At 44.9% G+C, this 144,179-nt stretch overlaps 2 protein-coding genes and 3 long non-coding RNA genes across 28 annotated transcripts; 3 read left to right on the top strand and 2 right to left on the bottom strand.

The window, feature by feature from the left end:
- The first annotated feature begins 804 nt into the window (after positions 1-804).
- LOC135967500 (uncharacterized) lies at positions 805-3,366 on the top strand. The gene is made up of 2 exons (XR_010581666.2): positions 805-1,275; positions 3,012-3,366. It is a non-coding gene; the product is annotated as an uncharacterized lncRNA (long non-coding RNA).
- Positions 3,367-3,502: 136 nt separating this feature from the next.
- Positions 3,503-58,102, bottom strand: HSD17B3 (hydroxysteroid 17-beta dehydrogenase 3). Its single transcript, XM_005582321.5, has 11 exons — positions 57,949-58,102; positions 54,496-54,542; positions 24,706-24,781; positions 22,522-22,629; positions 21,144-21,211; positions 19,487-19,522; positions 16,267-16,301; positions 15,059-15,140; positions 13,247-13,312; positions 9,625-9,774; positions 3,503-3,765 (listed from the first exon to the last, which is right to left on the bottom strand). The coding sequence occupies exons 1-11, from the start codon at positions 58,100-58,102 to the stop codon at positions 3,655-3,657; spliced, it is 933 nt and encodes a 310-aa protein (XP_005582378.3). The 3' UTR covers positions 3,503-3,654.
- Positions 27,687-29,778, top strand: LOC141408690 (uncharacterized). Its single transcript, XR_012424951.1, has 2 exons — positions 27,687-27,929; positions 29,350-29,778. It is a non-coding gene; the product is annotated as an uncharacterized lncRNA (long non-coding RNA).
- A 21,577-nt stretch (positions 58,103-79,679) lies between the features above and the next one.
- Positions 79,680-143,299, bottom strand: SLC35D2 (solute carrier family 35 member D2). 24 transcript variants are annotated; one of them, XR_012424947.1, is made up of 14 exons: positions 143,093-143,299; positions 136,598-136,787; positions 129,346-129,379; positions 125,450-125,536; positions 121,153-121,220; positions 117,726-117,822; positions 113,590-113,661; positions 112,328-112,396; positions 106,263-106,365; positions 104,889-104,981; positions 97,844-97,911; positions 83,148-83,226; positions 80,963-81,045; positions 79,680-80,306 (listed from the first exon to the last, which is right to left on the bottom strand). XR_012424947.1 is itself a non-coding variant. In XM_065530866.2 (13 exons), the coding sequence occupies exons 2-13, from the start codon at positions 136,756-136,758 to the stop codon at positions 80,207-80,209; spliced, it is 1,011 nt and encodes a 336-aa protein (XP_065386938.1). In that variant the 5' UTR covers positions 136,759-136,787; positions 143,093-143,299; the 3' UTR covers positions 79,680-80,206. The 24 variants fall into 24 exon arrangements, 20 of the variants coding, with proteins under 20 accessions (XP_065386938.1, XP_045228817.2, XP_045228827.2 ...); XM_065530866.2 differs by lacking the exon at positions 106,263-106,365; XM_045372882.3 differs by lacking the exon at positions 117,726-117,822.
- On the top strand, positions 105,763-113,649 carry LOC123569069 (uncharacterized). The gene is made up of 5 exons (XR_006692584.3): positions 105,763-105,883; positions 106,516-106,646; positions 110,577-110,727; positions 112,629-112,691; positions 113,509-113,649. It is a non-coding gene; the product is annotated as an uncharacterized lncRNA (long non-coding RNA).
- Positions 143,300-144,179: the final 880 nt, after the last annotated feature.

Raw genomic sequence — 144,179 nt, 5'->3', positions numbered from 1 at the left:
TATTAAGCAAATGTTATAAATCATCTTTGGAATAGCTACTATCACGAGGAAATATGCTTTAACCTTAAGAGGAAAGGCAGAATGTAAATCTACTCTTAGACTCACAAGCACACACACACACAAAACACACACAAGCACACACACACAACACACACACAAGCACACACACACAAAAAAACACACACAAGCACACACACACACAAAACACACACAAGAACACACACACACAAAACACACACAAGCACACACACACACAACACACACAAGCACACACACACACAAAACACACAGGTGAAAATTATAAAAGGAGATTCACAATCAGTGAAGAGTGGTTCATTCTGGATGGTGGGATAACGCTGGGATTTTTATTTTCTGATCTTTTCTCTGTAGTTTTTATATTTTCTACCCTGTATATCTAATTAGGAAAATTGTTTTTTAAAGATTTTTAAAAGACAGTTTATTTCCACAACTTACTGGAGATTTATAGACTACAAGAGCTGAATAAAAAAGGATAAATCAGGTATAAAACCTTCTCATTTTCCTGATGAGGGAACCAGAGCCCAAAGAGGCTAAGGGGCTTGGCACTCTCTCAGTCACCTTGCCAGAGCCTGTGAAACTGAAACAGGTCCTTTCCTCCTCTCGCCTCCTTTTCCTTCTTTCTTAACGACCCTGTCTCTTGCGCACACACACAAAGCAGCTCAAAAAATTGAGAGATTTCTTTGCCCGAATTAGCCTCTGTTCTAACATTTCTACCAGGTGAGGCGGGAGAGACCCAACAGCTTCTCTCCCGGAACGTCAGAGGGCGGCAGCGAGTCAGGCCCGCGGAGCGCCCCGCACAGTGGAGGAGCCACAGCGGGGACAATCATCCGTTTTGGCAGGAGAAGCACAAGAAACTGATTGAAATTGGCCCTGGAGTCTTCAGCTCTCTCTGGTAAGCCCGGGCTTACAGTCTTTGAAGTGGGGTGCTCTGGTTCCCATCCACAAGAGCAAGAAAGGGATGACGCCCCAGGGAGCCGCCCGAGCACCAGCTGCCAATGCTGCTGGAGCAGCAGCCCGTGATCACCTCGTTTTCCTGCTCCCGGTGCCACCCGAAAGGGACGCTGCGGCCTTCGGCTTCCCGGGAGGTAGCGCAGATGGACGGCTGCAAGGACGCGGGGGGAACACGTCTATCCAAACGGCCGGCTTCTGCTGCTGGCCCCTGGGGTCCCGAGCCCTCCAAAGATAAGAGAATCAGGCGAGAAACGAGAGCCCAGGACTCTTCCGCAGAAACAAAAGGTCAGTGAAACTTGGCAGGCCTCCCTGTTCCTGAATGATTCCCAGAGGACAGTAAATTTGCAAAGTGGTCAGTGTTGAAATCCAGACATATGGGCCTGGCTGCAGAAGCCCGGCTCCCCTCCTGTTGCCTCCACAACAAGTGAGAGTGAAATACACAAAGTTGAGGGCACGGGCGTTCACCCCTTGCCATTAATTTCGATTAAATAAACTTAGCCCAGACATAGGGCTCTACTGTTCTGCTTTAGCCGAGGTGTGCGAGAAACTCCAGCTCTGCCACTCACTGATCAAGTGAACCCACACACACGGGTAAGTTTTCTGTGCCTCAGTTTCCTCATCTGTAAAATGAAGGCAATACTAATAGTATCTACCTCAGTTGTTATGAAGCTTTACATAGTCTCTGACTACAATTAGTGTTCAACAAATGGTAGCTATTATCTGCTACTAATGATGATTAGGATAAAGATCTTAAAATATGGAATTTTTCTGCCCTCATTTCATAAGAAATCAGTTCAATGTCTTGGGGCCTTTACTGTTAGGAAATTCTCTCTTACTTTAAGGACCCTCAAGAAGCTTGTTGGACAACCATGCAAATCAAGCTAGAATTAATACACTAGAAACCCCTGTATCACACAGCTAAAACTTATCTCTAAGTATCTGCCCCAGGCCATTTAAGCTGACGTGTGTCTCTGTTCTCACCTAAGTTGCTGGTTGTAGAAGTTGTTCCTGAAAGGCCAATTCACCAGGGTTTGATTGGAAGGTTCTAGAAACACAATGTCTACACTTTTATAAGTTGCTCTGGTGCCAGTGGAAAGGCCAAGTAATTCATCATAATAGGTAGATGCTAGGACAAACACTTAGATGCTAAGATTAATGAATGGAGAACATATTTTCTAAAGTTGGGCATGACAATATCCACCATTCCATCTGACACTCTTCCCATGGCAGGTTTTGCATCTTCTCCCATTGAATCTGGGAGGGCTTGGGCACAATGCCACATGACTTCCGGGGTTAAGTCATACAGGACAGTGCAGCTTCCTCCCAATCTTCTTTGGGACGCTCATTCTTGGAAGGCAGCCACCAAGCTGTGAGGAAGACCAAGCAGCCACTCAGAGAGGCCATGCATGGGGGCTTCGTGTGACAGCCCCAGCTGGGGTCCCAGCCAACAACTCCCTCAATCTCCGGACATGTAAGGGTACCGTCTTCAGATAATTCTAGACCTAGGACTGGACACATCACTCCATGTGTCCCCAGCACACCAAGAGTTGGAGACCTTCAGAAACCTCATTTCTAGTTACCAACTCCTGCCTTAGAGCAAGGGTTTTTAAACATTTTGAGTATCTTATCCTATGTTTTTGTTTTTACCAACAGTCTTACATAGAACCCCAAACATAATTAGATAAAGCTGGTGTTGCATTCATTGACATGGGTTGGGAGGAGACCAGAAACTGGCCTGATGTAACTGTTGCCTGACGTCTTCCTCTGTTCAGTGTGAAAGGTAAAAAATCTTGGGACCCCAAAATCCTTAAGCCAATGGGACAAGTCAAGCTGGGAGCTGCGTCAGGCAAACCTGCCTCCCATTTAAGTTCTAAATAAGATGACTACAAAGAAAAAAAGCTACAGACCTCCCTCGCAATTTGCCCACTAGGAAATTTCCTTGTGTGTCCCAAGATCTTTACCCTAAAATGGATCCGTTGAATTTTATCCTCACAATGTAAATTGATCACTTATCTTCACAGGATGGAGACAAAGGACAGAACTCAAAGTCATCCCTCTGCTCACCTGAGATAAGTGCATATCTGATTGCTTCCTCTGATGTAAGAAAGTAGTCACTGAGCTAGACAAAGCATAAGTGACGTATCCTCTACCCCCTCCCACAAGTGAATTGTGTATTTGGTGAAAGGCTGATCAAAGACTCCAAAGAATGCAACCACTTGTCTCGGATCTCCCCACACCTTTCCAAAGGTTCTTCTTCTTTCCCCAATATTCTCCCTTTAATTATTGAAGCCTTCAAAATCATCATTGGAGAAAGGCACCAACCTGCCTCCCAGGTGCACATCCTCAACCTTGGCAAAATAAACTTTCTAAATGATTGAGATCTGTCTCAGACACTTTTTGGTTCACACCAATTTCCTGGGTCTTTCAGGAACCCTGTTTGAAAACAGGTGAGCACTTCCGGACGACAGCACAGATGGGCACCGCAGCTTTCCCAAAGATCTTCCAACTCAAGTAAAGTGGCAAAAAATGTGTATTCTAAGCCTGTGTGACCCCAGCCCCTCCATCTTCGGCAGACTAAATTGAAGTGCTGTCTGCTCCTCTGGTCCTCTTCAGCCAGCATGGGACTGGTGAGGAGAAGGCTGTGCTGGACTCCTCGCCGCCCAGCTACCTGACCTTGGTGTTGAGCTTCAGGTACGCGACATAGTGTGTCAGGAGCAGCCTTTGGAAGGCGCCGCTGTAGAAGGCCCAGGCCGGGATCAGGCTCAGAAAGCCCGCCTTAAACAGAGAGAAGCGTCAGTGTTGGGGAGGAAGGAATGACAAGTACCTCAGTTCATCTTTGTGGTCTTTAAAAACATTTTTTTCTGACTACTAAAGTGGAGCCCCAGAACCTTTTATGTCATCGATAAAGTTTAAGGGTCTCGTGACACTTTCTCAGCACACAAGGTTTTCTCAGACACCAAAGGAGCCAGTCCTTTCAAACTCCTTTGGACGACCTAGTAGGATCAGCCCTAAGGAATTTTTTTTCTTTGAGACAAGGTCTTGCTCTGTTGCCCAGACTGGAGTGCAGTGGCATGATCACGACTTACTGCAGCCTCAGCCTCCTGGGCTCAAGGGATCCTCCCACCTCAGCCTCTTGAGTAGCTGACACCATAAGAGTGTGTCACCATGCCTGGCTAATTTTTTCTTTCTTTTTTTTTTTTTTTTCAGAGACAGGGTCTCACTATGTTGCCCAGGCTGTGCTCAAACTCCTGGGCTTAAGTGATCCTCCTGCTTTGGCCTCCCAGAGTGCTGGGATTACAGGTGTGAGCCACCGTGCCTGGCCTGGAAATTCTAAATGAAGAGAACTCTGTGTTAACCACCTCCTGACTTACTCTTTCTCTTAGTAAGTATGCCCCCTCTTGTCTTCAAGTCCTTTCTACCAAGCTTCTGTTAAAATGAGGATCCTGGGCCAGGCGCAGTGGCTCACACCTGTAATCTCAGCACTTTGGGAGGCCAAGGCAGGTGGATCACTTGAGGTCAGGAGTTCGAGACCAGCCTGGCCAACATGGTGAAACCCTGTCTCTAGTAAAAATACAAAACTTAGCCAGACATGGTGACGCATGCCTGTAGTCCCAGCTATTCAGGAGGCTGAGGCAGGAGAATCGCTCGAACCCAGGAGTTAGAGGTTGCATTGAGCTGAGATCGTACCATTGCCCTCCAGCTTGGGTGACAGAGCGAGAGTCTGTCATAAATAAATAAATAAATAAATAAATAAATAAATAAATAATAAAAATGAGGATCCAGGAAAGAATCAGAAATGCTTTCCATCATTTGGCACAACTCCAAGGCATAGCAGGCGCCAGACAAATAATGTGAAGCCTGGATGAAGGGAAGTTAGTCACAGAAAGGTGTGGGTTATCGACATGCAGCAGGTGCTTTTCAAAGAGGGGGAAGCCTTCAGCTCAACGCAGTTCAGGCTGTAGAAAGATTCCTTCAAGGTACAGGCCTTGAAAGATTCCTTGCCACCAAACTGCAACTGTGTCTTGCACAGTTCTGGGGTCCAGGATCCCGGAAGCAATCATTTTGTTCACAGCATGACTTTATTAATCCAGCATGCCTCAATCTACCTACTCCCTACAGAACAACAGGATTCCAACCAGAGGAAAACTTGAGCTTTGGGGGAAGTTATTCATGTTTCGTCAGCCAGCATAGATCCTCAGATCTCTGCATTCCTCTGAGATATTCGAAGACAAGGGACTAATGACAGCTTCTGGGAGCCAAAGCTGACCTCTCCTCCCACTAGCCACGTCGCTGAATCAACACAGCTTCTTCCTCAAGGACTTCATTTTTCTCTCTGAGCTTTCTTATCTCACAGCAACATCAAGCCCTTTCAATAGCTCTGTCCTGAGCAAAATGTTTTGGCATAGTGAGGTCAGCCATAAAGAAAATAAGCAACATAAATTAAAATTCCAGCCCCCTTGAAAAAGTCCTAAAAGAGTCCCTCTTCCATCTCCATCTTTGTCTACCCCCTCCCATCCTGGAAGGGCCATGTAAGAGCCAGAAAAGGCTGTGGCCGCAGATAAAAGTGGACTGAAATTCTAGCTTCACCATTACCAGCTGGGTGGTCACAGGCCAGCTGTTGGCGCTCTGAGCATTGTCTTCCTCCATTGTAAAAGGGCGGCTCTAAGACCTATCTCCCAAGATTATTAGTGCAACTAAGCGAGGCAGCGTGCGTGAAGCCTCCAAGCACGACAGGGTCTCCATAGGTGGGGGCTCCATCCCTGCCTCGGTCCCAGCCCCATGTTCCCCTCAGGTGGAGGGCATGCTATCTTTGCCTGGCCTCTTGGTAATAAACGGGTCGCTTATTTACCATTTGATTCTACATGATTGCTTCTCTGTTTAGATACAATGATCTTTCTAAATCCTGGCAAACTCGAAATTGGCTTTAATGATTAATGTATTTTCATTTATTTTCTCTCCTGCTTCACCAGGCACGAAAACTCCTTTTCTTGGTCTGTTCTTGGCAACTGTTTGCCTGAATAAATTAGCATCTGTTATCTAAGAAATTAAAAGGAAAGGTCAAGATAATACTCCGGCCAGGCACAGTGGCTCCCACCTGTAATCCTAGCCCTCTGGGAGGCCAAAGCAGGAGGATCGCTAGAGCCCAGAAGTTCAAGACCAGTCTGGGCAACAACGCGAGCCCCAGCCTCTATAAAAACAGTTTAAATATTAGCTGGATGTAGTGGCATGTGCCTATAGTCCCAGCTACGGCGGAGGCTGAGGTAGGAGGATCCCTTGAGCCCAGGAGTTCGAAGAGGCTGCAGTGAGTTGCGATCCTGCACTGCACTCCAGCCTGGGCAACCTGCCTATGTCAAAATTAAATAAAATATTCAACTTTGACCCTGTGTCAAGATAAAATTTTATTCTATTTCTATAAAAATAAAATGTTTCTTTTCCTACAAGGAAACATTTTTCAGATGCTGATGAGTTCTGTTTAAGCCATCAGCATCCTGGAGGACTAAGGTCACAGCGTGCTCCTGAAGATGGAAGGGACGCCATCCCCACTGGAGAGAGCTAAGCTGTGACACCAAGAAAGTGCACAAGAAATATGTAGTTTTGGCCGGGCGCGGTGGCTCACGCCTATAATCCCAGTACTTTGGGAGGTCGAGGCAGGCAGATCACCTGAGGTCAGGAGTTGGAGACCAGCCTGGCCAACATGGTGAAACCCTGTCTCTACTAAAAATCCAAAATTTAGCCAGGTGTGGCGGTGCACACCTGTAATCCTAGCTACTCAGGAGGCTGAGGCAGGAGAATCGGTAGAATCTGGGAGGCAGAGGCTGCAGTGAGCCAAGATTGCACCACTGCACTCCAGCCTGGGCAACAGCGAGACTCCATTTAAAATATATATATATATATAGTTTTTCTTCCCTGGAGAGAGTGGGAAGTGGGAGGAGAGAAAGAGAAAGGCATGGTCAGAAGTGTGTCCTCTGTTCGATGTGAGCTCTGGGCCTAGGCTGGGGGCTGAAGGATAAGGCCTGGCGCGTGAAGGATGGAGAATGATTCATGAGTAAGGGTGGCACTGAGGGCAAAGGAGGGGCCATTGCCCCTGCTCCTCTGGGGTGCAACCACAGGAAATTATCTCAGCATGGGGAGATAGGTGCTGAGATTTGATTTTCCCAGCTTCCCTCAGGTCCACGTTGGTGCTGATGTAGAGATAAGAAGAGCCAGAGGTCTCTATGGATCAAAGCTACAGATGGACCTTGTGCCTGTAGCTGGAGGGGGATGTGGCAGGTGCAGCAGTCTGCTGCCCTCAGCAGCTGGGGAGGCCTTGTCAGGGCATCCACTGGCCAAGTCAAAAGGATAGAAAGGCTCATCTCCCTCATCCTCCACAGACATAAACTTCAGCAAGGTGAACAGCCACCCAGGACACCAGCCCACACACACGGAAGGACCGTCAGGGACCACAAGGCATCCTCTCCCAGCGCCACCTAGTGGGAGGGGCAGGAAGAAGGGAGGCTCCAGGGAAGACTGAACACTTCTCCCTAAATAACAGACTGAGAGTACATTTCCTAAATGGCCAGTTCAGATGACGAGATCAAACTCAGTTTAGACTCATTGGACGTTTGATGAAATTTCCTGCAGCAAGTAGTGATCTGGAAAAAGACCAGATCAGCAATAGAAAAAGAAAAGACCTTACATTCGCTCTGTGTGTCTGCTTTGTCGTGTGAGTCACACTGGTGATTCTGCACATTGTTGAGGTTCTACACAAAAATAACAAGTAATCACGTGAGAAAGTTCAATATCTAGCCGGGCGCGGTGGCTCACGCCTGTAATCCCAGCACTTTGGGAGGCCGGGGCGGGCGGATCACGAGGTCAGGAGATCGAGACCATCCTGGCTAACAGGGTGAAACCCCGTCTCGACTAAAAATACGAAAAATTAGCCGGGCATGGTGGCGGCACCTGTGGTCCCAGCTACTCGGGAGGCTGAGGCAGGAGAATGGCGTGAACCCGGGAGGCGGAGCTTGCAGTGAGCCGAGATCGAGCCACTGCACTCCAGCCTGGGCGACAGAGCAAGACTCTGTCTCAAAAAAAAAAAAAAAGAAAAAGAAAATTCAATATCTCTTGCCAGAGTCTTCTTTAAGTCCCAGCAGATAAAGGAATGCTTTGGGAGACTTAGCACATGGAGCCATAAATCCTTCTAGCACCCATGAAAGAGAGAGAGAAAGAGAGTTCCAATTCCCAAAGGAGAAAAGCCAATGAGACAGAGGAGGAAGCTGGCAGATAGTGGGTAAGTGAGGAAACCTCTTCTAACTTTCTTTAGTGGGACTGGAGTCGGAGCTATGCCAATGTTATGTTTGTTTCAGTATTAGTGAGCAATACTCAAGTCTACCTTTGTTTCATGTTTGTGTTTGTTTTTAAAAGCAGCCCAGGCCAGGCGCAGTGGCTCACGCCTGTAATCCCAGCACTCTGGGAGGCCAAGGCGGGCAGATCACGAGGTCAGGAGATTGAGACCATCCTGGCCAACTTGGTGAAATCCCATCTCCACTAAAAATACAAAAATTAGCTGGGCATGGTGGCGGGCGCCTGTAGTCCCAGCTACTTGGGAGGCTGAAGCAGGAGAATTGCTTGAACCCAGGAGGTGAAGGTTGCAGTGAGCTGAGATCGCGCCACTGCACTCCAGCCTGGGCAACAGAGCGATATTCCGTCTCACAAAAAAAAAAAAAAAAAAAAAAAGCAGCCCAGGAGTGGTTGGTAAGAGCCTCTTGTGCCATATGCTGGATCTGTGGCGTGCTGGAGCTGGCTTGTACTCACTCATAAGAGCCCGCTGTGATCATTCGCAGCAAACTAACACAGAAACAGAAAACCAAACACCGCGTGTTCTCGCTCATAAGTGGGAGTTGAACAATGAGAACACATGGACACAGGGAGGGGAACATCACACACCAGGGCCTGTCAGGGGGTGGGGGGCGAGGGAAGAGAGAGCATTAGGACAAATACCTAATGCACGTGGGACTTAAAACCTAGATGATGGGTTGACAGGTGCAGCAAACCACCATGGCACACGTATACCTATGTAACAAACCTGCATGTTCTGCACATATATCCCAGAACTTAAAGTAAAATTAAAATTAAAAAAGAGAGAGCCCACTATGCACCACGCACTCCTGAATTCACACACACGGCATCATGCCAGTGGTTTAAACTCAGCCATGCTGGGAGTATTTATACCATAGAAGTCAAATGCTACACGGCAAAGTGGTTTGTGTTGGTTTTGCTTTTTTCCCTGGAGGGCTGATAGCTAAACATTGACTGGAATAGAGGGTCAGAGAAGACAGCAGCCCCCACGTGGAAGCACCATATATCTTGGTCTTCCCTGCTCAAGAGCTCCTCGGAGCCACTTTACTTTCTGAGGGAGGAGGGAGGCAGCCAAGAATGAGACTTGCCAACTTGGGGGTTATCTAGAGGCTGAGCTCCCAGGCTCCGGCTTCTCCCCACCTTGCCACATAGTCCTTGTCCCTGCCTATCTTACTGCTGGGAGCATACCCAACACATCGATGAGTGTTCCAGCAGCAAGGAAGAGCTAGCCCAGCCCTGCCAGGGCCACCTGCGTGTCCTCCCTCCCTGGCTTCAAGCAAAGGAGAAGTTATCAATTACCAAGATTTCATGGGCAAGGCAGCCACAGGTTTCACCTCCGATTGTGACATAATTCAGTGACTCTTGGACAAACTCATCAGCAGTCTTGGTTATCACATTGGTATTTAGATACTTTGTCATTGCAGTCGAGACGGCATATGGGGTCAGCACCTACAACGGGAAGCAAAGACCATGGCACAGAAGCAATCCACTCCGGAAGAAGACTCTGAGAAATTAACACTCAAGACCCCGTCCCACCACTTCCCGACCCTTCTCTTCCTAGGCAAGGTTTTAAGATCTTCAGTGGAAAAAGGCACAGAACTGGCACAGAGCTGGGAATCAAAAATTTGGTTTCTCAAGATGAGGACTTAGCCGGTCAACAACAGGTGGCCCAAATGCCCTGCCCAACACACAGCATGAACGGGAAGAACTCGGGTCTCTCTCTCAGAACCGAGTTGCAAGACAGCAAATAAAAATACAGGATGTCCAGTTAAATCTGAAGTTCAAACAATGAAAATCACTTCAGCACAATCGTGTCCCAAGTATTGCATGGGACATACTCATACTGAAAACTATTCATAGGCATCTGAAATTCAAATTTAACTGGAGGTCCTGTATTTAATCTAGCAACTCTGCCTCAGAAGTTTGTTTCTAATACATATAACCAAAGTTGGAGCAACTGAAAGCACTTTGGATTCCCACTTTCACACTTCAGTTAGGAACCAAGAGTGGCACATACCTCATAACCTTTTCCTGTTGTGGTAAGAAAAACAATCACACATTGTGCCCTAAAAACCCAACACCATGTTTCCACCTGTGGTCTAACCACATTGTGGCCTGGCACGAGGATTTGTAATAGGGTTTTATTACCTTATTCCGAGAACAAAGCGTTTGGCATCTTTAGAAAGAAAAAAGGCCGGCATGATGACTCACGTCTGTAATCCCAGCATGTTGGGAGGCCAAGGCTGGACGATTGCTTGAGCCCAGGAGTTCGAGACCAGCCTGAGCAACATGGCAAAACCTCATCTCCATTAAAAACAGAAAAATTAGCCAGGCACGGTGGCACATGCCTGTAGTCCTAGCTACTCAGGAGGCTGAGGCAGGAGGATCCACTGAACCTGGAAGGCAGAGGTTGCAGTGAGCCAAGATCATGCCACTGCACTCCAGCCTGGGTAACATCAGAGTGAAACCCTGTCAAGGAAGGAAGAAAGGAGGGAGGGAAGGAGGGAGGGAGAGAGGGAGGGAGGGAGGGAAGGAGAGTGGGAGAGAGGGAGGGAGGGAGAGAGGGAGGGAAGGAAGGAAGGAAGGAAGGAAGGAAGGAAGGAAGGAAGGAAGGAAGGAAGGAAGGAAGGAAGGAAGGAAGGAAAAATAAAAATCTACAAAAGTTTTTTTGGTTTTATTTATCTTCACATCACATTTGGAATTACATTGTTTCATAATTGAACCCAATTATGAGTCAGTTAATCCAAATGAGCAGGTTTTTATGGAAATTAAAGCATGATTAATTTGTATAACACTTTTCTTCCAAGGATCTCAAAGTATTACTCTTTGAGAAATATAAGGAGGGTGCTTTCTCCACCACAGTTTCCAGATAGGGAAGTAATGATAAGTATTTTCATTCTTAAGTGATTTGGGGTTGACAAAACATCTGTATGTACAAAATAGGGGCTCAATAAATATTGTTTAAACATGTGTACCTATTTCTTCGTTAGATCTTTACTATAACCCAGAGATATACGCAGGCATCATAAGCCCCTTTTTATGGATGGGAAAACTGAGGCTCACAGAGTTTAAACAAGCTGACCAGGATCACTCAGATGAAAAGTGGCAGAGCTGGGATGAAATTCAAACCCAGCTCCACAGTACATGCTTTCTCATTCATTCAGAAGTATTTATTGAGCACCAACTATGTGTGCGTTCAGAGAGGCCAATTGGTTTTTGAAAGATCACAGTCTTTTCATCTTCTCCTCCTTGCTAGAAGAGCACCTCCAAGATCTCTGCATCAGGGAAGAGACAAGGGACACCATTTCCCCACCCACATCTCCTCCTGACCCTGCTGCTCCATGGTACCCACTACCTCTGCAGCTGTGCCCTGAGGATCAAGATAAGATACTGCTGAGGGTCACAAGGCTAGGAAGCAGGTGGCTGTGATGATCATTCATGTTTAGAAATCACCAAGGATTCCTGGTTCCTTCTTCTTCCAGACACACGCGTAATAGAATCGCACTTCCTGGCCCCCGGTGGCTGCGTGGGACCGTGCTACCAGATTTGGCCAGTGATTTATGAACAGAGGTGAGATGTGTCATCTCTGGGCCAAAGCACTTCATTGTCAAAGCAGGACCCACTAGAACTTCCCACTCCTTTTCCTCTGGCACATCGGCTGCTCCATCAGCCTGGGGCCCTGTGTCAACACAGTCAGCTAACGTCTTCTGTGAACCCACAGTGGATGTGTCGCGTGAATGCAAAATAGGACTTTGTTGTTTTAAGCCACTGAGATTTTAGGGGTTATTTTTTACTGCAGCAAACTTAGCCCAGACGGAGTTGCAGCATTGCATAAGAGAAACCCCAGCTTCAGCTGGGATGGGAGCATGGAGACCCCAGCATGGAAGCAGGACCCTCCGATGGGTCAGACGGCTTCTGCATGGCAGAAAAGGGACCGTGACACGGTGGCAATGCTGCTACAACCACTCACTATGGCTCAGAAATGATATTATTGGCCAAATTCCTACCGTTAACTCATATCTGCCTACTTAATAAGCTTTACCCTGTAGCTGGCTGGTTTATAGGAACAGCTACCTAAAATACTCTCACTGGATATTTTAATTGAAAATCAGTGTGTGCAGCAATAGTTTCCAAGATATAATTTTGAATGTGCCTTTCTCCATTTCTAATAGGATATTGTAAAACTTCTTCCCACACAACAATAACAAAACAAAACAAAAACTCTGTTTATTCTACACTCCAGAAACTACCTAACTCTAACTCTGTTGCTGAACAAAGCACAAATCAATCACTGACACTTGAGGAATCACATTGCTCAGCCTGCAGCAGGCAGTGACAGCCCAGCTGCGCCCAGGTGAGGACAGGTCATCTCCACAACATAGGGGGAAGGGAAGCAGAGTGCCTCCTCCTCACCTGCTCAAGAACCAGAGTGTGGCGACCTCCGTGGCCCATCACAGATGGACCCCCCCCTCGGTGACTAGCCCCTTCCCTCGTTCAAACTCGGATCAAGTGCCCAGTTTTGTTTTGTTTGCTTCTTCTCCAGAATTCCTCCCACATAAGCCTGTGTCCTGTGCCGGAGTCAGAGAGGAAAAGCCACAGCCAACCCTAATGTCTGCTCGGACGAAGCATCAGGTAGCAAGAAGGTCCACAGCATTTCTGAGCAGCCACTCCCCTCCCCCATTTCCTCCTCCAGCACCCAGGGTGCGGGGGAGGGCAGCAGAAGCCACAGCAGCAGGTGGGACTGAGGCCCCCGAAAGCCCACGTGGCGTCCCCAGCTCTTCCTGCTGACCACACGTGCACAGCCAGGCCCGCAGGAGACAGTGGCCCCGGCCCACGGGAGGTCCAGAGTAACCCTTCCCAAGGACTCACAGCCGCCCACCTCACCTGGATGATGACAAGAATTCACAGCCGCCCACCTCACCTGGATGATGACTTCTTTTGCTCTATATTCCTCTTGCAGGGCCTTGGAAAATGTGCACACAAATGCCTGGAGCAAGAAGGAGAAACACCTGAGGCCCCAGAGTGTGCTCCCTTGTCGAGCCAACTTCCTCCGACTTCAAGGGGCACTGCAGAGACACTACCTGCTAGACCTTAAAACAGAGTGGGCAGCCGTGGGTTCGGAGGGTAAGGTGGATATGGAGGGTATGGAGGGTACGGTGGGTACAGAGGGTATGGAGGGTACGGTGGGTACGGTGGGTACAGAGGGTATGGAGGGTACGGTGGGTATGGAGGGTACGGAGGGCACGGAGGGTATGGAGCGTACAGTGGGTACCATGGGTACGGTGAGTATGGAGGGTACGGTGGGTACAGTGGGTATGGTGGGTATGGAGGGTACGGAGGGTATGGTGGGTACGGAGGGTACGGTGGGTACGGAGGGTATGGAGCGTACAGTGGGTACCATGGGTACGGTGGGTATGGAGGGTACGGTGGGTACGGAGGGTACGGAGGGTACGGTGGGTACGGTGGGTACGGTGGGTATGGAGGGTACAGAGGGTACGGTGGGTACGGTGGGTACGGAGGGTACGGTGGGTACGGTGGGTACGGTGGGTACGGAGGGTACGGTGGGTACGGTGGGTACGGAGGGTACGGTGGGTACGGTGGGTACGGTGGGTACGGAGGGTACGGAGGGTACGGTGGGTACGGAGGGTACGGAGGGTACGGTGGGTACGGTGGGTACGGAGGGTACGGTGGGTACGGAGGGTACGGAGGGTACGGTGGGTACGGAGGGTACGGAGGGTACGGTGGGTACGGAGGGTACGGTGGGTACGGTGGGTACGGTGGGTACGGAGGGTACGGAGGGTACGGTGGGTACGGTGGGTACGGAGGGTACGGAGGGTACAGTGGGTACGGAGGGTACGGTGGGTACGGTGGGTACGGAGGGTACGGAGGGTACGGTGGGTACGGAGGGTACGGTGGGTACGGAGGGTACGGAGGGTACGGAGGGTACGAAGTTTCAGCTGCACAGGGTGAATTTGTTCTGGAGATCGACTGTACAGCGTGGTGACAAAAACTAACAATCATAGACCCCATACCTGAAGATTGCTAAGCAAGTAGATCTCAGGGGTCCTCACCACAAAAACAAAACAAAAACGGTAAGTATGTGAGGTCATGGATATGTTAATTCGCTTGACTTGATCATTTCACAACATATACATATATCAAAATATCACCTTGCATACTGTAAATAGACACAATTTTTGTCAAATATGCCTTCATGAAGCTGGAGAGTGGGGCAGAAAGAGAGTAAGGGGAAAAATGAACCAGCTTGTCCTGATGGGAGTTAGCACTTCATCCCCTGCTCTGGGAAGAGGGCCCCCCACTCAGCAAGAATGTCTGTTTTGGGATAAACCCATCCCTAGGGCCACTGCATGTATTAACCTCCTCAGGCTGCGTTTATGGCTAGCGCATGGTCAGGCCAGACCGCCCAGTCTGGAAGGAAGCTACAGTGTCACTTGTCAGCAGGAAGACAGCGAGGGCTCCGGGAGGAGGTGAGCGGGGCTGGCATCCCTGGAGGCTGGCCGGGTCGTGCACCGCAGGGCTTCCTTCATGTGCCGGGAGCAAGGGCTTTATTCTAATTTCCTCTTGGGCTTCCCAGTGACTAGCTCAGCCCTGCACATATGAGAGCGTCTCCAGGCAAACCTTTCCATCAACGTGCCAGATGATCAAAGGAAATCGCCAACTGGGAGAAATAAGAGGAAGTAGGCAGAGACTTGGAAGTCATGACATCACTCACCTTGGAAGCTGAGTACATGGAGTAGAGAGGCCAAGGAAACAGGGCTATCCCGGAAGAAATGTTCAGGATGAGACCTTTCCGCCTGAAAGGCAAAGAAGCAAAGTTCCCATGGTTTTGTTGCCCACCCGACCTTGGGTACAAAGAAAACAAAGGCGCCAGTGTGAACACTGCCGGACTCTGCCCTTTCTAGGCTTCCGCAGGTGCTGGGGGCTCTGCTTCTAGGAACGGTGAATGAACTTCCCCCGCCTTCCCCCGGAGGGCGCCACGCAGCGATGTCTGAATTTCCGGCGCACAGAGATGCCACCGGGCAGTTATGTGACGTCACACAACGTGAGGGGCTTGCTCCTGGAGACAGAGGCCCTGCTACAGCTGCGGTCTCTCCACCAAAATACTGATAACCAGCTCAGCTCAGGATTTAAGGGGAGGGAATCCTTCTCCCCTAAATGTAACCACATGAGCTGCCAGTCCCTTTGGCCTCACGGACCCACAGCAGGACGGATGTCACATGCTGGAATGTTGTCTTGGGTAGACTTTCACAGGCCAGGACCTGCTCACACAGATACCCTATGCCAGTCTCCAGGAGCCTCACTTGTCCTTTTGAAATTCAGTATCCTTAATCCCTCCCAATCAGACGGATTCGATAGAGGAGTAGGGGACAAGAAACTGCAAATTAGAATCCAAGGCCAAGCCCCTTCTCCCTCTAGGGAAGATAAGCTATCAAGCATTTGCTTTTAACGACACCACCTGAGAAAAACCACCTCCCAAACGCGCATTGGAAGAGGTGACGTAAATATGCAATCAGTGGAGGAGCTGACAGAGCGGCCATTTTCACATTAAACCGGAGTATTCTTTCTGACAGAAGCTGAAATTCCTAACAAAGAGATGGTCGTGATCTCAGGACAACTTCTGAAGTTTTCTTTTACACTCAACATTCGTTAATTTTTCTTTAATCCAGTGCGTGTTGAAACTGCCCTTGTCTTCCTCCCTCCGATAGTGTTACATTTGACCTTCACGTGAGATTGTCTATTTGCAGAGCTGGCCTGGCCCGGAACGTTATGTTTTTTTCCCATAATCACCGTGTGCTTTCATCGTAGCTGTTACCGTTTGTGAAAGCACAGCCAGGTGGACTCTGTGTCCCAGTCCCCGAGTTAGCTGACCGCCGGGGCAGGGAGGCCACGTGCTCCACACTTTTTTGAAGAAGGCCTTACCTTGATTCCATATGTTTCAGAATTAGCTGTGTCATCTACAAGAGAAGGCCACAGGTAAGCCCCACAAGGAACTGAGTAGCAGTGCAAGGGGGCGGGATGGAATGGGGACGGGAGCGCGGGAGGAAGCTGGGAAAGTGTCTCATCTTCTCAGAAGGCCTTGAAAATTGCTGGCACTCATTGGAGGTCACTCTGGCCACATTGGAGTCTGGCTGGAACCCACAGCAGCCAACCGAGACAAATGACAGGCTGTTCTGGGGCCTCTGGTTTCTTCCCCCTAAAGCTAATGTCTTCCTGGAAAAAGAGGGCAGTGAAAAATGGGGCGAATTGGCTTACGGCGGGGGAACCAACACTGAGGTTCCCATGATACTCTTCATTCTGCCGGACAGGCCAAAGTGGACTGGCCATGAGTTGGAACTGGGGAGCTATGTGGAACCTAACACAACTCTACAGAGAGAAGAACACGTCTTCCACTCAACAGCAGCCGCTTACGCAGCCTGCAGCTGGCTGTGAAATAGCTCTGTGCACACGCGCGCAGCCACTCCTGTGTATCGGAATTACGAGAGCCTTGAGCAGCCCCTTCCCCCTCCCAGCCTACAGACCCCTGAAAAGGTCTTCTCTGCCATTTCGGGAGCCTAAAAGAACTTTTTGTTTCAAAATTACAAGGTACACGTTCTACAAACGAAGGAAGAGGCGACCCCGTGGACTGAAATGTTCTCTGAGGTAGGACTGACCGGAATCGGGCCTGGAGCAGACCCTGACGGCAGCAGGTTTGAGACGAGGGACCCAAGTGAAAGGAGAGGGGCAGAGGCATCAAGGCACCTGGGGACCGGAAGACACAGGCCGCCCATTTCTCGATGCTGTCTAGGGGCCCTGCAGCTGCTCCTCGCAGGTGCCCCCTCCCAGGCCAGGCCCCAGCCTGTCTCAGAGCCTTCAGGGAACATCTTCGCTGCTGGGGGACCAGGGGGCCAGGGCAGTGGGGGGGGGTGGGGCGGAGGCTCTCTAGAACCACTAGGCTGCCTGTGGAACACTGGATTTTGAGGAAAAAGAGAGAGGATGAGGGGCGAGATGGTGTCAGCCCTCTTTCCGTGAATGACTTCCTAGGGATATTGTATAAGCCTTTTCAGCCAGCACCCACATTGCCTCAAAGCCTCCTGAACGAACTCACTAGCCCTATTGCCTGAATGATTCCAATTAGAGAGACAACACTGAATCTTGTGGGTCCCTGCCTCAAGGCTTCCAACATTCAGCTTCTGATTCCACCTTCCCTTTGCCCTCAAACGCATATTCTCCCATCCCTGCCCCGAAGAGCACTCGACCGTCTCCAGATGGCTCCTTTGAAATAGTGCAGCTTCTCTAGTCACGCTTCTAACCAGCAAGGTTCACCTGGGCATGGTATACTTAGAAGCTAAACTTCAATTCATTTTATTTGTTACTTAGGGAACTTAGTGTTTATCAATACATAATTTTTTTAAACAAATCAAAGCATTTCTCTGCTAAAGGAGTCAGAGGGTTGTCAAGTACATTTGGGAAATGCCTATGATCAAACAGCCCAAGACTAAAAGGTCAGTTGTAAAATAATGTGAAAGACTTTAGTGGTGAGGCTGCAGATGACAGTTAGACACACAAAACTCATAATTGCATCAGCTGGGGCCTCCAAAAAGCCGTCGATTGCTAAGCATAAAAAGATGTGTGTACCCCATAGCAACTGAGCAGGAAACCATAAAATGCCAGCATGCTTACAGAAAAACAACCAACAGTTATTGTCAGCTCAACTTATCCACCTGAAAAAAAATTTTTTTTTTGGTCTACTCTGCCTCCATTTCCCCTCCTTATCTTAACAGCAGCCTGGCTTTCTTTGGGAAATCTGTCCTTCGCTACCGTCAGTCCACGGTGCTTAGATGGGTGAGACTGAGCCTTCCGCTACTCTCCAACCAGGGTCCCAGCTCCTTGAAATCAGGAATCAGACTTTACTCATCCCTGCAGTCCCACTGACCTTCCAGAGTGGTCACCGAGGCTGCCATATACAGCTGTGAGTGTTGTGTACTGAGCAAGGTGCCCAGCTGTGGGGTTAGTGCAGGTGGGGAGCTCAGAGCTCACTCACAAGCCATGTGCCCTAGTAGAGGAAGAGGGCTGTGTCCCCAGAGGAAGGGGGAACACGTCATTCACACAAAATCCTCATCTACTCACCAAGTCACGCAGCCGCAAGCTGTGTCCATTCTTAAACAGTACCTTTCTCTAAATGGTCTATATAGGATAGCTTTGAGGGACCCGTGCTATACATCTTTGTGCAGCTGACCCTCATCAAAGAACTTGAATGCTGAATGGTGCCTAGGACATCTCTTGATCCACAGCCATTTTATTTTTATTTTTATTTTTATTTTTTGTTTTTTTGAGACAGAGTCTTGCTCTGTCGCCCAGGCTGGAGTGCAGTGGTGCGATCTCAGCTCACTGCAACCTCTGCCTCCGCGGCTCCAGAGATTCTCCTGCCTCAGCCTCCCAAGTAGCTGGGATTACAGGTGCCCGCCACCACACCCAACTAATTTTTGTATTTTTAGTAGAGACGGGGTTTCACCATGTTAGCCAGGATGGTCTCGATCTCCTGACCTCATGGTCCACCTGCCTCGGCCTCCCAAAGTGCTGGGATTACAGGCATGAGCCACCGCGCCCAGCTGATCCACAGCCTTTTAATAGCAGATGCAGAACCTCAAGTTCAAGGGGGCTACATAACTTGTCCAATGCTGTCCAACTAATTAGTAGCTGTGCTGGAACCAGAACACAGATGAACTTGAGCTTTGATTCAACAAATATTTATTGAACAACAAAAGTTCAGAAAATGTAAGCCATGCCCTCTGTCAGTTTTCCAAAGTGAGCTTTCCTCTATCTACAAAGCCTAAAATTAGAGGAAGAGACTAATTTTTTTTAAGTTGCCTCTGAATCCTGAATACGTTTCAGCATCATCAAGCTTAATATGTTCCGACATGTGACAAAACTGAAAGCAGAAATAGAATTCAGATACAAGGGAGAGTTGAATCCATTACTGTATTTTCTAGATGAAAAACAGAACAAGACAATTACAAGACCACGACATGGCCTCTCAACTAAGTGCGGTTCGATTTCAAAGAAGGCTGCTTCTACCGTGGACGGGCACAATTCTCCTGAGTTGCCAAACTTCAACAGCTACTACATGTTAATGCATTTCGCACACATATTGATCACATACCTTGACTACGGAGGTGATGTTACAATGGATGACGCTCTGTAATAAATAATCACAACCACACATCAGCTGGATGATTAGAGAAATTCTCCTGGAAAGTAGTCAGTGCTAAAGAACCATGAAGAGGGCAAAAGTGCATGTCTGAGCGGTTTCATCATTCACCCTGCAAATTAGGCTCCTAACTGACTTCCAGCAAGCATGCACTAGCATCAAGAAACATCTGACTCCCATTCTGTCCTTCTGTACCTATGTCATGTTGACTAGACGTCAATTAAGAGTTTCCGGGAAAACTTGGAACTATATTACCGGAGGAATATAGATATGGTTTTTCAAAGACAGCTATTCCATTCCCAGCTGGAGGAAGAGGGGTTAGCATATGTGAGTCTAGGAGAACAGAAAGGCAGATGGTTGTATAATATAAGGTAGAGGTTCTGGGCTATGGAGGGCAGGTAAAGAACCCACTAGAATCACCCAAGATAAAGAGAAAGGAAAAGAGGATGGACACAGACTCTAGCACAAACACAGACACACACAGGCAGAGGAGCAAGCCTGGAACTTGCTTCCTGGAGAGACATAGACTTGTGCCAGAAACAGAGTGTGGGAGACGGAGCCCACACAGGAGATGTGTGGTCCTGAGAGGAGTTTGGTGAGGATGTGCAGCAGCGCCCAAGCAGTCTGGCATTATCACCCGGGGCAGCAGACTCGGGGCTTACACAGGACTGCAGGATACCTGCAGAAATGGGGATGGACGCATGAGGGCCTGCTCAGGTTGGTGCAGCCCTGTGACTCCAAAGGTCAGGGCCTAAGGAAGGGTCAACAAATTGTGCCTTCGAAAACTGTTAAATGCAACCGGGCGCGGTGGTTCACACCTGTCACCCCAGCATTTTGGGAGGCCGAGCCGGGCGGATTACCTGAGGTCAGGTGTTCGAGAGCAGCCTGACCAACATGGTGAAACCCCATCTCTACTAAAAATACAAAAATTAGCTGGGTGTGGTGGTGCATGCCTGTCGTCCCAGCTACTCAGGAGGCTAAGGCAGGAGAATAGCTTGAACCCAGGAGGCGGAGGTTGCAGTGAGCCGAGATCATGTCACTACACTCCAGCCTGGGCGACAGAGGGAGACTCCATCTCAAAAAGAAAAAAAAAGGAACTGTTAAAGCCATTAAAAATGTACTCCCAACCAACAACGGCAGCCATGGGTCTGAGTCAAGCTTGCTGAACTTACAGTCCTGCCAGCCACAGAGTTTGTGTCACATACTTCCCTCACACTAAAAGTTAAACAAATCTTGGTACCTGGGAAGACAGAGAAAGCCAAAGAGCTGGTCTTCTCCCATGCGTGGTGACAGCTGCGAATGTGTTAGGCAGAATTACGCTTTATAAAGTGGAGTGCAGCGCCCCAAAAGAATGGGACAATGGACAGGTAAGTTTTGATGTGCAGAGAAGAAGGAAGATGTCCATATCCCAGAGATACCATGAAAAGTGGTACTGCTGACTATGGATCGAGTGCTCAGGTGAAGAGAAAAGGGGGCCTGAATACACACAGTCCAGGATTTCGGCCGGATGCACGCCTCCATCGCGCCTTCCCGGGCCTGACTTGTTACCCAGCCAGGGGACCCAGAACCTGGGTAAGAGGAAAGTATGCACAGAAGAGCACAAGTCTACCTGGATTTCATCTGGCGCGTTCAGGAAATGGCTTGGGAGAAGGTTTGGAAGCATTCCGACATTGTTGACTGGCAGAAAGAAGCAAAACAAAAATGTGTCAGGATATCAGGTGGGAGATTTTCCCAAAGAAACATGTACAAAAAGATTGACATGTAAGGTTGCTCATCACAGTGTGATTTGATAACAGGGAGGAAAGTGGAGGGAAAATTTTGTCCCATAGTAGGAGACACCATCAGTGAATCATGGGGTGGTCATACGCTGGAATGCAGTGTAGTCATTAAAAACTATGACTGGGCTGTTTACATGGGAGAAGATGCATGATGTAAGTTTTTTTTAAAATATATGACAAAACAGCACATATGTATAATTCTGGTTTTGAAAATACATGTGTGTTTAGGATTAGAAAAGTATGTACCAAAAGGCTATCTCAGAGTATTGAGATTTTAAGAGATTCATATTTATTTTATCAGCCTGTCTATTCTTTCCATTTTTTCTGCAATGATATACTGTACACTTTCATATATAAAAATGTAATTATTTTAAAAATTCAGCAGAAGGTTTAGAAATCCAATTTGACTTTCTTCTATGTATACTATAAACACTGCACTGTGCACGTGGCCATAAAATAGCTTGTCTGTAAATCATTACAGAAACAAATACTATATTGTTTTCTGAATAAGAAAGAGTCAATTCTCAACTAACTATAGTATTTCACGGATTAATCACAGCAATGTTTGTTTGCTAAACTAATTCCTTTAGGCCAATGTTTCTGGGATTCTTTTTCTGCCAAATGCCAACACCAGTTCCATAAAAGAAAATTCATTTTAATATTAGAAAATATAGTCGGTCCGGCTGGGTGCGGTGGCTCACACCTGTAATCCCAGCACTTTGGGAGGCCAAGGCGGGTGGATCACAAGGTCAAGAGTTTGAGAGCAGCATGGCCAATATGGTGAAACCGTGTCTCTACTAAAAATACAAAAATTAGCTGGGCGTGGTGGCGGCGCCTGTAATCCCAGCTGCTTGGGAGGCTGAGGCAGGATAATCGCTTGAACCTGGGAGGCAGAGGTTGCCGTGAGCCCGGATCACACCACTGCACTCCAGCCTGGCGACAGAGTGAGACTCCATCTCAAATTAAAAAAAGAAAATATAGTTGGGGGTTGAAATATGTATGTTTGATACATTCCAAACCAATATATAAATTTTTTATTCAGTGATGCCTCTAGAAGAAGTGTGCTTTGATATTCAACTTAACGCTATAGCTTAAAATATAGTCATGGTTTCAGCATAAATCACCATGAAATAATCAGGTGTCACTAATCAGTGCCAGGTTATTTCACTGATGTATTACAACAAGCTTTGCATCTTGCAATTTACTCACCTAAAATTCCAATTTCTAAGCCTGTAAGTTTTTCTTTAATATGCTCGTAGATGTCATCTTTGGTAAAATCTGCTTGTATAATCTTCACACTCCTCCCCGTAGTCTGCTCTACATGAGAGACAACAGTTTTTTCAATGAACAGGGATCCAGATGCCCCCTTGCCTGTGAAGTACTCCTGTATTACCTGAGCAGACATTGAAGAGGACAGCCCATTGCCCCAAACAGAAATGGGAGATGGCGCTGGGTAAATGCTGGGAGGTGCTAAGAGATTGGTGAATGGTGGTTTCTACGTGTCTCTAAGAGTTACTGCAGGGACGCGTATATGCATTAAGATAGATTTACTGCAACGGTTCTCAAAGTGGAGTCCACAAACCACAGCATCAGGGTTACAGGGAAACTTGTCAGAAATGCAAATTCTCAGGCTCTACCCCAGACCGACTGTGTCGGAAACTGTGGGTGAAGCCCAGCCAGCCACCTGCTTAACACACCTCCGAGTGACTCTGCTGCTTGCTCAAGTTTGAGACGTCAGACTGACAGTTGTAAAAGCAAGGTCTGACACTGCCTCTGCTCACAAGTGTCAAGTCTCCTCCACACAGACCCACCAACTCTTTGTATGTGTCCAATGCTTTAGCACTCACAGAGCATTTACATATACGATGTCTTATGGTCATCGTCCCTACCACATTCTAAAGTAGACATTATGGTTTTCATTTTCCAGAGGAGAAAATGAAGGCTCAGAGAAGCTAACTGACATACCCAAGACCGTCCACTCTCTGGTCACTCCAAGTTCAACGCGCTCCCCACTACTCTGTGTTCACTTGCCTTCTGTGAGAGTTTTCCGGCAGACGTGAAAGCAACAAGCAGAGTTTACCAGTGGCTTGGTGAGCTGCTTTGCTTTGGAGTTAGCTGGTATTTGTGGGCCAAGCAATCTTGAGGCATAGTTCGGGGGTGGACAATGCTTTCAGGACAAAGACACTACTTACTTTTCAAAAGGATGATAAAAAGCACATTTCAGCATGGTGAGGCAAACACTGAGGATTGTCTCAGTCCTAGTCAAAGTTACTTCTGATATCCAGACACAGAACAAAAGCAGAATTCATGGGTTCAAGGGCACTGTGCTCCACGGTGTGACTGCACAGCCCACACCTCCCACACCCATCTCCTGTCCCAGATCTCCCCCAGGGAGACAAGGCTCACCCCTGACAACCCACCATGGTCTTCACAAGTCTCCAGAACTAACGTCTCATCCCTTTGAGTTAAAAAGTTTATTAATTATTAAATTAATAATTATTAAAATTAAAAGGTCCCAAAAGAAATATGATTATCATTATTAACAAAAGAACTCTTCAGAGCAAATCATAATAATAAAACATTGTGATATAAAAGTTGCCTCAGGGTTGTACAGTGTACAACCTCCACGTCCATACATGATGATCCTGGATCAAAACTGTTTTTAAAATCTGACAAACACCAGTAAGCATTGTCGCTCATCCTCCTGCCAAGAGCAGAGCATAGGCACAGGGAAGGGAAGTCCCAAACACTGATCTTGTTTTTGTTTTTGTTTTGAGACGGAGTCTCGCTCTGTCGCCCAGGCTGGAGTGCAGTGGCTCCATCTGGGCTCACTGCAAGCTCCGCCTCCCGGGTTCACGCCATTCTCCTGCCTCAGCCTCACGAGTAGTTGGGTCTACAGGCGCCGCCACCACGCCTGGCTAATTGTTCGTATTTTTAGTAGAGACGGGGTTTCACCGTGTTAGCCAGGATGGTCTTGATCTCCCGACCTCGTGATCCGCCCGCCTCGGCCTCCCAGAAGTGCTGGGATTCCAGGCGTGAGCCACCGCACCCGGCCACTGATCTTGCTTTTGAAGGGAGTGGCAGAAGCAACCGGGCAGCCAGGGCCTCAAGGATGAGCAGAGCTGATCTAGCGACAAAGGCACCAACCCAAAGGAGAAAGTGGACCTATCTGTGCCTCAGCTGGTTCCTGCTTCCGCCGGCTCACAGCGCCAGTGTGCACTGAAGGTGACACCTTCCATCCCGCCCTCTGCTTGGTAACCAGGCTGCCCGGGAGAGTTGGTGCCCCAGGCCCTGAGAGCAGATGTGGGGATGCCAAGTACGTCAGCTGGCAGGGTGGGCGCAAGCTTGGTTGGTGGGCTCCACACACATCTCCCTTGTTTGGGGGTCACTCACCGATCTCTGTGGCAGTGGCCTGTAGTTTTTCCAGCGTCCGGCTGATAAGCACGACATCGAGTCCACGTCTTGCTAGCTGAGAGTGGGAGTGAAAAACCAAAAGAGACAAGGATGGTGAGCAGACAGGGAGGGTTTGTGTCGAGGTGACTTGGTCCCGAGGCTGTGCGTGTCCTGGCAGTGTGACGTGGTGGCTTCACCTGGGTTGAAGTGTGCAGAACGTGACAAAGCTTTCTGGGCTAGGAACAGCGCAACCCCAGTGGATCACCTCAAGTGATCTACCCGCCTCAGCCTGAGGTCAGGAGTTCAAGACCAGCCTGGCCAACATGGTGAAACCCTGTCTCTACTAAAATTACAAAAAAAAAAAAAAAAAAAAATTAACTGGGCGTGATGGCGCATGCCTGTGATCCCATCTATTTGGGGGGGCTGCAGCAAGAGAATCGCTTGAACCCGGGAGGTGGTGGTTGCAGTGAGCCGAGATTGTGCCACTGTACTCCAGCCTGGGTGACAGAGCAAGACTCCGTCTCACAAGAAAGAGTTACATATTATAGAAAACACATAAGAAGCTGAATTATGGTCTATGAGATACAGTCTCCAATAGCCAGTAATTCACTGTAGCCCACGGTCTCAGAATCACCCAAGGAGATGTCAAAAAAAAAAAAAAAAAAAAAAACACCGATTCCCACCAAACCATCTGATATGGTTTGGATCTCATGTCAAATTGTAATCCCCAGTGTTGGAGGTGGGGCCTGGTGCGAGGTGATTAGATCGTGGGGACCATTTCTCATGGTTTAACACCATCCCCCAGGTGCTGTCCATGGTAAGAATGAGTCATCCAGGGATCCGGAGATTTAGAAGTGTGTAGCACCTCCCGCTCTTCCTGCTGCTCCAGCCACGTGATGTGCTCACTCCCCTTTTACCTTCCGCAGTGCTTGTAAGTTTCCTGAGGCCTCCAAAGCTGAGCAAATGCAAGCGTCATCCTTCCTGTACAGCGTGTGGAACCGTGAGCCAATTAAACCTCTTTTCTTCATAAATTACCCAGTCTCAGGTACTTCTTTATCGCAGTGCAAGAACGAAATAATACACCATCCTGATAAAAATCTCTGGAGTGGAAGCCTCAGGATTTTCATCTTTTTCTGTTTGTGTTTATTAAATTATACTATTATATGCACAAATACATCCTCATTGTAAAAGATTCCAACAATGCCAAGGAAAAACATGTCTCCAAGCCTGTCCCTGCCCATCTCCCCACCCACCCTAGGCTCCCACCACCTTCAGTTTGTTGTTGAGCCTTCCCTAACTTTTTCTCTACATTTACAGGCATATATCGGCACATAGAGAAATAAAGGTTTGTTTTGTGAGTTTTATTTATTTTTATCCTACATAAATGACATTATAAGCAGCGTCCTGCAATATTCTTTTTAACTTAATGACATATTTTATCTCTAAGAATCGGGTATATTTCCATAGCAGTCCACGAAGAACCACTTGATTCTTTTCTATTGCTCCGTGGTATTCTAGAGTTCACCTTTGAACGAGCACTTAGGGTGTTTCCAAGTTTTTCTATTACCAGTTTTGCTGCAGTGAAAGACCTTCTATATAGCTCTTTGTATATGTGAGTAAATTAATTCCTATATACTGTATAGGAATATTTGGGACTGCAGATGCCATCATGCCTGGCTAACTCTTTATTTTTTGTGGAGATGAGGTCTCACTATGTTGGCCAGGCTAGTCTTGAACTCCTGGGCTCAAGTAATCTTCCCGCCTCAGCCTCCCAAAGTGCCAGGATTACAGGGGTCAGCCACCACACCCGGCCCCTTTATTGTTATCCAATTATCCAATTGTCAGTGGGGCTGAGCATCATTTGCTATGTTATGTGTGAGTTACCAGTACATACCCCTTGCCCATTCTTCTGTGGAGTAACTTATCATTTTCTTACCAATTTGTAGAAGTCGTATATATCCCAGGTATTGATTATTTGCCTGCCATGTACATAGCAAGTATTTTCTACTTTGTTTCTGGTGCCCTTGTCATACATTATATACTACTTGTAATGTTATCACATTTATGAATATTTTCCTTGTTTTATATGTTCTTTTTGATTTTCCTTAACTTCAAGGATATAAATATGCTTTTCTATATCCTTTTTGTTTGTTTATTTTTGAGAATGGTATGAGGTTGAAATTATTCCATAATATGTTTTTCAAATTGGGTGCCTAATTGTCTCAACAACATTCTCCACTTTGTCCATTCATTCCTAATTTAAAATGTTGACTTAGTCCTATGCTTAGTTCTCATGTGTGCCTGGGGCTGTTTCTTGTCTATCGTTTCTGTTGCACTGACCTATTTATCAATCTCCATGCCAGGACCACTTCTGATTTAATCATAAGCATATATTAGCCTTTGATAGCTTTCCAATATTTGTGTAGTTTTGACCTCATTATCTTAGCTGACCCCTCCTATACAATGTTAAGGAGGCTCCTGCCATTTATTATTCTCTTTCGAAATTTTATTTCATCTTCTTTGTTTAATCTTCCAAATAAATGACAAAATTGTCTAGACAAGTATTAAAGTAGGGATATTTAGGGAAAAATTTATATCTTTGCAGGAATCAGTTGTCTTACTCATAAGTATATTATAGTATCCATTTTTTTTCAAATCTCATATAGCCTTCTAAACATTTAAAAGATTTTTCATGTAAATCCTGGACATTTCTTGTTAGGTTTGTGTTAATTAGGATAACATTAGTTGCTGTAACAAATAACTCTATAATTTCAGCCGTTTAACACAAAGGAAGTCTGTTTTTGTCTTATATAGCAGACCCTATTTCACATTTGGGAACCCATTCAGGACCCAAAGCTGAGAGAGCATTTGTCATCTTTACTGCCAGGTCTCTAAGATTGCTCTGGGCTTTGCCATCCAGCTAGTGCCAGGATTGAGAGAGGCTGGAGAAGATATGCCCTCTGTTAACCACCTTGATCAAGAAGTGACCCACATCCTTTCTGCTTGCTTTCATTTGCAGAATGAGTCTCATGGCCTCACACAGATGTCAAGGAGCCTGGGAAGTGCCCTGCTGGGAGCCACTTACCAGCTGCAACTCCACTCAAAGAAGAGAGAGTAGGGATCTGGGTGGACATTGAGTTGCTCCTGCCACCAGGATCTTATGTTTATTCACTGCCATGGTGACCTGAATTATTTTGGATAGAAGACACTTCAGGATTAAGTAGGTAGGTTCAATTCCTGTCTCTACCACTTATTTCTGTCAGCGCAAGTCAGTTGTTCTGGGGATCACAGAAGGGAATACATTCAAAAGTGTGTGGCACAGCTGGGCGCATTGGCTCACACCTGTAATCCCAGCACTTTGGGAGGCCAAGGAGGGCAGATCATGAAGTCAGGAATTCGAGACCAGCCTGACCAACATGGTGAAACCCTGTCTCTGCTAAAAATATAAAAATTAGCCAGGCATGGTGGCGCATGCCTGTAGTCCCAGCTACTCAGTGGGCTGAGGCAGGAGAATCACTTGAATCCGGGAGGCGGAGCTTGCAGTGAGCCGAGATCGCGCCACTGCACTCCAGCCTGGACGACAGAGCGAGACTCTGTCTCAAAAACAAAAAAAAAGGTGTGTGGCAGAGAATCTGTCACATAAGAAGCCCTCAATTGTGTTACCTATTTTTCTATATATTCTAATTTGTTATTAATTGTGAGTGGGAGCTCTTTAAACAGCCACACCTCACAGAATTTTTTATTTGTTCTGCTAGGCTGTTCATCAGTGTTTGGTTTTCATCACAGACAATAGTATTCTCTGCAAAGAGTACAGTTTTCAATATTTGCATGTTTTTGGCCTCATGATCTTGGCAGACACTTCCAACACTTACAGTGTTTCTCAGGATGCAAGCATGAGGTTTCCTGTCACTTCTGGTAGATGTTCTTTATCAATTTAAGAACAATTACATCTGTTCCTTTTTTCCAAATTACTTTTTTAATAAACTGCTGGATTCCGTTGGCAAATATTTAAATTGGATCATACTTCTCTGATGCCATCCTTGTCCCATGTTGGTATCCGAGTCATGCTCATCTATCTGGATAATTTATCAAACATGTACGGGATCAACTTGTCCCAGGAGCTTCCCAGTTTTAAAACTGAAAGTCCCACATCTGAAATCACCTTTGCAAAAATTGTAACAGTGAGAAAATTATGGCAATAAAAGAGATCTGATCTAATCAACCCCTTATCTTGCCCGTAAGCTTTCAAATTATCCTTAATTATTCTTGATTTGGGCCAAGCTAACTTTGGGAGATACTTAGTTTATAATTTAAATTATAATAACCCGTTCCCAAAACTCAACCACCTTGGTAAAGCTAATGAAGGGCCACCAGGCTAGGAAGAGGAGAGGAGCCTGAACTCTGCTAAGGTGTAGACATAAACGATTACCCAGCATTATATTGGAGGTCACGAGATAGGCAACGTCCCCCAGTTACTCTTGCAGACAAATATCACTATTGTACAAGCCACGATTGGCCTTTTGAGATGTCTTTTCAGGTTTTTTGCATTTCTGATGACTGATGGTTCCACCTTGACCTGCCAGTCACTCCTGTGGTCTCCCATTCAGCCGGCTCTGTGTGAATTAAGCTCTTTTTCTATTGCAGTTCTGCTGTCTTGATAAATCAGCTCGACCTCGGCAGCAGGCAAAATGAACCTGTTGGGCGGTTACATATCCAAGGAACCCTCCAAGCACAGAAAAATCAAAAATCAAAGTTAACCATCCTAGAAATATGGGGGAGCTTTTTCTTATTCCTTGAGGATTTGGTAATATTGTAAAAATGTCTGTACATTTTATTCATCTGTAGCTCTTCATAACTGCCTCTTTCATTTTTTTCATGACTACTAATCGCTTGGTGTTTTTCTACTTCTTCTTAAGCCAATCATGATCATTTATATTTTCACAGAAAATTGTTTATTTCATCCAGATTTTCAATTTTTCAGTACAAAGATTTAAATAGGATTTTCTTCCTCTCTTTTTCTTCTTCCTCTTCTTTTTAAAATAAACTTCCTCTTCTGTAGCTAGGTTCCTAAAATTGGTCCTTTTCTTTCTTCTTTTTTGTTCTTTTTCTTTATTTTTTTCTGAGACAGCATCTCACTCGTCGCCCAGGCTGGAATGCAATAGCTAGATCAGAGCTTACTGTAATCTTGAACTCCCAGGCTCCAGCAATCCTCCCACCTCAGCCTCCTGAGTAGCTGGGATTACAGGTGTGTGCTACCATTCCTGGCTAATTTTCTAATTTTTTGTGTATATGAGGTCTCACTACTTCGCCCAGGCTAGTCTCAGACTCCTGACTTCAAGGGATCCTCCTGCCTCCTCCTCGCAAAGTGCTGGGATTATAGGCATCAGCCACAGAGATGGACCCCCTTTTTTTTTTTTTTTAATTTAAGATTTTTCAAAGATTTGTCTCTTATTTGGCATTTTTAAAGAACTGGTTTGACTGTTGGTTTGCTTTAAACGGATCAATTCCATTTCTTCCTGTGTTTTCTATATCATCAGTTTTTGTTCTCTATTAATTTCCTCCTTGTATCTCTTTTGGATTTTTTTTTTTTTTTTTTTTTTTTTTTTTTTTTGGGGGGGACGCAGTCTTGCTCTGTCACCCAGGCTGGAGTGCAGTGGCCAGATCTCGGCTCACTGCAAGCTCCACCTCCCAGGTTCACACCATTCTCCTGCCTCAGCCTCCCGAGTAGCTGGGATTACAGGCGCCTGCCACTGCGCCCGGCTAGTTTTTTGTATTTTTAGTAAAGACGGGGTTTCACCATGTTAGCCAGGATGGTCTCGATCTCCTGACCTCGTGATCTGCCCGCCTTGGCCTCCCAAAGTGCTGGGGTTACAGGCTGAGCCCCGCGCCCGGCCGCTGATCTTGCTTTTGAAAGGAGTGGCAGAAGCAATCAGGCTTCTTGTTCCTTTTCTAGAGTTTCTTGGAAGCTGAATCTGTTTATAATCTTTCTTTTTTTTCTGACAGATGCCTTTAAAGCCGAAAGTTTCCATCTGCGTAGCACCTTGGCTGCAATTCATGAGAGTACCCACTTTTATTTTTTCTGTAATCTTAGAAGTACACTGGAGAATACTTTCTGAGTATAGGTGGGGATGGATATCATTTTCTAACGTTATTTTTAATTTTATTGCATGGTGGTTAGTGAATGTAATGGTATATCTTTTGCTCTTTGGAATCAGTCACAATTTCCTTTGTAGCCTAGTCAGCAGACCGTTTATATGAATGGCTCCTGTGTATCCTTCAGGAATGTACATGAAATCTTTGTTGGCTACCCAGTCTTGTAAATAGTTGTCTATTAAATTAAACTTGAGGTTTACCAGATGCCCTACCAGATATTTGTTAACCCAGTATGAGAAGATATTCAAATTCCTTATAGCCTTAATTATTTCTTATTTATGTAATAAGATGTCACATTACAAGTTTCAACAGGAGTGCTAAGACACAACAGACATTAGATCACAAAACGAGTTCAGAGAAAGAACCTAGAAAAAACTGTGATATTGTAAGAAAACAATGACTATGTGTGATGATTGTCCCTTGTTCTTGGCACAAAGCTCATAATACCCCGATAATTTCCTGACCGATAGGGACGATATTTGTTACGAAGTTTGGTCTTGGTCCCCGGTTGCCGACACAAGAGTTTCTAAGATTCTTGGAATCTTCAGTGATGAGAGTGTGTTGTTGTTGTTGTTGTTGTTGTGGTTCCTTACTGCATTGTAGGAGCCTCTCATATATACATCAGCAGTTTCAGCAGCAGATGGCATACTAAGGAGCATTTTTAAAAATGTATTTCCATAGGTGTTTGTGGAACAGGTGGTATTTGGCTGCATGAGTTAGTTCTTTAGTGGTGATTGTATGCTTACGCGATGACTGGTGGCTGGGGGCCCCTAGAGAGCTTCAGGATGGGGGCTGGTTCCTGGAGAAACCAACTGTGTGATTGCAGGGTTAGAACCTTCAACCCCACCTCCCGACCTCCCTCTTTGTTCCAAGGAGGGAAGAGGGGCTGGGGATGGAATTAATCTCAAATGGTCAATGACTTAATCAATCATGCCTATGTAACAAAACCTCCATCAAAACCTTTAGGCAACAGGGTTCAGAGAGCTTCTAGGCTGCAAACACACAGAGGCACTGGGAGACAGTACCCCCACAGAGGTGTGGAGGCTCCAACCCTTCCCCACACCTGGCCCTACACATCTGTGGTTTGGCCATTCCTGAGCGATATCTCTCATAATAAACTGAGTGAGTGAGGTGCCTTCCTGAGCTCTGGGAGCCATTCTAGCAGAGTCTTGAACCTAAGGAGGGGTTTGTGGGAGTCCCTGATTTATACCCAGTCAGTGAGAAGTACAGGAGACCTGGGACTTTCAACTGGGATCTGAAGGGCATGGGGGCAGTCTAGTGGGACCGGGCCCTTCACCTGTGGGATCTGTGCTAACTCTGGGTAGTGTTAGAAATGAATTGAATTGGAGGACATCCGATTGTGTCGAGAGAGTTGGAGAATTGGTTGGTGTGAGGAGAAAACCCCACGCATTTAGTGTTCGAAGTGTGAGCAGAAAGAGCCCAAAATAATCAGATGGAGCAGGGACCCCTCTTAGGAGCCCGCTGACCATGCCACCCCTACCAGCATGAAATGAAGGACAATCTTAGTCCCTCCAAGGGAAATTCCAGGCCCCTAGCTAGCCTGAGACGCACACGAGCAACCCGATGAGCAGAAAGGGAATCACAGCTTCACGTCATGGCCACGGAGGTTGGCTCGAGATGCCAGTTCCCCACAGCGACTAAAGATAACGTCTGGACACGTGTCCCTGAGTTGTTCTTCGGAAACCCGGACCCCCCACCAAAAATCATGGCAAAAACCGTGATTACTTTTTCACCAAGCTAATATTATTTCTTCTCTTGAATTACATTTTGTCTGATACTGATGTTGCTTCCATTCCTCTTCTTTTGTTTTCATTTTCCCAGTATATAGTTTTTTCATTCACTTATTTTCAACCTCTCTGTAATCAACGTTGGATTTTTAAGCCGCATCTGAGCATTTGCCATTTATCAGTAAGTGTAACCGTCATATTTATTGAGATTGCAGATTTGTTACACTAACTTCTGCTGTCTTATTTGAGTTTCCCCTCACTATGCTTTCTTTGCCATTTGTCTCCCTTTTATGACTAGTAAGCAGGATAGGATCGGCAATACTGTAGTAACAAACTAGCCCCAGGTCTCAGTGGCTTCTTACAAGAGGCATTCGTTCTTCCTCCTGCAATGTCTTCTTCAGGTGATACAACAGGCCAGGGCAGCCCCCTGCATTCGTTCTTCCTCCTGCAATGTCTTCTTCAGGTAATACAACAGTCCAGGGCAGCCCCCTGCATTCGTTCTTCCTCCTGCAATGTCTTCTTCAGGTGATACAACAGGCCAGGGCAGCCCCCTGCATTCGTTCTTCCTCCTGCAATGTCTTCTTCAGGTGATACAACAGGCCAGGGCAGCCCCCTGCATTCGTTCTTCCTCCTGCAATGTCTTCTTCAGGTAATACAACAGTCCAGGGCAGCCCCCTCCCTGCAGTGATGCAGGGTTCTAGCCTTTCTCCCAGGGCTGAAACCAGGATGAGGCAAGTAAAGCACTCCAGATGCAAAATTTAAGGAGGTGCTCTTTCTCAGGTTCATGGTCACCTCGCAAGCCTCACCTTAGTCCTGGCCCTGCTTTTCCCATCTAGTGGCTGCACTCTTCAACACCAAGCCTACACTGGTTTGCCTCATACTGAGTAATTGAGCACCAAATTTGATTACAGTGTAGCAAAGACAAATTCATGTGTGCAACTTAAAAATAAGCTACAAGAGCAGGGCGCGGTGGCTCACGCCTGTAATCCCAGCACTTTAGAAGGCTGAAGTGGGTGGATCACGAGGTCAGGAGATCGAGACCATCCTGGCTAACACAGTGAAACCCCGTCTCTACTGAATAAAAAAATCAAAAAGTTAGCTGGGCATGGTGGCTGGCGCTTGTAGTCCCAGCTACTCAGGAGGCTGAGGCAAGAGAACGGCGTGAACCCCGGAGATGGAGCGTGCAGTGAGCCGAGATCGCACCACTGCACTCCAGCCTGGGTGACAGAGCAAGACTCTGTCTCAAAAAATAAATAAACAAAAAATAAAAATAAAAATAAGCTACAAGAACAAGAATAGTCATTTTCTGGGGTGGGGGTATTGGGAAGATATGGCTCAAAGGATACAAAATTTCTTTTTTGTATCCTTTGATGGAAAAATATAGGAAAAAAAGTTCAAGGGATCTATTGTACACCACATATACACGTTGTTTAACTATAGATGCACAACATCTATAGTTAGTAACAATGTATCATATTCTTTAAAATTGATGAGAACAGGTTTTAACTGATCTCAGCACAAAAAATAGTAAGGTAATTTATATGTTAATTAGTTCGACTGAGCCATTTTACAATGTATATATATTTTAAATGTCATTTTGTACCCAATAAATATACACAACTTTTATTTGCCAATTAAAAAGTTAATTAACTAAAATAAGTAAAAGAATAGCCATTTTTTTGCAAACTGCATATAAAAATACTAGTTCTACCTGTGGATTAGTAAAACACTGACATAAAAAATGCACACAAAACAATAAACATTTTCTAAAAGTACATACAAACAAAAAGATGCACATCAAACATATTAGGAAGGTTGCATATGGGAAGACGGGGAATAGAAATAGGGGGTGGGAATGAAAGAAAATAAATGAGAGAGGGACTGTGTATGGATCAATGATAATAACTCAATCCTCTATATCTTTGACAAAGAAGGAGGAGAAGGAGGAGAAAGAAAAGGAAAGTGGGATAAAGGATCAGAAAGGGAGGCAAATAGAAAAAATTAGAGTATGACTGCCAGGGTAGACCTGTTTTATTATTGCTGGGTTTTTTTGTCTGTTTGTTGTATTTTTAGTAGAGACGGGGTTTTGCCGTGTTGGTCAGGCTGGTCTCAAACTCCTAACCTCAAGTGATCAACCCGCCTCAGCTTCCCAGAGTGCTGGGATTACAGGTGTGAGCCACCACGTCCAGCCCCTGTACTGCGTCTGGCCTCCATGGCAGACCTATATTTTGATGGAAGTAGTATATATGTAATTTGCTACTTATTAAGTAAATTATACCAATTCCAAATTTTACAATAGCCATGATAGAAAATTTCAGATTCTTGTCTATAAAAGCTTATTTTACAACTGCCTTTAACTATTCTAGTTTATATTTTAGCTAAGGCTGCTCTTATCAATTAATAAGACTAGAATCACATACATTCTGACAAAAGAATTTCATATTTTTATGTTAAATTGTTAAAGAAAACTTTATTCCAAACTTCAAAAAAAGCAAGCTGATGATTGCTTGAGTTTTTAAAAATTAGTATCCCCCTAGAATATTCTTTATTAAGCCTGTTTGACCTCATCTGACACCCTTGGGCAGGTAACTTTGCTGTTACCAAACCTTTGTTTAACAATTCTCAGCCAGGGAAGGTGCAGACAGCTCACAGCCAGTGAGGTTGGAAACAGAGGAGTTGTTGGGACATTATAGCTTGACAGAGAAGCTGACCTCCAGGTGACACGGGCAATAGCCTTCAGAAAGTCAGCCCACTGGGTACCTAACTCAGCAATATTATTTTGCATTCCTTTTTAGACTAACTATATACATCCATATTGCTTAAACGCTGTTCATTCAGATCTTTTGTCTTCTTGCTTAGATCCTTTGTTACTAAGTCAATATAAAACTTTAACAACTGCTAACATATGTCTTTGAGAATTGTGCTCTTGCAACACTGAATGTGAAATGTTGTTTGATCCTTTGAGTTATTTGGCTAAATGGCCACAACAGTTATACTATAATCCTAATGTCTCTAAGATTTCGGAAATAATGTAATAAACATACTACCATGCTCTACTAAAGACAAAGAATATCAAAAGAAGTTTTAAGATCTGGCTTTATGATATTTTCAAGAGATAGCCTAAAAGAGAAAGTTGAAGTGAAGAAAGACATACATATATATATGATATTTATTCATATCAACTAAAATAGGCATTAAAACAAATAAGTATTACTAGAAATAAAAGCAAGTTAAAAGGCTAAATTTATCAGGAAGTTATAGCAATTGTAATCCTGGATTGCTTACTAAAATAGCTTTACATAAAACTACAAAGGGAATTGAAAAATACCCATCAGAGTGGGAGATTTCATTTTACCTTTTCAGTAATTGTTGGGTGAAACACACAAACATTTGGCAAGATACAAATTACGTACACCACATAAATAATGCATCTGCTCTAAGGGCCGTGTCTAAACACAGAACAGGGGCAGGTGATGTTCCTTTGAAAGTTGGCTCTTTTAAAACACTGATAATACTGACATCTCCAGCAGAATTGATCAAGGGAAAGAAGAGAGCACAGGAATAAGCAGCACACAATATGAGGAATTTTAAATGAGTGTAATTAGAGGTACAGCCAAGATTTTAAAAGGGTTGAGAGAGGAGAGTGAGCACACACAGTTCATTTTGCTGCCTATTGAAAACCTTTTAAACCATAGGAAATTTTATATATATATATTTTTTTTTTCTTTTTTTTTTTCTCCTTTTAGCTTTTAGTTTTTTCCTAGGAAAGCATAAATCCATGGGGAAGGTGACAACAAGAGACAAGAGCAATCCCAAAATGTTTGTTTTTGGAGACAGGGTCTCACTCTGTTACTCAGGCTGTAGTGCAGTGGTGTGATCTAGGCTCACTGCAGCCTCGTCTTCCTGGGCTTAAGTGATCCTCCCACCTCAACCACCTGAGTAGCTGAAACTACAGGCATGCACCACCATGCCTGGCTAATTTTTTTGTGTGTGGTAGAGTTGGGGTCTTGCTATGTTGCCCAGGCTAGTCTCAAACTGCTGGCCTCAAGCTACCCTCTCGCCTCAGCCTTCTAAAGTGCTGAGATTACAGGCATGAGCCACCGTGCCCAGACCTGGCCTACAAAACTTTTGTTGCTAGAAAATGGATGGGCAAGATCTCAAATCCTAAACCAGCAACAGAGTACGCTGAGAACTGACAAAATGTATACCAGTAAAATCCTCAAAATTCTCAGGCACTGCCAGTACAGAACCTGGGAGAGAGAAGCTAGACTCAGGAGGCTTGGGTCAGAGTGAGAAGTCATCATCCCCGGATGCCATTCTCCACTCCAGGCAGGCACTGAGGACAGGGCCGTCTCTGAGAGTGAGGAGATAAAGCAGTGGGTACGCATCATGCCGATTCCAGAACAGCAGGTGGCCTTCACTCTACAGGCAGGAGGTAAGATGGTTTTTCTCTGCGGAATCTGACCCACCCCAAGGAAAAGGCCTCAAGGCACTTGCGTAGGACTCCTCTCACCCTGATCATACTCACAGATACAAGACCCACTCAACACAGGGAATGTCCAGGCAGGTTCCTAACCTGACCTAATCAAACGACAACAAGACAACAGGAAGTGTCTATGAGCAGCGGCTGACTTGAAAGACAGACTGCCGAACAAACGCAGGAAGAGCAACCTGGTGGAACAGCGCCAGGCAGGAGACAACCCTTTTTTTTGTTTGTTTTTGAGACGGAGTCTTGCTCTGTTGCCCAGACTGGAGTGCAATGGTGCAATCTCGGCTCACTGCAACCTCCGCCTCCCGGGTTCAAGCAATTCACCTGCCTCAGCCTCCTGAGTAGCTGGGATTACAGACGCACACCACCGGGGCCAGCTAATTTTTTGTATTTTTAGTCAAGACAGGGTTTCACCATGTTGGCCAGGCTGGTCTCGAACTCCTGACCTCAAGTGATCCACACACCTCGGCCTCTCAAAGTGTTGGGATTATAGGTGTGAGCCACCGTGCCTGGCCAACCATTTTTAAAAGAAGAAAAAAATACCTTCGGAGGAATTAGAGAAGCTACTACATCTATGAAAAGAACAGGCTGCTCCACAAATGAAAATTCAGAAGTATAAAAATTTTTTAATTTCTTTAAGAATTTTAATTTTAAGAAATTGAAAAAGAAAATAGCAAAAATGAAAAACATGCATTTGAGAGGATGGAAGATACAATTGATGAAATCCTTTTGCAGAAAGGAAAGCAAAGGGGCAAAGAAATAGAAATTATGAGAAAAAAAGGAAGAGAAATAAAGAACGATTTCAGGATCTGCATAATAGGAGTTCCAGAAATAACATTTTTCAACATATGAGTGACAGGAGATCCAGAAAGAAGAGACAAAGCAGACAGGATGAATGAGAACACCCTGGCCCACCCTGCTCTGTGCGGCAACACTAGCTGCGCCCCCACTGCCTTCCCCTCCATATCTCTGCTCATTTTCTTTTTTCTTTTTTTTTTTTTTTTTTTTTTTTTGAGACAGAGTCTCACTCTGTCACCCACGCTGAGTGCAGTGGTGCGATCTCAGCTCACTGCAACCTCCACCTCCTGGGTTCAAGCAATTCTTCTGCCTCAACCTCCCGAGTAACTGGGACTACAGGTGCATGCCACGTCGCCCAGCTAATTTTTGTACTTTTTGTAGTGACGGGGTTTCACCATGTTGGCCAGGCTGGTCTGAACTTCTGGCCTCAAGTGATCCGCCTGCCTTGGCCTCCCAAAATGCTGGGATTACAGCCATGAGCCACACGCCCAGCCTCTCTGCTCATTTTCTGAAATGGTTCTTAAGCCTTCTCAGTGATTTTGTGAACTAGATGATGGCTTTACAATAAACTCATTTCCTGCTTAGGTTTTTTTAAACATAGTAAGATAATATTACAAAAAAAACTTTTTGCCAATCAATTTGAAAACTTAGGTGAAAGGGATGTATTTCTATAAAAATATAAATTACCAAAAGTGGTGCAAGAAAAAAATTAACCCAAGTAGTTCTCCCACCATTAAAAATTAACAATAATAACAAGATGATAATGATAATAAGTGGTCCCACAAAGAACACTGCAGCCACAGATAGTCTTAAGATAGATTCTATCAAACATTTACAAAACCAGTCATTCCAAAATTACACAATCCTTTTCAAAGAATAAAACGCCTCTATTCAGTTTATGAAGCTTATGAGAACATGACGCAAAAACTTTGGAAAGCCGGGCGCGGTGGCTCACGCCTGTAATCCCAGCACTTTGGGAGGCCGAGGTGGGCAGATCACCTGAGGTCAAGAGTTCAAGACCAGCTTGGCCAACATGGCAACTCCCTGTCTCTACTAAAAATCCAAAACTTAGCTGTGCATGGTGGCGCACCCATGTAATCCCAGCTACTCGAGAAGCTGAAGTAGGAGGATCGCTTGAACCCAGGAGGCAGAGGTTGCAGTGAGCCGGATCGTGCCATTGCACTTCAGCCTGGGCAAGAGAGTGAAACTCCATCTCAAAAAGAAAAAAAAAAAACTTTGGAAAAGTTGGCATTACATCATCACATATGTCACTTAACAACAGGGATATGTCCTAAGAAATGCATTATTAGGCAATTTCATTGTGCCAACATCACAGAGTGCACTTACACACACCGAGAGGGTGTAGCCTGCTACACAACTAGACTATGTGGTAGAGCCCATTGCTCTACAGTACATGTGACTGTACTGAATACAGTAGGCAACTGGAACACAGTGGTAAGTATTCGTGTTATCTAAACATAGCAAAGATATAGTAAAAAGATGGTATTCGAATCTTACAGGACCACCTTGTATATGCAGTCTCTCACTGACCAAAGCGTTTTGTGGCACACGAGTGTATTTAGTAGTGCTGACTATGTAAGCTGTGACCCAGTAATTCTGTTCCTGGGTACATTCTCTATTCATCCATGTCAGCATGGATCAATTTCAGAAGCATAATGTTGATTTACGTAAAAGAAGCAGATTAGGCTGGGCACAATGGCTCATGCCTGTAATCCCAGCACTTTGGGAGGCCGAGGCAGGCGGATCACCTGAGGTCAGGAGTTCGAGACCAGCCTGGCCAACATGGTGAATGAAACCCCATCTCTAGTAAAACTACAAAAATTAGCCAGGCATGATGGTGGGCACCTGTAATCCCAGCTATTCAGGAGGCTGAGGCAGGAGAATCACTCGAACCTGGGAGGTAAAGGTTGCAGTGAGCTGAGATCGTGCCACTGCCCTCCAGCCTGGGTGACAGAGTAAGACTCCATCTCAAAAAAAACAAAAACAAAAGCAGATTATAGAATATGTAGGACTCAATTTACATTAAGTGCAACACAAGCAATAAAACCAACATATTATTTAGGCATGTTTGCATATGTAATAGAACCACTTTGTTACAAAGCAAGGAAATTATTAAAGTAAGTGTTTCACATGTGAGGGGGTGAGGGAGGGTAACATAAATATGGCATACAGCCAGCTTCAAGGACACTGGTGATGTTCTGTTTCTTATGCTGAGTAATAGATGACACAGGACTGATTCTATCATTTTTTGTAACCATATCTATGCATTACATACAATCTTGTTTGATCTGTCCCCCACAAACACACACACACACACACACACACACACACACACACACAGAGAGAGAGAGAGAGAGAGAGCCATGGCATACTATAATGTACTTAGGATATTCAAAGCCTAGATCAGAAATTGCAGGGTTGAAGTCAAGTAGCACAAGAACAAAGGAATGAATCTAGAGGAACATAAAAATAATTAAAAGCTGCTGTTTTCATTTAAGACCAGAGGAAAGAAAATATGCTGAGAGTGCAGATGGAGGAATTTAGACTAGACATTAGGAAGAAGAATTTCCTCACTGGCCGAAGACACTGCCATATATTGCAAAGTAAGCATGTGCTGTTATTCAAAAACAGGGCAAGGCAGTGATTTTTCTTGGGTTGGTCTGAGACAGAGCTAGCCCAGTGATTTTAATCCAGGGGCCAACTCTGTGCCATTACCTGAAGCTATTGGGAATACTGTCTTCAGAAGAATTCTGACTGCCCTGTCTGCCACACTGGAGGTGGGCAGGCCTCCCAGATGTTGCCTTCCCAGGTATTGGGAGATGGCACTAGAATGGCCCAGATGTGGAGAATGAAACTCAGCTAACCTTTCATCTTGTATTTTGGTTCTAGCATTCTCTGAGCAATAACAGCCAAGAATACAGGTTTACACATATTAGAGTGACAAAAAGTAAAATTAACAATATTTCATACAAACAAATGTAGTGAAAAGATCTCTTAAATCATCTTGGGGGGTTTAAGATTGATATAATCAAATAGGAAACAATTTGGCAATGGTATGCAATATTTCAATTCACATACCTATTGAGCCAGCAGTCTTACTGATAGAGATTAGTCCTGGATGTGGGCTCAAACTTATGCTCAAAGAGGCGGCTTACAGCATTATTTGCAAAATGAAAAATGAAAATTCACCTTAGTGTTCATCCGTAAAGGCTGATAAAAGAGACACGGTACATCCATGGGATGGGATATCCTGAAACCGTTAAACAGAATCAAGCCCATCTGTGTGCCTTTGCTGTGCTCAGATCTCCAGGCTATATTATTAAATAAACAAAGCAAAGTTTAGAACAGGGTTTATGGTTGTGTGAGGTAGGATCCCATTTGTGCTCAGGGGGCAAAAATTAAACAATTTTTAATTCTGATAATTTAATTCTAATAATAAATTCTGATAGAGAACTGCTGGTGGGACTAAAACTTGTTCTCTCCTTCTTCCTGGGTAAAAGGAGAGCAGGAAGATCTTTAGGATTCTGCCTTCAGGGCTCGTGAGAAAGATGTTACCAGACTCCACCACTTACCCAAAGTTAGCCTTTAAGAAGGGGGTTTCCACACTATAATCCCTTGTGGTCACCAGTGATCTCTGACTGCTGTTCAGAAGAAACAAGAGGAGTGGGTAATGTAAAAATCTGAATCAGTCTTCTAACTCTGGGCTCATTGGAATCAGCTAGCAACCCCATATCAGCGTGGTTCCAACAGTTTCCCAGTTCATGGAAAGCCTTCTAATTTAGTTTGCTTGGGATAATTTTACTTTTTTTTTTTTTTTTTTTTTTTTTGCTGTTGTGGAATATATTGCCGTTGCACTCTTTGTGTAGGAATGCAAGACAAGTTCGCTCACCGTTTTCTTAAATTGGACACATTAATCTTCCAGATATCACCTTTTGTTGGAACTTGGACTTACGAATGACGCTCACCATATTGATGCCTTCTCGCTGAGCGCCTCTCTACCCTGAACACAAGAGACCCTAATAGTTAGGCAGGAATATCATTGCCCCTATTCAGCCTGAAGAAGTTACAGAAGATGGATTTTCATCCCTCTGCAACCCTTAGGATTAAGAGTTCTCTTATAAAAGAGAGGGGGAAAATGTCAGAGGCGTTTGAACCAGAGCTACTCCATCTTAAGTTGGAGTTGAGTAAAACGAGGCTGAGACCTACTGGGCTGCATTCCCAGACTATTAAGGCATTCTAAGTCACAAGGTGAGATAGGAGGTCAACCCAAGATACAGGTCATAAAGACCTTGCTGATAAAACAGGTTGGGGTCAGGTGCAATGGCTCACGCCTGTAATCCCAGCACTTTGGGAGGCCAAGGCAGGCGGCTCACCTGAGGTCAGGAGTTCAAGATCAGTCTGGCCAACATGGCAAAACCCCATCTCTACTAAAACTGCAAAAATTAGCCAGGTGTGGTAGTGCGTGCCTGTAATCCCAGCTACTCGGGAGGCTGAGGCAGGAGAATCACTTTAACCCGGGAGGCAGAGGTTGCAGTGAGCCGAGATCACACCACTGCACTCTAGCCTAAGTGACAGAGTGAGACTCCATCTCAAAGAAAAATAAAAAACAGGTTGCAGTAAAGAAGCCAGCTAACACCCACCATAACTGGTGGGGCGTGGTGGCTCATGCCTGTAATCCTAGCACATTGGGAGGCCAAGGCAGGTGGATCACTTGAGATCAGGAGTTCAAGACCAACCTGGCCAATATGGTGAAACCCCATCTCTACTAAAAATACAAAAATTAACTGAGCATGGTGGTGCACACCTGTAGTCCCAACTACTCAGGAGGCTGAGGCAGGAGAATTGCTTGAACCCAGGAGGCAGAGGCTGCAGTGAGCCAAGATTGTGCCACTGCACTCCAGCCTGGGCAACAGAGCAAGACTCTGTCTCAAAAAAAAAAAAAAAAAAAAGATGGCAGGACGACAGTGACCTCTAGTTGTCCTCACTGCTACACCCCCACCAGCACCATAACAGTTTACAGATGCTATGGCAAAATCAGAAAGTTACCTTACATGGTCTAAAAAGGGGAGGCATGAATAATCCACCTCTTGTTTAGCATGTAATCAAGAAATAATCATAAAAGTGGGCAACCAGCAGCCCTCGGGGCTGCTCTGTCTATGGAGTAGCCACTCTTTCATTCCTTTACTTTCCTAATAATCTTGCTTTCACTTTATGGACTTGCCCTGAATTTCTTCTTGCATGAGGTCTAAGAATACTCGCTTGGGGACTGGATCAGGACCCCTTTCCTGTAACAACCAGGGGCCAGAACGTGTTGGAGAAAGCGCTCTGTGGAGAAGTCCACCCAACGGGGGTGGTGACCTTCAGCAGAGGACACAAGCTGCCCTCCACAGCCAGGGAGACAGCCCAGTACCCTGCTGTGCCCTCCCTCCCACCTGTTCCAGTGTTCCCCACTGGCCAACCCCCCTGAAACCAGAGGCCAAGGGAGCTCAGTGGCGCAGGTCAGCCTCCCGGGCAGAGACTGGATCCACAGGGGCAGGCCGGTGACAGCGACACACAGACACGCACCGCCACTGGGTGGCGCAACAGCTGCCCAACTGCCGCAGAAATGTCACTGCCGCGGGATAACCGTCTGGCCGGGCACGGTGGCTCAAGCCTGTAATCCCAGCACATTGGGAGGCCAAGGCGGGCGGATCACGAGGTCAGGAGATCGAGACCATCCTGGCTAACACGGTGAAACCCCGTCTCTACTAAAAATACAAAAAAACTAGCCGGGCGTGGTGGCGGCGCCTGTGGTCCCAGCTACTCGGGAGGCTGAGGCAGGAGAATGGCGGGAACCCGGGAGGCGGAGCTTGCAGTGAGCTGAGATCGCGCCACTGCACTCCAGCCTGGGGGACAGAGCGAGACTCCGTCTCAAAATAAATAAATAAATAAAAATTTAAAAAAAGAGAACTTCACCTTGCAACCCAGAGACTCCACTGCTAGGTAATCTACCCGAAGGAAAGAGAAAAGTGTCCACACAAAAACTCAAGTGTCAGTATTCACAGCAGCATTTTTCATAATGGCCAAGAAGAAAATGGAAACAACTCAAACAGTTGTCAACTGACAAATGAATAAACAAAATGGGGTATATCCATACAATGGAATATTATTCTGCAACAAAAACTAAAGAGCTACTGACACATGCTACAATATGGATGAACCTCCAAAACAATATGCTAAGTGGAAGAAAACAGTCACAGAGAACTGCACCTTGTATGATGACCTTCATATGAAGCATCTAGAAAAGGTCAGTGGCAGCCTAGGGCTAGGGATAGGAGTGCAGGATTAATAGCAACCAGGTGTACCTGATCTTATTCAAGTGATGGAAATGTTCCGAAACTGGATGGTGGTGATGATAAACAACTCAGTTAATTTCCTAAAAATTACTGAAGTGTACACTTGGGTGAATTTTATGGTATATAAATTATATCTCAAAAAGCTGTTCAAGATTAAAAAACTGACCTACATGTACATGACGCCATCGATGCTGAAGTTTTAAAAAGTCAGTTATATTCACTCTCACAGGTGGTCTTCAGCCATGACTCTGGACAGCTGAAGCTGTTAACACCACAAAGGTATTGCCAAAGTTTCCCCCAACCTGCAATCCGCACAGTGAGGTTTCACTCCATTAAAAAGACAAGCAATTAGGCCAAGTGAGGTGGCTCATTTCTGTAACCCCAGAGCTTTGGGAGGCCAAGACAGGAGGATCACTTGAGGCCAGGAGTTCAAGACCAACCTGGGCAACAGAGCAAGACACCCCCACCACCACCACCATCTCTACAAAAATAAAAATTAAAAAATAGCTGAGCATGGTGGCACAGTCTATAGTCCCAGCTACTCAGGAGGAGGCTGAGGTGAGAGGATCACTTAAGCCCAGGAGGTCAAGGATGCAATGAGCCGTGATCCCACCACTGCACTCCAGCCTGGATGACAGAGCGAGACCCTGTCTCTAAAAAAAACCAAAACCAGAAATTAAAAGATAAGCAGTCACTAGTTGTTGCATCAATTGTTTCTTTAAACAGTTGATTTCCTGGGGTGTGTGTACGGAAGTGGGTAATGGGGGAGGCAGCGTGTGTGGGGGCAGAAGGCTTATGGGAAACCTCCATACCATCTGCTCAATTTTTCTGTGAACCTATAGCTGCTCTAAAAAATAAATTCTATTAAAAAATGTTTTTTCATTTTAAAAAAAAACACTAAACCAAGACAGTCCTATTTCAAGACTGACCCCTGCCAATGACATCCCCAAGTCTTCTCTTGTTCTCTCCACGGAGAATTCCCTACCCCCACCTGTAGCTTCCATTTTTGAGTCCTGGAATCCATCAACGGGATGGCTAAAGAATTAAGCACCTTTGTCTCCCAATTCACTTCATCGGCCTCCTGAAGGGAAGATTGTCCCATAAATGAAAGACCATTTGCATTTTCAGCACAAAGGATGCTCTCTGCCTGGTGGGCTTCCAGCCTCTCCTTAATTGTGTGTTTCTCTCAAGAGCCACAGGCCTTTTAGAGGTTCCCTGTGAAGTGGTCTGGGCCAGGAGGGGGGCGCCCGAGAACACTTGATTGTCTGGGCTGGCATTGTTCCCTTCGTCTGCTTGAACAGGACTCAATCTTATTTCCAGAACGTCCAGGCTGACAGGCCGCATACACAGGTTTGCCACCCCCTTTTCAGAAAGTTAAGCTGCAAAAGCCTCCCTTTCCCAGAATTCACTGCCGGGGCCCCATCCTGAGGCAGAACGGCTGCCGTGGGATGAATGGGCCTTGTTTCCCTTCTCCTGTATGTTGGGGCCTGGGTCAAGGAAGGTGCTCGTAGCTGCTAATCTGCAGTGGGTGGTGGGAACACTGGGAAAAACAGGGCTTCCTCTGTGTGGCTGAGAATAAAAGACAGGCTTGAATTCAGGTGCTAAAGGAGTGGAAATGGTGTGAAAAATAGGGTGAGCAGTGGCTTCAGAGGTACGGGAGAGTGGGCCCACTCTCATCCTCCCTCCACCCCTGGCCCGTTCCTCTCCACAGTTTTTTCCCACCTGCCTCAAGTAATGCTTGAAATTCTTTTAACAGGAAGCAAACCCCCTCCTGCCACTCTAAATGTAAATGCAGATTCGGCTAAACGCAGTGCAGAATAAGCTTCTGGAAGGGTGGAGGAGAAGTGCTTTCCCTATTCCCACCATCAAGTGCATCAAAAAAAACCTGGACACAGTACTTAAAACAAACAGAAGAAGACTCCAGAATGTGAGGAGAGGTTCATTTAGAGGCCTTGAAACCCGAGGCAGGGCACTGTAGTATTTCCTGGGCTTTATTTTCCCCCCCACATATCCCAGACATTGCTGGAGAAACTGGTGGTTCAGAAATGCCAACAGGTGCAGATGTAAAAAACTCTCGCCGGGCACAGCGGCTCACACCTGTAATCCCAGCACGTTGGGAGGCCGAGGTGGGCGGATCACAAGGTCAGGAGTTTGAGACCAGCCTGGCCAACATGGTGAAAACCCATCTCCACTAAAAATACAAAAATTAGCCAGGCATGGGGGTGGGCGCCTGTAATCCCAGCTACTCGGGAGGCTCAGGCAGGAGAATCATTTGAAACCAGAAGGCAAAAGTTGCAGTGAGCCAAGATTGTGCCACTGCACTCCAGCTTGTGTGACAGAGTGAGACTGGGCAAAAGAGTGAAACTCCATCTCAAAAAGAAAGAAAAGTCTCAACAAAAGCCTGCCTTCTCTAACTAGAGGACAAGAAAAGGGGATGCCTAGCAAGACAGAAAACATTTAGACAGCAACTGCTGTCCTCCAAGCAAACACCTTGGGAAAAACTACGACCCCACCCACACCCTTGCCAGTAAAGGCTGGGTGGGGAGCTGGGCCTTCCACGCCGGTGAGGCTCTGTAGCAAGGAGCCTGGGACTTTCATCCCAGCCGCCACCATCCCCACCAATGTCAGTGGAGATCTGAATTCCACCCCACCTGGCAGCAACAAGGCACCTCTTCCCCTCTTTGTCCTCTTCCTTTGCCTGGGATGATAACAGAGGAGGCCTCATGGAGAGCCAGGACTTTCACCGCTGCCCAGTGGAATGAGGCCACCTCTCCCAGGTGTCATCGGAGGCCTTGTGGAGAGCAGTAAAGAGGTGTTTCTGCCCCTCCCAGCCAGAGTGGGATCAGCAGAGGCCCAGGAGGGAGACAAAACCCCACCCCCGCTACCCAACAGTAACAAGTAGGCAGCCCCCTACAAGTGGAGAATTGAGCCCCCACTCCACCTGGTAGAAACTAGTCAGTGCCCCCTCCTCTCCCTCCCAAAGCAATGTCAGTATGGACCAATATAAAGCAAAGATTTAAATAAGATCCAGAGTCCCATAACATAAAACCAAAATGTCGAGGATTCAATCAAAAGCCACTCATCATACAAAGAACCAAGATCTTAATCTGAATGAGAAAATACTAACAACAGATGCCAACATAGAGATGACACAGACATTAGAATTGTCTGACAAGCTTTGGAGCATAAAAATGCTTCAGGAGGCTGGGTGATGTGGCTCATGCCTGTAATCCCAGCACTTTGGGAGGCCACAGCGAGCGGATCACTTGAGGTCAGGAGTTTGAGACAAGCCCGGCCAACAAGGTGAAACCCCGTCTCTATTAAAAATACAAAAACTAGCCAGGCATGGTGGCAGGCGCCTGTAATCCCAGCTACTTGGGAGGCTGAGGCAGCAGAATCACTTGAACCTGGGAGGCAGAGGTTGCAGTGAGCCGAGATCGCACCGCTGCACTCCAGCCTGGTGACAGAGCAAGACTCTGTCTCAAAAGAGAAGAAAAAAAAGTTCAATAAACCATTATAAACACAAAAAAACAAATGGCAAAAACAGAAAATCTCTGCAAAGAAATTGAAGATGTAAAGAAGAACCACGTGAAAATACTTGAACTGAAAAATATAATCACTCAAGTTAAAACCTTGATGGATGGGCTCAGTAGCAGAATGAATGGGACTAAGAAAAGAATCAATGAACTTGAAGATTAAAAAAAAAAAAAAGAAATCACCCAATATAAGCAACAGAGAAAAAATATACTGAAAAAAATTGAGCAGAATCTCAAGGGCCCACTGAACTATAAAAAGGGCTAATATTCATGTCATTGGAGGGTTACAAGGAGAGAAGAGAGCAGGACTGAAAGAGTATTTGAATAAACAATGGAAGAAAGTTTTTGAAATTTGTTTTTATTTATTTTTTTTTTTTTTTTGAGATGGAGTCTCACTCTTGTCACCTAAGCTGGAGTGCAATGGCACAATCTTTGCCTCCTGGATTCAAGCAATTCTGCCTCAGCCTCCCGAGTAGCTGGGCTTACAGGCGCCCACCATCATGCCCAGCTAATTTTTATATTTTTAGTAGAGATGGGGTTTCACCATGATGGTCAGGGCGGTCTCGAACTCCTGATCTCAGGTGATCTGCCCGCCTCAGCCTCCCAAAATGCTGGGATTACAGGCAGGAGCCACCACGCCCAGCCCAAATTTGTGAAAAGATGTAAACCTACATATTCAGGAGGCTGAGTAAACCCCAAACAGGGTAAAGCCAAAGAAATCCATGCCAAGAATCATTATATTTAAACTTTTGAAAAATAAAGACAAAGAAAAAATTTTGAAAGCCAAGAGAGAAGCAATCCTTTATTTGTTGTGGAAAAGCAATTCAAATAATACCAGATTTCTCATTAAAAACCAGACAGGCCAGAAGAAAGTGCCACCGTGTTTTTCAAGTGCTGAAAGAAGAGGTCTGTGAACTGCAAATCCTGTATCTAGCAAAACTACCTTTCAGGAATGAAGGGGAATGAAGCCGTCCTGGAATGAAGAAAAGCTAAGAGAATGTGTTGCCGGCAGACCAACCCTAAAATAATAGCTAAAGGAAATTCTAGAAACAGAAATAAAGTGACTTAAAAAAGGAATCTTGGGACATCGGGAAGGAAGAAAGAGCAACAGGAAGAGAAAATGCTGGTAAATACAAGATATTCCTCTTCTCTGTGGTGGTGAACATTGCATGTCAACTTGGCTAGGTCATGATACCCAGCTACTTAGTCAAACATTATTATGTTTCTGTAAAGATGTCTTTATATGAGATTAACATCTAAGTTAGTAGACTTTGAGTAAAGCCTGTTACACTCCATCAGGAGGGTGGGCCTTGTCTCATCAACTACGGGCCTTCGGAAAACAAGATAGACCTGCAGAGGAACAGGGAATTCTGTCACCTGACAGGTGGCCTGTGGACTTGAACTGCAGCTTTGCCCCTTCTTAGGTCTCCAACCTGCCAGCCTACACTGCAGATTTGGGACACACTGGCCTCCATAACCATGTGTATCAATTCCTTCAAATAAATCAACCTCTCTCTCCTCTCCCTCTCCCTCCCTCTCCCACTCTTCTCTGTCTCCCTCCCTCTCCCTTCCTCCCCACTGTCTCTCTCTCCCCCTCTGTCTCTCCCTTCCTCCCCCACCCCTACTCCCAGCTCTCTCTATGTGTCTGTCTGTGTGTGTATGTGTGTGTGTGACACACACCCTATTGATTCTGTTTCTCTCGAGAACCATGACTAATACATTCTCAAAAAATAAAAAAGCAGTATGTGTGAAAGGTTGAAATATCCAATGAGAACAAAACCTAACCTTGGAAAGCTTACTCTAAGCAAACCATTTTGCCTGTCTCATCCTACTTAACCCTTACGAAAGCCTAGGTGAGACTGTCATCACCTCCAGCTCACTGATGTGGAAATTCAGCCAGTGAGCCTTGGAGGAAGGCTTTGACACACATCTGATCAATTCCCAACCTCAGGCTTTTACCCATGACAGTCCACAGCATCTCAGGCTCAGCTGCACTTCTTGGAGCAGCAGTTAGTGCGAGAGAACAGGCTCTCTGGAAGGGAGAAAAGCCTGCATGAAGGAGGGGTTGGGAGCCCAGAAAATTGTGTAGCACAGCCTCAGTAAAGAACATAAGGAGGCTGGGCACAGTGGCTCATGTCCATAATCCCAGCACTTTGGGAGGCCAAGGCAAGAGGATTGCTTAAGCTTAGGAATTTGAGAACAGCCTAGCAACAAAGTAAGACCTCATCTCTACTAAAAAATAAAATAAAAAGGCAAAGAGGAAAAAAAGTCCACAAGGAGAAGTGCAAAGCAAGAATTCGTCAAGGACAGAACACAAAGTTGGCAAAGACCCAGACGTGCAGAAAGGATGTGAAACTTGTCCGAAATCTCCAGACAGCATCACAGTGAAGGCTGCAACCCACAGCTCCTGACCCCCAGGGCCACTGCTTTGTGAAACAATAAAGAAATGAATGGCTAAGGACAGCTTCTACACGGGGTCTCCCCTAAGCAGAAAGAAGAGTGGCTGAGTCTTTCGATAGCAAGGGACCACAGAGAGGTCAGGTCAGCACGAACTTGAGAAAAGATTCTGAAGAATCGGGAAGACTTGCTTGGCAATCCAGGGAATTAGAGGTAAGGGGAAGAACCTTTTGGTTGACGTTTTAGGTCTTTCCAAACCCTGGACCGGGGTGAGAAATTGTTATATAAAAGGTTCTATAGTTTTAATATGGTTAGAAACGCTTTCCTTCTGATTTGGGGGAATGGAAGACACATTGTTTTGAAAAGGGGCTGCTGGGTGGTCTCTCCAACATCAACACTCAAATATGACCACTCACCTCCCGAGTGTCAGCCACTCCTGATCACCAGTAAGTTGCTATACATGAATTAGGATAAGAGCAAAGAACTCCTTGTCTTATCTTAAAAATAAACAGAGTTGAGATAGAAGGGTCAGTGTCAAAAAATCAGCAGCAGCCGATGAAGGATGGGGTCAGACATGAGGAGCTTTTTTTTTTTGAGACAGAGTCTCGTTCTGTCTCCAGGCTGGAGTGCAGTGGCGCGATCTCGGCTCACTGAAGCCTTCGCCTCCCGAGTTCAAGCGATTCTCCTGCCTCAGCCTCCTGAGTAGCTGGGATTACAGGTGAGAGCCACCACTCCTGACTAATTTTTGTATTTTTAGTGGAGACGGGGTTTCACTATGTTGGTCAGGCTGGTCTGGAACTCCTGACCTCATGATCCACCCACCTCAGCCTCCCAAAGTGTTGGGATTACAGGCATGAGCCACCGCACGGGGCCACAAGGAGTTTTTTTGTTTGTTTGGTTTGGGTTTTTTTTTTTTTTTCCAGACGAAGTATCACTCTTGTACCCCAGGCTGGAGTGCAATGGCACAATCTCAGCCCACTGCAACCTCCACCTCCCGGGTTCAAGCAATTCTCCTGCCTCAGCCTCCCAAGTAGCCGGGATTACAGGTGTGCGCCACCACACCCAGCTAATTTTTGTATTTTAAGTAGAGACGGGGTTTCACCATGTTGGCCAGGCTGGTCTTGAACTCCTGACCTCAGGTGATCTGCCTGCCTCGGCCTCCCAAATTGCTGGGATTACAGGCGTGAGCCACCGTTCCCGGCCCACGAGGAGCTTTTTTAACTGGCATGCTTGAGGTTTGTTAACTCCCCAAAGTTTCTAGCAAGTTCGTCCCAGATGCCTTGCACTGCTGTTTCACATAAGATGGCTTTATTATGATGCAAGCCTTCTGGGACAAGAAAAGGCACGGGGACTGTGCTGCAGTTGAATGCATTTTTCATATGAACCAAATGGTTTTTTTGGCCCCCCAAAATTCATATTTTGAAATCCTAACCCCCAATGAGATGACACTTGGAGGTAGGGCTTTCAGGAGGTAATCAGGTCATGAGAGTGGGGCCTTCATGATGAGATTAATGTCCTTATGACAAGAAACACCAGGCCAGGCATGGTGGCTCATGTCTGTAATCCCAGTACTTTGCGAGGCCAAGGCAGGCAGATCACTTGAGCCCAGAAGTTCAAGACCAGCCTGGGCAACATGGTGAAATCCCATCAGTACAAAACATTTTTAAATTAGCCAGGCTTGATGGCACACACCCATAGTCCCTGATACTCAGGAGACTGAATGGGAGGATCACTTGAGCCCGGGAGGTTGAGGCTGCAGTGAGCTGTGTTTGCACCACTGCACTCCAGCCTGAGCAACAGGGCAAGATCCTGTCTCCAAAAAGTAAAAGAGAAGAAACACCAGAGAGCTTGCTTCCCCTCTCTCTGCTTTCTGCCATGTGAAGCTACATCAAGAAGACAGTTGTCTGCAAACCAAGAAGAGAGCCCTCACCAGACACCAGATCTGCTGGCACCTCGTTCTTGGACTTCCCAGCCTCCAGAACTGTAAGAAATACATGCTTAGGCCACTCAGCTTGTGGAATTCATTCTGCAGCTCAAGCTGATGAAGGCAACGTCTCTCTCAGAAATGGGTGTAAATTACTATCACATAAACGGAAGCACGAGAACCTTATGTATATTCACAACCTCTGACCCAGCCAGGCTACCTCAAGGAAAATAGCTCCTAAAATAATTGGAGAGAAGCAGAAAAGTTTCTGTATTTACTTTCAATTTTATATAAAATGAAGAAAAATTTGGGAAAAAAACTAAATTTTTTTTTTTTTTTTTTTTTTTTTTTTTTTTTTTTTTGAGACGGAGTCTCGCTCTGTCGCCCAGGCTGGAGTGAGTGGCGCGATCTCGGCTCACTGCAAACTCCGCCTCCTGGGTTCACGCCATTCTCCTGCCTCAGCCTCCCGAGTAGCTGGGACTACAGGCACCCGTCACCTCGCCTGGCTAGTTTTTTGTATTTTTTAGTAGAGATGGGGTTTCACCGTGTTAGCCAGGATGGTCTCGATCTCCTGACTTCGTGATCCGCCCGTCTCGGCCTCCCAAAGTGCTGGGATTACAGGCTTGAGCCACCGCGCCCGGCAAAAACTAAAATTTTTACCAAGAAAATGGTTAAATTGTGGACCATCCATTTGATGGAATATTAGGTTGCCATTTAAAAATCATGGCTTTGGGCAGGCTGTGGGGGCTCATACCTGTAATCCCAGCACTATGGGAGGCCAAAGCAGGCAGATTGCTTGAGCTCAGGAGTTCAAGACCAGCCTGTACAATAGAGTAATAGTGAAACCCTGTCTACAAAAAAATACATGAGCCTGTAATTCCAGGAGGACAGATTGCTTCGGGAGGCTGAGGTGGGAGGACTGCTTGAGCCCAGGAGGTCAAGGCTGCAGCAAGCAGTGTTTGTACCACTGCGTTCCAGCCTGGGCAACAGAGCAAGACACTGTCTCAAAAAAAATAAAAAATAAAACCCCACAGTTTTGACATAAGAAAATGCTCACAACTAATGTAAAATTTAAAAAATAATGGTATGTATAATATGGGATTTGAGATAAATTTAGGAGAAACTGTTAGATTTCAAATATCTTTCTCTTCAAGAATGTGGTACTTTTTTCTCTTATTTGGAATATCTCTTATATTTCTCAATGGAATTTTATAGTTTTCTTGAAAAAGACCTAAAAATTTTATATTAACTGTGTTTCTAGGATTATTTTTCTATTGCAGATGGAAATGCTTTTCATTATATTTTTAAGATGTTATTGACTTTTTTGTGGCTGGGGGGGGAGAAGAAGTCTCGCTCTGTTGCCCAGGTTGGTGTGCAATGGCACAATCTCGGCTCACTGCAACCTCTGCCTCCCAGGTTCAAGAGATTCTCCTGCCTCCCAAGTAGCTGGGATTACAGGTGCCCACCATCATGCCCAGCTGATTTTTGTATTTTTAGTAGAGACGGGGTTTCACCGTGTTGGCCAAGGTGGTCTCGAACTCCTGACCTCAGGTGATCCGCCTGCCTTGGCCTCCCAAAATGCTGGGATTACAGGAGTGAGTCACCATGCCCAGCTGGTGTTACTGATTTTTAAACAGCCTTCCTCTTACAGTTTCTAGAATTCTTTCTATTCTTCTACTGTATTTGATGTGGTTCTAGACATCAGTTTAACAGGCATGAGGAAGAAATAAAAGACGTAGGAATTCCAGGAAATCGTGTTTCATTAATAAAAATGTGAAATTTGTAATAATAATAGCACATAAAGCCACATATGTTATAAATGCATTTTTTTAAGTATAATTATCAATCTATCTATCTACAGAGAAACAAGCCTGGAAGGAAATGTCCAAAAATACTAATTGTATTCTAGTGACTGTCAGTTCTATCAGACCTTCTTTTTACAGAATATTTTATAATGCCATTAATCTCCTTGAAATGAAAGTCACTGATGTTTTGCCTAAACAAGTGACTTTTAAAAAATCAATATATGCCCTAGCTTAATGTAAATAATAAATAAAAGGAAAGTAGTTTATAATGTTTTGAAAAAATTACATTTAAGAATATAAGCTCATACGGCACAATTACACTAGAAAATCCCAATGCCCCACAAATTCCCAAAACAATCCCAAGGCAAGGTACTGTCACCTTTGAGTATCACTGCATTTAAAAAAAGAGGCCCAGGGAGTGAGATTCTTTTTGTTTGTTTGTTTGCTTTTCTATAGAGTATTTTTTCTCCTTTAAATGAATGCATACTGCTTTTATATTCAAAAATCTAGTGTTGGGGTAGATGTCTCAGGACTGTGATGTGTTCAATACAAGGGAGGAGAAAGTCCCCAGGAAGACAGCTTACCTCGAATGAGTACGCCTTCCCAATTCCATCGCCTGCTCCAGTGATCACTGCGAAAAGCAGGAATGTTTTTAAATGACAGAATTCATCTTTAAACTTCTCTTTCTCACTGGCTACGTTTTCTCGCAAGCCTAGTCTCCAGGACAGTCAGTGTTCCAAAGGCGCATCCCTTTGCTCTCCAGCCCACGCCCTTGAAGCCCCTCACTAAACATTCAGGTGAAAGGGTGGGTGGGTTGGTTGGTTGGTTGGTTGGTTGGTTGGTTTTTTGGAGGGATTGGCGAGACTCTGGAAAACATCTTCCAAAATGAAACAGAGAGCCGCAGCCAGGGAACATTTCCTGCAGGCCCCATGAGGGTGCAGACACTGTGAGCCTTCACCCCGCAAGGGCAGGCGGTGTTCCCCATTATCTCTCTGCCCAGGCACTCGTCTGTCATTGTAAGGACATTTCAAGGTTCCTTCTAAAAGCAGAGCTGTGCCCCCTTCTCATCCCCACCCCACAGCAGCAATTAAAGGCCTGTGGAAGGTAGGGAATTTAGCAAAGAGGAAAATACAAAAAAGCAAAAAGAAAAGGCAGTGAAATGAAGAAACCTGAAGAATTTATACTCAACAGAACTTATCTGTTAATATACAACAATCAAATAGGTCTTCTAGTCCTTTTATATCAACATTACAGACATATTTAATGATTGAGTTCTAGGATACGCCTCATTCGTGAGAACATCACAATTTCAAAATTCACTACAATTCGGCATATCGTAAAACTTACAATGTATCCTTGCAACAACAATTAAAGGGCTTGCTTTCAAAAAGTGTGAACAAAAGATACATTCAGCTCACTTGAGAGTGAGTGCAGGCCAAGCTCTACAAGTTTCACGGACCACACTGACAGAAGCACTCTGGCTTTAATAATTACTAATGATGTGTCTGTTCATTTTGGAACTTCTAGGAGGCTCCATGCACACCGTCTGCAGCTCCGGGTGCAGGAACTATGCTCAGGGCCATCTTGGGCCTCACCTTCCCCTCCCTGTGGGAAATCTTCAGTTCACCCAATACAGGGCCTGCACTACAGGCAAGATGATACCATCAATGATAACAACGGATAACGGTCACACACTTACTTCTTGCCATGTACTGCTTCTAGTGTTTTAGATGCATCATCCCATTTAATGTTCAAAACAAACCTAAAATGCAGGGACCATCATTATCCTTAGTTTGTAAATGAGGAAGCCAAGGGGAAAAAGTTCGTAAATGATGACACGAGGATTTGAACCCAGGCTGTCTGACTTTGGGGCCCCAGGTCTATGAATATACACCAAGAAAAGAATTAGGAAATCCAGCACAGAGTTCAGGGTACTCCATCTGAGGAATTAAAATTTTAGCCTCTAGTACTTGGGTTTCTTTTTTGTCCCCTACTTGAAATATATTATCTCCTTGATATCTGCCTCTGCCCAAACATATTTTACTCCTGCTAGAGGTAACTCACTCCATCTTGACTCATAAAAACAGGTTAAGATCATGTTTTTACTTTGAGTCACCAAATGCTCTAAGTCTCTGGACCCATTTGAACTTCTTTTAGAATGTGGGTTCTTAGAAGGGCTTTCCCTACACCAACGACAGCAGCGATGCAGAGTGCTACGTCCACCCACCCATGGGCATCTGATTCTGTGTGGAGTCGGGTATTTAAGTCCAGAACACACAGGTCAGGCTGCTGTGCAAGTTCACTGCAGACAGCATAATGCCCCGAGAGGACACACGCACACACACACACACACACACACACACACACACCCCAAATGTAAGAAGCAGCAGTCAAAAATCCATTCGTCATCCCAAACAATTTCTCACATGGTAATTTTTTAAATTTCCATTGCTAAGTTTTTAAGGTTGCCAGGTTTAGCAAATAAGGATACAGAATGCCTACTTAAATTTGAAATTCAGGTAAATTATGAATGGTTTAATATGTGTCCTATGCAATATGTGAGTTACAAAATACTAAAAAAGTGTTCCTTTCTTCTGAAATTTAAATTTAACTGGATGTCCTGTATTTTATCTGGCAGCCCTATAAGGATATCAGAATCTTTCCTATTTCACCTGGATAATATCTCTAACGTCACTTAATCATTTTTGTCATTGGATGCTTTTTTTATGTTTATTTTTTGGTGTCCACATTTGAAATATAAGCCCCTGCAAAGACCTTAGCATTTCACTCAAGGAGATGCTGAAGCCATGGCCTCATGCTCTTCACCTTAACCTCAGTCGTAGGGCTGAAGCTCTGCATGGGCGTTCCAGTAGATAAATCCCATGGGGAGCAGCATTTGATTGACACCAGCCAGATTCCCTTCCATACCATCCTGAAAACATGGCTCCACAGAGATATGTGTTGCCTTGATTTTGTAATACCTTCATTGCTTAAAAACACTTGGATCCTTTTTTTAATATAGTGAATTAAAATTATTTAGATTTCAAAATTTGGAAACACCTTCTAGTAAAATGAAAACACCCGAGCTTTTTGTAAATCTGGAGATGAGGATGTGGACATTTCTGCATTATTTATTATTTGTATCAGCAGGAAACTCCCAAAAGAAGAAAACTCATCTAATGGGGTCGGGAGGACAAGGGCTTAGCAAGGGCTGGATAGCCTTCTTCCCTAGCGTTCACTTAATGCCCTACGGCTTGTGTTGCAGACCATTCTAATTTCACTCACACTTTCTAATCCCTCCAATTAAAATTACCCAAAGGAATTACTTCTTTGCTCTCAAGAGAAAAGATGCAATATCCCTTTTGAGACATAAATAATAAGGCTGGGCGTAGTGGCTCATGCCTGTCATCCCAGCAGTTTGGGAGTCCAAGGCGAGTGAATCACAAGGTCAAGAGTTCAAGACCAGCCTGGTCAATGCGGTGAAACCCTATCTCTACTAAAAATACAAAATGTTGGCCGGGTGCAGTGGCTCACACCTGTAACCTCAGCACTTTGAAAGGCCAAAGTGAGCGAATCATGAGGTCAGGAGTTCGAGATCAGCCTGGCCATAATGGCAGAACCCTGTCTCTACTAAAAATACAAAAATTAGCCGGCTGTGGTAGTGTGCGCCTGTAATCCCAGCTACGCGGGAGGCTGAGGCAGGAGAATTGCTTGAACCCAGGAGGCAGAGGTTGCAGTGAGCAGAGATTGTGCCACTGCACTCCAGCCCGGGCAACAGAGTGAGCCTCCGTCTCAAAAAAAAAAAAAAAAAAATTAGCCAGGTGTGGTGACAGGTGCCTATAATATAATCCCAGCTACTTGGGAGGCTGAGGCAGGAGAATTGCTTAAACCTGGGAAGTGGAGGTTGCAGTGAGCCAAGATCGCGCCATTGCACTCCAGCCCAGGCGACAGAGCAAGACTCTGTCTCAAAAATAATAATGATAGTAATAAGCAGGAACAACAGCAGCAAAAAAAATCACGAGATAGAACGCTCTTACCTGCCCACTGTCCCATTGACCGCAAGAAAGGCTTTGGCAAAACTTTCCAGTAATTCAGTAAAATACATCTGGAGAATCTCATGCACTTCACCAGGCAGGCCAGGCACACCAGCAGCCCTGTGAGGATGAAGAACTGTTCCAGAACGTCCCCCATGGCTGCACTGAACAGACCGTTCCGGCCCTGGCCGTGGCCCTCTGTGCGTGTCTCCTGGGACCGCGCTGCTCTGGAGACGTCCAGATCCTCTTCCAGGAGTCACTGGGTGTGTTCCATCAAGTCACGGGCATCTAGATTAAGGTAACTTCTTTACAGAATCCTCTGATTCACAGGCCTTTGAATGAGGCTTTCGTTACGGAGGAGTCACTGGGTGTGTTCCATCAAGTCAGGGGCATCTAGATTAAAGTAACTTCTCTACAGAATCCTCTGATTCACAGGCCTTTGAATAAGGCTTTTGTTACTGTGGAGGAGCTGGTGAAAAAGTAACAGGTGGAGATGAAGGGAAAAAAACAAAGCCTGGACAGATGTAAAATGGCAGCCCATGGTTCTCTCACTGAATTTGGAAACTTAAAAAGGATGCGGAATCCGAGGCATTCATTCATGTATTTAGCACTGTGTATTGGCTGCCTACCAGGTGATCCCCTCTTGAAGGCATTAGGAAGATAATAGTGACCACACAGGGTCTCTGAGGTTGGGAGCTTAGATTCTGGTAGCGGGGACAGATGATGAGCAGATAAATAAGATAATCAGGCTGGGCAGTGGCTCACGCCCGTAATCCCAACATTTTGGGAAGCCGAGGCAGGTGGGTCACATGAGGTCAAGAGTTCGAGACCAGCCTGGCCGACATGGTGAAACCTCATCTCTACTTAAAATACAAAATTAGCCAGGCCTGGTGGTGTGCACCTGTAATCCCAGCTACTTGGGAGGCTAAGGCAGGAGAATCACTTGAACGTGGGAAGCGGAGGTTGCAGTGAGCCAAGATCACACCATTGCACTCCAGCCTGGGTGACAGAGCGAGATTCTGTCTCAAAAAAAAAAAAAAAAAGATGTATGTGCTATGAAAAAGCGCTATTGAACCACTTGTTTGAGTAGCTACTCAGGGAATGCTTCAGAGAGGGTGTTCAGGAAGGAATTCTGTGAAAAGGTGGTATTTTTAGTTGAAATTTGAATGAAAGGAACCAGCTCTGCAAAGGTGAGTTTCCCCCTCCAGGCTAATGGAACAGCTAGTACAATGCCGGAAATGAGAAAAATCTGTGTATTTGAGGAATAAGAACTAGGATAGTCCGGGCATGGTTGCTCAGGCCTGTAATCCCAGCACTTTGGGAGGCTGAGGCAGGCAGATCACGAGGTCAGAAGATCGAGACCATCCTGGCCCATATGGTGAAACCCCATCTCTACTGAAAATACAATAATTAGCTGGGTGTGGTGGAGCAGGCCCGTAATCTTAGCTACTCAGGAGGCTGAGGGAGGAGAATCACTTGAACCCGGGAGGTGGAGCTTGCAGCGAGCCGAGATCACGCCGGAGGGACTGGCCGCAGAGAGCAAGGGAGGAAAAGGCCAGAGCAGGAGGGAGGAGCCATGCCCTACAGGTGAGTGTGGACTTTCAGAGCAACCAGAAGCCGTTGCACAGATTTAGGAAATAGAGTTCTATACTCTGAATTATGCTTTTAAAAGGCCATAATTTTATAAGCTGAGGGAAAATGTCCTTTTGGGAGTGGGATGGAGCGTGGGTGTGACAACTGAAGCAAGGGCAGCCGGGACACTGAAGTCATCCACGCAGAGGCCACAGAATCAGTCCTTGGCCTTCTCTCATTTCTGCCTGTGCTTATTCTCGGCTCGCTCTGTGCTGCAATCAACAGCCTTGCACTCACCCTAGAAGCAGAATTTCTGGCCAGAACATAGATTCATACGTCTTTATGCTAGATATTGTCAGATTTGCCTTCATTTTGCGTTCACGCCAACAACACGTGAGCACGTTCGTTTTCCTGCTGCCTTAGCAGTAGAGCATGTTGTCGAGCTTTGGGACTTTTGCCACCCAGTAGGTAAGAAGTAGCATCCAATGTTGTTTTAAGTTTAAATTACCTTATTAGCCAGGTTGGAGAGATTTTCATAAGCCTAGGGGCTATTTTCACTGTTTTCTTTGTGAATTTTCTCTCTCCTGCCCGTTTTTCTATGTGGTTTTTGGTCTTTCCCTTCTCTGTATTTAGAGATGGTTTCAGAACTCTGATTAGACGGAAATCCGACCAGCTCACTCTGTCCTTCATGTTCATCGATTATCTCTTCAGGTGTGTCTGATCATTGTTAAATCAGCCCATTGTGGTTTTTATTTTAATGACCTTAACTTCATTTCTAAAAGTTCCTTTTGTGCAAAACTGAGGTTTTCTTCTCATGGTTTTCTGTTCCATGCAGATATTTTTAATTTTGACTTTCCTTACCTCAGCGTGATTGTCTTGTGATCTGGCTTTAACAATTCCAGTACCTACATCAGCCTTTCTGTTGCTGTCTCCTCTCTCTGGTAGGTCTCACTCATGGTGCCCTGTTTCCTTGTGTGCTTGATAATTTTCACCTGTGCACATCCCGTTGTGCTTGGAAATTTCTCTGAGGTTTTCTGATGAAGCCGTATTCCTCCACAGACGAGGTGATTTTGCTTCTACCAGACACCTAGAGGAACTTCCAATTTGGACAATTAAATTCATGGCTAAATTCATAGTTTTCTAAACTATGCAGGTGAAGTGAATTTGGTCTGCCATGACAACCCACCCTGGCCTGTGTTGATAAACCCATAGGACGGTTCTCTGGCCATCTCCACCCACCACCGCCTCCTCCGCTCAGTGCCAAGGCGCATTTCCTTGCAGTCTGGGAGTGTGTTTCTTCTGGACCACGCTTACCCTGAGGATGCAGAAACCTTTTGGGACCCCGGCATTATGGAATGTTCATCTATTAGATGACCTTCATTTCTGTCCCATACCATCACCACCGAAGCTCCCCATCACCCCATCCAGCAAATGCAGGGCTAATGTGGCTTCAGTGCTCAATTTACCTCTCTGTGTTGCTGCTTTCTCTTATACTGAAATTTTTGACTATCGTAATAGGTTTTTGCTTTTAATAAGCTCTTTGAGAATATCTCTTCTTCTACCCACAAAAACACGGGTGAATCACATTTTGTCGAGCAAAAGAAGTCACAGAAAAGTACCGCATTGGTTATCTATTCTATATAACAAATTAACCCAAAACTTTGTCGCCTAAACAATGCCATTTATTATCTCATGATTTCTGTGGGTCAGGAATCCAGGCATGGATCAGCCGGGTCCTCTGGCTCAAGGTCTTTCCCAGGTGGCAATAAAGTCCAGCCAGGTGGCCGTCATCTCCAGGCTCACCTGGGGAGACAGCAGCCCAGTCACTTGTTTGTTGCAGGATTCGGTTGCTCCTCCTTTGTTCCTTGCTGTGTGGGCCTCCTCACAGGGCAGCTCCCAAGGGCAGCTTGCTTCATCAGATCTAGCCAGTGGGAAGAATCAGAGAGACAGAGAGAGAAGGCAGAAGCCACACTCTTGTGATCTGATCTCGGAAGGGCCATTCCATCACCTTAGCTGTATTCTGTGCATTAGAAGCAAGTTCCTCGATATTCAAAGGGAAAATATCACACAAGGGAGTGAACGTAGGGGGCAGAGGGATGATTGAAATCTATTCTAGAAACTGCCTTCTACATATATAGTATGTGATTTATAGGAAGTTAAAGAACAGGCAAACATAATCTTCAGTAAAATAAAATCAGAATACTGGTTGCCTGGCAGAGGTGAAGGGATTGGCTGGTAGAGTCATAGGGAACTTTTCTGATTGATTAAGATATTCTGTATTTTGATAAGCAATGTGTTCGGAAGGGCCTGCCTTAATCAAAACTCACTGTACTGTACACTCTTAAGCTCTGTGCAATTTACTGCATGTAAATTATCTTGAAACTTCAAACAAATTTTGTCCTGCAGTTATTCTTTGGATGGTGGATAATTTAGACTTCCATTACCAGAATCGTAAGCAGCAATTCATCTGTGTGCTTGGTCACAGACCAAGATTTCCCCACTTTTACTTTTCAGCATCAAAAACTGTATCAAACCCCATGTAATAGATTGAGAAATTACATACCAATATCTGACTGTGAATTCAGCAAAGCTTTAGAGTAAATGTGTATTTCTCTGTTTACAAGATGCTATGACTTGTGTCCCTCAACCCCTGGCCCCAGTCAAAATTCATACATTGAAGGCCTAACCCCCAACGTGATGATATTTGGAGATGGAGCCTTTGGAGGGTGATGAGATCATGAGGGTGGGGCCTTCATGGTAAGATTAATGCCCTTAAATGAAGAGACACAGGCTGGGTGCCGTGGCTCGTACCTGGAATTCCAGCACTTTGGGAGGCTGAGGTGGGCAGATCACCTGAGGTCAGGAGTTCGAGACGAGCCTGGCCAGCATGGTGAAACCCCGTCTCTACTAAAAATACAAAAATTAGCCAGGCATGGTGGCACCTGCCTGTAATCCCAGCTACTCGGGAGGCTGAGGCATGAGAATTGCTTGAACCCAGGAGGCAGAGGTTACAGTGAGCCAAGATCACACCACTGCACTCCCAGCATGGGCGACGGAACGAGACTCCATCTCAAAAAAACAAAAAAAACAAAGACGAAGAAGTGACACAGAGGTCTCCGTCTCTCTCTCCACCACATGAGAGCACAGCGAGCAGACCACCGTCTATCAGCCGGGAAGAGCGCCCCCACCAGGAACCCAGTGGGCCACCACCTTGATCTTGGACTTCTCAGCCTCCAGAACTGTGAGAAAAAAATTCTGCCATGTAAGCCACTCAGTCTGTGGTATTTTGCTATAGCAGCCCGAGCGGACACAGAGTACATGGGAGCATTTAAAAATTAAATTCTTCAATGTGGAGACATGTTATTTCCCCAGCATATGTTTGCTGTTGTCTTCTGCTCCACTTGAGAAATGCGACTGAATGATGCTATTATAGCAACAACATTAATGCCAACGTAAAACTTCTAAATACATGATCTTCAAAACTCAATAGTTACCAAAAAAAATTTTTTACCATACATCTACCAACTCTGCATAGTCGCTAGGCAGAGAAAAGCAGTTGAGAACTGGGTCTCTGAAACAGGGATCATAAACTCAGATGCTTACAACGGTGGAAGGCAAGTGATGTAAGCCCATGAAACAGGGCAGGGACCTTGTGCTGTACTTTTTTTTTCCCTTTTGAGACACAGTCTTACTCTGTCACCCAGGCTGGAGTGCAATGGTACAATCTCAGCTCACTGCAACTTCTGCCTCCTGGGTTCAAGCAATTCTCCTGCCTGAGCCTCCCGAGTAGCTGGGATTACAGGTGCCCGTCATCACGCCTGGCTAATTTTTGTATTTTTAGTAGAGACAGGGTTTCACCTTGTTGGCCAGGCTGGTCTCAAACTCCTGACCTCATGATCTGCCCACCTCAGCCTCCCAAAGTGCTGGGATTACAGGCGTGAGCCACCACACCCGGCCTTATGCTGCTCTTTCCCCCACAGACACAGAGCAAGTATAATGTTCACTTCCACAGACAAATGCACTCTCTTTCATTGTCTTTGAAATCTTGTCTCTCTTGATTTAGCTTTTATTTTCTTGCTTTCCTCTCAACTCTACTTTAGGAAATGATGCTACAAACACCCTGAAGGATAGAGACCGACCCTGAGCCTCCGCTCACGGGACGTAGAGAACAGGGAACGTGGAGAACGTGATGAAACCGAAACTGTCCACTCCACCCAGCTCCAGCTGTCCTGTGGAACTCTGGCCTAGCTGGCACATTGTGATTTTTTTTTTTTTTTAAGTGATGAAAAAGTCCAGTTTCTAATATGACGTTTCTCCATTTTTATAAAAAATGTTATGAAACTAACAACTGGAATATAAAGCAACAAACTCCAAAACCATGTTAACACTGCATAGACAAAATAAAACACATCTGCAGCCCTCCAAGAGCCCGCGGATGAAAGGTCTGAGGCTTCAGATTAAGGAGGTGAATTAACTTAGTTAAGTGTGGTGTGCATGTACTTGGCGGGGCAGTGGGGCTGGGATTGAAGAGGGTGCGGAGACAGTGAACAGAACTCAATAACCAAGTTCACTGAGTACCTTCTCCACAACACTATAGTAAAGGTAGGAGGAGCAGAGGCAAGAACAAATATGGAAAAGCTGGCAGCACTGAGAAAACACATAAAGTCAGGAAACCTAGCTTGATATGGGTCCAAACAGGGCCTTAGATGCAGGACATAAGGGAGCAACTCAAAGGTCAAAGAACATCTTGAAGTAAAAGAGTTGAATCCCTGAATAGACCAATAGCAGGCTCTGAAATTGAGGCAACAATTAATAGCCTACCAACCAAAAAAAGTCCAGGACCAGATGGATTCACAGCTGAATTCTACCAGAGGTACAAAGAGGAGTTGGTACCATTCCTTCTGAAACTATTCCAATCAATAGAAAAAGAGGGAATCCTCCCTAACTCATTTTATGAGGCCAACATCATCCTGATACCAAAGCCTGGCAGAGACACAACAAAAAAAGAGAATTTTAGACCAATATCCCTGATGAACATCGATGCAAAAATCCTCAATAAAATACTGGCAAACCGGATTCAGCAACACATCAAAAAGCTTATCCACCATGATCAAGTGGGCTTCATCCCTGGGATGCAAGGCTGGTTCAACATTCGCAAATCAATAAACATAATCCAGCATATAAACAGAACCAAAGACAAGAACCACATGATTATCTCAATTGATGCAGAAAAGGCTTTTGACAAAATTCAACAGCCCTTCATGCTAAAAACGCTCAATAAATTCGGTATTGATGGAACGTACCTCAAAATAATAAAAGCTATTTATGACAAACCCACAGCCAATATCATACTGAATGGGCAAAAACTGGAAAAATTCCCTTTGAAAACTGGCACAAGACAGGGATGCCCTCTCTCACCACTCCTATTCAACATAGTGTTGGAAGTTCTGGCTAGGGCAATCAGGCAAGAGAAAGAAATCAAGGGTATTCAGTTAGGAAAAGAAGAAGTCAAATTGTCCCTGTTTGCAGATGACATGATTGTATATTTAGAAAACCCCATTGTCTCAGCCCAAAATCTCCTTAAGCTGATAAGCAACTTCAGCAAAGTCTCAGGATACAAAATTAATGTGCAAAAATCACAAGCATTCTTATACACCAGTAACAGACAAACAGAGAGCCAAATCAGGAATGAACTTCCATTCACAATAGCTTCAAAGAGAATCAAATACCTAGGAATCCAACTTACAAGGGATGTAAAGGACCTCTTCAAGGAGAACTACAAACCACTGCTCAGTGAAATCAAAGAGGACACAAACAAATGGAAGAACATACCATGCTCATGGATAGGAAGAATCAATATTGTGAAAATGGCCATACTGCCCAAGGTAATTTATAGATTCAATGCCATCCCCATCAAGCTACCAATGAGTTTCTTCACAGAATTGGAAAAAACTGCTTTAAAGTTCATATGGAACCAAAAAAGAGCCCGCATCTCCAAGACAATCCTAAGTCAAAAGAACAAAGCTGGAGGCATCACGCTACCTGACTTCAAACTATACTACAAGGCTACAGTAACCAAAACAGCATGGTACTGGTACCAAAACAGAGATATAGACCAATGGAACAGAACAGAGTCCTCAGAAATAATACCACACATCTACAGCCATTTGATCTTTGACAAACCTGAGAGAAACAAGAAATGGGGAAAGGATTCCCTATTTAATAAATGGTGCTGGGAAAATTGGCTAGCCATAAGTAGAAAGCTGAAACTGGATCCTTTCCTTACTCCTTATACGAAAATTAATTCAAGATGGATTAGAGACTTAAATGTTAGACCTAATACCATAAAAATCCTAGAGGAAAACCTAGGTAGTACCATTCAGGACATAGGCATGGGCAAAGATTTCATGTCTAAAACACCAAAAGCAACGGCAGCAAAAGCCAAAATTGACAAATGGGATCTCATTAAACTAAAGAGCTTCTGCACAGCAAAAGACACTACCATCAGAGTGAACAGGCAACCTACAGAATGGGAGAAAATTTTTGCAATCTACTCATCTGACAAAGGGCTTATATCCAGAACCTACAAAGAACTCAAACAAATTTACAAGAAAAAAACAAACAACCCCATCAAAAAGTGGGCAAAGGACATGAACAGACATTTCTCAAAAGAAGACATTCATACAGCCAACAGACACATGAAAAAATGCTCATCATCACTGGCCATCAGAGAAATGCAAATCAAAACCACAATGAGATACCATCTCACACCAGTTAGAATGGCAATCATTAAAAAGTCCGGAAACAACAGGTGCTGGAGAGGATGTGGAGAAATAGGAACACTTTTACACTGTTGGTGGGATTGTAAACTAGTTCAACCATTATGGAAAACAGTATGGCGATTCCTCAAGGATCTAGAACTAGATGTACCATATGACCCAGCCATCCCATTACTGGGTATATACCCAAAGGATTATAAATTATGCTGCTATAAAGACACATGCACACGTATGTTTATTGCGGCACTATTCACAATAGCAAAGACTTGGAATCAACCCAAATGTCCATCAGTGACAGATTGGATTAAGAAAATGTGGCACATATACACCATGGAATACTATGCAGCCATAAAAAAGGATGAGTTTGAGTCCTTTGTAGGGACTTGGATGCAGCTGGAATCCATCATTCTTAGCAAACTATCACAAGAACAGAAAACCAAACACCGCATGTTCTCACTCATAGGTGGGAACTGAACAATGAGATCACTCGGACTCAGGAAGGGGAACATCACACACCGGGGCCTATCATGGGGAGGGGGGAGGGGGGAGGGATTGCATTGGGAGTTATACCTGATGTAAATGACGAGTTGATGGGTGCAGCACAGCAACATGGCACAAGTATACATATGTAACAAACCTGCACGTTATGCACATGTACCCTACAACTTAAAGTATAATAATAATAAATAAATTTAAAAAAAAAAAAAAAAAAAAAAAAAAAAAAAAAAAGACATTCCTCACATAACTTACTTTACCACTCTTTATGCCGTTTACTTGCAAACATCAGTGCCTATTTACGTACATTAAATTTCCATTTGATCAAACATAAGTTGTCTAAAAATCCTAAATTTAAGAGAAATTTGTTTTCAAAGGAAAGATAAAAATTTAGGGTAATTATATGTTTCCACAGTTTCTTTTTACAAGCTCCTTAAGACACCTATTAACACATGAATTTCATCGTATGCAGAAAGACTCTCTCATTACAAACATCAACAAGTATAAGTGAAATCAAATTTGGAATTTTTATCCAAATGTGTTACTATTGTCTATACAAATTAAATCTGTTGGAAGAAAGAATTCAGAGTATATTGAGACTGTTTATGACAGTTTATTACTTGTTTATTTATATTGGGGCATTAGTCATACTTCACAACACCTATGAGCTCAATTCTATCAAATTATGAGGGTCATAGATTAAACTATATAGCTACAGTTTTTAATTAAAATAGCTTCTACTACAGTTCAGACCAATTAGCATAATTCTAAGAGCTTGTCAAACGGTTTTCAGTTTTACTAATAGCAAATTTAGCTAACTTTGCCACACTGTTAATAAATTCAAAATGGCCAAACAATGTATATATTCAACCTATTAAACAAATAAAATGCAATGTTTATAAATAAAAAAAAAAAAAAAAAAAAAAAAAAAAAAAAAAAAAAAAAGATATGAGCAGAAAATTGGTCGGGCGCGGTGGCTTATGCCTGTAATCCCAGCACTTTGGGAGGCTGAGGCAGGCGAATCACGAGGTCAGGAGTTCAAGACCAGCCTAGACAACATGGTGAAACCCTGTGTCTAATAAAAATACAAAAAATTAGCCTGGCATGGTGGCAGGCGCCTATAATCCCAGCTACTTGGGAGGCTGAGGCAGGAGAATTGCTTGAACCTGGGAGGCAGAGGTTGCAGTGAACCGAGATCGCACCACTGCACTCCAGCCTGGCCAACAGAGTGAGACCCCATCTCAAAAAAAAAAAAGACATGGACAGAAAATTAAATTAAATGAAGAAATACAACTAGTACGCAAATGTGTGGAATGTGTAACCGCCTACGTTATTAGAAATGTCAATTGAATGAGTAAAATACTACATACACATAAACTAGTAAATAGAGCATCAGGCTCGCAGGCAGCGTTCGTGAGGATGCGGTGGAACTGAGGCTGTCCTCCGTGCCTCTGTGGTGGAGATGAAACAGCAGAGGCTTTCTGAAATACACTCCACACACAGCAGGCCAGTGCCTGCCTGGGGCTGGGTGAGGGCATGGGGAAGGGGAACGTTTTGGGGGTTGTGGAAATGTTCTAAAACTGTATTGGGGTGATGGTTGCACAGCTCCATACATTAACCCCCAGGTCATTAAACTGTACGCTTACAATTGCTGGACTTTAAGATATTTAAATAATACCTTGGTCAAGCTGCTTTTTAAAACGAGGACGTGGCCCCAGGCCATCTGATTCCAGAGGCTGCCATCACACAACTGCTGCCCACCTGTGCCATCACAACAGGAGAATAATGGCACCTTTGGGAAAGCCCAGCCACCCCGATGTCAGCAGCTTCCTTGGTTGGTTTCCTAGGTAAAATGCACAAGGACTGGGTGATCTTATTCAACTACCAAGGGGACCCCATCCACCCTGCTCTTCAAGCCAGTACTCCAAGTTTGAGATGAAAATGCAAGAACAACTCAGTCTGGAAGAATTGTTCCAAACTAAAGTTCCCAAATCACTAGCGAGTTCCTGAAAACAAGAATGGCCATCCTTAAGTCATTTTCAGTATCCCCCAAAAGTCAGGTTTTCAGAAGACTTTTGTATCCCAAAGCTATAAGGATTAAGACAGTCATCAACTCTCCGTGCTTTCGAGTAGAATTAACCCCCGTCAGCTGGTTAGTAACATCAGCTGTCTCATGTCACCAGAAATTCTAAAGGGGAATCACACAGTTTTGACAAATACAAAATATAGATTGTGCACAAGTACGATTTCATGTTTTGAAAGTTTTTTCAAAGCATCGGACTGAGGGAGCACTAACCAGGGGGTGCTGGGGTTGAAAGAGTGGGAAGCCCCCTGGAAGAGAGTGCTACGGGATTGGTTCCTATTTTGGGATCTCACAGAACGGGGACGCAGTAAATGGTAGTTGTCATTAACAGTGTTGCTATTGCAGACGTGATCACATTTAACAAAACCTGGGGGATCGATCATTTCTATGGTTGTAAGTGGCCAGCAATAGCAGAAAGGGTGTGCAGTCTCAGCCCATCAGTAAAAAAAGCCCTTCTACCAGCTGATCAAGAACACCCTGGGAGTCTAGAAGACGGAGTAAATGCTTGCTTCTTGCTCCCATCCAGCTACCTTTCAGGGCCCGGTTGGCCTCCGTTCAGCTCACCATTGCTAGCTGTCCCTATCCTATGAAGTCCCCATTCGTAAACAACCTACACACAAACCCAACTCTATCTTGCTAATATGCAGGCTCTGTCATGCCAGGGGTGAGCATGTGGATGGACAAAGAAGAAGAGAGCAGGGAACCACACCCTGTCAAATAAACTCTCATGAATGTTCCAAGTTTAGTTTACTTAGGAAGAGAGAACTTCACCTTCATTTACATTTTATGTCAAGAGAAATTAATTGAAGAAAAACAAGAACATCGTGAAGCTTGCCCTTTGATTATATGGTCTACTCATTCATTCAACAAGGATTTTTCAGTACCCACGTGTACTGGGCCTTGTTCTACTCAATTTAGAGTTTTTAGAGCCAGCTTTATGGGCATAAATTCCTCTTTAGGAATCACAGTGTTTTTCTGTGCCAGAATCAGTTAAAAGCCAAATAGCAACAAGCTTTTTTGTAGCAAGTGCTTACTAATGTTTCTCTCTATTCTTTTCAGGGTAATTTATTCTTATCTATATTGAAAATGTTTATTAAACTAAGGTTCACCACACAAAATAAGCTACATAGTTTACTCGAGAAAGATAACCAGAGGAAAAGAAAGGTTTTGGAGCTGCCGGAGCTGTGTTACCAAATCACTAACCACTGGCCATCTGTGGTTAAATTTTAATTTGATTTCATTTAATTTAAAATTCAGCTCTTCAGTTGCACTAGCCATTCCAGGTGGTCAATGACCACACGTGTTGAACAGCACAGATTTAAACACATCCCTTAGTGCAGAAAGTTTTACTGAACAGTGCCGATCAGAGCATTGTGAGCCATTTTGCTTCCAAATGCATACAGTTACCAGAGCTTATAAACCTCATTACTAAAACTAAAATATATAAGAGGAATATTTGTGTTTAGAACATGGTTTCTAGGACTTTACTGATATCACTGAGTTAATGAACAGGGTTTTCTCAGATCCTGGGGTGGAGGGAGGAGTTGAATATGACTGTGTTTCTTATGTAACTCTTTGTCTGCTCTTCGATATGAGGGCATGACAGATATAGCAGTATTCCTAAGTGTAGTAGTCTGTTCTCATGCTGCTGATAAAGACATACCCGAGACTGGGTAACTTATAAAGGAAAGAGGCTTAATGGCTGAGGAGGCCTCGCAATCATGGCAGGAGGTGAAGGAGGAGCAAAGTCACGTCTTACATGGTGGCAGGCAAGAGAGCATGTGTGGGGGAACTCCGCTTTATAAAACCATCACATCTTGTGAGACGTACTCACTATCATGAGAACAGCACGAGAAAGACCCACCCCCATGATTCAATTACCTCCCACCAGGTCCTGCCCATGACACATGGGAATTATGGGAGCTACAATTCAAGATGAGATTTGGGTGGGGACACAGCCCACACCATGTCACTAAATGTGCATAATGAAGTCAGTTAGGCTTCATATCATGCCTATAAAACACTCTATTCTTTTTCATGGACTTTCTTTTCAGCACTTTGAATGTTATTCCACTGCCTTCTGGACTCCACTGCTTCTGATGAGAAGTCAGCTGTTAGGCGGGGCACTGTGGCTCACGCCTGTAATCCCAGCACTTTGGGAGGCCGAGGTGGGTGGATCACGAGGTCAGGAGATCAAGACCATCCTGGCTAACACAGTGAAACCCCATCTCTACTAAAAATACAAAAAAATTAGCCGGGCGTGGTGGCGGAGCCTGTAGTCCCAGCTACTCGGGAGGCTGAGGCAGGAGAATGGCGGGAACCCGGGAGGCGGAGCTTGCAGTGAGCCGAGATCACACCACTGCACTCCAGCCTGGGCTACAGAGCAAGACTCCATCTCAAAAAAAAAAAAAAAAAAGTCAGCTGTTAATCTTATTGGGGTTCCTTTGTAAGGGATGAGTAGTTTTTCTCTTCCTATTCCCAAGATTTTCTCTGTGTATTTGACTTTCAGTATTTTTACATCAGTGTCTGGATGTGGATCTCTTTGCATTTGTCTGTGGAGTTTGTTGAGTTTCTTGGATGTATGGATTCATGTTTTTCATCAGATTTAGGAAGTTTTTACCCATAATTCAATTTTTTAATTCTTTTCTCATTTTCTTCTCCTTCTGCCCCTGCAATTATGCAAATGTTGATGTGCTTTCTTTTCATTTTTCTTCATTCTATTTTCTCTGATCTTTAAATTGAAGAATCTCTATTGATCTCTCTTCAAATTCACAGATTCTTTCTTCTGTAGGTTCAGATTTACTGTTAAGCCCCCAAATAAATGCTTGATTTTGGTTTTGTACTTTTCAACTCCAGAATATCTATTTCGTTCTTTTTTATTACTTTCACTTTTTGATTTCCCTGTTTGATGAAACATTGTCTTCATACCTTCCTTCACTTATTTAATCATTTGTACTTTGGTTCTTTGAACTTATTTATAATGAAGTTTTGTCTGTTAAATACACCTGGTCCCTCTTATAAGCTGTTTCTGTTGCCTGCTTTTATGGGTCACACTTTCATGTTTCTCTGAATGTCTTCTACTTTTTTGTTGAACCTGGACGTTTTAGGTAGTATATTGCAGGAACTCCGGATACTGTTTCCCCTCCCTTCTCCCTGGAGCTTGATTTGGTTGTTTCGTTTATTTTCTGACTTGGCTACACACCAGAATACTTTAGTGAAGTCCGTTTTCCCCTTTGGTGTCACTACTTGGAGGGTGAGGCTTGAGTTGCACACTGTGTCCCTGCAGTGACACTGGGTTTAAGGGGGTTCTCTTTGCCTCTTTCCCTGATTTCTATCTTCAGCCGTCTGCTTGATTTGGTATTACCGGGGTCCATCAGGCCCCAATTACCAGCTGATTGCTCTGTCGTTTTTGATAGTGCCCTGGGGCATAAATTGCCCAGCAGTCTGATCCAATTAAATTCTGGCAGGGGCAGTTATTGAGGCCAGACTTTGAGGTTTGTTGACTCCATGAGAGCTCTTCTTTGCTGTCTTTTTCCCTGGTTCCCCCTGGAGAACCAGTTGGACTATGATTTAGCTTGTTGCTCTTAATTAAGAGAGGCATCATTATCAAGAGTCTCTTAGGCATGCATTTTCCCCACATTCTGCTTCAAGTAATGTTCCTTTAAGGAGTGCCCTGGAGCTCTTTTTTCTTATGGACTTTGTGTTAATTTGGGCAACTGCAATGTTTAAGGGCACACAACCCCCCACGGGACCACCCTCACTTCTGATACTAGCTGCAAGTTTGAGGAGTTCTCAAAACCAACCTCAGTTTTGATCATTTGGTAGGACTCATAGACCTCACAGAAAGCTGTTATACTTGTGGTTACAGTTTATTATATAAAGGAAAGAATACAGATTAAAATGGGCCAAGAAAAGCACTGGATTGGACAGTGCATGGGGAAGTGCCCAATGTAGAGCCTCCATTGTCTTCTCTCATAGAATCAACACACATCATTACCTTTCCAGCAACAGTGTGTGACAGGACAGCACGCATACAGCATTGCCAACCCAGGAAACTCAATCAAGCCTCAGTGTTCAGAGTTTTTACTGGGGCTTCATTACATCAACATCACTGATTGCCCACATGGCTGATCTCTGTCTCCAGACTCTGCAGGTATCACCCAAAGCCTTCACCCTAAACCACACTCTTGGTCTTTCTGGTGTGGCCAGTCCCCATCTGAAATCACATTGTTAGACTATCTCATGTGACCCAAGGTCCCCAGGCAAACAAAGACACTCCTATTTGGCATGATATTCCAAGAAGCTTAGGGCGAAGACCAGACATCTTTTTGGGCAAGATTGAATTATTTACTGCACAGGCTGCGTCTTCCCTGGACAACCTCTCTGAGCCACTCCTCTGGGTGCTGGGCAGGGTGGTGGCCTCTGGTCTTGTCAGCTCATCTCTCCCCAGCATGGAACAGCCTTCCAAGTCAGCTGGGGCAAGGGTATTGGGACCCCAGTATTTGTGGCCTGCTGTACTTGAGGTAGAGCCTGCATCTTATGGATAGGGGCTTGGTAGGGAGGGCCCTAGCCCCTCAGCTGCACTCACCAGGAATTGAGCATCTCTGACTGGGCATGGTGGTTCACACCTGTAATCACAGCACTTTGGGAGGCCAAGGTGGGAGGATCCCTTGAGGCCAGCCTAGGCAACATAGAAAGATCCCAATGCAACTAAAAAGACAAAAATTAGCCAGGCATAGTGATGTGTCCCTGTGGTCTCAGCTACTCAGGGGGCTGAGGAGGGCAGATCACTTGAGCCTGGGAGGCAGTGTTTGCAGTGAGCTGAGATCATGCCACTGCCCTCCTGCCTGGGCAACAGAGCCAGATCCTGTCTTTAAAAAAAGATTTTTAAAAATAAAGATACAGGCATGTGTATGTTCATTGCAGCACTTTTCACAATAGCAAAGACATGGAATCAACCCAAATGCCCATCTATGATAGACTGGATAAAGAAAACATGGTACATACACACCACGGAATACTATGCAGCCACCAAAGGGAATGAGATCATGTCCATTTCAGGGACGTGGATGGAGCTAGAAGCTGTTATCCTCAGCAAACTAACACAGGAACAGAATACCAAACACTGCATGTTTTCACTTATAAGTGGTAGCTGAACAATGAGAATACATGGACACAGGGAGAGGAGCAACACACACTGGGGCCTGTTAGGGGGGTGGGGGAGGCAGAGCATCAGGATAAATAGCTAATGCAGGTGGGGTTTAATACCTAGGTGATAGGTTGATCTGTGCAGCAAACCACCACGGCACACATTTACCTGTATAACAAACCTGCATGTCCTACACGTGTATCCCAGAGATGGGGTTTCACCGTGTTAGCCAGATGGTCCTCATCTCCTGATCTTGTGATTCACCCACCTCGGCCTCCCAAAGTGCTGGGATTACAGGATTGAGCCACTGCGCCCGACTAGATCCTTATTTTTCTTTTATGCCATGGACCACAATGGCAGTATAGTCATGGCCTCCTTCTTTGAATAATATTTTTAAATGCACAAAATTAAATACATAGAATTATAAAGGAAACCAATTACCAAAAACCAGATATACACTATTTTTTTAATGTGATATACTAAAAATATGCCTCTTTATGAACAATTAAATAACAACTAATGGAGAGTCTAACAACTAGTAAATGACAAGTAGGGTATAAATGGTTTTTCTGTGAAACCCATAATGTAATATGAAAATATCTTTAATTCTATTGGTAACAAAGTCACAGGTACAGCTAATACTACTGTGGTTTCTCCTACATTCGAATGGAAAGAAATGCTAAATGTTGGTTAGAGGTTAGGGAAAATCCGGATGTATTCTTTCCCCAGCTGTGTGCACCAGCTCACTAAATCTTGTCCATGAACTCCAGGTTAAAGTCCCCTACTACTTAAAGGATGGTCCAGGCCGGGCGCGGTGGCTCACACCTGTAATCTCAGCACTGTGGGAGGCTGAGGCGGGTGGATCATTTGAGGTCAGGAGTTCAAGACCAGCCTGGCCAACATGGTGAAACCCCATCTCTGCTAAAAATACAAAACTTAGCCAGGCATGGTGGCACATGCCTGTAATCCCAGCTACTCAGGAGGCTGAGGCAGGAGAATCCCTTGAACCCGGGAGGCAGAGGTTGCAGTGAGCCGAGATCGCGCCATTGCACTCCAGCCTGGGCGACAGAGCAAGACTCTATCTCAAAAAAAAAAAAAAAAAAGGATGATCTGGACCAACAGCCTGGGGTGGCTAATGCTTCTCAAATCCTCTGGGATAAATGCAGGTTCTGATTCAGTGAATGTACCCTGAGAGTCTGCATTGCTAAGAGGCCCCAAGTTAGCAATGCTGTTTCTGGTGCAGGCACCACAAATGGCAGACAGAAGCCTCAGGGCTTATCCTGGTGACGACTTTAACCTGGAGTGGTCAGAGCTGGAATTCACACGGCACACGGATGGTTTCCTGATCCTTGAAGTCTCTAGCAATGGCTTGGAGTTCTCCAGCTTCATCCTCAAGGGGCATGCGTTCCTTTTCCATAAGTATGTGATGACAGAGACGAACATGGGTGGAGATTCTGAGCAGCTAGGTGCCCTGTTTCCTGAAGGCTCCCACGGAGCAGCAGCAGCTGCTGGTCAGGTAAGCCGCAGACCCGTGGCAAGTCCCAATACACAAAATGCATGCACAACTACACACGACCATTCACAGAAAATAGAGACGACTCACAAGTGCAAGTCACCAAGCCCTAAAAGTGCAAGGAAAAAAGCAACTAAAGATTTTTTTTTTTTTTTTTTTTTGAGATGGAGTGTCGCTCTGTCACCCAGGCTGGAGTGCGGTGGCACAATCTCAGCTCACTGCAACCTCTGCCTCCCAGGTTGAAGCCATTCTCCTGCCTCAGCCTCCGGAGTAGCTGGGATTACAGGCATGCACCACCACGCCCAGCAAATTTTTGTATTTTTAGTAGAGATGGGGTTTCACCATATTGGCCAGGTTGGTCTTGAACTCCTGACCTCAGGTGTCTGCCTGCCTTGGCTTCCCAAAGTGCTGGGATTACAGGCATGAGCCACCGTGCCTGGCCTAAAGACTTTGAAATTAATAACAAATGTACCTTCCCTATTTTCCTGAGTGCACAAAAACATGTATTTAAAACTCTTCTCTAAACTAGGTCCTATTTAATCAACCTCAGCTGTGAAAAAACTCCAACGCTTGAGATATACTTAATATAAAAAGTATTAAAACAGCAGGAAATAGTCCAAGTTAACAAACGGTGTAACTGTTATTTGTAGTACTATGGCAAGAAGTGTGCAGAATATCAAGGTAATTAAACTAATTTTTGTGTCCCATCCACTAGTGGTTTTTACAATGTTTTTACCAGGAAAAATTAAATCTGGAGACCTGGGTCACTGGGCCTACATTTTTTCTTCAGCCTTGATGGGGTTTGCAGAGCCTTTCCATACCACTTCTCCACCTCCAGCACCCCCAACAGCCTGACTGGAGCTTCCTTCAACCTCCCTCCTTCCTTAAACCCAAGTTCTTTAGTTGTATAGCAAACATTTCAACTTTCAACCCAGTTACTAGGGCTGCTGGGCTGCTCTTAGGGTGCCCTCTGCTGGCCACACATGGAAGCAGGTGTAAAAGTCTTAAAACACATCTTTCTTTAGGAATTTTAAGAATAAAAATTAAAGATAAAAAAAATTGGAAGAAAGAAAGAATTAGTTTGTGTTTGTTTTGCTTAGCATCTTTGGTCTCTGGGATTCAAAAAGTATGTTGATGCAACAGAAGGTAGTTAAGAAAAGTTTGGATGGCTAGGTGCAGTGGCTCCAGCCTGTAATCCCAGCGCTTTGGGAGGCCGAGGCAGGTAGATCACCTGAGGCCAGGAGTTCAAGACCAATCTGGCCAACTGGTGAAACCCAGTCACTACTAAAAATACAAAAAAAAACAAAAAAACACAAAAAAAGCCAGGCCTGGTGGCATACACCTATGATCCCAGCTACTTGGGAGGCTGAGACATGAGAATCACTTGAACCTGGGAGTTCAAGATTGCAGTGAGCCGAGATCATGCCACTGTACTCCAGCCTGGGAGACAGAGCAAGACCTTGTCTCAAAAAAAAAGTTTGGGAGCTCCTAGGTTACACTCCAGAAGCCTTTTAATTATTTTATCTTACCAATTGATTTGTGCTTGTAGACACAGAATCTTGCCATGTTGCCATGCCCAGCCCTCCAGAAGCCTCTTAAAAGCACATTGAAGGCTGCGCACAGTGGCTCACGCCTGTAATCCCCACACTTTAGGAGGCCAAGGTGGGAGGATCACTTGAGCTTGGGAGTTCAAGACCAGCCTGGGCAACAGGGCACGACTCTGTCTCTACAAAAACTATTTAAAATTTGGCAGGCTAATTTTTTAGTAGTGGTCCCAGCTCCTCGGGAGGCTAAGGTGGGAGCATCGCTTGAGCCTGGAAGGTGGAGATTGCAGTGAGCCGAGATCATGCAACTGCGCTACAGCCTGGGAGACAAAGTGAGACCGTGTCTCAAAAATAATAATAATAAAATAAATTTAAAAGCATATTGAAACAGTAAAGAACTCCTACAACTCAACAACAATAAAACAAACAACTTGATTAAGAAATGGGCAATGGACTTGAATAGACATTTATTTAAGAAGATAAACAAATGGCCAACAAGTACATGAAAAAATGCTCAACACCACTAATCGATTAATTAAGGAAATATGAATCAAAACCAAAACACAGCTACAGTAGCCTATAGTCCCAGCTACTCCAGAGGCTGAGGTAGGAGGATAACTTGTGCCCAAGCACTGCAGACCACCCCAGGCAACATAGTGAGACCCCACCTCTAAAAACAAAATAAAATAAAAATAAATTTTTTTAAACATCCATTATGATGGCTACTAGTAAAAATGAAACAGGAAATAACAAATGTTATTGAGGTTGTGGAGAAATTGGAACCCTTGATGGCAGGAATGTAGAATGGTGCAGCCACTACAGAAAACAGCATAGCAATTCCTCAAAAAATTAAAAATAGAATGACCACAGAATCCAGCTATTCCACTTCCAGGCATGTATCTAAAAAAGCTGAAAGCAGAGTCTTGAAGACGTATTTGTACACCCATATTAATAGCAGCATTATGCACAATAGCCAAACGGTTGAAGCAAGCCAAGTGCCCATCAGCAGATGACTGGATAACAGATGCAGCAAACCCACAACACACATTCCCATGTAAGGAAGGACACGCTGCTACAACACGGACGAACGTTGGCGATACGATGCTTAGTGAATAAACCTGTCACAAAAACACCACTACTATATGATTCTACTTATATAAGGGATCTTGAATAGTCAAACTCACAAAGAGAGCAGAACGGGGGTTGCCAGGGGCCGGGGGGATGGGGAAATGGGGAGTTCTTGTTTCATGGGTACAGAGTTTCAGTTTTGCAAGATGAAAAAGCTCTGGAGGTAGGTTGTACAATCAGTATGCTTACTCCTGCTGGACTGTATACACTTAAAAATGGTTAGGATGGTAAATTCTGTCGTATACTTTACCACAATTTTTTTAAAAAATTTTTTGAGACAAGGTCTCGCCCTGTCACTGAGGCTGGAGTGCAGTGGCGTAATCACAGCTCACAGCAGCCTCAACCTCCCAGGCTCAAGCAATCCTCCCACCTCAGCCTCCCCCATAGCTGGGATCAGAGGTGCGCGCCACCACGCCTGGCTAATTTTGTTTTGAAGAGATGGTGTTTCACCATGTTGCCTGGGCTGGTCTCAGACTCCCGGGCCTAAGCGATTTTCCCACCTCAGCCTCCCAAAGTGCTGGGATTACAGGCGTGAGCCACCGCACCCGGCCACACAAAAATCCACACAGTGATCCCTTCCTGTGCTGGCCTGCTCCAGATCTGGCGCAGCTTCTCAAAACTCAGAAAGTTGCCACTCGCAAGGATTGAGAGATCTAGTTGAATTTTACAGATTAAAATACTAGAGGCCACGACAGGCAAAGTGACAGGAAAGGTCTCCAAATTTAGTAGTAGAGACAAGATTAGTTAGTCTGGCTCCTGACTCCCAGACTGGGGCTCTACCCTGCACTCCCAATTCCAGTGGGGACACCCATTTCCACACAGGGCGGGAAAAGGCACCCTATCCATTCGGGCTTCCTTCCCGTACACCAGGCATTGGAGGTAGGTGAGCATGTGAGGAAATGCACCTTTGGTAAAAGCTCCTGAACAAACCTGGAGGGAGATGAGAAGAAACAAACAGGTCAGTGCTTAAATGCTAACAGGACTGGCCGGGCGCAGTGGCTCACGCCTGTGATCCCAGCACTTTAGGAGGCCAAGGTGGGCAGATCACCTGAGGTCAGGAGTTCAAGACTAGCCTGGCCAACATGACGGCCAAACCTCGTCTCTACTAAAAGTACAAAAATCAGCAGGACGTGGTGGCAGATGCCTGTAATCCCAGCTACTCGGGAGGCTGAAGCAAGAGAATCACCTGAACCCAGGTGGCAGAGGCTGCAGTGAGTCGAGATTGCGCCACTGCACTCCAGCCTGGGGGATAGAATGAGATTCTGTCTCAAAAAAAAAAACAAAAAACAAAACAAAAAAAAACAGGATAAAGCCTGAGTATTTTTTTCCCTATTGAGTTACTTTGTAGCTTTCCCCAACCTCCAGTCATAAAGGAGTTTGGAATTGTCCCTTCAAGGTGACACATTCTGCTACATTGTGAATGACGGACACCGTTTTCTGCCTCCAATAATACCACATGATGAGGCATACATAGAAATGATTTTTTATTTACTTTGATGATTAGGAAAAGATAGCAACATAGCTTTCATCAAAGCTAACAAATTACTGGCAGTGAACTAATTTTATTAGAATAAAGACATGTCTGTCTAAACTGAAACCACCAGCCCTTTGCTTTGGCTGGGACCTTGCGAATCACGGCCAAGGTGTTGATCAGAAAACAGTCACCATCACATCAACCTCCTGCCAGCACATGGCACAGAGATGCCACGAAGGCCCCGCAGGTCCCTCGAAGAGCAGCTGGGGCTCCACCTACCGAGTCCCAGTGGCTTATTTTGAAAAGATTTGCTTTCCACCGGTAAGGCGTGGCCCAAGTACATTTCTCGGGACTGCCATTGGCTCATCGTGCATGCATATGAGGTAGTTCTCTTTGCATTTTGCAGATGCTCTTGCTTGCCCAGGGGGTGGATGTCACGAATCTGAAACCTCTGGCTTCACATTCCCACTGGGAATGCCCCCCAGCCCCCAGTCACAAGTCAGTCTCCAATCCTGCCACAGACTCTAGCTCTTCAAATCCAAACGGATGTTTTCTTCATCCACAGGTTTTGGTTTTAACTGGCTGCTCAGTGTTAAAAAGGAGTATCTCAAGCCCCCTGCCATGCTGAAAGGAGAAAAAAAAAGTGAAAATAAATGACGGGGAATTTCCCAGGGGCTCCAGCAGCCGTTGCTGGCGTTTCTATCAATACAGCCTGCTTCATGCGGAGGGAATTATTCCAATATCTGTGTTTCTCCTCAAGTTTGTGGATTGCTTGATGAGAATGTCCCCTCTTATTTACAAGCCTTTGGAGGCAGAAAAAGAGTCATCAAATCTAAGGCAGAACCTCAGAGAGAAAATAAGCACTTGGTTTTTACTGAATAAACTACATACCCTTAGCCTTAAATAGTATCCCACTGCTGAGACCCCAAATGCCTTTCAAAGCTGGGTTAGTCCACACCCCCTGCTTGCCGAGCCTAGTGGTCACAAAAGTAACACCCTCCACTTCACAGGAGGGCAGAGAACGCAGGGGCCTTCTGTGAGGAAGACAGGTGAGTTAAATTCCGATCCCAGCCCCGCAAACTGTCATCACACATGTCCCCATGGATCTGCATGAGGATGAACCCAGGGATGAAGTAAAATTATCGTAGAAATCAGAATGTCAAAACGCCTCCTGGCTTAACATGAAAGACTTCTCTAGGCTCTTTTGCTTATTACATATTAATCGAACTGTTCAAGGTTCTTGTTTTCCCAAAGCGAGTCCATTAAAAATTCCCACTCACCAAATATTTAATCCTACAAAGTTTAACAAAGAGAAAATGTAGTCTCCACCGATTAACATCCCAATGTAGGCAACGGATACATTCTGCAGAAAAAGAGGATTCGTCATTTTAAAAGTAAAATGTTTAGGGGAAAATATAAATAGTAAAACCTGAAACTAGACATTTTAGTTACTTTGCAAAGAGACTTGTACACAGGAATATTCACAGGGGGCTGAAAAAAATAAAAAACCATTACAGGCCAGGAATGATGGTTCACGCCTGTAATCCCAATACTCCGGGAGGCCAAAGTCAAAGGATCACTTGAGCCCAGGAGTTTAAGACCAGTGGGGGCAACATAGTGAGATCCCATCTCTACCAAAAATTTTTTGAAAGTAGCCGGACATGGTGGCACATGCCTGTAATCCCACAGGGACTGAAGTGGGAGGACTGCTTGAGCCCAGGAAGTCAAGGCTGCACTGAGCTACATGCCACTGTACTCCAGCCTGGGCAACAGAGCAAGACCCTGCCTCAGAAAAATAAATAAGCCATTACATATGGGGCTTACTAAATGAATGCAGTAAATTATGGTCTGATAACAACAGAAAATTGCGTTATTCTCTCCCCTGTTCCAGTTGGCATGCAGGCAAAAGAGGAAGAGTGGGGCTATCATCAGCTTGCCAGATCCTAACTCTTTACTATCATTGGGTAGTGAGGTTTTCCAGGGTTTTTTTCTTTTTCTTTTTCTTTTTTTTTTTTTTTAGACAGAGTCTCGCTGTGTTGCCCAGGCTGGAGTGCAGTGGCACAATCTCGGTTCACTGCAATCTTTGCCTCCCAGGTTCAAGAGATTCTCCAGTCCAGCCTCCCAAGTAGCTGGGACTACAGGGTACTCACCACCACACCTGGCTCATTTTTGTATTTTTAGTAGAGATGGGGTTTTGACATATTGGCCAGGCTGGTCTCTAATTCCTGACCTCAGGTGATCTGCCTGCCTCGGCCTCTTGAAGTCCTGGGATTACAGGCATGAGCCACTGTGCCTGGCCTGTTTTTCTTTCTTTTTTTTTTTTTTTTCAACCCTGGGCACTGCAGATTGTGCACTGGACACTACACTGCAATCTGTGGGCACACCAGGGCCAAGTAGTGAGTTAATTGTCTTGATCGTAAATTTGAGTAGAGCGGAGACAGTCAATAAATTCCAGGCCATGCTCTGCCCAGTGCATTCTAGGAGACCTCTGGGCAGCCAAGGGACAGGTGAATTCTTGAAGCAGGCAGTGTTTTCAAACACTCTAGGACTTCATGCGAATAGAAAAACGACGCAATTACGGAATAGAATCTAGAACACCTCTCCCGCTATTCATTCACGTGCGTGTGTTTATTCAGATGCATCCACACACACACCCATGCACCAGCCCACAAGCTCACCGACCTCACCACACACCAGCCCACAAGCTCACCGACCTCACCACACAACACGCACCTCCACAGCTCACCGACCTCACCACACAGCACGCACCTCCACAAGGGCTCCACTTCTCAGTGGGCAGGTTCTCCCAGAAAACCAAATTATGGATCACAAGGTGTCTTACTCATCATTGATACCTGGGTTTTGTTTTGTTTTGTTTTAGCTTTTTACTTCATTTTCCCAGACCCACCCCTCCAAGCCACCCCCAACTTAAAAGTTGTAATTTGTCTCTCCTTTATAAATTAGCAATCTGTCCCTCTATTCCATGTAGTAGATTAGAAGAAGTAAGATGGGGCCGGGCTCAGTGGCTCACACCTGTAATCCCAGCACTTTGGGAGGCTGAGATGGGTGGATCACGAGGTCAGGAGTTCAAGACCAGCCTGGCCAACAAGGTGAAACCCAGTCTCCACCAAAAATATAAAAAATTAGCCAGCTGTGATGGTGGGTGCCTGTAATCCCAGCTACTCGGGAGGCTGAGGCAGGAGAACTGCTTGAACCTGGGAGGTGGGTGCAGTGAGCCAAGATTGCACCACTGCACTCCAGCCTGGATGACAGAACGAGACTCTGTCTCAAAAAAGAAAAAGAAGTAAGATGGGATCACACAGGCCCAGCTGAAAAGGTCACAGCCCTCATTCTTACACCACCACCACCACAACCAACAAAATCTAATCCGGCCTCCAGCGGAAAATCTGGATTCACAGTCCATTCCTTGACTCAGTTGTTCCTTCCAAGGCTCCATCCACTCACCTTGATGGCTCCAACCACTGCTGTCGTCAAGGCTGAATTGTAATAGCTGCACAGAACCGTGGAGTACATCAGCAGAAACCTGCGACAAGGAAGCAGACACAGAGTGTGCGTCTCACTACGCTGGGGAATAATAAATAGGTTAAGGCCAGCAGTGGCCCCCACACAAGCACTTTAAGGCAAAGAAAAAAGAAACACATATCATAAAGGTTGTGTAACCCACACCTTAAGATATCTTGCTATTGGTCTTATGACAGGAAAATGGTCCAGCTGTGAATTAGCTAAACCTTCTACTTAAGGTATCCTTCTCATTTTCTCTGTACATTTCCCCTGAATGTTTCCACAACCTGGGAGTAAGGAGAACAAGGTTTAATGACCTGAAATCTCTCATTTATCAGCATGTTAAATGAAGTTAAGACTTTGAGTTTTGTTTTTGTTTTTTGTTTTTTTTTTTTTTTGAGACGGAGTCTCGCTCTGTCGCCCAGGCTGGAGTGCAGTGGCGCGATCTGAGCTCACTGCAAGCTCCGCCTTCTGGGTTCACGCCATTCTCCTGCCTCAGCCTCCCGAGTAGCTGGGACTACAGGCGCCCACCACCGCGCCCGGCTAATTTTTTTGTATTTTTAGTAGAGACAGGGTTTCACCGGGTTAGCCAGGATGGTCTGGATCTCCTAACCTCAGGTGATCCACCCGCCTTGGCCTCCCAAAGTGCTGGGATTACAGGTGTGAGCCACCGCGCCCGGCCGACTTTGAGTTTTTAATCCTCTGTGCATCAGAATCACCTGTTGCACCTTTTTTTGTTTGTTTGTTTTGGTAGGGACGGAGTCTCACTCTGTCGACCAGGCTGGAGTGCAGTGGCGCAATCTCGGCTCACTGCAACCTCCACCCCTAGGTTCCAGCAATTCTCCTGCCTCAGCCTTCCGAGGAACTGGGCCTACAGGCTCATGCTGCCATGCCCAGCTAATTTTTTTTTGTATTTTAGTAGAGACGGGGTTTCACTGTGTTGCCCAGGCTGGTCTTGAACTCCTGAGCTCAGGCAATCCGCCCGCCTTGGCCTCCCAAAATGCTAGGATTACAGGCGTGAGCCACCATGCCCAGTCTGCCTGCTGCACTTCCAACACACAATGAACGATGCCTGGCAGAGGTTCTGCTTCACATGGTTTGAGGTGGGGCCCTGACCACGCACGAGATGAAAGATCCTCAGGTGATTCTGACCTGCAGCCAGAGAGGAGGACCCCTGGTGTCGGAAGAGAAAATCAGCTGAGCGATTGCTGCCTTCAGACAGAGGAGATTGAAACAGATGCCACGTGTGGATAAGGCTACTGTACCTGTTACCAAAGTTAACTCAGGCACTTAACATGACCGTAGGTATTGATACTTACTTGCCAATAAAATGATACAGCCTTGTGAACGAGCACGCAACAAGAAAACACATACACAGGTAAAGAATGCCAAATCCGGCCGGGCGCGGTGGCTCATGCCTGTAATCCCAGCACTTTGGGAGGCCAAGGCGGGCGGATCACGAGGTCAGGAGATCGAGACCATCCTGGCTAACACGGTGAAACCCCGTCTCTACTAAAAATACAAAAAATTAGCCGGGCGAGGTGGCGGCGCCTGTAGTCCCAGCTACTCAGGAAGCTGAGGCAGGAGAATGGCGTGAACCCGGGAGGCGGAGCTTGCAGTGAGCTGAGATCCGGCCAGTGCTCTCCAGCCTGGGCGACAAAGTGAGACTCCGTCTCAAGAACATACCATGCTCATGGATAGGAAGAATCAATATCATGAAAATGGCCATACTGCCCAAGGTAATTTATAGATTCAATGCCATCCCCATCAAGCTACCAATGAGTTTCTTCACAGAATTGGAAAAAACTGCTTTAAAGTTCATATGGAACCAAAAAAGAGCCCGCATCTCCAAGACAATCCTAAGTCAAAAGAACAAAGCTGGAGGCATCACGCTACCTGACTTCAAACTATACTACAAGGCTACAGTAACCAAAACAGCATGGTACTGGTACCAAAACAGAGATATAGACCAATGGAACAGAACAGAGTCCTCAGAAATAATACCACACATCTACAGCCATTTGATCTTTGACAAACCTGAGAGAAACAAGAAATGGGGAAAGGATTCCCTATTTAATAAATGGTGCTGGGAAAATTGGCTAGCCATAAGTAGAAAGCTGAAACTGGATCCTTTCCTTACTCCTTATACGAAAATTAATTCAAGATGGATTAGAGACTTAAATGTTAGACCTAATACCATAAAAATCCTAGAGGAAAACCTAGGTAGTACCATTCAGGACATAGGCATGGGCAAAGACTTCATGTCTAAAACACCAAAAGCAACGGCAGCAAAAGCCAAAATTGACAAATGGGATCTCATTAAACTAAAGAGCTTCTGCACAGCAAAAGAAACTACCATCAGAGTGAACAGGCAACCTACAGAATGGGAGAAAATTTTTGCAATCTACTCATCTGACAAAGGGCTAATATCCAGAACCTACAAAGAACTCAAACAAATTTACAAGAAAAAAACAAACAACCCCATCAAAAAGTGGGCAAAGGATATGAACAGACATTTCTCGAAGACATTCATACAGCCAACAGACACATGAAAAAATGCTCATCATCACTGGCCATCAGAGAAATGCAAATCAAAACCACAATGAGATACCATCTCACACCAGTTAGAATGGCAATCATTAAAAAGTCAGGAAACAACAGGTGCTGGAGAGGATGTGGAGAAATAGGAACACTTTTACACTGTTGGTGGGATTGTAAACTAGTTCAACCATTATGGAAAACAGTATGGCGATTCCTCAAGGATCTAGAACTAGATGTACCATATGACCCAGCCATCCCATTACTGGGTATATACCCAAAGGATTATAAATTATGCTGCTATAAAGACACATGCACACGTATGTTTATTGCAGCACTATTCACAATAGCAAAGACTTGGAATCAACCCAAATGTCCATCAGTGACAGATTGGATTAAGAAAATGTGGCACATATACACCATGGAATACTATGCAGCCATAAAAAAGGATGAGTTTGAGTCCTTTGTAGGGACTTGGATGCAGCTGGAATCCATCATTCTTAGCAAACTATCACAAGAACAGAAAACCAAACACCGCATGTTCTCACTCATAGGTGGGAACTGAACAATGAGATCACTCGGACTCAGGAAGGGGAACATCACACACAGGGGCCTATCATGGGGAGGGGGGAGGGGGGAGGGATTGCATTGGGAGTTATACCTGATGTAAATGACGAGTTGATGGGTGCAGCACAGCAACATGGCACAAGTATACATATGTAACAAACCTGCACGTTATGCACATGTACCCTACAACTTAAAGTATAATAATAATAAATAAATTTAAAAACAAAACAAAACAAAACAAAACCAAAAAAAAGAATGCCCAATCCAGTCAGGTAAAGAAGTGAGCTAATTCCAGTCAAGCCGTGATGGAAATTAGCTGCAACCTCACCTAAGCTGCAACTCAGATCAGATGATGAAATGTTGAAAGGGAATACAAACCGGCTGAGAAAGAAACACGGAAGGTACAGGGAGAGCACAAGGTGGGTGAGATGTGAAAAGCTAAATCCCAGGTCAGGCTGGACACGGTCGCTCATGCCCATAATCCCAGCACTTTAGGAGGCAGAGGTGGGTGAATCGCCTGAGGTCAGGAGTTCCAGACCAGCCTGGCCAACATGGTGAAACCCTCTCTCTACTAAAAATACGAAAATTAGCCGGGCGTGGCGGCACATGCCTGTAGTCCCAGCTACTCGGGAGGATGAGGCAGCAGAATTGCTTGAACCCGGGAGGCGGAGCTGAGATCATACCACTGCACTCCAGCCTGGGTGACAGGGCGAGACTCCGTCTCAATTAATTAATTAATTAATCAGTCCCAGGTTGAAGGCAGGAGCTTGGATTCCCCATTGACAGAAGCAAACTCAACTCTAGCAAAGGGCTCAGTGCACCTGCACTTGGGTAAGCACAGAATTGACTGAATTCTAGAATCCTGCTAGAATTTAACACTCGGTCTTGGTGCTAGGCTAAATCTCTGGTGGAGATCACGGTCACAGACCTTCAACATGATAACCTCTGTTGGCCTGAGTGTGTTTATTACTAAAGGTGGTAGAGGGAAAAAATCAGAATATCAAGCTTTACAAGTTGAAGAATAAACTTAATTTCAAACTTAAATTTTGTAATCTTTGGAATACTGTGTGCATTGTAATTAAAACAATTTGAAAAGTTAAAGAAACTCTTGGTTCTAATTTGAAATATATAATTGGCCGGGCGCGGTGGCTCAAGCCTGTAATCCCAGCACTTTGGGAGGCCGAGACGGGCGGATCACGAGGTCAGGAGATCGAGACCATCCTGGCTAACACGGTGAAACCCCGTCTCTACTAAAAATACAAAAAACTAGCCGGGCGTGGTGGCGGGCACCTGTAGTCCCAGCTACTCGGGAGGCTGAGGCAGGAGAATGGCGTGAACCCGGGAGGCGGAGCTTGCAGTGAGCTGAGATCCGGCCACTGTACTCTAGCCTGGGCGACAGAGCGGGACTCCGACTCAAAAAAAAAAAAAAAAAAGAAATATATAATTGATGTTAGACTTGCAATTTTAATTTGAAAGAAGAGTGTTGAAGTCTCATCAGAATTTGAATTTTTTTTTTTTTTTTTTTTGAGACGGAGTCTCACTCTGTGGCCAGCCTGGAGTGCAGTGGCGTGATCTCGGCTCACTGCAACCTCTGCCTCCCAGGTTCAAGCAATTCTCCTGCCTCAGCCTCCCAAGTAGCTGGGACTACAGGCGAGCGCCACCACACCCAGCTAATTTTTGTACTTTTAGTAGAGACGGGGTTTCACCATGTTGGCCAGAATGGTCTCGCTCTCTTGACCTCGTGATCTGCCCGCCTCGGCCCCTCAAAGTGCTGGGATTACAGACATGAGCCACTGCAACCGGCCTGAATGTTTTTTAAGAAGCTGATTTACCCCATTTCTAAATTTGGTTTATTAGATTTCAAACAGTTGCTTAAGTACAAAAAGCAATCTACTAGCTTTGTTAATTGGCCTCAGGGGCTGGAATTGCTGAAGAAAAAGTAGGCAGCTCCCATTTGTAAAAGCAGTTGAAAATGCTTAAATTATTTTAATTCACTAAGCTGTAAATGGAACTGATTTACAGTACATTGTTTAGGGGATTTTAATCAGTTAAACTTGAGTTAATAAACCATTTATCAAATAATGAAAGTAAATGTTCTTTTATAGAAAAATTGTTAGCCTTATAAATAAGGCAATAATATTTGTAAGTTGAACTTTAAGGCTTAAGAAAAAAAATCTAAGTTTCGGCCGGGCATGGTGGCTCACGCCTGTAATCCCAGCACTTTGGGAGGCCAAGGCAGGCAGAGAGTGAGACGATCCTGGCCAACACAGTGAAACCCTGTCTCTACTAAAAATACAAAAAAATTAGCCAGGCGTGGTGGCGGGCACCTGTAGTCTCAGCTACTCGGGGGGCTGAGGCAGGAGAATCGCTTGAGCCCAAGAGGCAGAGGTTGCAGTGAGCCGGGATCGCACCACTGTACTTTAGCCTGGGGGACAAAGTGAGACTCCGTCTCAAAAAAAAAAAACAAAACAAAATCCAAGTTTCTCAAATTGTTATAATTTTAATAAATCTAACATTAATTTAGATTCCCAGGAGCTATAAATAATCCTATTTATGCATAAAATGAAAAAATTTGAAAACTCAAACTGATGCCACTGAGTGCCTGCTCTGCCAGGCCCTGGCCGTCCGAGGGGACCATCCCATTCGCAGCACCTGCCCCGGAGCCGCTCAGACCCAGCTGAGAGGAGACAGCTGGCAGCAGCAGGAGCACAGCGCAGGGCCCCGCCCAACGCAGGGGCAAGAGGGGAGCTTCCTGCAGGCCGCGTACGCACCAGCGCAGCCTTCAACCAAGGACAGCATGGATGTTCTTTATTTCCACTTTTGCTTTAAAATTCCAACTCCAGGGTTCCAGTCATGCAACATTTTCTCCATCCTACGTTTTTTTTTTTTTTTTCTTAAAAAAGGGTTGGGGGGAACCTTATCTCTTGACGAGGTCTGCCTGTATTACCCAGGCTGGACATGAATGCCTGGGTTCAAGGGATCCTCCCGCCTGTCTTCCAAGTAGCTGGGCTTAGAGAAGTGTGCCATCACACCCGGCTCCATCTTAGTGAAGCCACCTCAGCCTGCATTCAGAATCAGAAGACATCACGGATCTAAGATCCCAGCACCATCTATCATGAGTGTGGGTGACGAGGACATCACTCACCAGCTGGGCTGCGCCAGGAAGGAGAACCCCTCCCTAACATTCTGGAGTGAGCCTCAATGAGCAGCCATCCTCCTTAGCAACAGACAGGCGGCTAGACCGAAGAGCTGCACTTCTCTTTTCTTTTCTGTTTTTTAAAGACAGGGTCTCACTCTTTTGTCCAGGCTGGAGTGCAGTGGTGTGATCATGATTCACTGCAGCCTCCACCTCCCAGGCTCAAGCAATCCTCCCACCTCAGCCTCTCAGGTAGCTGGAACTACAGGTACACATCACTAAACCTGGCTAATTTTTAAATTTTTCTAGATACAGAGTCTTGCTGTCTTGCCCAGGCTGGTCTGGAACTCTGTGGCTCAAGCAATCCTCCCTCCCCAGCCTCCCAAAGTGCTGGGACTATAGGCATTAGCCCCACTCCCAGCTTGCACTTCTTAATATACCCACTAGATGTCCCCAGAGAGGGCAAATATAGAACCACTGGGCTCAAAGTAGTAGTATATTACATTTTTTAAAAGAATCTATTTCTATATGCAAAAAACCACTTGTATAGTTCTTTGGCCAAAACCAAGACTCTGAACTAAAAGAACCTTCGTTAACTCAGTACTCAGTACAAGGGAAACCACAACCCTTTTAATACTGAAAATATCAACCTCCACATGACTAGCTTTGGTTTTATTATCCATAGATTAATAAAATGCAACAATATTTAAAAGTATGGCTGAATTCTTAGTAACCTTTTTTTCCATTCTATATATTTTTTAGACAGGGTCTCACTCTGTCACTCAGGCTGGAGTACAGTGGCACAATCACAACTCACTGGGCTCAGATGATCCCAGTCTCTACCTTCTGGGCTCAGGTGATCCTCCCACCTCAGCCTCCCAAAGTGCTGGGATTACAGGTGTGAGCCACCGTGCCCAGCCCGCTCTGTATTTTGAAGTCATGATATTATCAGTGTACATTTGAAACATAACAGCACATACATCTGATGCACATTTATTCAGACAACACAGGCCGGCTGAGTGTGCTGCTTCTAGGGCCCCCAGGGTGGAGGTGCCCAAGTAGAAACTCCTGGACCAGAACCTCTGCTCAAAGGTTTCTTCTTCCTGTTCTAAAAACAGCACAAAAATAACTGCCTTACCCAACACTGTGGCAGTCACAAACAAAACTCAAATGACCTAGTTTACACCTTGTTACTGATTACTGTTCCCTGCCCCAACAAATATAGAAACTCAACACAAACGTTCAAATATTCACAGGCCACTTTTGCATTCCTTCCACCATCCACAATGGTACCCGAGCACATCATTCTCTTATAATTCCAGATTTCAAAGAATTCCAAGGAACCTCATCCTCATCATCTCTGGGAAGAACTCACTCCTAAGAACTCACAGAGTGCCAGCCTGGGCAACATGGTGAAACTCCACCTCTACTAAACATACAAAAATTAGCTGGGCATGGTGGCTGGAACCTATAATCTCAGCCACTCAGGAGGCTGAGGCAGGAGAATCGCTTGAACCCAGGAGGCAGAGGTTGCAGTGAGATGAAATCACGTCACTGCATTCCAGCCTGGGCAGAGTGAGACTCCATCTCAAAAAAAAAAAAAAAAAAAAAAAAAAAAGACATTATTTATATCTTTTAAGGGACAGAAATTCTACAGCATTGAATAATTTGGCAGGAGAGATTTACATATATACACACACACATACACATATACACTTATATATATATATAAATACACACTTTTTTATATACATACTTTTTTAGAGACAGGTTCTCCCTCTGTTGCCCAGGTTGGAGTGCAGTGGTGCCATCATAGCACACTGCAGCCTCAAACTCCTGGGCTCAAACAATCCTCCTGCCTCACCCTCCTGAGTAGCTGGAACTGTAAGAACATGCCACCATATTTGCCTAACTTTTTTCTGTAGAAATGAGTTCTCATATGTCGCCCAGGCTGGTCTCAAACTCCTGGCCTCAAGTGATCCTCCCACCTCAGCCTCCCAAACAAAGCGTTAGAGCTACAGGCATGAGCCACTGTGTCCAGTCTAGATTTCTTATATTTCTCCCCTGCATTTTCACATCTCTGATCTTCAGAACACTCCTGCACTGGTGCCTGGAGAGTGGCTGTGGTCCGCGGACTTTGTAAGCATACGCTGTCCATTTGCAAGTTTGATAACTGCTCAGCCATTGCAGTTAAGCAATGTTCTGCTTTCGCGGCACCAATGATAACTAGCTTTTAAACTTCTATCTTTCATAGCCCGTTTGTGAGAGAACATTTTCCTGGATCTCTCTTCTGTTGTGTTGTTACGAATACAGTAGGAAGGAATGATATTTGGCTTCCTCAGTAAAGGAATCTGTATTAGTCAGGGTTCCCCAGAGGAACAGAACCAATAGAATACACAAGTATAGATATATGAGAGGGAATTTATCAGGGGAATTGGCTCCCGCAATTATGGAGGCTAAAAACTCCCAAGACAGGCCATCTGCAAGCTGGAGACCCTGAGATGCCAGTAGCATGGCTTAGACCAAGTCCAAAGGCCTCAGAACGAGGGAAGCCTTTGGTGTAACTCTCAGTCCAAGGCCAAAGGCCTCCTGACCACAGACTGCTGGTGGAAGCCCTGGATTCCCAAGGCCAGTGAGCTGGGAGTTCTGATGTCCAAGGCAGCAGAAGAAAAGTCTGTCCCAGATTTCAAAGAGGGATGGATTTGCCTCTTCTGCATTTGATCTCTCCGCGCCATGGCCAATTGGCTGGTGCCTGCCAACCATGAGGGCAAATCCTCCCCACCTGGTCCACTCAGACTTGCACGCCAATCTCCTGTGGGTTTCCACACCCACGTACACACACACACACACAACTAAAATAAAGCTTCACTGGGCTCCCAGGTACTCCTTAATCCAGTCGAGTTGATACCTGAAATTAACTCCACAATTCCCCCTGCTTGTCAACTTGGCACCCCCAGCATCGTCTTAAACCATACTTAAGTTTCCAAATGAAGACAGTAACAAAGTAATTTTGTTATTTAGTTGCATCCACCTGACATGAGGCAACTATCCTGCATACAACCGAAATACACAATCCCTTCCCCAGAATTCAGCCTTCAGGATTTCAACATTTGAGATTCTACTCTTTCAGGATTATAATTTTTGGAAGTTAGATCTTTTGGGGGTTATGGCATTCAGGATAGTGTTGTGAAAGGAAAATTAAATCTCAGAACCCCAAACTCACGAGGCCAAAGGGAGAAGTTAAGTCTGGAAACTGAGTCACACGAAAGCCTTCTATTCTGTTCCTCTATAGATAGCTGCAAAGAGAGAGGGCCACGTATCTCCCCACGTGGCCTCCCTCACAAATTGCTCACAAGGAATTTCCTTGCAGGTCCCAAAATCTTCACCCTAAAACAGAGTTCTGCTGAATTTCACCCTGATTTTTTTTTTTTTTTTTTAGACGGAGTCTTGCACTGTCACCCAGGCTAGAGTGTAATGGCACAGGCTTGGCTCACTGCAACCTCCACCTCCCGGGTTCAAGAGATTCTCGTGCCTCAGCCTCCCAAGTAGCTTGGATTACAGGGGCACACGACCACGCCTGGCTGATTTTTGTATATTTAGTAGAGACAGGGTTTCACCATGTTGGCCATGATGTTCTCAAACTCGACCTCAAGTGATCCACCCACCTCGGCCTCCCAAAGTGCTGGGATTGCAGGCTTGAGCCACCGCGCCCACATGATGACGTAAATTAATAGCTTATCTTAAACAGGTACTGGACAAAGACAGAACTAGAAATCATCCCTCTGCCCACTCCAAGACAAACGCGTGATTGCTGCCGCCTCCTTCTCCTGTATGCTTGCTTTTATCTTATGTAAAATGCAGATTTGCTGAAAGTCAGACAAATGAGTAATTGTTCTTCGACCTCTCCTTTCACATGTAACATGTGGATTCAGTGAGCACTAATCCAAATCTTGCAAGAAGGTAGGACTCACTCACCTTACAAGAATGTAACCACTCACCTCCTGACATACCCTCCCTCCCTTTTTTTTCTTTCCCTCTGCCCCTCCTGCCACCCTTTCCCCTTTAAATATTGAAGTCCTCAAAATTCTCCTTGGAAAAAGCACAGGCCACAGATCCTACTGTGACTTGTGTCTCTTTTTCCCCAAGTGCATCCTCAACCTTCGAAAAATGAACCTCTAAATAGATTGAGACCCGTCTCAGACACTCTTTGGTTTATAGCAGGGGTCCCCAAGCCCTGGACCGCGGACTGGTACCAGTCCACAGCCTGTTAGGAACCGAGGTGCACAGCAAAAGGTTAGCAAGCATGACCACCTGAGCCCCACCTCCTGTCAGATCAGGAGGCATTAGATTCTCATAGGAGCGCAAACCCTACTGTGAACTGCACATTTGAGGGAAGTAGGTTGTGTGCTCCTTATGAGAATCCAATGCCTGACGATCTGAGGTAGAACAGTTTCATCCCAAAACCATCCTTACCCATCCTCCAGCCGTGGAAAAATTGTCTTCCAAGAAACCAGTCCCTGGTGCCAAAAAGGTTGGGGACTGCTGGTTTACAGTATCTTTCAGGACTGTGGTTGGCACTGGCCCTTTCACCTTTCTATCGGCTTCTTAACAAAACATTTCAAAGTGTAATAATTTTTAAATTATATTTTCAACTCAGAATAGAGGTTTGGTGGCTGAAAAAAGCAAGCCTGAAATGCAAACCTGAAAGCGATGAAAGCAAGTAAGAGGCTGAGTGGGCTCACGTGGAGTCTGGAGTTGCGGTGTGTGTGTTACCTTAAGACATCCCTTAGCATCGGTCAGGAGAGAAGAGACAGCCCGAAACCAGCAGCAGTGCCCAAAGCCAAGGAGGTGCTGGGAAGCTCACTATGGAGATGCAGATGATCAGATCCTAGCGTACTTTGAGAAACTGCAAGAAAGCAGGATTCTGAAAAAGCCGCCATGCCAAAATGGAAGTCTCCTCGCAGTGCAATTTCAGACTGAAAACTTCACCATTAAAGGTAAAGTTCATGTTGGCCGGGTGCGGTGGCTCACGCCTGCAATCCCAGCACTTTGGGAGGCTGAGACGGGCGGATCACGAGGTCAGGAGTTCGAGACCATCCTGGCTAACACAGTGAAACCCCGTCTCTACTAAAAAAAATACAAAAAAATTAGCCGGGCGAGGTGGCGGTGCCTGTAGTCCCAGCTACTCGGGAGGCTGAGGCAGGAGAATGCTGTGAACCCGGGAGGTGGAGTTTGCAGTGAACCAAGATTGCGCCACTGCCCTCCAGCCTGGGCGACAGAGCGAGACTCCATCTCAAAAAAAAAAAAAAAAGTATGGAATTGTAGACAGATGGGGTCAAACCTCTCATGGGCAAGCCCTGGAGAGTGACAGCTCACAGCAAGGCTGTCTGCCCTCACCCACTGAGGACAGCTGACCTCAGAGGGTCAAATTCTTGATTTCCTTCATGGAATGGTTAAACAGTAAAGTGCATGTTAAAAACAAAAAACAAACCAAAAACGCCAATATGTCATCAAGTTTACAATGACATGAGAAGACTTCGAATCTCTGCTCTACTGTTCACAGAGGAATACGGGCTTAGCCAGGGAAAGGAGCTAGCCTAAGTTTGTGTACTAAGGGCTGACTTCTTATTTTTCGATGAGAGAGGAAAATAAGAGATGGTTTGACAAAGGATGACTCACAAGCATGGCTTAGATTTTTTTTTTTTCCAAGGTTAAATGTTCTCAGTCAACAACTGGGAAAACTACAGGTATTTTACTAAACTTATGCTTCCAACAATGGCTAAGTGCTCTAAGGCAGTGGTCCCCAACCTCTTTGGCACCAGGAACTGATTTTGTGGAAGACAATTTTTCCATGAATGGGAGAGAAGTTTGGCTTGGGGCCAAACTCTAGGGGGAGGAGGGGGTACTGAGCCCAGACTCTCGAAAGGCCTGAAGGGACCAAAGTCTGGGGCAACCCCTGGCTACCAGCAGAAGCAAATACAACCTGTCCCTGTGGAAAAGTGTCTCAAATTCCCAATTTCAGCTCACGGGGCTGATCAAGATTAAGCAAAACGGGCCAGGTGCGGTGGCTCATGCCTGTAATCCCAGCACTTTGGGAGGCCGAGGCAGGAGGATCACCTGAGGTCAGGAGTTCGAGACCAGCCTGGCCAACATGGTGAAACTCCGTCTCTACTAAAAATACAAAAATTAGCCAGGTGTGGTGGTGGGCGCCTGTAATCCCAGCTACTCAGGAGGCTGAGGCAGGAGAATCACTTGAACACAAGAGGTGGAGGTTGCAGTGAGCCAAGATCATGCCACTGGACTCCAGCCTGGGGGACAAAGTGAGACTCCACCTCAAAAAAAAAAAAAAAAAAAAATTAAGCAAAATGCTTACAATCACAGGTCACCAAAGACAGAAAAAAGCAAACCACAATGAACATCACCTGAAACAAAAAAGTACATACTTAAATTCTCAAGAGCTGCAGATGCTGGGATTGTCAGATACAGAATATAGAATAGCTGTGTGTGACACTTAAAGAAGTCAAAGGCACAGTCACAAGGATCACCAGTGAGAGTGTTTCTAAATGAACAGCCACGCTTGGGAAAAAACTGTGGAACTTTTACAAAGAAAATAAAAAATTGTTCAAATCAAAAACTCCATCAACAGGTTAAACATTAAATCAGACACAGCTAAAGAGAGAACTAATGAATGGAAGAGATACATAAATGTTTTTACTACATGTGACTACATCACTGCAATTGAAATCGAGATTGAGAATGGAAGAGTGTTGATCCAAGAGGTCATGAGTTGTCTTAGTTCACCTACACAGAATGAAAAGTGTGGCAGGTGGAGAGGGAATGCATCTTCCTTCACAGGAAAAATCATTTGATGAGTGATTCCCTGCTATAGGAATTCAAGGGCCCCTTCAGTATGGGAGAAGGCACCAGGGCCTGTATTGGAATGAACCCCGCTCAGGAAGGATCCTCCCAAGATTTCCAACAGTGTAGCCTCTGGAGAAGAAAACAACAGTGCTGGAGGCAGGGAAGAATGGAGGGGAGCTGGTGTTCCCTATTAATTCTTTTTTTTTTTTTTTTTTTGAGATAGAGTCTCCTCTGTCACCCAGGCTGGAGTGACACGATCTTGGCTCACTGCAACCTCCACCCCCTGGGTTCAAGTGATTCTTCTGCCTCAGACTCCTAAGTAGCTGGGACAACAGGTGTGCATCACCACACCCAGCTAATTTTTGTATTTTTAGTAGAGATGGGGTTATGCCATGTTGGCCAGGCTGGTCTGAAACTCCTGACCTCAGGTGATCCACCTGCCTCAGCCTCCCTATTTATTCTTTCATACCTTTTTAATGATTTCCTGGTTGCATGAATCACCTATTCATGCAAAGGGATTTTCAAGTCTTAGAAGATTGAAATAGACACAAACTATATGGCCTCTTAACAAGAAGATATACCTAAAGAAAATTTCAAGAACAGAGCCGGGCGCCAGGGCTCATGCCTGTAATCCCAGCACTTTGGGAGACCGAGGCGGGCAGATCACGAGGTAAGGAGATCGAGACCATACTGGCTAACACAGTGAAACCCCATCTCTACTAAAAACACAAAAAATTAGCCGAGCGTTGTGGTGCATGCCTGTAAGCCCAGCTACTCGGGAGGCTGAGGCAGGAGAATTGCTTGAACCTGGGATGCAGAGGTTGCAGTGAGCCAAGATCGCGACACTGCACTCTAGCCTGGGCAACAAAGCGAGACTTCATCTCCAAAAAAAAAAAGAAAAGAAAGAAAATTTCAAGAACAAAAACGCCTAACTGTTGGACCATACAACAGCCTGGACATCTCTCTTTGAAAATTTTCCTGAATATAGCAGGTGTAGCACTATAGGAAAAGGCTGTCATAGTCTCATCATTATGTGAGGAAGGCATCTTGAAAAACTAACGACATGGTGACAAAGACAAAAACATATCACTGCCAGGCCTGGAGGCAGGAGCCCAGAGTCCCAGCTGATCAGGAGGCGAAGGCAGGAAGACTGCTTGAGCCCAGGAGTTTGAGTCCAGCCTGGGCAACACAGTGAGACTCCATCTCTTAAGAAACAAAAACAAAAAAGTCCTCAGCATTGAGCTTGAAACGTCATTTCAGACAAACTTTCAGAAATCAATAGGCAACATCGTATTTTGGAGGAGAAAGGACATTAGCATGACTTTCAAAAACAAGAGTTGTATGCTTGCTCCTGGTCTTTCAGGCTGGGTTTCCAGGTCTCCTGGGTCCCTGCCACCTCCTTTGCTGCAGGGGTACTTTGCAGAGAAAGTCAGAGAAACACAAAGGAATTCTGACAGAATAGACAGAAGGCATATCTTGATGTGACTTGTCAAGAGATATTGTCGACCAGTGTTTCTACTTATCTATGGTTTCTTACCCCAAAAAACAGGAAAGAAGAAACTGTAGGATAAACAGAACATTCTTCCATTGGTTGAATTCAGTAGCCTATTATTAAAAAAGAAAAAAAGTAATGATTAGGTTAATGATACTGCAGTTTAAATTTACTGGTTTTACTAAACTGCGTTTTGATACAGGAACCATCTTCCCAAACAGAAAATATAATGCTAAAAATCCTAGGTGATACTAATTGGGTGACGTTGGGCAAATCTCTTTTCTTCCCTGAATCTCAAATTCATTTTACAAAATGTAGATTATTTAAAAAAAGGAAAGCCTTCCTCAAAAGGTGGATATAAGGACTGAATGAAATTGTTTAGGACTGTGCTGACAGCCAGCACAAAATCACAACTGCTATTATCGCTGTGGCTATCATTGATTCACTGACTTTACACACCTTTACTAGTTTAATTTGTGGTCCCAAATTCAAGATTGGGTTTATTTTTTGTAAATAATTTTAGAAGAAAGTTGATTATCTCTTTTTTTCTTTCTTTTTTGAGACCAGGTCTTGCTCTGTCACCCAGGTGTGATCACGGCTCACTGCAGCCTCTACTTCCTGGGATTAATCAGCCCTCCCACCTCAGCCTCCTAAGTAGCTGGGACTATACACACAGGTCACCATGCCTGGCTATTTTTTTTTTTTTTTTTTGGTCTGGCTTTTTTTTTTTTTTTTAAGTAGAGACAGAGTCTCGCCATGTTGCCCAGGCTGGTCTCAAACTCCTGGGCTCAAGTCATCTGCCTGCCTTGGCCTCCCAAAGTACTGGGATTACAGGCATGAGCCACCAAACCCAGCCAAAAAGTTTATTCTTAATTAATAATGTAGGCAAGAAAAGTTTAAGGTCATAAACTGTTTTCAGGAACTTGCACATGCTTAGGAAGTATTGTGAACAAATAAACTATTATTTGCTACTTACAAAGCAATCAAGTAATTGGGGTGGAGGAGATGGTAGACAAAGAAGTTTAAGACTTCATTTCTGGCCAGGTGCGGTGGCTCACACCTGTAATCCCAGCACTTTGGGAGGCCGAGGCGGGTGGATCACCTGAGGTCAGGAGTTTGGGACCAGCCTGGCTGACATGGTGAAACCCTATCTCTACGAAAAATACAAAAATTAGCCAGGCACAGTGGCAGGGGCCTGTAATCCCAGCTACTATGGAGGCTGAGACAGGAGAATCGCTTGAACCCGGGAGGCAGAGGTTGCAGTGAGCCGAGGTCATGCCATTGCACTCCAGCCTGGGCAACAAAAGCAAAACTCCACCTCAAACGAACAAACAAAAAAGACTCAATTTCTGCTCTCCGGGGATTTCATCCCTAGCTGAGAAAATTAAATTAACCCTCCTGAGGAGACAATAAGAAGGAGTATTTTCTTCATGGTTGGTCTCCTACTTGTATCCAAAAACAATTTGAAGGTGTCTGAAGACTGCCCGTAACAGGATCAAATAGAATCAAATATAAGTTCCACTCACTTTCTAGTAAGCAATACTTTGTTTAACAAGTTTTAGAAACTCTATGTATTTAAAATGAAATCTTTTAAGTTTATAGTTCAAATTTTTAAACAATTAAGGTAGAATTCTCTTCTCCAATCGGGACCATCTTGTCACATTTCACTGTCACTGTTTCATTAGTAATGCTTTGCCCACTTCACTTATCAAAAAGATACACATTACAAAAATTAGCTGGGCATGGTGGTGTGCACACTTGTGGTCCCAGCTACTGGGAAGGCTGAGGTGGGAGGATCACCTGAGCCCAGGAGATGGAGGCTGCAGTGAGCCGTGATGGTACCACTGCACACTCCAGCCTGGGCAACACAGTGAGACCTTGTCTCAAAAACAAACAAACAAAAAAAGACACACATTAAGTGTTCCTAACTGTTGAAACTGGCTGATGGGCATATATGTGGAGTTTGCCACATCACTCTGTCTCCTTCTGTATATGTTTGACAGTTTCCTTGCATCCTAACACTTTTTGTTAAATGCGTACTTGTGAAAGAAAAATATAATAAATAAAAATCTGTCTTACCAGCAAGCCCCAAGCTAATCAAAGGAGCAGAAAACATCCAAGAGAATTAAAGCCGAAAAGTTTACGCTTAAGGCAGTCAAAGACCAAAACAAAACAAAACCACAAAAATCATGGGAAACACTTACTGTCTGAAATTAAAATAAAATTGGGAATAAGAGAAATACGTAAGTTTTAAATTTCAAACCAAGGGTAGAAAAACATCTATTTTCTCAAAGAGCTAAAAGTATTTATGCAAACAGTAAAAAATCAATCCATCCATTAATAAGAAATAAATAAAAACTATATATGTGTTCCTGATACAACAAAATCCATTGAGGGCTATTTTGTGACTCTCATAAAAATATTTAGATTCTTCACCAACCTTTTTTTTTTTTTTTTTTGAGACAGAGTCTCCCTCTGTCACCAGGCTAGAGTGCAGCAGCACCATCTCGGCTCACTGCAACCTCCACCTCTCAGGTTCAAGCAATTCTCCTGCCTCAGCCTCCCGAGTAGCTGGGACTACAGGTGCTCGCCACCACACCCAGCTAATTTTTGTACTTCTAGTAGAGACGGGTTTTCACCATGGTGGCCAGGATGGTCTCGATCTCTTGACCTCGAGATCCACCCGCCTCAACCTCCCAAAGTACAGGGATTACTGGCGTGAGCCACCATGACCAGACCCAACCTAAATTTTTATAGATTTTAGTTTTATTTCCTTAATAATGATGAGACTGTATTAGTGGCATTTTAAAAATAATGTAGCATGACATTTATTTTTAAAAAGAAATAATTAAAGGTAAATAACAATAAAGCCCTTCTTCCTTTAGATTTACTGTGGGAATATGAGTCTTTTTCACTTTGCACTCAGGGTTTTTCAATCAGGGGAAAAAAAAAAAGTCCCATTCTTTATCCCTGTTCGTCAACTGTAATATACTAGATGTACTTTGAACCTACTGCAGTGATTCAAATAATGAAGAAAGTTCACCCGCTGAGTATTTTCCAAGGGCCTAATTTGTTAACAAGAGAAGCTGTCACCTCTGACTTTGTTCATCAGAGATAGAATCGAGGCACTATTAATAGATCTATTGACTGTGTAAGTCCAAAGTCTGGGCTTGAATTCCCAGAGGAGTGAGTCACACACACACGTTTACCACAATCTCTGATCCTCTCCATCGCTCCTAGTCCCAGTTAACTAGGAAAAATAACTCATCGAATTTCTTTCCATTAACAAGAGAAGTTCACATTTTGCTCTAATTCATTAATCAGCTTTCAGAACAGTCAAACCAAACTTGGTAAACAAAAAGCAATTTTATATTACAGGCTAACACACCTAATTACATAAATTCATTTCTTTTTCTTATTTGGTTTACAATCTAAAATGAATTCCGCCATGGTCAAAAGGGACCAATGGGAAGAAATTTACCCTGATTCAATGTTAGTAGTGGAAACGTCACTGTTTTGTTTTTGTTTTTGTTTTTTTTTCCTATGGAGTTGATGGCTTTTTCTTGCAGATTACAGTGAGTGTCTCATATATTTGGCATCTCTCGTCATACAATACTTTTAAAACTAGTTAAACTTGGCGCAGTGGCTCACATCTGTAATTCTAGCACTTTGGAAGGTGGGCAGATCATGAGGTCAGGAGTTTGAGACCAGCCTGGTCAACATGGTGAAACCCCGTCTCAACTAAAAATACAAAATTAGCCGGACATGGTGGTGGGCGCTTATAATCTCAGCTACTCGGGAGGCTAAGGCAGGAGAATCGCTTGAACCTGGGTGGCGGAGGTTGCAATGAGCCAAGCGATCTTGCACTCCAGCCTGGGCAACAAGAGCAAAACTCTATCTCAAAAAAAAAAAAAAAAAAACAGTCAAACTTTTGGGGTTGGACGCAGTGGCTCACACCTGTAATCCTGGCACTTTGGGAGGCCAAGGCAGGCGGATTACCTGAGGTCAGGAGTTCAAGACCGGCCTGGCCAACATGGTGAAACCCCATCTCTACTAAAAATACAAAAATTAGCTGGGCATGGTGGTGGGCACCTGTAATCCCAGCTACTCGGGAGGCTGAGGCAGAAGAATTGCTTGAATCTGGCAGATGGAAGTTGCAGTGAGCCAAGATCGCACCACTACACTCCAGCTTGGATGACAGAGCGAGACTCTGTCTCAAAAAAACAAAATAAAATAAATAAACATAAAGAATATGTTAGGTCTCTGGTACTTTGTATAAGTGAGGGATATGTTTTTCACACATGAAGGAGAAAGCGAACACTTTTCATATACAAATAAAGTAAATGAGATGACAGTGGAGGATGTTTCTAGAGCCCAGAGTGCCTGAACTGACCACCTGCTATTCTTGGGAAGATACTTAAGCACGATGCCCTGGATGCTTTTCCTATACGACAGGAATAGTAACAGGACCTTCTCTTCCGTCGTGGAAATGCAGTCAGATAATTCATGAACAATGCTTTGAAAAATGTCTGACATCATAAGCCCTCAACAAATATTGGCTATTATTATTATTACATGAGAAAGTAGAATTCTGCATGATAATCATTACAGGCATGTAGCAGCTTCTGAAAACACCATGCTATAAGTTTATAAGCCAATGACTTTGATATGAGAACACATATTTCTTCTGAAACAATGTTATAAATTATTAACATAATACACCTAATCTATTTTACTCATCAACTACCTAAAATTCAGTTTCTGGTCACTATGCCTTTCATAGCGTTGTTCCCATGGGGAAATATGCTTTTAGTCCCAATGAGGTGTTTTAACAATTTTTAGGAGTTTCTAGATTTCTATTTCTGGAAAAAAAATTATCTAAAATACCAGAATTTCAGAACAGATAAAACTCCAGTGATTAAAAAAAAAAAAACTCACTTCTATAATAATGAAAGGAGACAAACCACTAGAACCACTCATGAAGAGTTTGTGATTTTTTTGGGGGGAGACGGAGTCTTGCTCTGTCAGCCAGGCTGGAATACAGTGGCACAGTCTCAGCTCACTGCAACCTCTGCCTCCTGGGTTTAAGTGATTCTCCTGCCTCAGCCTCCCAAGTAGCTGGGATTACAGGCGCCTGCCACCATGCCTGGCTAATTTTTGTATTTTTACTGCTAAAAATACTCTCTACAAATGGGGTTTCATCATGTTGGCCAGGCTGGTCTCGAACTCCTGACCTCAGGAGATCCGCCTGCCTCAGCCTCCCAAAGTGCTGGGATGATTGGCGTGAGCCACCACGCCTGGCCAAGAGTTCATAATTTAGTTTTTTGTAACGTTGCTGGCACTGACTCAGTTTCAGATTGATTGCTGGTAGCGGAAACACAAATACTGTGTTTTCAGATATCCTGCCCTGCTCATTCTTCCTAGAGAGGGGCAGGTGCCCGCTTTATCTTCCAGCACGGAATTAACAGGAGGCCCAGGTTCACAACGTTCTGATTAACCCGAAACAAGAGCTCTTTATCCAGATTGGTGCCACCTGGTGGTTTTCCGCATAAACCCGTGGAAATGGCTGTTTGTGCCCGGGGACGAGGTTGCTCAGCCCCTCTGCTGACCCCTCCTTCTGGGAAGAGAATTGGTCAAGTGAGAAAGTCCAGCTAACGAAAGAACAATGAGCTGCCCAGGAGTCCACAGCAGCCTGCAGCCTTCAGAGTCACTCAGACCCTAAAAGAGCTGCCAATGGGATCGACTTTCAGCTGGTGGGCAACACGCACCCACGCTGACTGCTCGACATGGAAACACCGCCCTGGCCGTGGGTCAATGGGTGCGGCCCCAGCCCCAGCCCAGCAATGAGGGGGTTACCGCCGGGCTGGTCGGGGCTGTGTCTGGAGCTGAGTCTGTGGGTGCAGGTCCCGCCGAGGAGGGTTTTGCCCCTCGCATCTCGTTTCTCACACTCACTTACACATCAGCAAAATTCTCAGAGGCTGTGTGGCCTGCGACTTCCTGAAGAAGTCTGGTGCGGCTGGGGCACCAGATGGAGGTGTCGCTGCCTCATGCAACCCCTTACCCAGTCTCTGCCAGCTGCCCCTCACTGGCTGCACCCTGGGGGTGGCCCTGTTCACTACAATAAGCAAAGTCGCTGAGTGGGACAGGGTGAAGCACTCCCCTTAGGAAAGTCAGGGCTCACCAATTATTATGCAGATTCCTCAGCTAGCGAAAGAAAGGGGTTGCAGTTGAAGGAAGATGGTTCATGTCCCTCAGGTTTTAAGCCATTCACTGTTGAGTTGAAGCCACCTGATGGGCTATTCCCATCATATAGGAAAAGTATCTAGGGCATCGTCTTGCACCCTTCAGGGTGGCCGCTGGAGCTGTCACTGTAGTGAATGTCCACACTTCCTAAGAGACTTGGCCTCCACCGCTCCACTGGGCCTCAGATCTTACCACTAAATTGACCATTTCATTTGTCTCTCACCAGCATCAGATCGGGTTTCAGGGCAAATGCTGAAAGAACAACACCTTCCCAAAATTCAAATGTGGATCCTGGGATATTTAGAGGTAAAATGGCGTGATGGCTGGGATAGGTTTTAAAACACTCCAGGGAACAAAAAAGTGGGGGTGGATGAGGACAGATAAAATAATATGGCAAAATGCCAAAGTGTTGAAGCTAGGTGGTGGGTCCGTGACTACTCATTGAATTATTCTATTTTGTGCACGTTTCAAAATGTCCGTAATAGAAAGTAACAAATAAATAAACCTATTTTTTGAAATGATCAAAATCCCCTTCTAGGGTAAGTAGCTCTCCCAGGGTCCCACATTAGCAAAGGGCGATATGGAACTCAAACTCAGATTTGTATTGTTGTGTTCCAAAAAGTTCCAAGTCCACAGTTCTTGGCACTCCTTGATATGTGGCTAAAGCTAAATGCCAATGCAAGGGTAGTGCCAAAAGATTACTAGGGATATCAAACATCTTGTTATCATGTACCCTCCTGGTAGTCCCAGCTACCTTTACACGTTTTATTTCTGTGCATACCAAATGTTAAATATTAAAAATGTTACAGCCTGCTAAGGAAGACTGTAACGATTGCCATCAGCTCACCTGTCGCAGGTCTCCAGTGGAGACACTAATAATAAGAGTTGGAATAATCATGAAGCAGGCATTGTAGAAGAGCACTCCGTATTTCCCTAGCTCCTGCAAAAACAAAAACATAAAAACCACTCAATTTTAGAAACATGACGCACAGATTTCCTGGAGCCATTTATTCAACTGCATATTCATGCAAAGTTAGAATATGCATTCTGGGCAACTGTACTGGAATATTTTCAGCAAATTTCTGACATAAAATGCTTCATTTTGAGGGTACTGAGATTTTGGAATAAACATTTGTTTTACACCAAAACTACAGAGAAAACTCATGGCAGTGGAAAGTCTCTAGGGTTCCATTCATCTCCAGCATTCTAATTGTGTGGGGTTTTTTTTAAGCATGTTATTCAAAATGGGAAATCTGGAACAAAATAAAGAACATTAAAAACGTGAATATAAACAAAACTCTTTAAAAACATCTGCTGTTTCCATTAAAGGACAGCAGCATTATACATTTACTTTCATTAAAGTGGCCACACCACTTCACCATTTTCAAAAAAGGATGACATATTGTGATTTTGCAAAGACAACAAACCTGTTTTTGTAAAACTGCTACCGTTAAAAAAAAAAAAAAAAAAAAAAAAGGCCATGCAGGGGGGAAAAAAAACACAGTGCAGATTAAAAAAAAAAAAAAAAAAAAAAAAAGCTCATAGAAATAAGCCTGTTGGTCAGAGTGAACTCCCTCATCCAGCACAAAGAGCTTGGAACAAAGAAACATATGTCTGACTCATCCTCCCGGGCTTCCTGTAACAGCTGTGGGGGGGGAGGGATGGGGCCTCCACGTGACAGGCAGCCACACAAAAGCAAAGCTCCTCTGCCCCAGCCCCTCATCATCAGAAGCAGCAGCTATTGCTGGACAGGACCTTACAAATTATCCATTGCAGTCATTTCATTCCACAGATGAGGAAACTGACGTTTGGAGAAGTTAAGGTTCAAAGTCACAACGGCCAGTAAGTAGCAAAACTTGTGTCTCTAACCCACATCTTCAGACTCCAAACTAGTGCTCTCAGAACAAATATCGTGACCCCTGACCTTGCCTTGGTCGTTGATGATGCCAGTAAAAAAGTTAGTTTGCCTTTCAAATTAATCCCTTTTTATATATTCTGAGTGTGCATCTAAACTAGTAGCTTTTCCCATGCTATCTCATTTTCACCCAAAATTTTGCAAATAATAACTTACACAGACAAGATAATTGAAAATAAATTAGGAATCTACACGTCATATTATATAAATTACATGACATGCCAACTGTACACATTCATTTTCGTTTTTCATATAATTCTAGGGCCCAGATGACAAAGCCAAAAAGCCATAGGCAAGGTCTGGTACCTTTGGGTCCATTTTCTGTTTGGTATAAACTCCATTTGCTGCTGTGAAGATATCATTCAGGAATACAAAAATATAGCCTTCTAAGTTAAAAGCAAGGTCAGACCTGGGAGGGAGACCACAAAAGGAGAAGGATTATTCGAAAACTCCTAACTTGGCCTCCAAGCCCGCCTGTTTTACCTTTCCCTAATCAAATGCACTTTTCTGTGGCACGCTGTGCGGTAGTGAATGGTTAATTCCTCTGCTTTGCCTCCAGACAAAAACCAAACCAGCCCATCAGGTGGCTTCAACTCAGCAGTGAACGGCTTAAAACCTGAGGGACAGGAACCATCTTCCTTCAACTGCAGCCCCTTTCTTTCGCCAGCTGAGGAATCCGCGTAATAATTGGTGAGCCCTGACTTTCCTAAGGGGAGTGCTTCACCCTGTCCCACTCAGCGACTTTGCTTATTGTAGTGAACAGGGCCACCCCCAGGGTGCAGCCAGTGAGGGGCAGCTGGCAGAGACTGGGTAAGAGGGGTTGCATGAGGCAGTGACACCTCCTTCTGGTGCCCCAGCCGCACCCTGTCCATCCTTCTGTGTGACCCCTTATTGGCTCCTTTCTTCCCGTTCTTTTGAAACATCTTCTCTTCCATTTCCATTATAAATAGCACCAGTGTAAAAACATCTGGGGAGCTATGACAGGAACAAGAGGAAGAGCAACAGCTGAGCCATGAAGTGGCCCACCCACCTGCACTTGATGGTTGCAGACAGTGCTAGACCATAATATTCAGAAATACACACTGCCAGGGAGGAAAACCTTTTCCTGTACCCGCTCAGGTTCAGTGTCTGGGGGCCTGCTAATTTAACTGATAAAAGACAGATTAACAGGAGAAAGAGAATACAAATCTTATTAATACGTTCCCTAAAGTTCACAGAAAATAAGTGAAACTCAAAGAAACAGTGAGGCTTGGGGACTTACATTGTGACAAAGGAAAGAGGATTTGGGCTTCAAGGAACAAATAAATTGTGTAACTGTTAGAAAGTAACTAGGAAATCTACAGTGGAAATGATGAAAGAGAAGGGTTATTTGAGGGTTTGTTTATGCAGATGCATCTCAGGGCCGATCCTCCATCCAGTGACAGGAATTGCTCTCCTCTTCCTGGGATGGGAGAAGGGGCCCCCTTCACAATGGGAAACTGATTCCCTGTTTTTTAGGCAGAAAGGAGAAGGCAGCAAACTTCCTGATGTGTTGATTCTCAATTGTCCTCAGCTCAAAATAATCCTGATCCCACAGTAGCATAGTTTGGAGGGGCATATCCTAAATCTTCTTCAACGTCAAAATAAGATTATTTCTAACCAAAGAGAATGAAAGAGAGCAAAAACTGTACCAAAATCTGAATGCAAATTAAATTAGACTTTTGCTTGAGGCCTCCACACATTATTATCTACAAACATATTTGTGAGAAGGGAAGTTAATTTTAGTCATCGTAAGTCAGAATTCTCTCTCAGTCACAATTTAAAAAAAAAAGTCCAGGTGCGGTGGCTCACACCTGTAATCCCAGCACTTTGGGAGGCCGAGGCGGGTGGATCACGAGGTCAGGAGATCGAGACCATCCTGGCTAACATGGTGAAACCCTGTCTCTACTAAAAATACAAAAAATTAGCCGGGTTTGGTGGCGGGCACCTGTAATCCCAGCTACTTGGGAGGCTGAGGCAGGAGAATGGCGTGAACCCAGGAGGCGGAGCTTGCGGTGAGCCAAGATCGCGCCACCACACTCCAGCCTGGGCGACACAGCGAGACTCTGTCTCAAAAAAAAAAAAAAAAAAAAAGGATTTTCAGCCGGGCGCAGTAGCTCATGCCTGTAATCCCAGCACTTTAGGAGGCCAAGGTGGATGGATCACCTGCGTTGGGAGTTCAAGACCAGCCTGACCAACATGGAGAAACCCCGTCTCTACTAAAAATACAGAATTAGCTGGGCCTGGTGTCGCATGCCTGTAATCACAGCTACTTGGGAGGCTGAGGCAGGAGAATCACTTGAACCGGGGAGGCAGAGGTTGTGGTGAGCCAAGACTGCGACTCCAGCCTGAGCAACAAGAGTGAAACTCCGTCTCAAAACAAAAGGATTTTCTTCAAAATAAGGGTCTTCCAAATTTCTTACCTACCCATATGTGATTCAGCGTGAAGAAGAGCAGAGTCTGCTGCCCCCTTAGACGGCAGAGCTAAGTGAGTGGAAAGAGGATGGGAGGAGACACTGCCCGCCTCCTGGGAGAGCTGCAGGGGAACTCCTACTCGGGGGACCAAGAGTTCCCAGCAGCACTGCTCCCACTCCCAGAAGCCTGGGCCACTGTCAGGCGGCTTACCCACCATTTGTTTAGGCCGGTGGTGACAGCACAGACATTTCTGAAGAATTTACTTGTTTAATCAATTAGAGCAGATTCATGTAACCCTTGCAGTTGTTCAAGCGATCCTCCTATCTCAGTCTCCTGAGTAGCTGGGACTACAGGCATGTGCCACCATGCCCAGCTAATTTTTTTATTTCTATTTTTGTAGTGACAGGGTCTCATTATGTTGCCAGGGCTGGTCTCAAACTCCTGGGCTCAGGCAATCCTGTCACCTGGGCCTCCCAAAGTGCTGGGATTGTCAGAGGCGTGTGAACCAGAGCAACTCCATCTTAAACAGGAGCTGGGTAAAATGAGGCTGACACCTACTAGGCTGCATTCCCAGGCGGTTTTAAGGCATTCTAAGTCACAGCATTAGATAGGAGGTCAGCACAAAATACAGGTCATAAACACCTTGCTGATTAAAACAGGTTGCAGTAAAGGAGCCGGCCAAAACTCACCGAAACCAAAATGGCCACAAGAGTGACCTGTGGTCGTCCTCACTGCTACACTCCCGCCATCACTGTGACAGTTTACAAACGCCAGGGCAACGTCAGAAAGTTACCCTATATGGTCTAAAAGGGGAAGCATGAATAATCCACCCCTTGTTTAGCAAATCATCAAGAAATAATCATAAAATGGGCAACCAGCAGCCCTCGGGGCTGCTCTGTCTATGGAGTGGCCATTCTTTTATTCCTTTACTTTCTTAATAAACTTGCTTTCCCTCTGCACTGTGGACTTGCCCTGAATTCTTTCTTGCACAAGATCCAAGAACCCTCTCTTGGGGTCTGGATCAGGACCCCTTTCCTGTAACAGGATTACAGGCATGAGCTACCACACCCAGCCCAGATGTTGTATTTTAACTTTTTCTGGCCATGTGACTTGCTTTTTGAATAAAATGTGAGAGAAGGTAACACATGTCACTTCTGGGTGAAACCTTTAAGAACCAGTACACAATTCCCCACATTCCCTTTTCCTGCTTGTTTGGTAAAGGAAGTGCCCTCTGAGGCAGGGACTCCATCAGCCTGGATGCCTGAGTAAGCACATGGAGCAGAGCCCTCTCACTAGCACTGCCTAGTGTTGGGTGGTGTGTGTGGCATGGATGGGGTGCATCTGGTGAGTGAAGTTACTGCCATGTGGAGGCTGTTTGTTACAGCAGCATCGCCTGCTCACCGGACATTCTGATCTGCCACTGCTTGCATCTGGATGCGCTAATGTAAGAGGAGAGCAGGATGGGGTCTCTGCTGGTCTCTAGCTGAGCACTCACGGCTGATCTGTGGCTAAGCGCTGTGAATGCCAGCAGCCAGGAGGGGATCCGTTCTGTGAGTGCCAGAGGTAGGGCCAGCCTGAGCATGGATACTCCAGGCTGGTTCTTGGTTGAAAGTCAGATGCTTTTGGAACCCTGATTTACCCTTTCAGATCATTTGCAGACTGTCCATGCATATGTGAAGCACAGACTGGATTTCTGCTCCCTGGTTCTGGAAACGTGCCTGTATACACATGGTAACTGAAGGGCCATTCCTCACCAAAGACTTACCAACAGTTTTATAAACCATTTTTTGCAAAAGTCTTTAACTGGCTGTAAGCCAGTGGTTTTCAAGATGAGCCCTAAGGAAGCTAGAAGAGAGGGGCTGTGCTGGGGAGACCTCAGAGTGCCGTGGGAGGAGCCCAGGGAATTTCACCCCAAAATATGGGACCCTGGCATGCAGATTATTTTACATGGGAAGCCCTTGAAGGGCAGCAGATGCTGAAGAGGTTTTTCTTGGATACTCCCTTTTCGACCTTAAAAGACTGCCACTCATGAGAACACACTTGCTTTCCATCCCCCTCTCTGACATCTACTGCAGAGAACAAGACTGAGGAATGCAGCCACATCTGGGCAGACTTTAAAAATATAATGTCTGCCTCTCGGGTGCAAATTCCAAAGAGAATCAATCCTTTACAATTTCTGTCTCCCAGGCCCATTCATTCTCTCCAGTCATCACTCCTGACCTCTCCAAAGCATTGTCTCCACTCCCTGCCCTCCGTGAAGAAGGATATAGAAGCACCTGCACCCCACTGGGTCACTGGGTGGCCGCTCTCCCGTGATCTCCACCCCAGGCATGGGAAGGTAAATCTGTGTGTCTTTTTCTCTTCTCAATCTGCTCTTTTGTCAGTTCCTTTTTTTTTTTTTTTTTTTTTTTTTTTTTTGAGATGGAGTCTCACTCTGTCACCCAGGCTGGAGTGCAATGGCACAATCTCAGCTCACTACAACCTCCACTTCCCAGATTCAAGCAATTCTCCTACCTCAGCCTCCCAGTAGCTGGGATTACAGGCGCACGCCACCACACCGGGCTAATTTTTGTATTTTTAGTAGAGACGGGTTTCGCCATGTTGGCCAGGCTAGTCTCTAACTCCTGACCTCAGGTGATCCACCCGCCTCGGCCTCCCAAAGTGTTGGGATTGCAGGCGTGAGCCACCACAGTTCCTTTTTTAATGAACCTTCAGAGAGTAGAGGGGGAAGCTGTCCCCTTTAGCCCCAAAGCATCTTCCATAGAACTCCTCCCTTTTTAAACTACTTTACTCCTAAAATTTCATTCCAAAAAAAGCCTGTCATGACTAGACCAGGCTCTGAGCGCTGCTGTCTAATGGGTGCTGGCACTATACCCACGGTGTGAATTGGAGCACTGAGACCACAGAGCCAGCTTTCAAGGAGTGAAACTCAGCCCATGGCTAGGACTAGGGGAGAGAAAGGTACAGATGAAACATTAAGTAATAAACCTTAGTCTGCACAATGGACTAAATACATTTATAATAATAATAAGCATGATTTGTTTTTCTTAGAGACAGGATCTTACTCTGTTGCCCAGGCTGGAGTGCAGTGGTGCAATCATTGCTCACTGTAACCTCAAACTCCTGGGCCCAAGAGATCCTCTTTCCCCAGCTTCCTGAGTAGCTGAGACTCCAGGCACACACCACCATGCCAGGCTAATTTTCTCTCTCTCTCTTTTTTTTTTTTTTTGTAGAGATAGGGTCTCACTGTTGCCCAGGCTGATCTCAAATTCATGGGCTCAGGTGATCTTCCCACCCAGGCCTCCTACAGTGCTGGGATTATAGGGGTGAGCCACCACACCCAGGGAATGTAACTATTAACATGCACTATCCACCATGCATGCTGTAACAGAGAAATCTGAGCACCTGCCTGCCCATGAAGACTTACAGTCCTTGTTATTCCTTTTGCAAAATAATCATTAAAGTAGTAGTCGTGCACCAGTGTTGGCTTGTATCCCAAACATACACATACATTTAGCATTCTACCATCGGAAATAGCAACTGCTAAGGTATCATGGAATAATAAAATAAATCAGCATACAAAGGCTTTGTAAGTCTGTTATTGTTAATCAAATGCCTAAGAACTTCTCAAGTAAAGCTGTTATATTAAAGACAAACATTCAGTAAGAAACGTAAACAGTTCACTGCTTTTTGTGAAGAAAAGCTGTACTAATATCTTGCAATGCTCTCTTCACATATTCTCAGAAATTTTCTGGCCAAGGTGGGACCCACTTTGACTTTCACAGGAACACACAGGGATTCCACTAACTTCAACAGATTTGTCTCCTGGCTGCTCAATTCAATGGCAGCCAGATGGAAAATGAAAAACAGAGGATGGGGCTGGGCCTATTGTGAAAGACACAAAGAAGTTATTGAGCAGGAACAGTCCAAAGTCTTACCCAGCTGCTATGAAAGCCCCGAGAATGATGGCAAAGACACTGATGATGATGTTGAGCGAATACTGCTTCCTGTAATAAATACATAAAGAAAGGAAAGGGAGCGGACAGGAAAACATTGAAATATGATTCTATTTTTTAAACAAATTGAAAATAGACATCAACAGTTTTACAGCTAAAATCTAGCAGACAATGCTTGAAGTAGAGAAAGCACTAAAAGTGTTTCTAAGCCAGACTAAATTTACATTATTTCTTAAGCAGTTTTCTTAATCTAATTACAAACTGATTTCTCTGTTCTCACTAGAGAGATACTGGGACAAAACACAGAAGCGCTCCGGCTGGTGGATCTAGTTTGTACGGACTGATAGTGAGTATTCAAAGATTAAGATAATATTCAGTACAAGGGCTTAAAACACTGAACCACCAACCGAAATTCCTTTCTAAATAATCCTCCCGGCAAAATCAAGAATCAACTTTTTGGATATCAAACTAAATATCCTCATGAGAAATTTTATACCAACAATATAAAAATTAATTTCTTCTGATATTATAATCACTGTATCAGAACTGACATCCCTCATACCCTGCACACCTATCCTGTATGTATACGTGGACAGTTTCTCTTCTGTATTCCGAAATTGGTATATATTCCATCTGGCTCAGGAAACAGGCTTACATCTGTTTTGGAGTTTCTTTTTCCTTCTCTCTTATGATTTTCTTTTTTTCTTTTTTTTTTTTTTTTGTTGTTGAGACAGAGTCTCGCTCTGTCGCCCAGGCTGGAGTGCAATGGTGCGATCTCGGCTCACTGCAAGCTCCACCTCCTGGGTTCCCGCCATTCTCCTGCCTCAGCCTCCCAAGTAGCTGGGACTACAGGCGCCCGCCACCAGCCCGGCTAATTTTTTTGTATTTTTAGTAGAGATGGGGTTTCACCATTTTAGCCAGGATGGTCTCGATCTCCTGACCTTGTGATCCGCCCACCTCGGCCTCCCAAAGTGCTGGGATTACAGGCTTGAGCCACCGCGCCTGGCCCTTTCTTATGATTTTCTACCACAAACATGCATTATTTGTCTATGGTAAAATTACAACTTTTAAAAAATCCCTCATTAAGTTCTTAGGGAATCTCAGAAGCACACAACTACTTTTAAATGAATAAACCATTTGTCCTTAAATTATTGCCCAACTAGCAATGGCTACTAGAATTTGCTGGGTAAAAGAAATGCAGTGGTGGGAGACACACTGGAAGAATGGAGGAAAAACAAAATCACCCGAGTATGACGGTCTCCAGAAGTAAGGTAAGTGGAATGGTGAATTTCCTGAGCACGGTGAACATCGGCAGGCTGCCAGGAAAAGAGTGAAGCATATCAGACACCAAGGGTTGGTTGATTGGTTTTTTCTTTTACATGTTTTACATTTTTAATTAAGCTTACTAATTTTCCAAATTAATTTTCACATTTACCATTAACAAATCACATTAAATAATAACAATAAATGGAGATTAAAAGATTTCATGCCACTTTCACTTAGCAATTTATTTACTTATTTTTTATTTATTTATTTTTGGAGACAGAGTCTCACTGTGTTGCCCAGGCTGTAGTGCATTGGTGCTGTCTCGGCTCACTGCAACCTCTGCCTCCCGGGTTCAAGCGATTCTCCTGCCTCAGCCTCCCAAGTAGCTGGGATTACAGGCACACGCCATGATGCTCGGATAATTTTTGTATTTTTAGAAGAGACAGGGTTTCGCCATATTGGCCAGGCTGGTCTCTAACTCCTGACCTAAGGTAATCCTCCTGCCTCAGCCTCCCAAAGTGCTGGGATTACAGGCGTTAGCCACCGCACCCAGCCTTCACTTGGCAATTTAAGACACCATTCTGTCCAACCATTCTAAAGGTTATGCTGAAACTACTTCATGATGTGAACCGATACATCCTTTGACAAATCAAGTCAGGCCTATGCATCGTCATTAAACAGTCCTGACCGGCTGGGCACGGTGGCTCTCGCCTGTAATCCCAGCACTTTAGGAGGCTGAGGCGGATGGATCATTTGAAGTCAGGAGTTTGAGACCACCTGGCCAACATGGTGCAACCCCTTCTCTACTAAAAATACAAAAACTAGCCAGGCATGGTGGTGTGCACCTGCAGTCCTAGCTACTCAGGAGGTTGAAACAGGAGAATTGCTTGAACCCGGGAGGCAGAGGTTGCAGTGAGCCAAGATTGCACCACTGCAACCTCTGTCTCAAAATAATAAAAAAAGGTTCTGACCTTGGACCTAATTACTTCTTGGGAAACTTATTCTAAGGTAATAATCGAAAGACAGGAAAAAAACACATGCATAAATGTGTTCACTGCAGTGTCTGTGGGAAAAACATCAGAAACAACCTAAATGTCAGACATCACAATGGTTAAATAAATCATGATACATTCAGTTGAGGGAACATGGTATTATAACTGTAATACAAATACTATTGGAAAATTAATATTAAATAAAATAAATGGATACAAAGCTATGTAGGGTCTACAATGTAACAAGATACATTTTATATACAGAAAAGGGCTGCAAATGATTATTTATTTATTTATTTATTTATTTTGAGATAGAGTTTCACTCTGTCACCCAGGCTGGAGTGCAGTGGTGCAATCTCAGCTCACTGCAATCCCCACCTCCTGGGTTCAAGCGATTCTCCTGCCTCAGCCTCTCGGGTAGCTGGGATTACACCACCACACCCGGCGAATTTTTGCATTTTTAGTAGAAACGAGGTTTCACTATGTTGGCCAGGCTGGTCCTGAACTCCTGATCTCAGGTGATCCACCCGCCTCAGCCTCCCAAAGTGCTGGGATTATAGGCGTGAGCCACCGTGCTGGGCTGAAAATGAGTATTTAAAATTGTCTGTTAAAAGGTAGATTTATGGGTGATTTTCTTCCCCAAATTTTATGTAATAAGGCTATATTTCCTTAAAATATATACTTAAGAACCTTTTACCCACTCCTAACACCCAGAGATTCCAGGATGCAGCTCAATGCATAGTCAACAGACTGCCAGGGCTGCCAAATGCCAGCCCATCTCCACCTGCTTCTAGATGCGACCCTGAGCGGCCGATGAGCTAGGGAAAGAAAGTCAGAGCCGGAACAGCAGCACAGGAGGAGAGTGGCAGCTCAGCCAACCAGACCCCAGCACAGGCTTCACATTCTCAACCATGCTGCATCCAGAGAACAGCTGCAGAAAGAATGTTCAGGAACTTTATATTCACACCTAAATATGCCTTATGAGACTGGCTGGATCTACATTTTTCAAAGCTGCAACAACAACAACAACACGTTTTATATTTTCAATTACATTCGGAAAGTATTCTAGATTATGCCTTTTAAAAGCAAATAAGGTATACATAATGGTTAAAAGGTGAATGTTTTCCCCCTAATGATCAGGAACAAGACCAGGATATTCACTCTCACCATTGTATCTATTCAACACTGTACTTGAGGTTCTAGACAGTGCAATTAGAAAAAAACAAACATCTCATTTGGAAAGGAAGAACTAAAGCAAATCTCTATTTGTTGTACAGAACATCTTCTATACAGAAAATCCTAAGGGATCCACTTAAAAATTATTAGAACCACAATAAGTGAATCAAGCAAATGTGCAGGAAACAAAACGAATATACAAAAGTCAACTCTGAATATTGCTCACTAGCAATGAGCAATCCAAAAATGAAATTAGGCCGGGCACAGTGGCTTACGCCTGTAATCCCAACACTTTGGGAGGCCGAGGTGGGTGGATAACTTGAGGTCAGGAGTTCAAGACCAGCCTGGTCAACATGGTGAAACCCCACCTATACTAAAAATACAAAAAATTAGCTGGACATAGTGGTGCGTGACTGTAATCCCAGTTACTCGGGAGGCTAAGGCAGGAGAACTGCTTGACCCTAGGAAGCAGAGGTTACAGTAAGCCAAGATTGCACCACTGCACTTCAGCCTGGGCAACAGAACGAGACTCCATCTCAAAAGAAAAAAAAATTAAGTTAGCAAAGCAATTTCATCTAAAATAATATCAAAAAGAATAAAATTCTTAGACAAAATTTTAACAAAAGAAGTGTAAGACTTGTGTGCAGAAAACTACAAAACATTGTTTAAAAAAAAAAATTAAAGAAGCCAGCAGGTGCGGTGGTTAATGCCTATAATCCTAGCACTTTGGGAGGCTGAAGTGGAAGAATTGCTTGAGGCCAGGAGGTTGAGACCAGCATGGGCAGGGTCCTGCTCTGTTGCCAGGCTGGAATGCAGTGGCATGATCTTGGCTCACTGCAACCTCCGCCTCCTGGGCTCAAGCGATTCTTGTGCCTCAGCCACCTGAGTAGCTGGGATTATAGGCGTGTACTACCACACCTGGCTAATTTTTGTATTTTTAGTATAGATGGGGTTTCACCATGTTGATCAGGACGCGTCTCGAACTCCGGACCTCAAGTGATCCATCTGCTTTGGCCTCCCAAAGTGCTGGGACTACAGACGTAAGCCACCACGCCAAGTCAAAAAAATATATGTTTTTGAAATTAACCGGGCACAGTAGTGAATGCCTGTAGTCTCAGTCACTCGGGAAGCTGAGACAGGAGGATGGCTTGAGCATAGGAGGTCGAGGCTACTGCAGTGAGCTATGATCATGCCACTTGTACTCCAACCTGGGCAACAGAGTGAGATACCATCTCTAAGAAAAAAAAAAAATTTTTTTTTGAGACAGAGTTTCGCTCTTGTCGCCCAGGCTGGTATGCAATGGTGCGATCTTGGCTCACTGCAACTTCCGCTCCTGGGTTCAAGCCATTCTCCTGCCTCACCCTCCCAGGTAGCTGGGATTACAGGTGTCCACCACCACACCCAGCTAATTTTTGTATTTTTAGTAGAGACGGGGTTTCACATGTTGGCCAGGCTAGTCTCAAACTCCTGACCTCAGGTGATCCACCTGCCTTGGCCTCCCAAAGTGAGCCACTGTATGTGGCCTTCTAAGAAAATTTTTAAATTAAAAAAAGAAAGTAATGAAGACCTAAATAAATGGAAAGACACTCCATGTTCATGGATCAAAAGACCTTATGTTATTAAAACCTTATGTTATTAAAAATGCTCTTCAAATAGATACACAGATTGCTAGTTTGGATATCTGACCCTTTATGCCTCATGTTAAAATTAGATCCCCATGTTGGAGGTGGAGCCTAGTGGGGAATGTTTCAGCTGTGAGGGCTGATTCCTCACGGATAGATTAATCAGCTGGGGCAGGGCGGGGGGTGAGTTCTCACTCTGTTAGTTCCCATGAAGGTTGATTGTTAAAGGACCCTGATAGCACCCCCCATCTTGCCACGGGATCTCTGCACACACTGGCTCCCCTTCCCCTTCCGCCAGGAGTGGAAGTAGCCTGAGGCCCTCACCAGATGCAGATGCTGGCGCCATTCTTCTTGCACAGCCTGCAGAACTGTGAAGCACACAAACCTCTTTTCTTCATAAATTACCCAGCCTCGGGTAGTCCTGTACAGCAACACTAACAAACTAAGTCACAGATTCAACATAATCCCTATCAAATCTTAGCTGGCTTTATTTATTCTTTTTTTTTTTCTTGCAGAAATTGACAAGCTGATTTTAAAATTAATAAGGAAATGCAAGAGAATTAAAAAATCAAAACTATCTTGAAAAAGAACAACAAAGTTGGTGTACTTACACTTTCCAATTTCAAAATTTAATACAAAGTTACAATAATCAAGACTAGCTAGTACTGGTTTAAAGATAGATAGATAGATAGATAGATAGATAGATAGATAGATAGATAGATAGATAGATGGGCATGGTGGCTCACTCCAATCATCCCAGCAATTTAGGAGGCTGAGGCAGGTGGATCCCTTGGGCCCAGGAGTTTCAGACCAGCCTGGGCAACATGGTGAAATGCTATCTCTACAAAAAATTAAAATAATCATTAGCCAAGTGTCGTGGTGCACACCTGTGGTCCCAGCTACTTGGGAGGCTGAGGTGGGAGGATCGCTTGGGCCTAGGAGGTCAAGGCTACAGTGAGTAGTGACTGTGCCACCACACTCCAGCCTGGGTGACAGAGCAAGACCCTGTCTCAAAAAAATAATAATAAAGATAGATATACAATCAAGAGAATAGAATTAAGAGTCAAGAAATACATTCTTAAAATTATGATCAATTGATTTTCAACCAGGGTGCAAACACAATACAATGGAAAAAGAACAGTCTTTTCAACAAATGCTGCTGGGACAACTGAACATCCACGTGCAAAAAAATGAATTTGAACTTCTATCTCACACCATATACAAAAAATTAACGCAAGAGCTGGGTACTGTCACATGTGCCTGCAGTCCCAGGTACTCGAGAGGCTGAGGTGGGGAATCGTTTGAGGCCACAGTGAGCCATGACTGCACCGGTGAATAGCTACTGCATTTGAGTCTGGGTAACACAGCAACATAGAAAGACCCCATTACTTAAAAGAAAAAAATTTTTAATTCTCTGAGATGTATTAAAGACCTGGATATAGGATCTAAAACTATAAAATTCTTAGAAGAAAGTATAGAAGTAAATCTTTATGACCCTTCGGTTAGGCAAAGCCTTAGATAAAACATCAAAAGCACAAGCAACGAAAGGAAAAAATAGAAAAACTGGAATTCATCAAAATTAAAAACTTTTACAGGCTGGGCACAGTGGCTCATTCCTGTAATCCCAACACTTTGGGAGGCCGGAGCAGGCAGATTGCTTGAGTTCAGGAGTTCAAGATCAGCCTGGGCAACATGGTAAGACCTAGTCTCTACAAAAAATATAAAAATAAGCCAGGCGTGGTGGTGCACACCTGTAGCCCCAGCAACTCAGGAGACCAAGACAGGAGAATCACCTGAGCCCAGCAGGGTGAGGCTGCAGTGAGCTGTGATTGCACCACTGCAATCCAGCCTGGGTAATAAAGCGAGACCCTGTCTCAAAAAAATAAATAAATAATATTTTTATAAATGGATAAACAAAATGTTATATATATACACACACATATATATACACATATATACACATATATATGCATATATATACACACATATATAATATATATATTATATATATACCTGCAATGGAATATTAATCAGCTTGAAAAAGGAATTAAAATCTGACACCTAATATAACATGGATAAACCCTGAAAATATGATGTAAGTGAATAAGCCAGTCAAAAAAGGCAAAAATACTGTACGATTCTACTTGTGTGAGATGTCTAGAGCAGGCAAATTTGTAGAGACCTAAATGTAAAACGTAAACTACAAAAATTCTGGAAGATAGCACACAAAATTTGGATGATCTTGGTTTGATGATGGGTTTCAAATTCAAAACCAGAAGTATAATCCATGAAAAAAAAATGATTGTGAACTTCATTAAAATTAAAAACTTCTGCTCTGTGAAAGACAGTGTTAAGAAAATAAAAAGATAAGCCACAAACTAGGAAAAAAATATTTGCAAAACACATATTTGATAAAGGACTTGTATCAAGTAAATGAAAAAGCATGAATCCATGATAGGAAAAAACAACAACAAACAAACAGAAAACAACCCTCCCTGGTCACCATTGAAGGTGTCGGGACACTAATTTATTAGTCTGAGCACTAATAAAGGAAGGAAGCTTTTATCCTGCTTTTCCTATATGAAGTGGTGAAAACCTGTCCTTATTGAAAAAGTTTAGGCCGGGCGTGGTGGCTCATGCCTGTAAGTCAAGCACTTTGGGAGGCCGAGACGGGCGGATTACTTGAGGTCAGGAGTTCAAGACTAGCCTGGCCAACACGGTAAAACTCTGTCTTTACTAAAAATACAAAAATTAGCTGGGCATGGTGGCAGGCGTGGAATCCCAGCTACTTGGGAGGCTGAGGCAGGAGAATCGCTTGAACCCAAGAGGTAGAGGTTGCAGTGAGCCAAGATCGCACCACTACACTCCAGCCTGGGTGACTGAGCAAGACTCCGTCTCAAAAAAGATATCAAACCCTTAAAATCATTAACAGTGAAATTGATCCATTTAATAGCATTCCAAGAAGGATAAGGTATTATGTGCCCCATAATCAAAAGACCCTGAAATAGGCCGGGCACAGTGGCTCAGACCTGTAATCCCAGCACTTTGGGAGGCCGAGGCAGATGGATCACGTGAGGTCAGGAGTTCAAGACTAGCCTGGCCAACATGGTGAAACTCCATCTCTACTAAAAGTACAAAACTTAGCCAGGCGTGTTGGCGCATGCCTGTAATCCCAGCTACTTGGGAGGCTGAGGCTAGAGAATCACTTGAACTCGGAAGGTGGAGGCTGCCGTGAGTCAAGATAATGCCACTGCACTCCAACCTGGGTGACAGAGTGAGACTCCATCTCAAAAAAAAAAAAAAAAGACCCTGAAATAAATGCAGATGCAAATTTCAAATGTATACAGCACACACTTGAAAATGTCTGTCATTTATTCTTCCCTGCACCAAACCTGGTCTACCCCAAGCCTGAGGAGATGTTCCTGCTCTTATAAAACGGAGACGAAACCAAAAGTCACACAAAATCATTCATACCAACAGTCGTACCTGGATGAATCAGACCTTCTCTACCTTAATGTCTACAGCTCTCATATTCTATGTTCAGGCTTGAAAATAATTTAAAAAAATAAGCTTTTTAACATTCCTAAAATCATTGGCCAATTAAACTCAAAACTCCACCTTACTTTCTTAAATTACTGAATATTATTGTCTTCTATATATAGTAGAAGCACTATCAATGGCAAAATCAAACTTAGTCTTTGTAACATTGGCAGCACAGAGGTGAGGAACTAGCCATTATCCCACACTCTACCTTAATTTACTTGTGCTTGATAATCCACTTATGTGGTTTCCAACGTAGAGGAGAGGCAGAGGAAACAGCTTCAATAAAAAAAAAAGAATGAATATTTGGTTAGAACTCCAATAAGCATTTTCCTTCACATATAAAAATGGTGACAGATACTTCGCCAGAGAGGATATTGAAACAGACATTTAAAAAATGATTTTGGTACGGCATGGTGGCTCACGCCTATAATCCCAGCACTTTGGGAGGCCAAGGCAGGTGGATCACAAGGTCAGGAGTTTGAGACCAGCCTGACCAACATAGCGAAACCCCATCTCTACTAAAAATACAAAAATTAGCTGGGGGTGGTGGCACACGTCTGTAGTCCCAGCTACTCAGGAGGCTGAGGCAGGAGAATTGCTTGAACCCGGGAGGCAGAGGTTGCAGTGAGCCAAAATCGCGCCACTGCACTCCAGCTTGGGCGATAGAGCAAGACTTCATCTCAAAAAAAAAAAGAAAAAGAAAAGAGGCTCCTCCCCACTGGTCATCAGGGAAATGCAAATTAAAGCCCATAAGATGTCACAACACACCCACCAGATTAGTAAAATTTATTTATTGATGCATTTATTTATTTTTGAGACAGAGTTTTGCTCTTATTGTCCAGGCTGGAATGCAATGGTATGATCTTGGCTCACTGCAACCTCCGCCTCCCAGGTTCAAGCAATTCTCCTGCCTCAGTCTCCTGAGTCTCCTGTAATCCCAAGCTGGGGTTACAGGCACCCGCCACCATGCCCGGCTAATTTTTTGTATTTTTAGTAGAGATGGGGTTTTGCCATGGTGGCCAGGATGGTCTTGAACTCCTGGTCTCAGGTGATCTGCCTGCCTCAGCCTCCCAAAGTGCTGGGATTACAGGTGTGAGCCACCTCACCCAACCCAGATTAGCAAAATGTAATATGACTCACATACCAAGAATGTGAAGCAACAGGGACTTTCATGCACACTTGTCAGAAGGTGAACTGGTACAGCCACCAAGAAGAACTGTTCAACTTTACAGATTGAAGCTGAAGATATGCATGCCCCAGGGCCAGCAGTTCCACTCCCTGATAGACACATTCCTCACTCATAGGCACTGTTATGAACTGAATCTTGTTTTTCCCCACATTCACATGTTGAAGCCTTAATCCCCAATGTGACTGTATTTGGAGATGAGGTCTTAACCAAGGGAAGTCAGGTTACATGAGGGCATAGTGGTAGAGCCCTAGCCCAACAAGACTGGTGTCCCTATATGAAGAGAAGAGGCCAGGCACGGTGGCTCACACCTGTAATTGTAACACTCTGGGAGGCCGACAGAGGAAGACAGCTTAAGCCCAGGAGTTCAACACCAGCCCTGGCAACATAGTGAGACCTTGTCTCTACAAAAAAAAAAATTTAATTAGCAAGGCATGGTAACAAATGCTTGTAGTCCCAGCTACTTGGGAGGCTGAGGCAGGAGGATCACTTGGGCCCACGAGTTTGAGGTTGCAGTGAGCTGTGGATATACCACTGCACTCTAGCCTGGGTGACAGAGCTAGACCCTGTCTCAAAATAATAATAAAAATGAAAATAAAAACAGAAAGAAAAAGAAGTGGAAGAGATACCAGGAGTGCACACACGGAGGAAAGACCATTGAGGGCACAGTGAGAAGGTGGCTGTCTGTAAGCCAGGAAGCAAAGCCTCACCGGAAGTCAACCCTGCCAGCACCTAGGTCCTGGACTTCCAGCCTCCAGAACTGCGAGGACATCCATTTCTGTTGTTGAAGCCACCTGGCCAGGGGTATTTTGTTATGGCAGCCCCAGCTAACACATGGATGCCAGGGTCCAACTTTTAAGTATGTTCAGGGTGGTACTTTTTATTTTTCTAGCCCCCAAACTGGAAATATCCAAATTACCATGAATAATAGAACAGATAAGTAAATTGTGATATATTCATACGATGAAAATAAAAGAATACAGCCACACACAACACGGATGAATTTCACTATCATAATATTAAGTGAAAGAAGCCAGATACAAAAGAACATAGAGTTAGATCCCCTTTATCTCAAGTTCAAAAGCAGGTAAAACGAGACTATAGAATTTAGGGATGTGGCTGGGTGCGGTGACTCAAGCCTGTAATCCCAGCACTTTGGGAGGCTAATGTGGGCGGATCACCTGTGGTTGGGAGTTCGTGACCAGCCTGACCAACATGGAGAAACCCCATCTCTACTAAAAATACAAAATTAGTGGGGCATGGTAGTACATGCCTATAATCCCAGCTACTCAGGAGGCTGAGGCAGGAGAATCGCTTGAACCTGGGAGTTGGAGGTTGCAGTGAGCTGAGTTGCACTCCAACCTGGGCAACAAGAGCAAAACTCCGTCTCAAAAAAAAAGAATTTAGGGATGCATCCAGATTTAGAAAAACTACAAAGAAAGCAAGAAAATTATTGTTAGAAAAGTTAGGATAGTGGGTAAGGAAGACTTTGTGATCCCATTTCATGACCTAAGTAATGGTTTACAAGGGTAATTAGTCATTCAATTACACATTCAAATAGGATGCCTTTTTCTCTATGTATAGATTTTACCATTTTAAAATGTTTTAAAATTATACTATAAGATAAAATAAGAGTAAGTAAGCCCAGTAATATTCTGGTTTTTCTCATGATGATTAGGTTGACAGCTTTCATATACTTCAACCCTTTATTTTTCTCTTTTTCTGGATGTCCCTGAATTTTTTTTTTTTTTTTTTTTAGATGAGGCCTTACTCTGTTGCCCAGGCTGGAGTGCAGTGGCATGACCTTGGCTTACTGCAACCTCTGCCTCCCAGGTTCAAGCGATTCTCCTGCCTCAGCCTCCTGAGTAGCTGGGACTACAGGTGTGCGCCACCATGCCCAGTTAATTTTTTTTTATTTTTATTAGAGACGGGGTTTCACCATGTTGGCCAAGCTGGTCTCAATCTCTTGACCTCATGATCCGCCTGCCTCAGTCTCCCAAGTGCTGGGGTTACAGGCATGAGCCACCGCACCTGTTTTTTTTTTTTTTTTTTTTTTTTTGAGACAACGTCTTACTATGTTCCCCACACTGACCTCCAACTCCTGGCCTCAGGCAATCCTCCTGCCTTGATCTCCCAAGTTGCTGGGATTATAGGCGTGAGCCACCACACTGGGATCCCCTGATTACTGATGCTGTAAGCATGTGCTTCTTTAGTCTGTCTGATAAATAATCCAGGGCTAGATGCTGGCATTTTTCCAAGCATTAGAGAAAGGCAGCAAACCAGCCACATGAGGTCCTCACCCTCAGGGAACTGACAGTCTGATTTAAACCTAAATGCTGTCATAATCCATTTAATACCACCTGTTGTATGGGACTGGTCTAAGAATTAAAATGCCTGACCTAATGTCTGGAACCCAGCAACTGTTCAACAAATGTTAGTTCCATTCCATAGTCCAGGAAGGAATGGCAGATTTTCTGTTTCTAGTTCCAGGATGGAAAAAACTGCATATTTCTATGTATATCAAATTGCATTCTTAATTCCACTCACAGCTTTTGTCAGGCCAGGATAAAACGAAAACAGAAATCAGTAAACGAGGGCCCAAATCCAGCCCAGCTCTTATTTATGTAAATAAAGTTTTATTGGAACACATGAACATCAACCCATTTCAATGTCATCAAGGGCTACTTTCATGGTACAGTGGCAGAGGTGAATAATTACAAGAGATGGTCTGACCCTTTACCAAAAAGTTTGCCAATCCCTAATTTAGAGTTCTCTCACTTCAGAAGACATACAATATTCATTGATTTGATGTCAGTTGTTAAGCACATACTTTTACTACTATATGCATTACATAAATGGACAACTAAGCGATATACAATCTTCACTAAAAAGTTTCTTGACCAGGCACAGTGGCTCACACCTGTAATCCGAGCACTTTGGGAGGCCAAGGTGGGTGGATCACTTGAGGTCAGGAGTTTGAGACCAGCCTGACCAACATGGTGAAACCCCATCTCTACTAAAAATACACACACACACAAAAATTAGCTGGGCATGGTGGCAGGCACCTGTAATCCCACGTACTCAGGAGGCTGAGGCACAAGAATCACTTGAACCCAGGAGGCGGAGATTCCAGTGAGCCAAGATCGCACCATTGCACTCCAGCCTGGGCGACAGAGCGAGAGTCCATCTCAAACAAAAAAAGAAGTTTATATCCAGTGCAGGCAGGAAGTACAGTGTGTATAGAAATGGACCTGTACTCTAAAATCAATGTGTATTTTCACATCTTCTATCACAGTCACATATACTTTTCATTACATACCTTTACAGGAATTTTCTTATCAAAATCAGGGAAGTGAATTATTTTGTTTAGCTTGGACACATATAGTATCATTATGGTGGCTGCCATCTGAAGAAAAAAGGGGAGAGAGAAACTTCAGCAAAATATCTGCAAAGATTGATTGAGGTGCAGTGACCTCATCAGAAGAAAACACATTCATCAAAAAGAAATACAGCAAAAAATTCATTTTCTAAGTTCCAGAAAAAAATAACTATTTCTTAGAATATTAAAATTGTTTTTCTTGCCACAGTACAGATTCCATCAGAACTCTAGGCAAAAAACGTAATGTTGGGCAGGGCACGGTGGCTCACAGCTATAATCCCAGCACTTTGGGAGGCCAAGATGGGTGGATTACTTGAGGTCAGGAGTTCAAGACCAGCCTGGCCAACATGATGAAACCCTGTCTTTACTAAAAAACAAAAATTAGCTGGGCATGCTGGCAGACGCAGAATGGTTACTCAGCTACTCAGGAGGCTGAAGCAGGAGAATCGCTTGAACCTGAGAGGCCGAGGTTGCAGTGAGCCAAGATCACACCACTGTCTCAAAAAAAAAAAAAAAAAAAAAAAAAAAAAAGGTAATATCGGTTGGGTGCCATGGCTCATGCCTGTAATCCCAGCACTTTGGGAAGCCGAGACAGGAAGATCACTTGAGCCTAGGAGTTCAAGGCCAGCCTAAGCAACATGGTGAAAACCCATCTCTACAAAAAAATACAAAAAATTAGCCAGTCTTGGTGATCTGTGGTCCCAGCTATTCAGGATACTGAGGTGGGAGGATCACCTGAGCCTGGAAAGTCAAGGCTGCAGTGAGCCATGATCATGCCACTGCACTCCAGCCTGGGAGACAGAGCAAGACTCTCTCTCAAAAAAAAAAAGTATAATCTCCAATACACTTACACATACACACACACATTATCTCAAAGGGCTCTAGGAATGGAACTGTGGGAGAGCGAGAAAGGGAATGGTCTCCCTGACAGTGACAAATGTGCAAAAGCGATCACAGTCAGTGAGGTGACACATTGATCCTGGACCATATTTCCCACATACTAAACATACGGTCACCTTCCCCCATAAAGGCACGAGAACATCCTTTTAAAAGAAACTCTACTCCTAGGCATATTTTTTAACAAGTCCATTATTTCCATAAGACAGAAGACCAACAAAGAGGGAAAAAAGTTTAAAGACAGATTTACTTTTCAATCCAGCTGGCATAGCAAAAATGTCTCATCAAACCCTCTTAATCTGGAGTGCCCTAGGTATATTGGAAATACTCCATATCATTATTATGAAATAAAAGTTTAACATCATCTTTCATGCAAGTTGTAGAACTTACTCAATTCTCTCCATATTAGGATGTAAAAATTTAAGACTCCTTCAACATGATTATAATCCTATACCTTGCTCCTGAGTTTACAAACTTTATACTTATCATATATTTATGTAATTAAGCCCACCCTGAATTATAATGTACTTTGTACTTATGCCTCGCTTTATAATTTTTAAAGAAATACAATAACATTGGCCAGGCGCAGTGGCTCACGCCCATAATCCCAACACTTTGGAGGCCAAGGTGGGCAGACCGCTTGAGCCCAGAAGTTCAAGACCAGCCTGGGCATCATGGTGAAACCCTATCACTACAAAAAATACACAAATTAGTCAGTGTGGTGGGGCATGCCTGTAGCCCAGCTACTTGAAAGGCTGAGGCAGGAGGATCACTTGAGCCCAGGAAGTGAAGGGTACAGTGAACCAAGATCACACCACTGCACTCCAGCCTGGGCAACATAGCCAGACACTGTCAAAAAAAAAAAAAAAAGAAAGAAGGAAAAAAAAAATAAAATAAAATAAATATACCAACACTTACTTAAAATAAATGTAATTCGGACTTTTAAAATTAGATCTAACTGGCCTCTTACCTCAACAAATTGCAAATCAGAAAGGCTTTACCTTTGGGTATAAGCCACTGGGTTAAAGAGTAATTTATTTCACTTAGAGACTACAAAGGGCACCTTATCACTGAATTTTTTTTTTTTTGAGACAGAGTCTTGCTTGTCACCCAGGCTGGAGTGAAGTGGTGCAATCTTGGCTCACTGCAACCTCTGCCTCCCGGTGAATGTTCAAGCAATTTCCGGCTATTTTTTTTATTTTTAGTAGAGACTGAGTTTCACCATGTTGTCCAGGCTGGTCTCAAACTATTGACTTCAAGTGATCCACCCACCTCGGCCTCCCAAGGTGCTAGGATTATAGGCATGAGCTACCGTGCCTGGCCTGATCTTTTTTTTTTTTTTTTTAACATGCTTTTTTCTAATATTTTTACACTGAAATATAAAGATAATTTTTTTACTCTAAGAAAATTCTTGTTATAATTGCTTCTCCCTAAAATGATGTTGCAAAGAGGTATTTATTAGCAAGACATTTAATCAGAATAATGTTTATTTGGCCAGGCGCAGTGGCTCATGCCTGTAATCCTAGCACCTTGGGAGGCCAAGGTGTGTGGATCACGAGGTCAGGAGTTCGAGATCAACATGGACAACATAGTAAAACCCCGTCTCTATTAAAGATACAAAAAATTAGCTGGGCATGGTGGTGTGCACCTGTAATCCCAGCTACTTGGGAGGCTGGGGCAGGAGAATCACTTGAACCCGGGAGGCAGAGGTTACAGTGAGTCGAGATCGCGCCATTGCACTCCAGCTTGGGTGACAGGGTGAGACTCAGTCTCAAAAAAAAAAAAAAAGAAGAATGTTTACCCAGATTCACAATTAAAAATTTAGTTAACAGATACTATTTTCATAATGTTAAGCTTTTCCCTCTATGAATTAAATCAAAATCAAAACAAACAAAAAACATTGTGGTCTGTTACTATTTATCTGGAAATCACCAGTATATAACCACAAGAATAAACAGTCACAAATTAACATAAATGGGAAATTTCAGAAACTGCCAAATGGGCATAGTTTGAACAGGTTTACCCAAGCTCATCCATGTACTTCAGAGCAAAAATCACAAACTCCAGGAAGCAAACTGCAAACATGTTTTGTTTAGCACATAGGGAGTTTTGTAAAAATTTGAATCTGTTGCCAGCATGTACAAGTTTGAAGACTTTATGTAAAAACTCAAACTCTCAGCCGAGCGCGGCGGCTCACACCTGTAATCCCAGCATTTTGGGAGGCCAAGGCGGGCGGATCGCTAGAGTCAAGAGTTCGAGACCAGCCTGACCAACATGGCAAAAACCCATCTCTACTGAAAATACAAAAATAGCTGGCCGTGGTGGCAGCTGCCTGTAATCCCAGCTACTTGGGAGGCTGAGCTGGAAGAATTTCTTGAACCTGGGAGGCAGAGGTCACGGTGAGTCGACATAGTGCCATTGCACTCCAACCTGGGCGACAAGAGCAAAACTCCGTCTCAAAAAAAAAAAAAAAATTCAAACTCTCTTTCTCTTGAAAACCTTCTGATGCTAATAATAAGGGCAGCATGGTGGGTCCCACCTCCCAACCCTTTTCCTATCAGGCACAATGGCTTAAACTGAGTATCAAGCTGACACTTTAAGTGGGACAAGCATTCTCTCCCACCCAGTCCTCATCAACTCATGTGTTACCCGCCAGGCCTTGGAGGCTCTGAGCCTCGTAGCCCCCTGCTTTACAGTAATTAAATTCAGTTAAGGAACTTAAAATAAGAAGCTGTTTTTCCCATAAATACAATTGTTCTTAAATTGTAGACTGAAATAAAGTGTCAATATGTCCTGTTGTCTCACCAGGAGTACCATGACCCTCTGGTCCTCTGCCAGCTGAATAAATTTGCAACCACAGCTTTAAACAAAAGGACTTAAAATGTCATTATGAACACTGATGACAAAATAAGAGGTTAATTCTATTTTTTTTCACTCACCTGTCCAATTCCAAGGAAAATTGGTGATGGGAAACTACAAAGAAGAACAATGAATCAGTTGAGCAAATATAAAAATCTGAAGATAGTACATAATAAATAACGACAAGTTATTAAAAACTCTGAGAAAATGAAAATGTATCAAATGGTTCACTTTTCATTTAATTCTTTTTTTTTTTTCTTTTTAAGACAGTGTCTTGCTCTGTTGCCCAGGCTGGAATGCAGTGGTGTAAACATGACTCATTGGAGTCTCAACCTTCTGGGCTCAGAAGATGCTCCCACCTCAGCTTCCTGCCACCCAGGCTGGAGTGCAGTGGTGTGGTGGCTCAAGCCATCCTTCCACCTCCGCCTCCCTAGTAGCTGGGACCACAGAGGCATGCCACCACACCCAGCTAAACATTACATACATACGCATATATATAATATATATATATATTATGCTCCATCTCTCTGTCTCTCTATATATATATGTATATCAGTGTGTGTGTATATACATATATATATATATAGAGAGAGAGAGAGAGAGAGAGATGGAGTCTCACTCTGTCACCCAGGCCGGAGTGCAGTGGCACGGTCTCAGCTCACTGCAACCTCCGCCTCCCGGGTTCAAGCGATTCTCCTGCCTCAGCCTCCCGAGTAGCTGGGACTATAGGCGTGCACCACCACGCCTGGTTAATTTTTGTAATTTTTAGTAGAAACAGAGTTTCACCATGTTGGCCAGGCTGGTCTCAAACTCTTGACCTCAAATGATCTGCCCGCCTCGGCCTCCCAACAGGCTGGGATTGTAGGCAGGAGCCACTGTGCCCAGCTAAACATGATATATTTTTAATTTACTTCAAAATACTCTGGGGGGCGATGGTGGAGTGACTGGGAGAGGGATACTAATGCAGCAAGGTTGTGGACACTGGGTAAGGGCTACATAGTGATTCATTATATTAGTTTTAAAGGATAATATGCCCAGGAACAAATCTAATCAAAGATTTGCAAGAAAGGCATCTGTATAAAAAAGTATACACCAATATTCTCAAAATTAAAGATCTAAATAAAGGTCATGGGTTGCAAACTCAATATTGTAGTGAGGTCCATTATCCCCGAACTTATTTATAGAATCAGTGCAATCTCAGCAGAAATATCAGCAGATATTCTGTGGAAACTGACAATCTGATCCTAAAGCTGAATGAAAAGAAAGGCAAAGATCACAAACATATCACCCAAGACAATCCTGAAGATAAACAAAGTCAGAGGAATGACTCTAATGGATGTCAGGATTCATTTTCAAATTACAATAAATGAGACTGTGTGGTATTTACACAAAGATAAACCAATGGGACAATGGAAAAGAACACAGGTCAAGACAGGGACACGCATGTACAGACACCTGATTTATGACAATTTATGACATAGATGACGCTGCAGAGCAGTGGGGAAAAGACAATCTTTTAGCAAACGGCACTGGGTGATTTGCATGCAGACTCCTGACCCCTACCTCACATCATATTTAACAAGGCAGGACCGCACCTGCACTGGCTCAACCCTTCACTGGCTCCCAGTCATTTCTCAGGCTACTCACAAAGCTGGAATACCCCACAAAACTCAGCCCTCCATCTGTATGTCGGAAGGGAAACTCACCTATCTCAGACAGGCTAAGAAGAGAATAAAGAACAAACCTACCTTATCAGAGAAAACAGAATGAATGGCTGGACAGTACCACCATGCAAATAAAATTAATTCTAGTCAGTGCTGGGTCATGCCACCCATATACTCCCTTCCACACGGAAGCAACCATTCCACAGCTGGGTCCTCTGCTGCAGAAAGCTGCCTGATAGTAGCATGTCCACTCCCTGAGCATGGCCTGCATTTTAACTGTTGGTCTCTGCAGGAGTATAACAGCTACACCCCTGCCCCAATTCAGGACAGCTCTACAGAGCCAGTACCACTCAAGAGCCCCTGGGATGAGGCCTTTGCTGTGACTGCCTCAAAGCCCGACTTCTCCCTCTGCCTGATTCTGCCTCCTAGCATCACTTCCCAACATACTTCCTACGCCTCTGAGAATACAACCAGTAACATGAAGCAAAATCACAAGGCAACAATATAAACAAACAGTAAAACAACAACAAAAAGGGTCACCTGGCTGGGAGCGGTGGCTCATGCCTATAATCTCAACACTTTGGGAGGCCGAGGCAAGATCACCTGAGGTGAGGAGTTCGAGACCAGCCTCGTCAACATGGTGAAACCCTATCTCTACTAAAAAACAAAAAATTAGCCGGGCGTGGTGGCGGGCACCTGTAATCCCAACTACTCGGAAGGCTGAGGCATGAGAATCACTTGAACCCAGGAGGCAGAGGTTGCAGTGAGCCGAGATTGTGCCACTGCCCTCCAGCCTGGGCGACAGAGCAAGGCTCTGTCTCCAAAAAAATAAATAAATTGAAAAAAATAAACAAACAGTAAAACAACAACAAAAAGGCTCACCGAAGATAAATCAAAGAGCCCAGCCTAGAAGAACATTTAAGGCATGGAAGAGAAGGAAGTCTTGCTAATTGCTTCAGGCCATAGAACATCTCAGAAAAAATAAAACCAATAAAACAAAAGCTCAACGTTGAATTGATATGACAGTCAAAGGAGATTAAAAGAAAGCATTGCAGACCTAAGGAAACCAACTAAGACCAAACAACCTAACTGCCACATAAGGAAATACGTTTAAAACAACCAGGAGCTACAAGGCGACTGCTGCAATTGCAGTTACCGACACCTGAGGCGATCGTAGTGCACACAGACGAAAACAACCGTAAATGATAAATCAATCTGGGAGACAGACAACCACCACCATACAGGGCTAGTTACTAGGCCTGGAATTTAGAAGACTAGATTCCATAACTTTATATTGAATTCTATTCTATAAGTTGAACCACCTTACTGAGTTATTAAACTACTCAATAGGCCAGATGCGGTGGCTCACGCCTGTAATCCCAGCACTTTGGGAGGCCAAGGCGGGTGGATCACCTGAGGTCAGGAGTTTGAGACCAGCCTGGACAACATGGTGAAACCCCATCTCTACCAAAAAATACAAAAATTAGCCAGATGCGGTGGCACACACCTGTAATCCCAGTTACTCGGGAGACTGAGGAAGGAGAATCACTTGAACCTGGGAGGCAGAGGCTGCAGTGACCTGAGATCATGCCACGGCACTCCAGCCTGGGTGACAGAGCAAGACGCTGTCTTAAAAAAAAAAAAAAATTTGAAACACTGGATCTAAAAGAAACTCAATGACTTTAGCTTTTTAATATTTTTTATTGATCCTACACCTCTTACATTTAGAGGGATCTTTTAAGACATATTAATCCTTGTAGTGAAGAAACATATTTGAAAGTCAATAATTCTTTCAGTTGAACTTCTACTTCTCTTTTCTCCATTCAGTTCAGTTAAAACTAAATCTCATACACGCATGCTACGGCAATCCCCATCTAAATAAAACTGTGCAAGTGCAGCCAGCATGACCCATGCTGCGGCCACTCCTGATAACGGTGCAAGATGAAGTTCCCAGGGTAGCTATATCAAGTACTCTTGCCAAAAATGTTTAAACCAAATGAAATAAAGTCTTTAGATCTGACTTCCAGTTAGAAAATAGAGGAAGATAAGTTCATTGAGACTTCAAAGGTAAACTGGACAATCCAAAATGTGGGACATTTTACAAAACAACTGGTCCAGGATTTTCAAAAAGTCACTATCACGAGGAGTGGGATAGGGAAATTTTCTACATTAAAAGAAACTAAAAAAACAAACCTGTATGTATTGCATGAGACTTGATCGGATCATAAAACCATAAAAAACGTCTTTGGGACAACTGGGATTATGGGGGAAAAGAAGAAACGTTTTATCTAAGGAATTATCAGGCCCAGAGAGGCCCTGGAATGTAACAGCAGCCATGTCACTACTGTTTGAGCTAAATAATTACCTCTTTTTTTTTTTTTGAGAAGGAGTCTCACTCTGTCACTCAGGTTGGAGTACAGTGGCGCAATCTCAGCTCACTGCAACCTCCACCTCCCGGGTTCAAGCAATTCTCCTGCCTCAGCCTCCTGAGTAGCTGGGATTACAGGCGCCTGCCACTACACCCAGCTAATTTTTTGTATTTTTAGTAGAAATGGGGTTTCACCATGTTAGCCAGGCTGGTCTCGAACTCTTGACCTCGTGATCTGCCCACCTCGGCCTCCCAAAGTGCTGGGATTACAGGCGTGAGCCACCGCGCCCGAGCTGTTTTCTCTTTTTTTTTCAGACGGAGTTTCGCTCTTGCTCAGCCTGGAGTGCAATAGCACGATCTCGGTTTACTGCAACTTCTGCCTCCTGGGTTCAAGTGATGCTCCTGCCTCAGCCTTCCGAATAGCTGGGATGACAGGCACCCACAACCAGGCCCGGCTAATTTTTGTATATGTAGTAGAGATGGGGTTTCACCATGTTGACCAAGCTGGTCTTGAACTTGTGACCTCAGGTGATCCACCCGCCTCGGCCTCCCAAGTGCTGAAATTACAGGCAAGAGCCACCACCCCTGGCTCAATAATTACCTCTTAAAGCCACTTGCTATGTGGGCGCTAGACCGATACCAAATAGCCATAAAATGCCACACACCCTAGAGTTCAACAACGTGTAACCAATCACTAACCAATGATATTTCTGCGAACGAATGAGAATTCCTGACAAATCACTTTTGTAATCACCCCACCCTTGATATGTCCTTTTTTTCTTTAAAAACTGGAGCCTCTCGCCTGGGCGCGACAGCTCACACCTGTAATCCCAGCACTTTGGGAGGCCAAGGTGGACGGATCACGAGGTCAAGAGATCAAGACCATCTCGCCAACACGGTGAAACCCCATCTCTACTAAAAATACAAAAATTAGCCGGGCGTGGTGGCGGGTACCTGTAGTCCCAGCTACTTGGGAGGCTGAGGCAGAAGAATGGCGGGAACCTGGGAGACGGAGTTTGCAGTGAGCTGAGATCGTGCCACTGCACTCCAGCCTGGGCGACAGAGTGAGACTCCGTCTCAAAAAAAAAAAAAAAAAAAAAAGTGATTCATTTATGTTACTGTGTCTTCACCTATTTATCTATATCCATCCATCCAAAAAGATTTCTGAAATTGTTGCCTCATGTTCATTATAGTAAATTTTTTAAAAATTTCACTCTAATATTTCTATTTTGTTTGAATTCTCTTTTTTTTAGAGATGGAATCTCACTCTGTTACCCAGGCTGGAGCGCAGTGGCTCAATCTCAGCTCACTGCAACCTCTGCCTGCCAGGTTCAAGCAATTCTCCTGCCTCAGCCTCCCAAGTAGCTGGGATTACAGGCGCCCACCACCATGCCCGGCTAATTTTTGTATTTTTAGTAGCAATGTGTTTTCGCCATGTTGGCCAGGCTGGTCTCAAACTCCTGACCTCAGTCTGCCCACCTGAATTCTTTATAATAATCACAACAGAATAACTTTTCTTAAAAAAGGTACTGTCAGCCGGGCACAGTGGCTCACGCCTATAATCCTAGCACTTTGGGAGGCCAAGGCAGGTGGATCACCTGAGATCAAGAGTTTGAGACCAGACTGGCCAAAATGATGAAACCCCATCTCTACTAAAAATACAAAAATTAGCTGGCCGTGGTGGCGCATGCCTGTGATCCCAGCTACTCAGGAGGCTGAGGCAAGAGAATTGCTTGAACCCAGAAGGCGGAGGTTGCTGTGAGCCAAGATCATGCCATTGTACTCCAGCCTGGGAAACAAAAGCAAAGCTCCATCTCAAAAAAAAAAAAAGGTATTGATTCTAGGTAGTGGGAATTATTATTGTCTTCTTTGCTCATTTCTGTATCCCCAATGTTTTAACTGTGTTCTTGTAGATGTGAACATGAGGAAGTAAAGATCATGAGAAGAGAACTCCTTCAAGAGTCTTCTGATTCTGGCTGGGTGTGGTGGTTCACACCTGTAATCGCAGCACTCTGACAGGCCGAGGCAGGTGGATCACTTGAGGTCAGGAGTTCGAGACCAGCCTGGCCAATATGGCAAAACCCCGTCTCTACTAAAAATACAAAAATTAGCTGGGGAGTCAGGCGCGGTAGCTCACTCCTGTAATCTCAGCACTTTGGAAGGCCGAGGCCGGTGGATCACTTGAGGTCAGGAGTTCAAAACCAGCCTGGCCAACATGGTGAAACCCCGTCTCTACTAAAAATACAAAAATTGGCCAGGCGCAGTGGCTCATGCCTGTAATCCCAGCACTTTGGGAGGCTGAGGCAGGCGAATCACGAGGTCAGGAGTTTGAGACCAGCCTGACCAACATGGTGAAACCCTGTCTCTACTAAAAATACAATAAATGAGCTGGCGTAGTGGCAGGCCCTGTAATCCCAGCTACTTGGGAGGCTTGGGCAGGAGAATTGCTTGAACCCAGGAGGTGGAGGTTGCAGTGAGCAGAGATCGAGCCACTGCATTCCAGCCGAGGTGAGAGTGAGACTCCGTCATTAAAAAAAAAAAAAAAAATTAGCCAGGCGCAGTGGCCTGTAATCTCAGCACTTTGGGAGGCCAAGGCAGGTGGATCGCGAGGTCAGGAGTTCAACACCTGCCTGGCCAAGAGACCAGCCTGGCCAATATGGTGAAACCCCATCTCTACTTAAAAAAAATATAAAAATTAGCCAGGCGCGGTGGTGGGTGCCTGTAATCCCAGCTACTTGGGAGGCTGAGGCAGGAGAATTGCTTGAACACGGGAGGTGGAGGTTGCGGTGGGCCAAGATCGCGCCATTGCACTCCAGTCTGAACAACAGAGAGAGACTCTGACTCAAAATAAATAAATAAATAAATAAATAAATAAATAAATAAGCCAGGAGTGGTGGTAGGTGCCCGTAATCCCAGCTACTTGGGAGGCTGGGGCAGGAGAATTGCTTGGACCTGGGAGGCAGAGGTTGCAGTGAGCCGAGATCACACCACTGCACTCCTGAGTGGCTGGGATTACCAGGCACAGCTAATTTTTGTATTTTCAGTAGCGACAGGGTTTCACCATGTTGGCTGACCAGGTTGGTCTTGAACTCCTGACCTCAAGTGATCCACCCACCTCAGCCTTCCAAAGCGCTGGGATTATAGGTGCGAACCACTGTGCCCGGCCATGGGGTCGACAATTGAAAAGCAAACCAGCCAGCCGGATGTGGTTTTTGGCTCACAACACTCAGAGCTGCTCAGGTGCTGAAAGCAGCAAGCAGAAGACAAGTGCATGCGGAGGTGAGAGGAAAAGAGTCTCACGTGTCCGTCCTAGAGTGGCTCGCAGCGGACCAAGCAGGGAAACGATGCCAGGAGGCACAGCCACAGCAGTGAGAAGGGAGTGAGGAGGAGGCCTGGGGAGGCCAAGCTGGACAGCCTGGAGATCTTGGAGAGGTGCGGTTACTCGCGTTACCGTTGATCATCCGAAATGGGCCACTGTTGTCCTACCAAACTAAAACAGTAGCCAGGTAGGAAAAGCACTCAGGGTATAAAACGTTGCTCAAGAATGTAATTGTCTGCAAGCCCAACTGCTGGAACTGCTTGTTGTAGCCTGAAACCAGTTTTATCTCCAGCTTCTGAGACCACTTGCTGCAACTCCAAGACTAATTTTGCCACCACCTTCACTCACCAGTCATTGCTTGCCAGCTCCCCAAGCCCTGACAGTACCAAGAAACCTTCTCCCAGCAGAATATGTAACATTTCTTCTTTTTCAGCAAAACCTCAAACCTTCTCTTCGTTCTTCAGACATACCAAAGACCACCCAGCTTGTATGGATGACTGACACTGCAATTCTTTCTTCCCAAATAAAACATTAAATTTAGAGCCTTGTCTGCACATTGTTATTTTGACTTTGACCCTTGTAAGGAGAGGGTCCTGGCAGCAGTCGTGGAAAGCAAGGTTCAAGAGAGTTTGCTGGAGACCAGAGTAGACTGTGACACTGCAGCATGTGGGCCCTGAAGCCACAGGAAGGGTGACCTGAGCTAGGTGGAGAGGAAGGCTAAGACTTACAGAATCAGTCACCAGAAGCTCAGGCACCGTTCCACAGGGGACAGAAAGGATGGCACATCCAGAGTCTCAACAGAGCATGAGTAGCTGGGAGCTAGGAGGACCCAATCCTATCTCCTGGCCCAGGCCTGGTGGGTAAGGCAAAGATCCAGCCCATCAAGGGGGGTGAAGGGAGCAACATCTTCAGGACAGAGTCAGGTTTTCATTAAAGTAAGAGCACATTAGGAGTTGCTTTTGGTTTGGGATACAGAATTACACTTCCCACTACTGAGGATTCCAATTCAGTACTTTCTATGAAAAAAACCTCTCCAAGTGATTGAGACTACTGGGCAGGTTTGGAAATTACTGTGTCTAGACCTCGCACAGTGGCTCACGCCTGTAATCCCAGCACTTTAGGAAGCCAAGCCAGGTGGATCACTTGAGCCCAGGAGTTCAAGACCAGCCTGAGCAACATATTGAGACTCCATTTCTAAAAAAAAAAAAAACATTAGCTGGGCATGGTGGCGTGCAACTCAGGAGGCTGACTTCGGAGGATTGTCTGAGCCAGCAGAGGTTCCAGTGAGCTGAGATTGCACCACTGCACTCCAGCCTGGGTGACAGAGTAAGACCCTGTCTCAAAAAAAAAAAAGAAAAAACCTCAAAGCCTTGGGATGCATACTAAACATATATAGCAAATGCTGAGCAAATATTTGTTAAAATGAATACAGTAAAGTTAGATATTTTTATTAAGCATCATTAGTAAATTCTTCCATGTCATAGACTAGGAGTACAATATTACATAATATTAAAACAGAAAAGACCAGCTTGGTGTGGTGGCTTACGCTAGTAATCTCAGTACTTTGGGAGGCTAAGGCAGGAAGATCACTTGAGCCCAGGCATTTGAGACCAACCTGGGCAATAGAGCAAAACCCCATCTCTACAAAAATTAAAAATTCAAACAATTTTTTTAATTCAAAAATGATCCCAGAGTGGTGGTGCACACCTGTAGTCTCAGCTTCTCAGGAGGCTGAGGTGACAGGATCACCTGAGCCCAGGAGGTAGAGGCTGCTGTCCTTGATCATGCCACTGCACTCCAGCCTGGGTGACAGAACAAGACCCAGTCTCAAAAGAAAGAAGAGAAAAAACTCCACAACTCCAGGACAACTGTACAACCCTCATGAACCTGATCCAAAGGACCAAGAGTATAACCAAGCCAAGCGCGGGGGCTCACGCCTGTAATCCCAGCCATTCAAGAGGCCAAGGAGGACGGATTGCTTGAGCCCAGGAGTTCGAGACCAGCCAGGGCAACATGGCAAGAACCCCTCTCTACGAAAAAAATAAATAAAAGCAAAAATTAGCCGGGTGTAGTGGTACACTCCTGTAGTCTTGGCTACTCAGGAGGCTGAGGTGGGAAGATCACTTGGGCCCAGGAGGTAGAGGCTGAAGTGAGCTGTGATGGTGCCCACTGCACTCCAGCCTGGGCGACAGAGTGAGACCCTGTCTCAAAAAAAAAAAAAAAAAAAAAGCATAACTAACTGGCCACAAACTCTTAAATGCCTTTATTTTCCCCCTCACCTTAAAAGGTTCTCACAGCCTTCAAAGGTCTCTCTGTCCAACCAGGTAAATCTGGCATTACAATGAATTATAAAACTAACGAATCACTAAGATCACCCATTCATTTTGTACCCTGACCAGAAACAATCTGCCCAAAATGAAAGAGGAAAAACTATCCCCTGAGTTACATTCCCATGACCCTGCGAATTAGGTAACTACCAAAAGGTCCTTTCTTCTATCCTACAACACAACACTCTATCCTCAGACAGCTCACGCTTGGATCCGATTTCTATAGTTTATTGCTGTAACCACATCACCCCAGTCCTCCTCCCCTCAATAATGTGTGCTTAAAGCATTTTGAGAGGAAAGAATGAACAATGTTATGTGAACAGGGTTCTCCAACTGTATATTACATTACAGAAATGTGGAATGTTTATTTAAAAGGATTATGAGGGTTTTGGCCTTTCTAAGGCAAGAACTCCATTTTCTCCTTCAATCATGAAACTCAATAATTTAAAGATAGAAAGGCTAGAGCCTTTTTTTTTTTTTTTTGAGACAGAGTCTCACTCTGTTACCCAGGCTGAAGTGCAATGGCATGATCTCAGCTTACCACAACCTCTGCCTCCCAGGTTCAAGCGATCCTCCTGCCTCAGCCTCCCAAGTAGCTGGGATTGCAGGCACCTGCCACCACACCCGGCTAATATTTGTATTTTTAATAGAGACGGGGTTTCACCATGTTGGCCAGGCTGGTCTCAAACTCCTGACCTCAGGTGATCCACCCACCTCGGCTTCCCAAAGTGCTGGGATTATAGGCGTGCGCCACTGCGCCCGGCCCTTAGAGCCTTTCTTAGGAGGTGTCTTATATCGTAATTCTTCCTGGTTGAACACTGCCCTTTATCTTCAAAGCACTAACCATGGTTTGCCAGCGCCTGCTTCCAACAAGAGGACTTGGGTTTTGGAGGCGTTGACTGCCATGGCCAGTCAGCACCCTGCTCACTCAAGTGCACAAAATGAAGACTTACCTTCAACTGTCATTAACATGATGACTGGCCACTCCCAAACAAGCCCATTGATAGCATTCTCTTTTTCTGGTATTTTTTTCCTTTTTTTTTTTTTTTTGAGACTGAGTCTTGCTCTATTGCTCAGGCTGGAGTGCAGTGGTACAATTTCAGCTCACTGCAACTGCCACCTCCTGGGTTCAAATGATTCTCCTGACTCAGCCTCCCAAGTAGCTGGGATTATAGGCGTGCACCACCATGCCCAGCTAATTTTTTTTTTTTTTTTGTATTTTTAGTAGAGACAGAGTTTCACCATGTTGGCCAGGCTGGTCTCAAACTCCTGACCTCATGATCTGCCCGCCTCAGGCTCCCAAAGTGCTGGGATTACAGGCATAAACCACCGCACCCGGTCTTTTTTCTTTTTCTTTTTTTTATCGTGTTTAAGTTTTCTTTTTCCTTCATTCGCTTCCGTGTCAAATGCTCCAGGTTTAGGTACAGTATGTCCACGTTCATTTCCTTGAGGCAGGGCTGTGTTTCCCGTGGACGCCAGGCAGCAGCTGTAATGCACAGGCGAGACCTTGCCAAGAATACTGACGGCCACAGGATCACCAAAAAAAAATCCCAAATCCATCCCTTCCTTCGACCGCTGCTGCTATGCCCTGCCCAGTCCATGCCGTCTTCACCTGCAGCCCTGCAGTGGCTTCCGACCCCTGTCCCTGCTGCCAGTGCTGTCGGTTCTCCACCTGTCCGCCAGCCACAGATACCTTCTTAATCACACACATTGTGTCACGTCACTCCCATGTCCAAACCTTCCAAGGGACTTCCAATTGCATTTAGCATGAAACTACAACTATTGATCCCGTCTCATCCTTCCACCCTGGTCCCCAGATATCTGCTCTCAACACAGCAGCCAGAGTGATTTAGATCATGTAATTCCCCTGCCCCAACACCTCGCGTGGCTCCCATCTCACTCAGAGCTGACGCCAGAGCCCTCGCGGTGGCCTCCAAAGACCCCACACAGGCCAGCAATCCATTACTCTCAGACCCCATCTGGTACCATTCCCATTCAAACTCTTCACTCCTCCTCCAGGCCTGGAATGCTCTTCCCCCCGTCCCCCAGTGTGGCTTACGTCCCCACCTCACTCCGGGTCATGGCTCCAATGCCAACTCCTCCTGATGCTCCACTGATCACGCTCACACTGCATATTCTCCCCTCCCTCTCTCCCTCACTCCCTTTCCTGTCTTATTTTTTCTCCAGCACCTTGGTCACATCTGACATAATGTAAATGTTACTGGCTCATTTATTGGTTCACAAGGATGCAGCTCCATGAAGTTAAGGATTCTGATCTGCTCTCTTCACTTCTCTTTCCCAAGAACAGTGGGAAAACACTGTTCTCCTCGAACAGTGCTGGTACATCACAAGTGCTTAGTGAAAGCCACCGAATGAGAGAAAGAGCTGACTCCCGCCTTCCCGGCCTACCTCCCCCTCCCAGGCACAGTGACCTTCTCTCTGTTCCTCCAGCAGCCAAGCTCGTGCCCACGTCAGCACATTGCACACGTGCCGCTCACTTCTACCTGGAATGCTCTGTGACAGCTACTCCAGGCCAGCACTCTCATGTCAGATCCGAAAGTGTCTCGTTTATTCATGAATCTACTTGTTTGTTTTCTGTCTCCACCACTGAAGCAGAATCTCCACAGCAGGGACTTTGTGCTGTTCACAGAGGCTCCCCTGGTACTTGCGGTGGGCTCAGTATTTAGTAGGTGCTTAATAAATATCTGTTGGAGGTACAACCAATCGAGCTTATGTGGGTATCAGTTTTCTCGAATATAAAATAAGAAAGGTGAGGCTGGATGATCGTTTGCACCTGTAATCACAGCACTTTGGGAGGCCACAGCAGCCCTCGAGTCCAGGAGTTGAAGACCAGCCTGGGAAACACACTGAGACCCCACCTCTACAAAAAAATCCAAAAAACTGCCGGTGTAGTGGTGCACACCGATGGTCCCAGCTCCTCTGGAGGCTGCGGCAGAAGGACTGCTAGAACCCAGGTGGTCGAGGCTGCAGCAAGCCATGATTGTGTCACTACACTTCAGCCTGGGCAACAGAGTGAAACCCTGTCTCAAAAAAATTTTATATATATACACACACCCCCACACTATATGTATATATGTATATATTTTATAATATATATTATATATATTATTATATATTTTATAATATATATTATATATATTATTATATATTTTATATATATATGCCTGCCTTGGCCTCCCAAATGCTGTCATTACAGGTGCAAACCACCTCATCCAGCCTCCGCTTTCTTATTTTATATTAGAGAAAACTGAGACCCACATAAGCTCAATCGGTATATATACATAAAATAAGAAAGCTGATACTCTAAGATACTCTCTAGCTAAGACACTCTCTAGGTCTCTTTGGGCTCTGAAATGTTGATGGCACATTCTTGTAACACAGTAGAGTTTACAAACAGCCTTCACGTATAACAGCTCTCGCAGAGCCCTGGAAGGTAATTAACCCGATTGTAATCATTCAGTTTTTTTGCATCTGAAAAAAAATTGTTGACGATGAGACTGGTCCGAAGAGACAGCTGTTAACTGGTGAAGCTGGGTCTAAATCCACAATTTTGTCAGTGCCGCTACAATGGTAGCAGAATTAAGCAGGATTTTCTAGTCCTTACAAATAGGTTCCAGACAGCACAGATTTGCTGGTTTACTTCACACTAATCCAAAAAAGTACTTCGTATGAACTTCCAATTGTTTTCCCGAGTTTTCCCTGAACACGCTGGTCATCTGAGAATGAAGAGTCAATCAGTACAGACTTATGGGCTCAGGAGTACCTGACCGTTGAACACGGAGATCTGTGTAGGGAACTGCGTCCTTCGAAGCAGGCACTGGAATCCCTGTTTTCAGCTCGCTGGGTGTCTGGAAGCATCTGTCCGAGCTCCCCCAGCCCGCCGAGGTCGGGGCGCCCCGCAGCAGGGCAGGCGCGCTCAGGAAGAGGAGAACGACGTTCTCAGGTTGTGGCCTGAGTGTGGAAAGCTGCGCGAGTTCCAGAGGGCGCCTGGGAAACTCCGCCACTGTGCCCGGCTGAGACTCCGGGGTCCCTGTCCCCACCCGCCCTGTCCCGGGCGCGGCTGAGGCGCACGGAGGGCAGGGGCAGCCCCGCACTCCCGCAGACCCCCGGCCCCGGGCCCCGCCTCACCCGTAGGTGGTCAGCAGCGCCTTGTTGACCAGCACGATGAGGAAGGAGCAGGTCCCGTAGAAGAGCGCCGACAGCAGCCGGGCCACCCGCGAGGGCAGCCGCGCCGCGCCGGGCTCCCCGCCAGCGCCCTCGGCCTCGGCCTGGCAGGCGGCCGTCATCTCCCGCGGCCGCGCGGACCCCGCCGTCAGCCAGCCCCGGCCGCGCACTGGTCCCGCCCGGCCGGGCCGGGGAAGAGGGCGCGGCAGGAACAGGAAGAGCCCGGCGCAACCCCAGGTCCCGGCCCGCCCCCTGCCGGCGCCCCGAGGCCGGCGCGGGAGGACCCTGCGCGGTGCGCCTCACCCGGGCTCCAGGCACCTCCTCCGGTCTCCAGGGCCAGAAGCGCATGGGGGAGTTGAAAAGCGCTGGCTTCCTCCAGACTTTCCTGGAGAGAAACGCTTCAGTACGTCTCAGGACTTGTTCTGCTTTTTTTTTTTTCCTACAACTTTTTTGTTTAGTGTGTAATTTACGTGCAATGAAGTGTACACATCTTGCCAGTCCATAGTTTCAGATGAGCTTCGACAAAGGCATCCACCTGAGTAACCACTCAAAACAGAACATTTCCATCGCCCCAAAAAGTTCCCCTTGCTGCGCCTTTGAAGTTAACGCCCGCATCTCATGGATGACTATTGCTGCAGGTTAGGTTTGCCGTTTCCGGAATTTCAAATAAACAGGGTGCTTTCTAGAATTTATGAATGAGCGTGTGGTCTCAGGGTTTTTCACTCCATGTTGTGGACTCGACCATGTGGTTTGTTTAATCGTTGAGTAGTATCACAAATTGTGTCTCCATTGGTTGTTTCGTTTAGGACCCTTAGGAAAAATGCTTCCATGAAAATTCGTGAGCGTTTGTGGGACCTGTGTTTTCATTTTTCTTAAATAAATATCTAGGAGTGGAGTGGCTAGGAGTAAGGTGGGTGAAGCCTTGGGACTTGGGTGTCCTCTGGGTGCTTTGTAGCAGGTCCACTCCTCGTGGAGGGCCCTTTGCCTTCGGGTCAGGTCAGTTGAAGGAGAGCTTCCCAGAACCGCCTAGTCTTGTCAGTCTTTAAAAAAA

This window comes from Macaca fascicularis, chromosome 15, assembly GCF_037993035.2.
Source record: "Macaca fascicularis isolate 582-1 chromosome 15, T2T-MFA8v1.1".
Classification (NCBI taxonomy): Eukaryota; Metazoa; Chordata; class Mammalia; order Primates; family Cercopithecidae; genus Macaca; species Macaca fascicularis.
Note: the sequence above shows the minus strand (reverse complement) of the source record. Positions and strands in the feature narration are given on the sequence as shown.

Bases quoted from the DNA above. Each gene is read 5' to 3' on its own strand.
- SLC35D2 (XM_045372882.3), bottom strand. From the start codon at position 136,758: ATGATCAACGGTAACGCGAGTAACCGCACCTCTCCAAGATCTCCAGGC. The intron at 129,380-136,597 runs GTGAGACTCTTT...TCTTCTTTGTAG, and splicing joins AGCCACTCTAGGACGGACAC to TTTCCCATCACCAATTTTCC. The intron at 80,307-80,962 runs GTGAGTGGGAAT...TTCTCCTTTCAG, and splicing joins TTTGTAGGATTAAATATTTG to CATGGCAGGGGGCTTGAGAT.
- HSD17B3 (XM_005582321.5), bottom strand. From the start codon at position 58,102: ATGGGGGACGTTCTGGAACAGTTCTTCATCCTCACAGGGCTGCTGGTG. The intron at 19,523-21,143 runs GTAGACTTGTGC...TATTTATTACAG, and splicing joins ACGCGCCAGATGAAATCCAG to AGCGTCATCCATTGTAACAT. The intron at 16,302-19,486 runs GTATGTGATCAA...CTTCTCTTGTAG, and splicing joins ACATCACCTCCGTAGTCAAG to ATGACACAGCTAATTCTGAA.